This window comes from Helianthus annuus, chromosome 16 (assembly GCF_002127325.2).
Source record: "Helianthus annuus cultivar XRQ/B chromosome 16, HanXRQr2.0-SUNRISE, whole genome shotgun sequence".
In the NCBI taxonomy this organism is placed as follows: Eukaryota; Viridiplantae; Streptophyta; class Magnoliopsida; order Asterales; family Asteraceae; genus Helianthus; species Helianthus annuus.
Genome location: NC_035448.2, coordinates 160,337,592 through 160,478,908, shown reverse-complemented (window position 1 = coordinate 160,478,908; position 141,317 = coordinate 160,337,592). Strand labels below are relative to the sequence as shown.

The 141,317-nt window shown below is 39.0% G+C and overlaps 2 protein-coding genes and 2 long non-coding RNA genes across 16 annotated transcripts; 3 read left to right on the top strand and 1 right to left on the bottom strand.

Moving 5' to 3' along the window:
- Positions 1-6,493: 6,493 nt before the first annotated feature.
- Positions 6,494-10,130, top strand: LOC110914990. 3 transcript variants are annotated; one of them, XR_002578676.2, is made up of 7 exons: positions 6,494-6,686; positions 6,767-6,851; positions 6,920-7,003; positions 7,345-7,666; positions 7,752-7,988; positions 8,533-8,602; positions 9,773-10,130. It is a non-coding gene; the product is annotated as an uncharacterized LOC110914990 (long non-coding RNA). The 3 variants fall into 3 exon arrangements; XR_002578677.2 differs by having other exon boundaries at positions 8,530-8,602; XR_002578679.2 differs by having other exon boundaries at positions 7,345-7,680.
- A 68,988-nt stretch (positions 10,131-79,118) lies between these two features.
- On the top strand, positions 79,119-83,938 carry LOC110916259. Of its 3 annotated transcripts, none has more exons than XM_022160993.2 (9): positions 79,119-79,498; positions 79,655-79,725; positions 80,177-80,227; positions 80,314-80,462; positions 80,908-81,029; positions 81,615-81,707; positions 81,806-81,886; positions 82,374-83,459; positions 83,573-83,938. In XM_022160993.2, the coding sequence occupies exons 8-9, from the start codon at positions 82,376-82,378 to the stop codon at positions 83,632-83,634; spliced, it is 1,146 nt and encodes a 381-aa protein (XP_022016685.1). In that variant the 5' UTR covers positions 79,119-79,498; positions 79,655-79,725; positions 80,177-80,227; positions 80,314-80,462; positions 80,908-81,029; positions 81,615-81,707; positions 81,806-81,886; positions 82,374-82,375; the 3' UTR covers positions 83,635-83,938. The 3 variants fall into 3 exon arrangements, with proteins under 3 accessions (XP_022016685.1, XP_022016686.1, XP_022016687.1); XM_022160994.2 differs by having other exon boundaries at positions 79,655-79,731; XM_022160995.2 differs by lacking the exons at positions 79,119-79,498; positions 79,655-79,725 and adding an exon at positions 79,798-80,049.
- Positions 83,939-101,275: 17,337 nt separating this feature from the next.
- Positions 101,276-105,788, bottom strand: LOC110918548. Of its 9 annotated transcripts, none has more exons than XR_002581396.2 (12): positions 105,482-105,788; positions 104,890-105,051; positions 104,646-104,739; positions 104,491-104,559; positions 104,317-104,368; positions 104,156-104,206; positions 103,969-104,055; positions 103,629-103,753; positions 102,948-103,008; positions 101,964-102,562; positions 101,671-101,874; positions 101,276-101,579 (listed from the first exon to the last, which is right to left on the bottom strand). It is a non-coding gene; the product is annotated as an uncharacterized LOC110918548 (long non-coding RNA). The 9 variants fall into 9 exon arrangements; XR_004884466.1 differs by lacking the exon at positions 102,948-103,008 and having other exon boundaries at positions 101,964-102,216; positions 102,355-102,562; XR_002581398.2 differs by having other exon boundaries at positions 103,702-103,753.
- Positions 105,789-106,518: 730 nt separating this feature from the next.
- On the top strand, positions 106,519-120,052 carry LOC110918547. Its single transcript, XM_022162853.2, has 4 exons — positions 106,519-106,522; positions 106,621-106,701; positions 118,472-119,557; positions 119,671-120,052. The coding sequence occupies exons 3-4, from the start codon at positions 118,474-118,476 to the stop codon at positions 119,730-119,732; spliced, it is 1,146 nt and encodes a 381-aa protein (XP_022018545.1). The 5' UTR covers positions 106,519-106,522; positions 106,621-106,701; positions 118,472-118,473; the 3' UTR covers positions 119,733-120,052.
- Positions 120,053-141,317: the final 21,265 nt, after the last annotated feature.

Sequence of the window (141,317 nt, the reverse complement as noted above, 5' to 3'; positions counted from 1 at the left end):
TATTCCCCCCACCAGTCCCACCCTTCACCTATTTTTCCTACAATGGTCCCCCGTTAAAAAAACTTAACGGAGTTAAGCTTTTTTCCAAATTACAAACAGATTTTTTAGGGCTTTTGATCAGAACGATGATACGAGTCCATTGATGTAAAACTTACTTCGAAATGGTGCTCCAAGTGACTTGATTAAGATTAATTAGAAATTTAAACACCCGAATTGAAGCGTCGTTTTCATCGTTTCGAGCACTGTTTCGAAGCAAGTTTTATATCAATGGACTCGTATCGTCGTTTTAATCAAAAGCCCTAAAAAATCTGTTTGTAATTTGGAAAAAAGCTTAACTCCGTTAAGTTTTTTTAACGGGGGACCATTGTAGGAAAAATAGGTGAAAGGTGGGACTGGTGGGGGGAATATTCTGAGGTGGGATTATTAATGGCCAATAAGCTCTAGGTGGGATTATTACAGGCCAATTTCCCTTTAATTTACAATACCATTATAAATACAATACTTTTTACATTACCAATATTCAAAATGCACATGTGCATCATTAGGTATAACCATGATATAACGTGTTTTGTTACAAAAAGTTTGTGATTTTGAATGGAGAAGTAGGTCCATATACATGTTTTTTTGTTAGTTATATCTAGTAGTTGATGGTTTGGTTATAGTTGTCAATTTTTGATGTAATATGTTAATTGGATGGTATAAATAGTGTTTACATGCATGTAATAAAGTGAAAATATTGTTAATGGTATTGTATTATGGATGGTATGAGGTAATGGTATTGTATTATGGATGGTAGGAGGTAATGGTAGCGTATTATGGATGGTATGATAGATGAAAGGGAAAGTGTATTCAAAGTAGTATACCAAAACACTTTATTTCATGTTGATACATATAAATGCACATGTGCATTTCTAATATTGATAATGTAAAATGTAGTGTATTACATATGGTAATGTAAATGAAAGTGCAATTGTCTAATATATGTAATGAATTACGAAATTTGTCAAAGAAATGACAAAAATGCACATGTGCATGCTTGTGTATTATGGATGGAATGATAGATGAAAGAGAAAGTAGTGTACCAAAACACTTTATTTCATGTTAATACATATAAATGCACATGTGCATTTCTAACATTGTTAACGTAAAAAGTAGTGTATAAGTGTATTAAATGTGGTAGTGTAAATGAAAGTGCAATTGACTATTATTTATAATGAATTACGGAATTTGACAATGAAATGATACATATGAACATGTGCATGGATAACTGTTACTCAAATTTTTTTTTTTGAAAATTTTTTTTATTAACAAAATATAGCGATTTTTCAAAAAAAAATTGTAAAAAAATAAAAAAAAATTTTGGGTGTTTTTTAGATTTTTATATATATATATATATATATATAGGACAAAGATCCGTTAGGAACCACCCTTTATTGCGAGAACCGCGAGAACCAGTGTGAACACAAACAGTAATTCCTAAAAAAATCTAAAAAACACCCAAAAAATTTTTTTTTTATTTTTTTACTATTTTTTATATAAAAATCGCTACTTTTAGTATCCAAAAAAAAAAAAATTTTTTTTTTTAAAATTTTTTTTTAAAAAAAAAAAAATTTTTTTTTAGCTACTAACAGTAGCGATTTGAACATAAAAAATAGTAAAAAAATAAAAAAAAAATTTAGATTTTTTTTTGATTTTTTAGGTTTTTTGGGGGGTTTAGTTTTTAGCATTTTAGCTTGGGGGGGGGTGGGGGGGTTTAGGTTTTTGGGGGGTGGGGAAGGGGGGTTTAGGTTTTTTGGGGGGGGGGGAGGTGGGGGGGGGGGGGGGTTAGGTTTTTTGAGGGTTTTAGTTTTTAGCATTTAGCTTTGGGGGGGGGGGGTTAGGTTTTTTTTTGTTGGGGGGGGGGGGGGTGGGGGGTTTAAGTTTTTGGGGGGTGGGGGGTGGGGGTTAGGTTTTTTTTAGGGTTTTTTTAGCTATTTTAGCTTGTGTTCACATTGGTTCTCGCGGTTCTCGCGGTTCTCGCAATAAAGGTGGTTCTCGCATGAACCTTACCCTATATATATATATATATATATATATATATATATATATATATATATATATATATATATATATATATATATATATATCAAAGTTATTAAAGGCGCTAGGCGCACTCAAGGAGCATAGGCCTCGCCTGGGGCCTAGACGCAAAGCGCAAAATAGCGAGGAGGGCCTCAGGAAAAAAAAAAGCGTAGAATGAAAATTTTTTTAAATATATTATGTTTAGAAAAATAATACTATTCTTCAAAAGGGGCCTAGACACAAGATACCATGGCCTTTAAGAATTATATATATATATATATATATAGGGTCAGGATTTAGAGAAAACGGTGGAAAGTGTGAGAACGCTTATGGATCGTCCGATAAAAACAATTTATGGACTAGATTGGCACGGTGGCGTTTTCGTAAATAACATCAATTTTATTACGTGGACGCGCTTCATTATGGGTAAAAGCGTCTTTTGACTACTCCAAACAAAACGCCATCTCATGAAAATAAAACGCCAAACAAAAATCACACACCATTCTAACTAAAAACGCCATTAGATATAAAATGCCAAACTTAATTATAATAAAATCCCGCCTAAAAAAACCGCCAAAAAAATCCTATATATACAACAACTCAGACCTTCTATTAAAAACACACACAAAACCCCAAACGCCATATTTAATATATACCATTCGTCTGATAAACGCCAGAAAACCCAAACATCAAATATCTTCTAACCAAAAACGTTTATTAGAAATTCAGTTTGGTTGTCTGTAAGCTTTCGCTCAATGTAATGGACAAAATCATTAAGTAAAGATATTGTCCATTTCATTGAGTAAAATCTTATTGACCTATCCTCAACTTCTATCCAATTTATAATGCCAAAACATACAAAAACATTACTGAGGTTTGTTGTCAATAAAGTTTAGCTGTATGGGGTGGACAACATTGTCAGTTATCTTTCTTAACTGAGGATTAACAATGTTGTCCATTGATACGTGGTCGAAAACCGGTGCTTGTAATTGTTTAATTTGGTGTTTTTACGCAAGTTTTAATTTCGAATAGCCTACTTTTGATTAGATACTTGTTTTGCAGGTCTAACAGAGTTTAAGGAGCTTTTCGAGAGCTTTACGGGTCACCGGAGTGAAAACAGAACCACCGGGATGCGAAATGGGTCAACCGGACTCCAGAAACGAGAAAAACAGAAAGTTAAACTTCTGGCACCGTCGCCGACGCCCAATTGGGCCGTCGCCGACGGTTGATGTATTCCTCCGTCGCTTGTTCATCCGTAGACGGCAAGTTTAATCGTCGGCCAAGTTTTGCAAAAGCATGCACCGTCGCCGACGGCCTAAAGGCCGTCGGCGACGGCCCCTCAATGTTGCTATCGTGAATTTTGGTTTCCATTGGTCTTGGAACGAATCAAAAGGGGATGTTATCATTCAATTTCGGGGGTTACACAATATTGGAGGTTTGAAATACATCTTGGAGCCATTATCATGCCACTATCACCTACCATTCAGCATCTTATCATATCTACAACCCGAATCAAGAACGAAATCACATCTTAATCTTGATTCCAAACCCTAGCTCCATCAATCCATTCATCCATTAATCATCATCACTTCTATAACTGTTAGGATCTAGTGGGGGTGGCAGTGGTTGTGGTGTGTGTTGATGTGGTATTGGTGGCAGTTGTTTGGGTGACAGATGTTGTTAATGGTGGAGGAATAAGTGATTTTGTGAGAACAGAAGTTGTGGTTGAAGTAGTAACTGGCTTAGTTTTAGAAGCTGTGGTGGTTGATTGCCTTGTTTTTCTAACAGGACTCTTCTTTAATGAAGTACCAACCTCTTCTTTTCCTTTTTGCAGAACTATCTTTTTCTCAACCAAAGCTCTACTCGCATCCCTTACCCTTTTAACATCAGCAGTGGTTTTAGGACCAGCTGAATTAATTTGACTTGAACGATCCTCATTTCTGTATCTTCATCATCTGCTTGAATTTTCAGGATTTCATCACCTCCCTTTTCCTTTTCTTTGACAGATGTTTCAGCAGAAGTTACTGAGAGATTTTCCTCAGAGTCATTTTCTCCCCCTTTTTGGCATCATCAACTCTTTCGAAGATAGGTGCAGGGGTTGACATAAATTCCATAACTCATTTGTGGCAGGTTCTTGTGGTGGAGCAAGTGCTTGAGTAGGAACAGCAGTGGGTTGTACCATTTGAACTTTCAATAACTGATGCAGTATTTCTTTGATTTCTGCAACAGAGGTATCCATTTTCTCAATACTATCCGTCAATTCTAGGTACCTTAAACCATCACCCAATTTAATGGGATCATCTGATTTCCCACTAGCAATGGTTTTATCAGTGGTTGAGGTAGGGAGTATACTCCAAACATTAACCACTGATGCCCCTTTTTCTTGGTACTGTGGACTTCTTTCTTCATTATGAGAAATACTTTTAGTGAACCAGTGAAGACTGGATACACACGAGTTCCCGTGAAGAAATTGCCTTCAAGGAAGTCTTATTAATGAAACTACTGTCCAAATGCAAACCAGTGAGTTCAACACTTGTAGTAGCTGCTTCACTTGAATTACCACCAAGAGTTACTTATAACTCAAGGGGTGTAACCTCCTCAGTTGTTGCTGGGATAACTGAGGTATAAGCATCAGACTCAGTCATTTGTTGGAGTATACTCTCAGTGATAGGTGGTTGAGAGGAACTGATTTATGTCTGAGATATATCCAAAGCATGCAACAAGGTCATTATTGATGGTGGTATTTGTGAAATGATGGTGGGAGTTGAAAGTGAATTTGCCCCGGGCAGTGGACTGTGGATGATGAAATCAAGTGATTCCAGAGCATCATAATTTGGTGTCCCTGTTCTTACAACCTGTTCTTTTTGAGAAGAAGCAGGAGGAGTTTGAGGCATGGGTTGAGATCTTTCGACCATTTGCTGTGAGGAAGTAGCAGCAGTGGTTTCTAGTGACTTTTGTGTTGTCACTGGCAGTTGCTCTGGGATCTCATCTTCCAGAGTTTCCTTTATTGTAGTTTTGGGGGGCTTTTGAATTTTCTTTTTGTTTTGGTGGGTTTAGGTGTGGGTTTCACAACAGTTGTTTTGCTGCTGTGTTCACCTTGAGCAGTGGGCTCAGCAGCAGGTGCCTGAGGAGCAGTGGTAGCTGCTAAAGTCTGCTCAGGAACCTCTGCTTGTGTTTTGGAAACAGACTTTGAGGATTTATTGAAAAATTCAATTTTAAACTATTTTTAAGGTTTTATTTTGATTTTCTGAAAACATTTTGATGCTATTTACACATGAAACACAAGACTGCTTGCTTTGATCCATGTTTAGCTTTCCAATCCTAGAGATGAAGTTTTCAAAGGTAGATGTATCAAATTCTTAGGTTTGTACATTTGCCAACTGATCTTTAGGATGGACATGATGTAAAGAAATCAAACCTTCTTCATAGCAATCCCCCACACAGTGGTGTCTGATGTCCAGTGATGATGGATGAATGGGATACTGGATTTTTTATGATATATTTCAGCTACTTGACATCCCTGCATAAAAGAAGTCTTTTGAGCAATTTATATCAAAATCCAATAATATATTTTGACGTTACAAACAGTTGGACTTTTCAGCAACAACAACAGCATCATAATATTCTTCAATCAGTGTTGTGGAAACATCTGCCGCATGTGTACAGTCAAAATACTAAGCTTATTGCCTAGGAATTGATATCCCCCTGATGTAGTCTTTTCACACTCTTGGTGTCTGTACTTGTTTGAGTACGATAAATCTTAACAAACATGCTCCTAGCATATGCAATGTTCTTTGAGGACCCACTATTTGCCTAAGGATCACATCCTTTGGCTGTGGCACAAGTTTTTCAAGCTTGTTGTCACTGAACTGCTGAAGCTCTTCTTAGGAGACAACTACCCAACTTTCTGTTTTTAAATGCTTTATGGCACTTTGACTTGTTGATGGAGTGGTAGAGAGTCAGCAAGAAGACACATGTTTTAGGATAGCCTTTTTAAAAGAATCCTTTTCATTGATGTTTTTCATTATTCTGGTTTTCCTGATTTACTTGGTTGTCCATCTGAATTGTAAAAATTTATCATGTATTAATATCACAGAATAAGATTTATACAAACAGTTACACAAGCAGATTGATCAAAAACGTCGAGAATTGCGACTTACTCTTTTTATATATATCTATATATGCATCTAGTACAAATTACAACTGGAATTTAAATACTAGTAACTATGCATCGATATATATTAGTTTATCTAGTCTAGTTAATATATATATATATATATATATATATATCTATACTATATTAATAAGCATATCCAAAGGACTTCTTAAGGTCATTAAATTAAAATTTCTTTAAAACACCTTTAATGCATGATGTACATCCCACTAAAGCACACCAACATATACTATCCCAATTATACCCTTTTGTCACTGAAACAAAAAACACGGACACAAATTAGGGTTTCATAAATCTCCTCATTCTTATCCGCCTCCCTCTCTCTCTCTTGCGGCGATTCAGAAACACGAAGCTATCTTCACCAGATCTGTTTGAGATTTTGCTTTCTTCGGCTGCTATTGATGGTGGTTGTCTGGTTAAGTTGGCATTCCGACCACTCGACAACCGTAAGGTAAGATTTAACGTTGATTGTGGTTATTTCCTTTGAAGATTTGACTGTTGTTATTTCCTATGAACATGTGTTCACCACAGATCGACGGAGAAGAGGTGCAACTGACACTTTTAGATCTACGGCCCCTAAACCCTAATGCGTTCAAACATTCAGATCTGGTATAAGGTAAGATTTGTTGTTGATTATGGTTATTTCCTTTGAAAATTTGAAGATTTCACTTGTGTTCACCACAGATCGACGGAGAAGAGGTGCAACTGAGCTTTTAGATCTGCTGCTCACAAACCCTAATACGGTCAAACTTTTAGATCTGGTATAAGGTAATTAATCGATTGGTTAGTTGATTTCTGTGTCGACCCATGTTTTAGATTTTGAATTTAATTGTTTTTTATTGAAGAGTTTTGTCATGGATTTGGTGAGTGGTTTAAGTTAATTTGTATTTGAATTTGTGAAATTTGAGTGTTATGTAAGTGGATTTGTTGTTAATTAACGGTTATGCGAGTTGAAACTGTACTGAAATTAACGGTTATGCGAGTTGAAACTGTACTAAAATTAACGGTTATGCGAGTTGAAACAGTACTGAAAACCGTTGCTGATATGTTGTGGATTTGGTGAGTATTTTTGGTTAATTTGTGTTTGAATTTTGTGAAATTTGGCTCAGGTGGCTGAACAACAAGTGAGTAGTTTGTGTTTGGAGGCTCAGGAGTTCATGATTGCTGGTAGATGGTTGGATTTGGCTTCGTTGACGATTACTTCTGCTGATTTGGTGTTTTCTAAAGCGTCATATAAAGGTTAAATCGTTAAACTCAATCTGGTGATTCAGTTTTCAGCTTTTTATTTGTTGTGTTTCTATGTGGCTATTAAAATACTTGTGTTTGTTGGTGCAACTGCTGTCGAGGATAAGCTGCAATAAGGGGTTTGGTTTCAATGACACCAGCGACAGTGGTGACTTACGGTAGTGGTACTACATCATGCTTCAGCAGGTTCACAGGAATTGGTGACTTAAGTTGATTTTCATTTATTTAAATATATAAAAATAGTAGCGACTAATGATAGATTGTTTTTTAGGGAGTTCTGCAACCAGACATGTGGGGAGTAACACCTTGAGATATGTGGGACTGGAAATGGTCACCAGTCGCTACCCTAGCAGGCTACCCTAGCAGTCCAGGTGGCGGTGACTCCAGTGCCACCTCCCATAGCCAGAACATCATCAGCTGCAGTTATAGCCTCTAGAGAAGATGTGCTTACCAAAATGGCAATATTTGTGTATGGGACTTGACTGCAAATTCGTGCAGCTGTGAGCTGGTATGTGATGATTTTCCATCATCTTACTGTCGTGTTTTAATTTCTGAAAAATTATGAGTATTTTTCTTGTTACATTTTTCAAGTGTATGCTTAGGGGTGTGAATTTCTCACACGTATCAAACTTAACACGTTACGTGTGCTTAGGTTAGGCCTAAATGGGTTTGGGACTTTGGGTCAGTTTTAATGTATATGTGTGTGTATCAACAGGTTATATTGTCCCCTATTGATTCTGTGGCAGATACAGATTAGTTCATTGTTTGAGATGTAACCATTTTAGTTATGTGTGATGTTAGACTATAAAATGCATTATGGTAGGGTTTGTTTAATTAATTAATTGAGATTGATTAGTTTAGTTTTCTGCTTTAGGTTTGTTTAATTTTTTGTTGTTTGATCTTGGTTTTATGCATAAATAATAAAACTATAAAAGACATTACTGTACATCGTATACGCGTTAATCGTTTTGGTTTTGCACGATGGCATAAATGTGAATTGTGTGTAGATCGATTAAATGATGGTTGTATGTTTAAATGGTGTTTTGAAGCAGAATGATGAACCTTTGGTTGAAGATGATGATGATGAAGATGATGATGATGAGGATGAAGATGATGTTGTAGGTAAGAGTATGTGGTTGAATGAATACTGTGCATAAGTTTGTTGTCTGTTGCTATACGATTCTGTGTTTCGTCGTCCAGGCAAAAAAAAACATTAAAATTTGAGATTTTGTCATAAGTTAATTAGGTTTAATTTTACTCAATAACTGACTGGAATTGCTAAAGCATGTTTGTTGCTATTACATTATATAAAGGTAAGTGCTTGTTTTTAAAAAGTGAGTCGCTCCTACGCGCCTTTAGGCCCCAAATCTGAGCTTCGAGATGTGAGGCGTTGCTCTATGTACAACCCAAAGCTTTATGTATAACCAAAAGCTGCATACTAGATCTTATGTACATGAAGTGCCGCCTCAGGGTCTTGAGGCGTTCTGATCAAATCATGCTTCATGCACTTGTTTAAAATCAAGAGCGAATGAGAGTTTATATGGAAACCCAAGTAGTTTCAGTGCATTCAAATGATGTGGTGTTTTTTTTATTTTTCTTAATTTTTTTCCATTTTCTAATAAATTGCAATATTTTTGCAAATAACTTAAACTGGTTATGTATTTGCCTCCAACAGGGTCAAATTGGTTAACTTAGAAAGTTAAAAAATATAGCTTTTGTAATCTTATTAACTATATTTTCTTGCAAGGTAAAGTTACCTTAAAGTAGGGGTGCAAACGAGCCGAGCTCGAGTTCGATTAACTTAATGAGTGCTCGAGCTCAGGTCGGTTCGAGCTTTGTTTTCAAAGCTCGAGCTCGGCTCGTTGGTAGTTTCTCCGGCTCGAGCTTGGCTCGTTTATAATCTATTAAGTGAAGCTCGGGCTCGGGCTCGTTTTGGTAAACACGCTTTTTTTTAAGTTCGGACTCGGCTTATAAACAAGTTTAGATAAGCTCGGCTCGTTTACTAGAATAGAAAACTTTAAATAAGGGGTAAATGTTATTAAATTTTAATAAACGCTATTAAGGTTCGACGAGCCAAACGCGCTTTACATGCCAGGCTCGAGCTCGGGTTCGATGAATAAATGAGCATTACTTTAGGCTCAAGCTCGATAAGGCACGGCTTGTTTCGAGCCTTTTCTCGAGCCGCTCGGCTCGTTTGCAACTCTACCTTCAAGACATTCATTTTGCCATTTTCTACTGTTAGTTTCCACAGTTACTTGTTGCTTGTAAATCATTAGTTTCATCATTTTGCAGATGCTATTTGTGATCCCAAAGCCAGATGTTTTCAAGTCCGTTTTCAAGTCCCCTGCTTCAGACACATACGTAATATTCGGCGAAGCAAAAATAGAGGATCTGAACTCACAGTTGCAGAGTCAGGCAGGAGAGCAATTCAAAGCACCTAACCTTAGCAACGTGATATCGACGTCTGAGCCAACAGCCGTGGCTCAAGACGATGAGGATGTAGACGAGACCGGGGTTTCGATTTGTTTTTGTTGTTCCTGTAATGTTTGAGATTGTTTGATCATGTTGTTATCTTTTTTGCATTGACAATTGGGTCTTTGCTGAATTTGAGGATTCGATGAATGATAAAGAAAATGGTTTGTTTGAGATGTGGTTGGGTGTTTGATATAGTTTTTGCATTTTTAAAATTATATTGTGCATTGACAATTGGGTCTTTGCTGAATTTAAGGATTTGAGGATTAATAAAGGAAATGGTTTGTTTGAGATATGGTTGGGTGTTTGATATTGTTTTTTCATTTTTAGAATTATATTTATAACAAGTGTTTTGTGTTTTTTAAGTAAAATTTTAATTTTTTTAACAGCCTCAAGTAAAATGTAAACAATTTTTTGTTAAAGTTATGTAGTTTAAATGACTTTGAATAAATTTTGGATGTGCCTTCGGAAAATTTTAAGGAAAATCCAACGTCCAATTTTTTTTATTTATAATTTAAAAACTGATAATACTATATATAGTACAAAACTAGGGTGATAAAATGTTTATAATTATTATACGGCCTTATAATAAAATATGTAACTTGTAAATTTAAAATGCAAGTATATATCGTAACTTTTAAATAACCAACTATTATTTAACAAAGCATTATCGTTTAAATTATGGCTATTTCATGGAACAATGACTTGATTTAAAAATATAAAATTCAAATTTTATGAAATTTATATCTGTAATATATTAGCTGTTTACCCGCGTGATACAACGGGAAACATATCACTTAGGTTAGTGAGTTTAGGGTTATGTACGGGGCGGTTCGGTTTTGAGCCATAACCAAAACCAAATTCGCGATACAATGGAAAACACAACACTTGTTAGTAATTCTAAGGGTGTGCATGAGAAAATTCAGTTCAGTTGGGTCATAACTAAAAGCTAAATTTTCGGTTAAGGTATTTCAAAACCGGTCATGGGGATTTAAAGAGTTTTATGGTTGTGCTTTTGTTGGCTTGGCACAGTTCGGTTTGTTTACATCCTTTTAAAACTCTTTAAATCCCCATGACTGGTTTTGAAGTACCTTAACCGAAAATTTAGATTTCAGTTATAACCCAATTGAACTGAACCTTCTCATGCACACCCTTAGAATTACTAACAAGTGTTGTGTTTTCCGTTGCATCGCGAATTTGGTTTTGGTTATGGCTCAAAACCGAACCCCCCCGTACATAGCCCTAAACTCACCAACCAAAGTGATATGTTTCCCGCCGCATCGCGCGGGTAAACAACTAGTATATATATATATATATATATATATATTTTATCAAAGTACAAAATTACACACATATATTATATTATATTATATTATATTATATTATATTATATTATATTATATTATATTATATTATATTATATTATATTATATTATATTATATTATATTATATTATATTATATTATATTATATTATATTATATTATATTATATTATATTATATTATATTATATTATATATTATATTATATTATATTATATTATATTATATTAGGTGTTGGCTTGTCTAGAATTGCATCTCACGCTCGTCATACTTCCAGACGAGTTTCTCTCCTATCTGACGCAAAGTTCTTCCATTTTTTCTTGGTTTATGGGTGGTAGTGGTGCTGTCACTGGTTCAGGATAACGTGGTATGGGTTCTCCGTAAGGGTATGGGTTGTCTACTATATCCTGAATTGACCTATTATCAAACCACCACGGGTCTAAAGGGTTCAGTGTTGTATACTGCTCTATCGGGTTTGGTGCGGGAATTCTAGGGATCTCATTGGGGTCAAATGCTGGGATTGGGAATTGGTTCTCCTGATTTGCTTCTAGCTCCATGGGTTGGTTGGGGAATAAGGGTAGAAGTTGTGGTTCAGCTACTTGGTTAAGATTAGGGTCTGCTGCTGTATTTGCTAACATGTAGAAATCAGCTAGTTGCCTATCAAGTTCCTCCTCCCATGATGGTCTAGCTTCCTGGTTTTGGGTATTCAATTATCTATTAGCTTTTGCTATTGCTCGCTGTTGGAGTGTTTTTCATTTCTTTCCTCCTTTCATGCGCTCCTCTACTAAACCAACCTCTCTTTTTAGGTGAGAATGGTTCCTCAGATTGGGCTTTAAAGATAAAAATTCTTTCCTCAGAATCAGCGGTGTATCCTGAAGTTGGCTGGGATGAGGTTCCTTCATTCTTTGGGGAATGAGGTAATTGACAGTAAGCGTCGGAGGTACCTTGCTCACTCATACAGTAAACTAGAAATTGTCAAATAGCACAAAAAATAATACACATATTTACACAGAATCACATAAACTATTTCCTAACACAAATGGTTAAAATTTAGGTATTAATAGAACACCTAAATGGCTTAAACCAGTGGCATGGCTCTGATACCACCTTCTGTCGCAGCCCCCAAACCCTACCCCTGGTGGTATCGGTGTTTATTAATTTGGCAGCGAAAATGACACATTAGGACCGTAGTTAGGAAATAGTTTCAGAGTTTCAAAACACCAAACTTTTATAATAAATAAATCTGATAAAACCCATGTTTCATTGATAATACATTTGTAGGGATAAACCCTAGTTGCTGAAAACATAAACTTTTATTTAGGTAACTTTTATAGCCACTTCTTTAAGCCTTCAGTGCTCCACGGCTGGCTCCTATTAGCTTCACATTAAGTTACCAGAAACGCATTTTAAAAAGATTTTATCAGCAAGAAATACTGGCGAGTGCATCCCAGTTTTATCAAAACAAGCTTTTATAACTTTACAGTATTGAGAGCGATTACAATGTTTTTATCTACCAATATACTCATTCCGTATTTGTCATGTTGGAAGTTCCATGACTGTGGTCATATTACTCATTGGCTAACTCGTTGTCCAATAGTAACGTATTTACTAGTAGTGTATACAAACCACACATACCGGCATCAATTGTAGAATACAAAGACTCAATCACTGTAAGTATAATTGAAAACATTTGAGGTTTTGGTAAAACAGTTTGGTAGAACAAGAGAATGACTTACTCTGTAGACTTAGGTAATTCTACAGCTTCCTATTGTTGTTCCTGGTTAATTTCTATTAAAAATAAACAATGCACACGTGTTAGTAAGATAACCCAAATCACATTAGCCATACAACACGAGACAGAACTCCAACGAACTTAGTCAGGCAGAGCCTCGACATGCATTACAGAGTCCTAGATCAATCGGATAGGGTAACAAATTAGTGATCGGGGGTTAAAATATTTACAACGAGGTAGAGCTTCGTATTTTAGGGGTATAATACCGAGCAACTTTTAGCTATAATAGGGGCTTTAGAGAGAAAAGAATTGAACGATCTGAGACTGAGGCCGAAGGCCTCCTTTTATAGGCTGCATCAGGGGTCTCTCGCGCCCCGTGAGCCCCTTCCATGGTTTCTTCGCACTCCGCGTGCCAGACCTAGCTAGGGCTAGGTCTGGTTAGTCACTGGTGTAGGTTCATCGTGCGTCGTGCCACGTGGCACGTGCCACGTTGGTTATCCGCCAGGTATGGCTCGGTCGCGCCCCGCGAAACACGGAGGTCACCCCATCGTTGCCCGCGAGTGAACTAAATAAGGATTTTGTTTGTTTTTTTGATGAAATCTAAGTTATATGGGTCTACTATAGCGTGTACGGGGTATACTTAGGAATTTTTCGAGAGTTGTTATATAAATTATATCAAATACGGCGTAAAATCAACCCTTTTTCGGTATTAATGTTGGAGAAAACTTGTTTCTTTGTTCCTTTTTAATTTACAGGGTCAAAGAGCTTAAATGTGCAAAAGGAGCAAAATAACAGGAAAACCCAACATAAATACAAAGAAGGAGGATTGACGCAACTCGCCAAGCCCCGAGTCACATCCAAACCAACAAAATAGCAAGATCAGAAGACCGAAGACCTGACATGTGGCCGTGTCCACCAGACATGGGCTGTGTCCAAGACCAGAATCTCTGTAGAAGAAAAGACAAAAGCAAAGGACAAAACCGACAACCAACACGGGGCCGTGCTAAGACTACCTGGGGCGTGGTCAACTCTAAGATTTGCAAAATCTGAGATAGTACAACAAGTACATTGGCCATGGGCCGTGCCATTGACACACAGGGCCTTGTTAGTACAAGTCCCGACACTGCACTTAATGAGGAAGAGAGAGAGATGACCACAGGGCCGTGCCAGGCGGGCACGGGCCATGGCAAAGCTTTTGATTTCAGCTATAAATAGGGGTGCTTGGTTCTATTCCAAACCATCCCTTGGCAAACCACTTCTCTCTCACTTGCCACCAATCCACCACCACTCTACCACCATCATCTATCTTCCATTATTTAGGGTGTGTGTTGTAGTCTCGGGATCCAAGATCGATCGTAAGAGTCTTTATCAAACAAAGGCCATGCTTGGCTAAACTCTTACATCACTTGGTGAAGATAAATCTTTTCTGTATTACTTTTTGATTTCCAATCTTTGGCAACTTTTAATTGGGTATGTATTAATGACTTTAATAACTAGTTTTTTATATTGAAGGCAAATTTATCTAATCATTCTTCATATGTTGTTGATTCACATATTCGTGTCTTTATGGTCTATATAAAGCACGTTAATTGCCTAGAAGAGGGTTAGAAGGGTGGTTGGATAAATTTTATGTCGCGTTCAATGTATATATATCCTGCGAGAACCTGGTTCAAGCTTAGTAACACTTCACGAGCGGAACTGGCATTACCCCCGGCGGGAGAAGTGCAAACCGCTTGAATCCCTTATCTATAAACTACTATTAAAACTTTAAACAAACCCTATGAGGACTGTATCCCTGATGACTCAGACCAAAGGGTTGAGGGTGATCGCTGCCTGGAAAGGGGCCCACCACTTTTCGCATTAATAACTTACTTAATTATCTTTCAATAATCTGACCTTGCAGGGCTGTATCCCTGTGACTCAGACCAATAGGTTGAGGGTAACATCTCCTTCACAAGAGGGTCCTACCACTATAACTAAGATAATCTCTTAAAATACCCAAAGTGCGGAAATCATCAAAATGATACATAAAAGAGGAGTTGGAACCAAGTGATTCCTTCTTGTCTATTTGTTTTTTCTTATATTTTATTTTTGCCTTCTAGTTTATCTTTTTATAGCTTTAAAAAACCTTTTTTATCAAAGTTTGTTTGGATTAGAAGTTAACGATAAGCCAATATTAAAAGCTCTTGTGTCCTTGTACGACCTTGGCATCTTGCCGTCACTATACTACGTCCGCGATGGGTGCACTTGCCCTAACGTGTGTGTAGAAGTGATAGTAGAATATCGTATTTTATAAATTTAAAACTTGGTTTGGTGAGTAAAAAGAGCTAAAATATATCTAAAAAATATATACACACCCGCACACGTGAATATCCATGAAGCTCAAAGCATTTATCCAACACATGCCCTCTCTTATTACAGTGAGTGCACTTCAAGTTGGGATTAGGACCTTTGTTAAATTGTTTTTTATTGTCACCAAATTGATTTGTTTTAGCCACAAAACCAACATTAGGAACCTTAGAAGAACTATTTGATTCCTGTAGGATCGTGTAGTGACCTAAACGAGTCAACCAGAGGAGTTCTTGATCTGTTTTAGAGGCGGAAACTAAGAAACAGACTTGAAAACAACTTGAATTCTCTTTAATTTGCCTTGTATATTAATATCAATCAAATTACAATCAGACGGCACTTCGGCAGCACTTCGGTACCGGAAGAATGAACAGCTGCTACTGATTTCGCTTGAGACACTATATATAGGCAAGGGGTTCCGCTTGAACATGACAAGTAACATTTCAAGCGGACTCAGTTAGATATGATTTCGCTTGAAAATGTCATAAGTCATTTCAAGCGGAATCATACCCATTCAAGCGAAATCAGCTCAAATCCTTCTAAACCCTAATTTCTCGTACAACGTGCCCTGATCTAACAATCTAGTGTAAGACTCGATACAAGACGAAGTCGACAGATGCATGCACCAACATACTCCCCCTCAGATGTTGACGAGTCTTAAGTGTCGAGTCTTCAACGTATTCAGTCTTTATCAGTCTTTGGGCTTCTTTCAAATCCTCTATTCTTTTGTCAAATATCTTCAGACTCCCCCTTTCGATGTGCTGGCATTCCTTAAGTTCATCCGCATCATCAGCTTCAGGATCATCATCTGTCTCTCATTCTACTTAGGTATCGAAACCTGGCTTTCTTCAATCACAAATTTCTCAGGATCGATTAATCCATCTCTTACTTAAACCTGCACAGTCTCTTCCACACAATAAGTTCCATAAACTTCTTTAATATAAAGATGTAAGCACCAACTCAAACTCTCCTATTCAACACAACCAGAATATATGTGACCATTTTAAAAAATATTCAAACATTTTTAGCTTTAACAGACTCCCCCTCATGAAATAGCCATCGTGTTTAGCACTTTGAATTTTGAAAAACAGCTTTTCAACATCAGTTGTCGAAAATCTTTTTGGATTTTACAAAAACTTATGCTAAAACACACTAAAAAAACTTTTTGGATTTTGAGTTTAACTGAAATGAAATGCAGTAAAGAAATATTTACAGACGATATTTTTGTGAGTTTGCGTAAGAGGATCATATCAGTATATATGAGACAAATCACCAATACCGTTAAGCTTCATTTCATTTTAAGTTTTAAACAATTCACTTAGATTATCAGTATACTGATCCACTTAAATTTTCACACAAAGTTCAACTGTTTCGAGATACAAGATTAATGTTTTAATGACTTAAACTTATTCACGTGTCCCACCACTTGAATATACTCCCGTATCCAAATCCCAATATTCAGTCTTACAGGTGAGTATAACTAGATTATATCTGTAAGGGGTTAGGTACGAAATCGTGAGAGCTCAGGTCAGAACTTCCGTTCAGCAGGGAGATGACGGCTCGAGTTTTGGTGTGTCCCCTTTAGAGGATCTTTTCTTCAACAGCACATGATTAGCATTTTTCAATGTTTCATCATTTTTTGTACTGAGGGCTGGCTATATTTCAAGCAATTTGCAAAGTATTATACGAGGACTAGGTCAGAATTTCCATTCAGCAGAAGTCCCGGGATAATACCCCAGATGTCACTGAGTATAAAGACCTAGTATCTCAGAAAGAGGGACCTTTCAAACAAGATTTCGGGGGTTACCCATATATCCAAGAAATGTTCCCCACGATATAAGCAAGTTTGAATTTAGGTTTATATCTCGTCACAATCTACTAAATGTGCAAAAAACCTACTGGCATATCCGCAGTGAGATTGTTTATCACATTTGACTTTCCATTTCTTTAGCATGTTGTGATAGTCCACTAATGTACTATCATTTCATCTTTTTCACAACAAACTCATTTTTCATTTTATCATGTTTTTTGCTTTTCAAATTTTCAAATGTTTTTGGATTTTCTGAAATTTTTACTCCCCCTAAAATGCAAACACATTTAAAGAAAATTAAAAATAAACTATACAAGTAAATTGACAACTGTTGTGAAACGCTTCAATTTGCCATCCACTTGGCATAAACAATCAGAACTCCCCCTTTCAACAAACTATTTTCCCATTTAGATTTCAAAACACTTAAGTTTGTTTTAATCAACATGATTTTTCCTGAAAATAAGTTTTGTTGATTTTACCACTTGTAGGTTCGGGTTCACATTTTAACTTGTTCATTCAATCACTTGTATGAGGATTACATCAAGTTCAACTTAATGACCTTGACGAATCATTTGAAAACTTATCACCTGTATCACATGTAGGAATAAAACAGCTACATAAATTCATTTTACCAATAAAGATGCCGATTCCTGCTTCACACTTACCAACCTTGAAGCTTCGGCAAGTCACAACCTGTAACATTTAACCATTTTTAGATCTTTTACAAAAAAAAACTATTTTAACAAAAAATGATGCCGATTCCTGATCCGCGATTACAAACTTGGGATCTCCGGCAAGTCAGGTTTTTCAATGAAAGAAAATGTCCACCCAAGCCTGACTAGCCTTGGATGATACCAACTCTTCTTTAGTTGGGGTGTATGTTGCTACCCCTGGTGGTATCGGTGATACCACCTTCTGTCTCCGCCCCCGAACCCTACCCCTGGTGGTATCGGTGTTTACTAATTTGGCAGCGAAAATGACACCTCAGGACCGTAGTTAGGAAATAGTTTCAGAGTTTCAAAACACCAAACTTTTATAATAAATAAATGGGATAAAACCCATGTTTCATTGATAATACATTTGTAGGGATAAACCCTAGTTGCTGAAAACATAAACTTTTATTTAGGTAACTTTTATAGCCACTTCTTTAAGCCTTTAGTGCTCCACGGCTGGCTCCTATTAGCTTCACATTAAGTTACCTGAAACGCATTCTAAAAAGATTTTATCAGCAAGAAATACTGGCGAGTGCATCCCAGTTTAATCAAAACAAGCTTTTATAACTTTACAGTATTGAGAGCGATTACAATGTTTATATCTACCAATATACTCATTCAGTATTTGTCATGTTGCAAGTTCCATGACTGTGGTCATTTTACTCATTGGCTAACTCGTTGTCCAATAGTAACGTATTTACTTGTAGTGTATACAAACCGCACATATCGGAAGCAATTGTAGAATACAAAGACTCAATCACTGTAAGTATAATTGAAAACATTTGAGGTTTTGGTAAAACAGTTTGGTAGAACAAGAGAATGACTTACTTTGTAGACTTAGGTAATTCTACAGCTTCCTGTTGTTGTTCCTGGTTAATTTCTATTAAAAATAAACAATGCACACGTGTTAGTAAGATAACCCAAATCACATTAGCCATACAACACGAGACAGAACTCTAACGAACTTAGTCAGGCAGAGCCTCGACATGCATTACAGAGTCCTAGATCAATCGGATAGGGTAACAAATTAGTGATCGGGGGTTAAAATATTTACAACGAGGTAGAGCTTCGTATTTTAGGGGTATAATACCGAGCAGCTTTTAGCTATAATAGGGGCTTTAGAGAGAAAAGAATTGAACGATCTGAGACTGAGGCCGAAGGCCTCCTTTTATAGGCTGCATCAGGGGTCTCTCGCGCCCCGTGAGCCCCTTCCTTGGTTTCTTCGCGCTCCACGTGCCAGACCTAGCGAGGGCTAGGTCTGGTTAGTCACTGGTGTAGGTTCGTCGTGCGTCGTGCCACGTGGCACGTGCCACGTTGGTTATCCGCCAGGTATGGCTCGGTCGCGCCCCGCGAAACACGGGGGTCACCCCGTCGTTGCCCGCGAGTGAACTAATTAAGGATTTTGTTTGTTTTTTTATGAAATCTAAGTTATATGGGTCTACTATAGCGTGTACGGGGTATACTTAGGCGTTTTTCGAGAGTTGTTATATAAATTATATCAAATACGGCGTAAAATCAACCCTTTTCGGTATTAATGTTGGAGAAAACTTGTTTCTTTGTACCTTTTTTAATTTACAGGGTCAAAAGAGCTTAAATGTGCAAAAGGAGCAAAATAACAGGAAAAACCAACATAAATACAAAGAAGGAGGATTGACGCAACTCGCCAAGCCCCGAGTCACATCCAAACCAACAAAATAGCAAGATCAGAAGACATGACACGTGGCCGTGTCCACCAGACATGGGCCGTGTCCAAGACCAGAATCTCTGCAGAAGAAAAGACAAAAGCAAAGGACAAAACTGACAACCAATACGGGGCCGTGCTAAGACTACCCGGGGCGTGGTCAACTCTAAGATTTGCAAAATCTGAGATAGTACAACAAGTACATTGGCCATGGGCCGTGCCATTGACACACGGGGCCGTGTTAGTACAAGTCCCGACACTGCACTTAATGAGGAAGAGAGATATGACCACGGGGCCGTGCCAGGCGGGCACGGGCCATGGTGAAGCTTCTGATTTCAGCTATAAATAGGGGTGCTTGGTTCTATTCCAAACCATCCCTTGGCAAACCACTTCTCTCTCACTTGCCACCAATCCACCACCACTCCACCACCACTCCACCACCATCATCTATCTTCCATTATTTAGAGTGTGTGTTGTAGTCTCGGGATCCAAGATCGATCGTAAGAGTCTTTGTCAAACAAAGGCCATGCTTGGCTAAACTCTTACATAACTTGGTGAAGATAAATCTTTTCTGTATTACTTTTTGATTTCCAATCTTTGGCAACTTTTTAATTGGGTATGTATTATGACTTTAATAACTAGTTTTTTATATTGAAGGCAAATTTATCTAATCATTCTTCATATGTTGTTGATTCACATATTCGTGTCTTTATGGTCTATATAATGCACGTTAATTGCCTAGAAGAGGGTTAGAAGGGTGGTTGGATAAATTTTATGTCGCGTTCAATGTATATAAATCCTGCGAGAACCTGGTTCAAGCTTAGTAACACTTCACGAGCGGAACTGGCATTACCCCCCACGGGAGAAGTGCAAACCACTTGAATCCTTTATCTATAAACTACTATTAAAACTTTAAAGCAACCCTGTGAGGACTGTATCCCTGCTGACTCAGACCAAAGGGTTGACAGTGATCGCTGCCTGGAAAGGGGCCCACCACTTTTCGCATTAATAACTTACTCAATTATCTTTCAATAATCTGACCTTGCAGGGTTGTATCCCTGTGACTTAGACCAATAGGTTGATGGTAACGTCTTCTTCACAACAGGGGCATACCACTATAACTAAGATAATCTCTTAAAATACCCAAAGTGCGGAAATCATCAAAATGATACATAAAAGAGGAGTTGGAACCAAGTGATTCCTTCTTGTCTATTTGTTTTTTCTTATATTTTATTTTTGCCTTCTAGTTTATCTTTTTATAGCTTTAAAAAACCTTTTTATCAAAGTTTGTTTGGATTAGAAGTTAACGATAAGCCAATACTAAAAGCTCTTGTGTCCTTGTACGACCTTGGCATCTTGCCGTCACTATACTACGTCCGCGATGGGTGCACTTGCCTAACGTGTGTGTAGAAGTGATAGTAGAATATCGTATTTTATAAATTTAAAACTTGGTTTGGTGAGTAAAAAGAGCTAAAATATATCTAAAAAATATATACACACCCGCACACGTGAATATCCATGAAGCTCAAAGCATTTATCCAACACATGCCCTCTCTTATTACAGTGAGTGCACATCAAGTTGGGATTAGGACCTTTGTTAAATTGTTTTTTATTGTCACTAAATTGATTTGTTTTAGCCACAAAACCAACATTAGGAACCTTAGAAAAACTATTTGATTCCTGTAGGATCGTGTAGTGACCCAAACGAGTCAATCAGAGGAGTTCTTGATCTGTTTCAGAGGCGGAAACTAAGAAACAGACTTGAAAACAGCTTGAATTCTCTTTAATTTGCCTTGTATATTAATATCAACCAAATTACAATCAGACGGCACTTCGGCAGCACTTCGGTACCGGAAGAATGAACAACTGCTACTGATTTCGCTTGAGACACTATATATAGGCAAGGGGTTCCGCTTGAACATGACAAGTAACATTTCAAGCGGACTCAGTTAGATATGATTTCGCTTGAAAATGTCATAAGTCATTCCAAGCGGAATCATACCCATTCAAGCGAAATCAGCTCAAATACTTCTAAACCCTAATTTCTCGTACAACGTGCCCTGATCTAACAATCTAGTGTAAGACTCGATACAAGATGAAGTCGACAGATGCATGCACCAACATACTCCCCCTCAGATGTTGACAAGTGTTAAGTGTCGAGTCTTCAACGTATTCAGTCTTTATCAGTCTTTGGGCTTCTTTCAAATCCTCTATTCTTTTGTCAAATATCTTCAGACTCCCCCTTTCGATGTGCTGGCATTCCTTAAGTTCATCAGCATCATCAGCTTCAGGATCATCATCTGTCTCTCATTCTACTTAGGTATCGAAACCTGGCTTTCTTCAATCACAAACTTCTAAGGATCGATTAATCCATCTCTTACTTAAACCTGCCCAGTCTCTTCCACACAATAAGTTCCATAAACTTCTTTAATATAAAGATGTAAGCACCAACTCAAACTCTCCTATTCAACACAACTAGAATGTCATCTGTGACCATTTTAAAAAATCTTCAAACATTTTTAGCTTTAACAGACTCCCCCTCATGAAATAGCCATCGTGTTTAGCACTTGAAATTTTGAAAAACAGCTTTCCAACATCAGTTGTCGAAAATCTTTTTGGATTTTACAAAAACTTATGCTAAAACACACTAAAAAAACTTTTTGGATTTTGAGTTTAACTGAAATGAAATGCAGTAAATAAATATTTACAGACGATATTTTTGTGAGTTTGCGTAAGAGGATCATATCAGTATATGAGACAAATCACCAACACCGTTAAGCTTCATTTCATTTTATGTTTTAAACAATTCACTTAGATTGTCAGTATACTGATCCACTTAAATTTTCACACAAAGTTCAACTGTTTTGAGATACAAGATTAATGTTTTAATGACTTAAACTTATTCACGTGTCCCACCACTTGAATATACTCCGGTATCCAAATCCCAATATTCAGTCTTACAGGTGAGTATACCTAGATTATATCTGTAAGGGGTTAGGTACGAAACCGTGAGAGCTCAGGTCAGAACTTCCGTTCAGCAGGGAGATGATGGCTCGACTTTTGGTGTGTCCCCTTTAGAGGATCTTTTCTTCAACATCACATGATTAGCATTTTTCAATGTTTCATCATTTTTTGTACTGCTGGCTGGCTATATTTCAAGCAATTTGCAAAGTATTATACGGGGACTAGGTCAGAATTTCCATTCAGCAGAAGTCCCGGGATAATACCCCAGATATCACTGAGTATAAAGACCTAGTATCTCAGAAAGAGGGACCTTTCAAACAAGATTTCGGGGGTTACCCATATATCCAAGAAATGTTCCCCACGATATAAGCAAGTTTGAATTTAGGTTTATATCTCGTCACAATCTACTAAATGTGCAAAAAACCTACTGGCATATCCGCAGTGAGATAATTTATCACATTTGACTTTCCATTTCTTTAGCATGTTGTGATAGTCTACTGATGTACTATCATTTCCTCTTTTTCACAACAAACTCATTTTTCATTTTATCATGTTTTTGGCTTTTCAAATTTTCAAATGTTTTTGGATTTTCCGAAATTTTTACTCCCCCTAAAATGCAAACACATTTAAAGAAAATTAAAAATAAACTATACAAGTAAATTGACAACTGTTGTGAAACGCTTCAATTCGCCATCCACTTGGCATAAACAATCAGAACTCCTCCTTTCAACAAACTATTTTCCCATTTAGATTTCAAAACACTTAAGTTTGTTTTAATCAACATGATTTTTCCTGAAAATAAGTTTTGTTGATTTTACCACTTGTAGGTTCGGGTTCACATTTTAACTTGTTCATTCAATCACTTGTATGAGGATTACATCAAGTTCAACTTAATGACCTTGACGAATCATTTGAAAACTTATCACCTGTATCACATGTAGGAATAAAACATCTACACAAATTCATTTTACCAATAAAGATGTCGATTCCTGCTTCACACTTACCAACCTTGAAGCTTCGGCAAGTCACAACCTGTAACATTTAACCATTTTTAGATCTTTTACAAAAAAAAACTATTTTAACAAAAAATGATGCCGATTCCTGATCCGCGATTACAAACTTGGGATCTCCGGCAAGTCAGGTTTTTCAATGAAAGAAAATGTCCACCCAAGCCTGACCAGCCTTGGGTGATACCAACTCTTCTTTAGTTGGGGTGTATGTTGCTTTCTTTGTAGCATAAAAGTCTTTTACCCCTTTAACCTTTCCATCAATCATCTTTCCAAAAATTTTCTTCACATTTCCGTTAAAAGTTTTCTCAACATCAAATTCATTCTTTTCAGAATAAAATTGATTCGAGATATCAATTTTCCCAATTTTTTGTTTAAAATTCTCAGTCCTTAATGGTGGAAAGTTATCATCATCCATTGGAGAAACTAAGTTTTCACTCTTTTTAACAACATGTGACTCTTCTGATTTTGTGGAATCAGATTCATCGCCAGATCTTGCCTCAGATTTCTTAGCAACCCATTTTTGGTTGTCAAGCTTCACACTTCTCCTGTAAAACCTCTTTGAACATTCACCAATTTCATAAATTGAATTTTTGAACACTTTAAATTTCTCAGTTGGTGGTTCGGTTTTATCAACAACCACTTCTTTCAGTTTTCCAGAAACTCCCTGTTTAGTTTTTGTTGCTAATGGACAGTTCCATGCAATGTGACCAACTTCATTGCATCTAAAACAAGTTCTGGTTTCTTTTCTCTTAAAAATTTCAGTTTTCTTCTTTTCAGCAAGAAATTCCTGATTTGATTATCTCCGGAATGAGCTCTTCTTTTCCTACTCAGCAGATGGACCTGAAACAAATTTTGTATTTTTAGAAATTTTCTCATTTTTATAATTTTTTGGAGGAATAAAACCCAATCCTTTCCTTTCCTTTTGTAATTACCATTATGGTTTGGTTTCTTTCGAAAGTGTAAACCATAACTGCAACCCATTTTCTTGTTTATCCTTTGTTGAACTCTTGAGGTGTATTTTTTAGGTTTTTCAGAAAGATTTAAATCTTTTATTTCAAAAATATTAATTTCTGTTAATTTGAAAACCTTTTTGATCAATTTAGTTTTAACACCTCTTATTGGAAACTTTTTATCAAAATATAATTTGTCAGAATCATTGAAAGTATATGCAACTTCAAATGTTTCGTCCTTCAAATTAGATTTTGACAACAAAAATTCTTTACTATAAATCTGTTTTTCCGACGATTTTGAACTCTTTTCAGACGAACTTGAACTCCCGACTGACAAACATGAACTTTCGGACTCAGACTTTGACTCTGACTCCCATCCTTATCCAACACCTGATCGACCATTCTTTTTATTAATTCGGACTCATGATTTGTGTCGGACGCTGTGAATATGATGTCAATGTTGTCTGGTAATACGTCGGTTAACTCGGACTCTAACTTTATATTGACTGCCTTTTTTACTTGTTCCTCATTTGGCTTTGTAGGCGAGTACCCTTCGTAAATTGGAGGCGGACACTTATTATAACAGACACTCTGTTTTTTACCAGTATCCTTTGTCTTCGACCTTTTGTCTCCAAACACTTCAAAACCTGCAACAGTTGGATAAATTCTGTCAATTAAATAATTAGAACTTGTATAACTCCTCAATAAACGTCCGATTCTTTCATTTTCAGCTTTTTCACTTTCCAACTCTTGCTTCCATTTCGCACATTCTTCAATATAAAAATTTATCTCTTTCTGCTTCGACATCATTGTTGCATTCATCATTTTTCAAAGCATCTTCTCTTTCTGAGTTTGTCTTTTGCAAACTGTTCACAGTTCTATTCAAAACATCGTACGACTCTTTCACATTCTTAACATCAAATAACAACTTCTCTTTCAACTTTTCTGATTCACTAAACCTCTCATCTTTTTCTTCACATTGTTTGCAAGATACTGAACATGTAAGACATGGTTTTATGATTTCAACAATCTTTTTGACCTCCACAATTTTCTCAACTTCTACTACCTTTTCTACTTCAACTATCTTCTCAACAATCTTGATTTCTTTCATTTCTTTTGCAACTTTTCTCTCTTTGAGTTTCTTCAGTTTATCTGCAAAATATAATTCAAAACTGTCAGAAGATAAATGAGTTTGTCCAACATTTATCTGTTCAACTTCTTCATCATCATCACTGCTTTCTGTTGAACTGTTTTCTGAAGAAACAGATTCTTCATCTTGATTTTTCTCTTCATCAGATAACATAGCTATCCATTCCTTCATCAACTCTGGCTTTTGAACAATCTGATTAATGAAAGCTTTAGCATTGGAATCAGCTGGAATGTACTTGTCCCAGCTAAAACCTCCAGCTACTTTTTCATCATCTTGATCAATAATGCCATAATAAGCTTTCTTATTTGCATCTTCTATCATTTTTCCATGTGCAGTTTGTGAATCCTTTTGTTAATGCGGTTGATTAGTGATTTGTTGATATATAGCCTTTCGATAGTAATCATCTTTTCCAAAAGGATTCTTTGCTCCACTAGTCTCCTGATTTTTGCACTCTATTTTGAAATGATCTTTCTCCCTGCATTTAAATCAAGTAACTTTAGATTTATCAAAACCTAAAGCTGAAAGATGAGCATCCAAAAAATCATTTCTTCCTGCAACCAGTTTAAACTTTTCAGATCTTCTCCGAACACTTGCTAAAGCCCATTTTATATCCACAAGCTCCAATTCCTCTGCATCAATCTGGTCGTAATCTTCCTTTGTTAGCATCAGATTGCCAATTCTTCCAGCAATCAATCCTTCGTAAGATTCCAACGCAGTAACCAGCAAAGCCATATGATTTTTCACAACTTCTTCTGAAAAATTCTGTCCATTTTGAAGATGCAATGCCACATTACACTGAATCATATGTCCATTACCAACATTTTCACTTTGAACACTTGGAGGATTTACATTTGAAAATCCACTAGTGTTGATTGAACTTTGATTGACTGGTCCAAATGAATTTCCTGCAGTAAAAGCGGTTTGGATCTTTCGAATGGCTTCAACAGTTTGAACATTTCATTTGTAGTACAGTTTGATATCTTGTTGATGACTTGAGTTATTCATTCTGGCAATCTTTTGTTGTTCAAGATCATGTGCCTCAAGCTTTTCAATAAATTGTCCAATTGACAATCTGCTAAACTCTCCAGAATTCTTCAAGATTATAAGATAAGTACCCCATTCTTTCTGTGGTAATGCGTCAGCTAACTTCTCGACCCATTCTGCTGGAGTTTTGGTAATTTTCAACTGAGACATGGTACACACCAGATGCCAATATCTCTCAGTGAGAGTCTTTGTAGTCTCCCCTGGCATACTGTTAAACAATTCAAACTCCTTTTTCAGCAAGGATGCTTTACTTCTGAGCATTTCTGTGCTTCCTTCAAACTTTTTCTTAAGTGCTTCCCATATAGAAAACGCACTCACATCATGCTGAAGTAAAACAAATATATCCTCTTTAACAGCTTGTTGTAAAATACTTATCATCATTTTCTCTCCTTTATAGCTATCTCTCTCTTGTTCTGTGAATTCTGAAATGATTTTATCAACTTCAAAGCAGACAGCGGTCTAACATACTTTGTTTCAATACTTTCCCAAGCTCTCAGATGGTTTGCCTGAACCCAATTTTCAAAACGATTCTTCCATCCATGGTACTCCTCAATTCCCATAAGTTTTGGGGGTTTATGCAAAGTTCCAGTTTCATTTTCTAAGTTCATGTTTTGAGCAATGGCAGACGGAGTAGATGAAGATGTAGCAGACGCGTTATATAACTCTTCTTCCATGATTCGGTAACACGTTTTTCAAAAACAACACTTTTCAAGCAGAATCAAGTTCAAGCGGAATACCTTTTCAAGCTAAATACCAATTTCAAGCGAAATACCAACTACTCAGTTTCAAGCGAAATACCAGCTTCGAGCGGAATTCCAAAACAAACAAACAAACTATATCTTCAAGCGGAATCACCAACTTGCAGTTTCAAGCGAAATAACTGGTTTGGAGCGAAATTAGCACAATTTGAAGAGGAAGTATTGATTTCGCTTGAACTTTCAAGCGGAATATCAACTTTGGAACGAAATCAGGCTATTTCAAGCGGAATCTCTGGTTTCGCTTGAAAATCTCAAGCGAAATAACAATTTTGAAGCGGAATCAGAAAGTACTCGTTCAAGCGGAATCACTTATTCAGTCCATTTTTACCACTTTTAGCCTGAATTTTGTGCTGAAACTCTCAAGGGTTTGTTAAAACACAGTTTTACACAATATGTGTGAAAATGAGCCGATTTTAACCGTGAAAAGTTGTTAATTTTGTATAGGTGTAGAAAACAGAAATTTTAAGCTGATTCGATTAGAACTCCTCCTCCTGAGCTCTGATACCACTTGTAGGATCGTATAGTGACCCAAACGAGTCAATCAGACGAGTTCTTGATCTGTTTCAGAAGCGGAAACTAAGAAACAGACTTGAAAACAGCTTGAATTCTCTTTAATTTGCCTTGTATATTAATATCAATCAAATTACAATCAGACGGCACTTCGGCAGCACTTCGGTACCGGAAGAATGAACAACTGCTACTGATTTCGCTTGAGACACTATATATAGGCAAGGGGTTCCGCTTGAACATGACAAGTAACATTTCAAGCGGAATCAGTTAGATATGATTTCGCTTGAAACTGTCATAAGTCATTTCAAGCGGAATCATACCCATTCAAGCGAAATCTGCTCAAATACTTCTAAACCCTAATTTCTCGTACAACGTGACCTGATCTAACAATCTAGTGTAAGACTCGATACAAGACGAAGTCGACAGATGCATGCACCAACTATTCCCTATGTGATTCCTCTCTTGATATTATAGGGAAAGCAGTTTTGACAAATGAAAGAGTATCTCTTCTTAAAAGATTTGTTCTAACTGGTTGATAAGTGTCATCTAATCCCATCAAGAATTGAATGAGTTTAATTAAATGATTAAAATCATTAAACTTAGTAGAAGCATTGCAAGTATAAGATGGCAATTGTAGCATAGCATCTAATTGTTTTCACATAGTATTAATTCTGTGATAATATTCACAAACACTAGAACCATTTTGACTAACATAATTAATTTTTTAAATAAACTAAACACAACAGAACCATCTACTTTATCATAAGTTTCCTTAAGATCATCCCACACCCCAGATGCAAGTTTAGAATAAACTTGACCAACATACAATTCATCAGAAACAGAGTTCAGAATCCAAGTTAAAACAATGGAATTGCACCTATCCCACTGACTAGCTAAGACTTCATTGGTTGTTTGTTGACCTTTTACAAGAACCATCAACAAACCCTAATTTATTCTTATCCATTAAAGCAAGTATCATACAACATTTGACCACATCACATAATTTTCTGTTCCTTTCAACTTAATATTAACAATAGTGGGAAATCACTAGCATGCAAATAAAGTGGATCACTAGCATCAAGTTTACTAACCAAAGTAACAGATGACTCAGCCTTTTCTATTTTATCACCCATAGTATCTAAACAAAATTAACCAATCAAAATAGCAAATAACAAATAACAAATCAGAGAACATTCATGAAAATAATCAAGTTAACAACTAAGAAAAACAAACAAGACACCAAGAAATTAACCAGAAATCAAAAAACAAGAACCGGCAAAACTACACCAGTATTCCAGATCACTGGATCGTCACTCAATAGGTGCCAGCGCAAGTCTTAGTGTAGAAGCCTCTTACCGACAACACAATAACTACAAAATAAAACAGACTAGATCTCACCGAGGGGATTTCCCAAGTTAGGGTTCGCCAAAACCAAACTCACAAACCTTCACTTAGGGTTACAAGCTGTGAGGCAAAGAAGACAATCCAATACTTCACGAGGAGTATAAACCCTTCTTGAACCAGATCTGAACCAAGAACCACCGCAAACCCTAGATCTGAATATAGATCTAGAAACCCTAATTTGAAGAGCTCAAGATGAATCGATTAACAAAGACAGTTGTAAGTGCAGTTCCTGCTGGGTAACTGTGCTTTATCAGTTCTGTTCAACGGTCAACAAAGTCCAAGCCAAGTCAAGAATTCAGTAGCTTATCAGTTCCGATTATGATGTTAAACTCGGTATATGTTGATTATTATTGTTGTTTGAATTATTTGTTTTGTATCCCGGACAATATGTTTTGTCCGGGTTTAGTCCCTAGTCTATATATATGTGTTGTGTAGGTTAGATTACGGCAACCCTTGAGAAAGCTTTGTGCACCTCTCCTAACTTTTTGTTCATTCTCCTGGTGTACACATTTTTAGAGAGTGAGACTATGTGTTAGTGAGAGAAAGCTAGGGTTTAGATCTTTGTGATCTAAACCAGCTTGTAGATGATGTATACTCCTTTGGTTTGTGTAATATGTGATGACTGATTCGTTAATAAAGGGTTCATCTTCTACATCTTTCTATCTTTTGATGTTTCGCGTCTTGAATCAAGTGCAATGTTGATGTTCGTCATCGATTCGGTGCTTTCACAATGGTATCAGAGCATGGTTACCAATTCGGAATGGTCTAACCGCCTTCCGTATCACCATTGCTCTTGATTTGATGTTTGTTTCCGCCAAACATCTTGAAGACGTGAAGATTCTGCATAAAACTTGAAGAAAATGAAGTTCTTCGTCGGCTGTGATGGTTTTTCTTGTTGCAGTTCTAGGGTTTTGATCCAAAAAGGATTGTCCGAGTTTAAAACTTTGTGTTTGTGTTTCCGGGGTTTTGGTGAACCAGTGTGAAGTCACACTGGGGAGATAGTCCGGAGACTGGTTACTGAAGCTTGTCCGAGTTTTACAACTTTAAACTTGTTCCGAGTTTTAAAATTTGGAGTTATGAATAGTTCCGAGGTTTCAACTTTCGATTCATTCCGAGTTTTAGCTATGGATTTGTTCTGGATCCGAGTTTTAGCTATGGATTTGTTCAGCTATGTTTCAGTTATGGATTTGTCTAAGCTCCGAGTTTTCCAAAGATCAGGGTTTACTTTTAAAGAGTTCAGGGTTTACAAGCTTAAGTGCATTCGGTGTTAAGCTTTTGGACTTTATCTGAGTTTACTGATTAACATAATTCAGAGTTTACGTTTATTCAGGCTTTCCAAGGTTCAAACTATTAGTCCGAGTTTCTTTTCAAGTATCATCGTCCGATCTTTTGAATTAAACCGAGTTTTTAAACCATCATAGTTTACTTCTTATTTTAAATCATCCGAGTTTCCGTATATTCTGCATTCAGAGTTTAAAATTCAGGGTTTTCTTGCTAGAGGTCAATAGTCAGAGTTCTTTTTAGAGAGTCCGAATTTCTTTTCCTTTACTAGGATTCCGAGTTTAACTTTGAAACACAATCATCAGAGTTTACATTTTAAGAGTTTCAGGGTTTATCTTTCAAAGAATTACAAGTATTCAGAGTTTTTTTTTTGGTGTATTCAGAGTTTTTTTTTTACTTCAGAGTTTTTACTTCAGAGTTTACAATTTTTAAAACTTCAGAGTTTGGCAACTTTAAATTCCATCCGAGTTTAAATATTACATCAGAGTTTATCTATCCGAGTTTATCTTTAAATCCAATTGGGCCGTCGTCGACGGTTGATGTATTCCTCCGTCGCTTGTTCATCCGTAGACAGCAAGTTTAATCGTCGGCCAAGTTTTGCAAAAGCATGCACCGTCGGCGACGGCCCCTCAATGTTGCTGTCGTGAATTTTGGTTTCCATTGGTCTTGGAACGAATCAAAAGGGGATGTTATCATTCAATTTCGGGGGTTACACAATATTGGAGGTTTGAAATACATCTTGGAGCCATTATCATCCCACTATCACCTACCATTCAGCATCTTATCATATCTACAACCCGAATCAAGAACGAAATCACATCTTAATCTTGATTCCAAACCCTAGCTCCATCAATCCATTCATCCATTCATCATCATCACTTCTATAACTGTTAGGATCTAGTGGGGGTGGCAGTGGTTGTGGTGTGTGTTGATGTGGTATTGGTGGCAGTTGTTTGGGTGACAGATGTTGTTAATGGTGGAGGAATAAGTGATTTTGTGAGAACAGAAGTTGTGGTTGAAGTAGTAACTGGCTTAGTTTTAGAAGCTGTGGTGGTTGATTGCCTTGTTTTTCTAACAGGACTCTTCTTTAATGAAGTACCAACCTCTTCTTTTCCTTTTTGCAGAACTATCTTTTTCTCAACCAAAGCTCTACTCGCATCCCTTACCCTTTTAACATCAGCAGTGGTTTTAGGACCAGCTGAATTAATTTGACTTGAACGATCCTCATTTGTGTATCTTCATCATCTGCTTGAATTTTCAGGGTTTCATCACCTCCCTTTTCCTTTTCTTTGACAGATGTTTCAGCAGAAGTTACTGAGAGATTTTCCTCAGAGTCATTTTCTCCCCCTTTTTGGCATCATCAACTCTTTCGAAGATAGGTGCAGGGGTTGACATAAATTCCATAACTCATTTGTGGCAGGTTCTTGTGGTGGAGCAAGTGCTTGAGTTGGAACAGCAGTGGGTTGTACCATTTGAACTTTCAACAACTGATGCAGTATTTCTTTGATTTCTGCAACAGAGGTATCCATTTTCTCAATACTATCCATCAATTCTAGGTACCTTAAACCATCACCCAATTTAATGGGATCATCTGATTTCCCACTAGCAATGGTTTTATCAGTGGTTGAGGTAGGGAGTATACTCCAAACATTAACCACTGATGCCCCTTTTTCTTGGTACTGGGGACTTCTTTCTTCATAATGAGAAACACTTTTAGTGAACCAGTGAAGACTGGATACACACGAGTTCCCGTGAAGAAATTGCCTTCAAGGAAGTCTTATTAATGAAACTACTGTCCAAATGCAAACCAGTGAGTTCAACACTTGTAGTAGCTGCTTCACTTGAATTACCACCAAGAGTTACTTATAACTCAAGGAGTGTAACCTCCTCAGTTGTTGCTGGGATAGCTGAGGTATAAGCATCAGACTCAGTCACTTGTTGGAGTATACTCTCAGTGATAGGTGGTTGAGAGGAACTGATTTATGTCTGAGATATATCCAAAGCATGCAACAAGGTCATTATTGATGGTGGTATTTGTGAAATGATGGTGGGAGTTGAAAGTGAATTTGCCCCAGGCAGTGGACTGTGGATGATGAAATCAAGTGATTCCAGAGCATCATAATTTGGTGTCCCTGTTCTTACAACCTGTTCTTTTTGAGAAGAAGCAGGAGGAGTTTGAGGCATGGGTTGAGATCTTTCGACCATTTGCTGTGAGGAAGTAGCAGCAGTGGTTTCTAGTGACTTTTGTGTTGTCACTGGCAGTTGCTCTGGGATCTCATCTTCCAGAGTTGCCTTTATTGTAGTTTTGGGGGGCTTTTGAATTTTCTTTTTGTTTTGGTGGGTTTAGGTGTGGGTTTCACAACAGTTGTTTTGCTGCTGTGATCACCTTGAGCAGTGGGCTCAGCAGCAGGTGCCTGAGGAGCAGTGGTAGCTGCTAAAGTCTGCTCAGGAACCTCTGCTTGTGTTTTGGAAACAGACTTTGAGGATTTATTGAAAAATTCATATTTAAACTATTTTTAAGGTTTTATTTTGATTTTCTGAAAACATTTTGATGCTATTTACACATGAAACACAAGAATGCTTGCTTTGATCCATGTTTAGCATTCCAATCCTAGAGATGAAGTTTTCAAAGGTAGATGTATCAAATTCTTAGGTTTGTACATTTGCCAACTGATCTTTAGGATGGACATGATGTAAAGAAATCAAACCTTCTTTATAGCAATCCCCCACACAGTGGTGACTGATGTCCAGTGATGATGGATGAATGAGATACTGGATTTTTTATGATATATTTCAGCTACTTGACATCCCTGCATAAAAGAAGTCTTTTGAGCAATTTATATCAAAATCCAATAACATATTTTGACGTTACAAACAGTTGGACTTTTCAGCAACAACAACAGCATCATAATATTCTTCAATCAGTGTTGTGGAAACATCTGCCGCATGTGTACAGTCAAAATACTAAGCTTATTGCCTAGGAATTGATATCCCCCTGATGTAGTCTTTTCACACTCTTGGTGTCTGTACTTGTTTGAGTACAATAAATCTTGACAAACATGCTCCTAGCATATGCAATGTTCTTTGAGGACCCACTATTTGCCTAAGGATTCACATCCTTTGGCTGTGGCACAAGTTTTTCACGCTTGTTGTCACTGAACTGCTGAAGCTCTTCTTAGGAGACAACTACCCAACTTTCTGTTTTTCAATGCTTTATGGCACTTTGACTTGTTGATGGAGTGGTAGAGAGTCAGCAAGAAGACACATGTTTTAGGATAGCCTTTTTAAAAGAATCCTTTTCATTGATGTTGCCAAGAGAATGGTGAAATGGTTGAGTTTTAAGAAGGATTGATGTTTTAACAGGTGGAGCTGCAGATGTGAATCGTCTGAGCTAACCACTGCTGGTGACTTTGATGATCCAGCAGTAGCTTGAAATGGATGTGAAAGGATTTGAAGGAGGGCTTTGGCACAATGAAGATTTTTTATCCACTTTTGATGAATATTTATCAACAGTGGTTTGGTGAAGTGGTGGTAGAGAATTAGAAAGCAACTTGGATCAAACACTATTTGTACATCAGTGGATGAGCTTTAACAGTTGTTTTGTACATCTGCTGCTCTGATGATGAAAACAATTTTGGTATCATGTCCAAGATCTGTTGATGATAAATGTGGGTCACCTGCAGAACCAAATACTTGACAAACACATTTTAAATGCAAGTTTATCAGAATTAATCATAACAACAGGGTTTACAGGGATTTTTAATGCAGCAAATTTACTTGTTTCAGCATTCAAGGTGTTACCACATGTTTATCTATTTCAAGTTTTGAACACTTTTATAGATTCCTGGCAGTGGTTTAGTACCCCATATGATGGAAACCTTTTTACTATGGCTACTCATTTTGTGTCATTAGAACATGAGCATCCCAGTATTTTAAGGTCTGTTAGCAACTAATCTTTGATCAGTGTTAAAACAAACTTGAGTTTGACATGACCTTGTCACTTGCACCATTTCCTTTTGATCTATTTTCAAGGATAGTATCACCAAAAAAATAAGGGTCTACATCATGACAGGTGTTTGAACTTTTGCTCTCAAAAACAAGTAAGAGTACAAAATATATCATTCCAAAAAAAAAATAAATAATAATATATCCTGTTTTATTTTGAGAAAACTTTACAAAAAAAAAGAGTAAAAGTTTTCTGAAAATAAAGTCAATTAGATCTGGTGTGTCTCAAGAGTTAAAATAACTTTGAATAAGGTCAAAATCACTTCATTCTCAAGCTTAGGACAATGGTCAGTGGTTTGAACCAAGGTCCTGTAACCACTGTTTGGTACCATTCCTTGTCAGTTGATTGTTACCATGAGGAGCCAGTTCACATGGGTTTTGAAAGTTCTTTGTGAACCTTATTACCATGTGAATAATTTCTGAAAAATTTGGCCTATTCCTCTTTATTGAAAGATATCTGGAGATACTTTTGTTACCTGAACTTCTCTGAAACAATGATTGTGCATGGATGATTGATGACATTATGTTTGACCAAAAATGCAGATCTATTTTTGGTTTTCCTTTGGTAGGATTAACCGGTGGACTCTTAAGTGTTTTGGGTTTATACTCTTTTCTTTTGAATTCAAAAGTTTTGAGATAAACACACTTTTGAGTTTTTTAATTTTTCTTCTTTCCCTTTTTGCCCTTTCCATAGAAAAGTATTGAAACTTTTTACTGGAAGGTTTTCAAGGAAAGAATACTCAATCCGAAATCATTTTCAGCAACGTTTTGAGAGATTTGGACATTTTTGCACTTGCTTATGCCAAATTCCACATTACTCATGATCTGGATATTTTAACTGCTGATTTTCTTAATGTATTCTTAACATAGTTGATTTTGGTCCTTTTAGAGAAACCTCAACCTGTTTTTCAATACATAAGATCTAAATAGCTAAAGTTTTAATTTCCCTCTTTTTATGCTAACAAAAACACTAATGTTATCATTCGAACATAGATTTTTGTTAAAATGAGGCAAACACTTTAGAAGCAGTCATGATAAAAACATCACAACCTTCATAGAAACAATTGAAATCAATTTGTAAACTAAATAGATTACACCATAGTTATCAGACATATTTTCAGATCTGAGCACTATAGGTGTTCTATGCATGATATCACTTGTTATATGAAGTTTGTGTGTCATATGACATCTTGGTTGTTTTACAGAGTATCAGATCCATCATTTTGAACATGATTTCTCGTTGCTCTGTTTTTCAATTGAATACAATCAACCTTAGTATCAATGAATTTTGAGCTGAACTGTTATGTCAAATTGGTTGTTAGATCGAATTTGACTGTCCAGGCTCTGATACCAATTGTTAGGATCTAGGGGCTGTCTGTGATTGTGTTTGTTTGCATAAATGATGAAGTGCAGCGGAAATGAGTAGCAAACTTTGTAAACACAATCAAAGGAAAGAATAAATTGATAGACAATTGCTTTTCATTGAGTCAAATGATTTACAAATAAGCAAAAGATTACAGTAAAAGCTTACAATCTAAACTCCCCCTCAGCCTGATACTCCCTGGTTGATCGTACAAGATGAAAGGAGATGAGCAAAAAGCTCCAAGCTCAAATAGAACAGTACAGGTACTGCTCTATTTATAGTGCAGATCAAACCACTGAGAATCAAAGCTGACGTCACCATGAAAGTGACATCTAACAACCTAACAACCTGTAACTACTGACTAGTACAAGCCCTGCTTACTAAACAACTGATTACAAGATATAAGTTAAACTGCTGCTGTTGAATCTGCTGTTGATACTAAGCCATTGTTGTGGTTGAGCAGTGGTTCACCTTTGGTTGATCAGGCCTTTGGTTCAACAGTGCTTGTCTTCAACAGGGCTTTGGTCCTCAGCAGTATTTTGAGACATCAGTAGATTGGACATCAGTGCTTAGTCTCCAGCAGTCTTTAGGAATCAGCAGTTGTTGTAGGTCAACATTTGTTGTAGAATATCAGTACTTTGAGTTGCATCAGATGTTGGAGCCACTGTCAAGGGGAAAGTTTAGTGTAAACCGCTGCTTATGATGAATCCACTGTTCTGAACCAGTTTTGGCTTTACATCATCTGCTCTCTGGTAGGGTTCAATCCCAACAATAACCCTAACCATTCATCCATTCATCCAACTTCAAGCTTCATGATGATCCAATTCAAGCTTTCTACATCCGGTGATCAAGTTTCTTCGATCATGCTCGACTAATTTCTTGGAGGTTTCACCCCGGTTTAGGTTATTGGAAGTCTAGGGTTTGAACAATGTTTTAGTTTGGTTTTGTGACAACTTGATTTGTATTTGAATTGATTGACAATTGTCTTGCATTTGAACTATATTTGTGAATTGTCGAGTGAGTTATGAAATTTGACTTTGCGAAACAAGTTTGTGCAATTATGCCTTGTCTTTCAATAGGTTTTACTTGTCTGCAGTAACGAAGTGCATTGTGGTCCGTCCTTCACGGCGTTGATAGCAATTGGCACCTAAGCTTTGATGATAGAATTCCGTTAATAATATATTCAAGTGAATCAAATTTAAAACGTGTAAGAACCCTAGGATTGCAATTACCGAACCAGGTGTGAGCCTTGTTTTCTCTATATTGTTTAAACTTCTAATTACATTTTTGCAGTTGTTAATTGTGCGTAATCAATCAAACCAATTACTTAGTAATTTTAATTCACATCTCTCAATTAAACTTAAATACAAAAATATATCATAGCAAGCTTCATAAGTGTGACATCTTTTACAATTCATTCAAAGTCCATTCGCAAACCACAGACTCTTCGTGGTTCGACCCCTTGCTACCACTAACTATTTGTTAAGCGTAATTTGGGACTATAAATCTTATCTTTGACCGGAGCGCGACACTCCGATCAAATTTTGGCGCCGTTGCCAGGGAGTGCGTGCGCTTTGTGTTTGGATATTGTTTGAATTTGTATGATTATCTGTTTAATTTGCATAATTTCTTTTCTTGTACTTTATCTTTTTCCTTGTTACGCGGGGTGTGTTACTTGTGCAGGTTACAGGTAGTGCATGCATACGCGGAACTCCGGGAGGACTTCACCTTTAGTCTACGAACCGGAAATTGAAAGAGTTGCAAGGAGAAATTTAGCAAGCTGGTTAGAGGCAACACTTGCTTCTAATCAAACCACCACAACAGCACCGCTCACACTAACTATTGAAACCAATTCAATGGCAAACCAAGGCTTAAACTAAAACCTCAACCAAAATCAAAACTCAAACCAATATCAATACCGAAGCAACTTCAATCTCGCCCAAAATGTTCAACCTATACCTCAAGAACAACCGGGTGGTAACAATAACAATGGACCACCCACACCACCTTTTCAAAACCAAAATCCCAATAACACCCAAAGAACACCCCAACACCAAAATCTTCATCGACAACAATCCTTACCCCTAAACCTTGATGACTGGAATGTCAATTCCGACCGTCAAGGCAACCGAGATCGTGGCAATCCCGCAAACGAAGACCCATTCTTCAACATAAACGATTTGAGGAACGCCATCCCCAATGACGAACCATATAGTGTTCCAGGTTATCAATCGCCGGAGCACGTGAGTGCTCATACGGAAAATTCGGACGATGGAGGATACTATGATGATCGGGCAAATGATGATGAAGATTGGGGGTACGTGAATCGGGGTAATGGCTATAATGCAAGAGGGTATGAAGATGAGGAATTTGGCAACCAAAACGCCAACTATGTTGGGGATGATGATTACGGGTATGGGGATGGAAGAAATGATGGTTACGAGAACAACCGTCAACCATGAAACAATTATCAACGGAACCGGAATGATGGATTTTACAACAATAACAACAATGCTAACCATAACCGGATTCCTCGTTTTGTGGGAGGTGGCAATCAAAGAGGTAATCAAGGTAGAAATCAAGGTGGGGATAGAAGGGGTGATCGAAGGGACAACTGAAGACCGGTTACGGTCCGCATCATCGTCAACAACCTCCACGGGGAGTGAATGACCGTTTTAGGCCGGTGGTCACTGAGAATAACTCACCAATTGTTTGTGAAAGAAGGATGTTTGACTGTAAACCTCATTACATCAACATACTTCCTCACTTCAATAGAAGGTCGAATGATGAACCATACATGCATCTGGCAGAATTCTCATCTATATGTAACACAATTGGGGGGCACAATTTTGCATTGGAGGAAGTCAAGCTTCGACTATTTCAATTTTTGTTAAAAGACAAGGCGAAGCAATGGTTCCTTACACTTTCGGCAAATAGTATTCAAACATGGGGACAAATGCAACAAGCTTTTCTCGATGAATACTATTCGATGGCAAAGACCGATGATGCTCGTGATGAAATAAGGTCTTTTCGCCAACTATCGGGTGAGCCGTTACATGAAGCATTCACACGATTTAAGGATTTGATGCGAAAGTGCCCACATCATCAAATAGAGAAGTGGGAGTTACTCAAGTGTTTTGTGCGGGGTCTAGACGACAATACTCTAGCAGTTATCTTCCAATTTAATTAAAAATTGCATTAAAACATGCCTTAATTTTTTTCTAAAAAATTAGGACGAATTTTCACAAATTTTATTTTCAGCCCGACCCTAGCCAGGGGCTCTGCCCCTTGGACCCTGCTCCCAGGGGTGCTGCCCCCTTGGAACCCCCATAGAGTACGGGCTCCACCCGTACACATCGAATTATAATAACTCAAACAAGCATGCACTCCCGCACCTCCTAACTTGCTTGATGTATATTATTATTCGCTTTGATCACCAAGTCAATCCCGATTACACTAAAATATCTAACAATCTCTACTTCAGTTATTGTTGATACACTTTGTGTGGACGCGACTCGGCTCGGTTCGACTCGGCTCAGTTCGATTTGGTTTCGATACGGTTAGGTCCAGCTCAAGCCCGACGTCACGACATTCCTCCGTCGTGCGCCCTAGAGTTCGACACGCGAAGCACGGAGCGCCGTTATCCAAGTCCCGATGACACATCACCATGACATCATCGTTGTGGTGTCATGATGATGTCATGGTTGACTAAACTTTACAAGTTGAATTTATGTTGTATCTTTTTCTTACGAAACGCATTTTGGGCCGAATCCTTTTTGGGCCAGTCAATGTCTTTTGGGCCAACCTAGCAACGACGAAACTGAAGAATGGATTTGATTTGTATGTCGACGAATAAGAAAGTGTTTCGTCGACTTTGTTGTTTCGTCGTGCCCTCTTTTCGTTTCGTCATAGTCTGTGTCTGTTTTAGTATAAATAGCTCTCATAGTTTCTGTGTGAAACTTGGACGAGTGATGAGCACAGAGAGACTTAGTGAGACTCCGTTAAAACATTGTTTGTATATATGTTTGTGGTTGTACTCATCCATAATCAATAGATATTGAATCTTTTGGTTACGCGTGTGTTTTACACTTTGTTTGGTTTGCACCGTCACGGGGATTCCGCACCCGTTATCGTGTTTGTGATAAACAAGGATAGGTTTACGTTATCGATCCACCGGAAAAACGGGACCTACCATCGGTATCAGAGCTTTGGCTCTAATCCTTGTTTAAAACCAAACAAGTTTTGGTTTTTACCAAGTTTGTTCTTAAAAAGTTTGTATTTTTTTTTTTGGAAAAAGTGGCTAAAGTCTGTTAGATCTTGGTTGTTTTGCTCAAAAGTTTTATCAAAAAGCTTGTTAAGTTGATTATTTACATGTTAAACCAGGTTTTTAGTAAAAGTTTTAAGCATTTTCGGGTTTCGGAAAATTATTCGGTGACCGGAATCTTCAAATATTCATCAGATCTTCAAAGAGTTCTTGTGTGTTCTTTGTGCCATCCACTTTTTGATCCTTTGTGTGTTATCTGTTCAAACTGTTTGTGAATTAATAATTCATGTTTGTTTGAAATTTGGGTTTGCAAAGTATGATGGGTATGGTGTATGTTTGAAAACGGAAGTCTTTTGTGTCAGAGAAGAGAACAGATAAAATTTCACCAAACTCACCAACTCTCAACCTTATCCATATCACTTTCGTCGCATATGTAATCACTTTCATTTTCGTCAAACAGATTTTATCAAAAAAAAAAAAAAAACCAATTTCGCCAAATTGTTTTCGTCATCACACTTGTTTTCGTCCCATCCATTTTCGTCAACCATCTATCTTCGTCAACCTCCAATTTCGTCAACCTCCAATCAGACTTCGTCAATCATTCAGATTTAGGGTTTAATTTGATTTTGGTGTGAACCAAATTGGTTTGTTTCAGCAGGTGGAGGTGTATATCGCTGATTGTTCTTCGTAAGAGAGGGACTTGAAAGTGGGTGGGGGTTTCATAAAAGTTTTCTTTGGATTATGGATGTTGGTATCGCAGAGAATTGAAGAGAAAGGCAGAAGATATATGTCGGCAGAATTGTGAAATGGCAGTTAGGGATGCTGACTTTTGGTAGATGCTTTTAAAATGTGATGACAACTAGTATTTGGGCTTAAGTATTGATTTTGGGTTTGGGCCTGATCTTTAAAAAAAAATCACAAAAAGTTTTAGTGGGTTTAAGTTTGAAATTGTTGAATTTTTGGTTGAAAGAAGCTGCACCAGTTGTTGTTATTTAGGGTTTTGTTTGGTGGTGGGTATTGAAGAAAGAGAGGGCTTATAAATTATTGTTAGGTTTTGTTGACGTGGGCTGATTTTCTTTTGATTATATCTCACTAAGTGGTGGGCCTCAACAAAAAGTGGACATTGGGCCTACCTTAGATCTCACGAAAGACACACTCCTACGAAAAATAATCCGTTATTCTTAATAGACAACTTCTAGTCCGACTATTTTTAATTTTTCATGGAAGGTGGTTTAGGCCTTATCGTTCATTTGGGCTTCGTATTTGGTGTTTCAAGTTATTATTTGTAAACAACAATTCAATGTCGAGTTCGTTTCCGTTTCCACAATCTGCTCTACCTTCGGTTTTCGATCTGAGTGCCTATCATCCGCCAGCGCATATGAGTGCTCAAGCTCAGGCATATTCTGCACCTCATTTGAGTAGTCCTTATATTCCTATTCCAACAGCCCAACCACGACCTCAACCCGTATTCACTATGAGTGACTATTTTCGTATTAAATCAAATCAGGAGTTAGAAATCAAATCAAAGGCAACTTCACTTCAACCTCTATTTGTTACACCTCAAGCCCAACCTCAAAAAGGCAACCAAAATCCTTTCAGAAATCAAACAAGTACATCCACGTCCAACTCAAATCAAACTGATGTGGAGGTGGAGATCAAGGAGGAACTACGTTCTATGCTAAAATCATCAAGAATGTCAGCGATGGTGAATCTTCGGGAAATGATGACAGTTCAGGATATAGTGGCAGTACTGATAAAGATGGCTCAGGTGTGAGTGATTAGAGTTCAGAATCAGACGTGAAGGAGGGAGTGGATTCTGAAGCTGATAATTTGTCGAATGATGCTAATGAGAAATCTGACTTGATCAAGAAAGCTGATGCTACATCAGAAGAAATGGAGAAGATTCTCACTGAAGATGGATCTTTCTCTTCTCAGACTGCCTTTATGGCTAATGTCACAGCTTCTACAAGTCAGGTAAAATCTAAAACTCCTAGCATATGTAGTGATTGTGCTGATATGAAACTTAAATGTGCTGAATTGAAACGTGAATCGGAAACGGTTCATAGTCACAATCAAAGTTTGGTTATTGAATTGTCTAAGTGCAAAGAGGCAAACATGGTGTTAACTCGAAACGAAAAGGATTTTAAATCTGTAATTGAAACCCTAAAGAAAAGTGTTTCCGAATTGAACAAAGTTGTTTATCATAAACAAGTTAGTATTAACGATTACATTGACATTGTTGAGGAAACCAAAAAGGAGTTAGCCATTGCTAAATGTGAGCATGATGCTATCAAGCAAAAGTTGGAGAGTTATTCTAACTCCCGATTTGTGCTCGATCATATCATAGACGTTCAAAAACTGAAAGGGAACGTGAAAGGCGTAGGGTATAAGGAGTGTCCACCCCCTTTGAGACACAACTATACCAAAATGCCCGATGAAGAGGATATGCCTCGGTATGAACCCAGTGTGCCTCTTGATTATGGGGAAGTTACTACTGGCCTAGGGTTCAAACCGGACAATTCATCGGAGGGCTCATATGATAACAAAGAAAAGTCATTATGTGCTTCAAATCAAAGTCCTCCAACCATTGAGGACTATGATTCTTCATATGATGAATCAAATGTGAATGACCAGGATGAATCACTTGAAGACGAAAGGAGTAGAAATTCCAATTGAGAATCATATTCTGTGCGATCCTCCTACTCCTACTGTGCAACCTGTTGCCAAGCAAGTGATAGATCCTGTCAAGAATGTCAAGGATGACAAAGAATGTGTGTTTGCGATTAAGAGCAATAACGTGTTGTATACTTTGGTCAGTGATGCTAAAATTTATTCGGACAATGATTTTCCAATTAAAAATGTCAATCCATCTTTGATTGATAAAGTTTTTGAAGACAACATGAATAAATTTTTGGGAAAGACCATCCCCGGAGTTGTGGTAACACAATGTGATCCAATTCCAAAAGCTGAAATCAGGAAACAATTCGGAAATCAAAAATCATCGACAAAACAACAACCGATTGCTGCTAAGGGCAAACAACCAGTTCAACGAGCTCAAAGGCCTAACGTTTCTAAATCAAAATTTGAAACAAAAGGAGCTCGTTATCAGAAGAAAAACAGTAATGTCAAATTTGTAGCATCAAAGTGTACGGATAAAATTGAGACTTTTGAAAACAAATCAAACACCGATTTTATCCAACAAGTCAAGATTTTAAAACCTGACAGTCAAAACAATTACACTCAACATACAAATGGGGGTGATGAAAGAGCAAGTACCTTAGGTTTTACAGGTTCGACATCTGCTAGTCGATCAAATTCTCCTAAGTTTGTTGAAAGGAGAACGTGCTTCAAATGCGGGAAGTTTGGGCACATCATTAAAGACTTCACAAACTCACCCAAACCAAATTTTGTTGAAAGAGCACCACCTGAAAAAGTTCACCCTCAACGTTGTCCCGTTTCACCAAAACATGATAAAAGAACTGTGAAGGAACAAGAAACGAAACAACGACGTCAAAACATCAAAACTGTTGAAAAGGCCTTAAAATCTGAAGTCAAAACGGTCAAAAAGGAACCAAGTTCATCACAATCTTCAAGTTTCAAAATCTGTTTACAAAACTCAATCTGGTAAACAAAAACAAACTTGGAAACCTAAAACGGGTGAAAGTTCAGGGGGAGGTGCTGTGTTTAAAAATCATCAGGAAATTGAAATTACATTTCTTGATTCTCAGGGGCAACCCAAGTCTATGAAGGCTTGGGTCCCCCTCTCCAACTAATCCCTGAGTGAGTGTGTAGGATGTTCCAGGAGGAACTTTCGATAGTCGTAAGATTGTTGATAGTGCAGCGTCCTTGCACAAGATAGGCGACAAAAGAAATTGTTGTCTTTGATGGAGAGAAAAAGAAAGGGGAAACAGAGTTGTCTGTTGAAAGAAATTGATAACTTCGACAAAATGAAAAATCATTCCAAAAGTGTGTTTGTTCAAGGCTTTGATCGGGTCCCCAGGATAGATTCAAATCAAAATGTACGCACTTGCAGCATGTCTGATGTTCAAAATCAACAAGATTAACGTGCAGTGTACATTTCCTCGCGGTGTGATTGAAGAAAATGTGTTCGTTGAACAAACCAACCAGGTGTGCAGATGCCTTGGCGTGGATTGAACAACCGCACACTACTTCTGAAAGAGAAAGACAAAGACCTTCGCTAGTGCAATATGGAAGACCAGCCAGACCCAGAGGTTTATGATCTTGTTGCTGTGAAGAGATTTCTCGGTCAATTGAAGTAGCAACAAAAATTCGACCTTGAAATCCACACCGGGTGGATATCCAGTTTGGGAGAGCACTCAAATTCCTGGCAATGCACGAAGAAGTTGCAGGAATACGGTTTTGAATTTCTAATCTCTCCTATGCTTGTCGATATTTAAGCTGCTTTATGAATTATTATTATCTCATACAGCACTCATTGGCCAGACACGTTGATCTCAAATATCATCTCACACGTGATTGTTTCAATCTGAAACTCGTCAACGTTGTCATGGTCCACGCTGCTTACCGACGTGCCAACTAATTTTTTCCGACATTCGATAAATCATTTATGATTAAAATTAATTTTGGTAAATGGCATTGAGGTAAAACATGAGTTAACCGACATCGGAAAATCATTTTTGTAAATAATCTTTGTGTTTTTTTATTTTATCTTAGTTTGTTGATTTTAGGGGGAGTAAATCCAAAATTTTTAAAATCCAAAAACATCGAAAAATTTCAAAAACACAAAAACAATAGAAAAACAAAAATGAGTTTCCTGGCGAGAAAAAGAAAAAAATGATAGTACATCAGTGGTCTGTCTAAATCTCTTCGAACTGAATGCAAAATGAAAAACGATAAGCAGCTCTATATAAGATGTATCGGTAGGCTCACAATCATGTTAAAGTGTGCAGGGTGATATATATCTTAATCGACTGAAGACCAGGTGGGAACCATTCATTGGCATATGGTCTTAGTACCGAAATTTTGTTTGAGAGATTGCCGAGGTTCTGAGATATTCGGTCTTTATGCTGCTTATCATCTGGGTATCATGGTTGTATCTTTTACCGAAAAAAATAATAACGGGGACGCAAGTCTAGATCTTCCATGATACCATACATACGTGTACATATTGCATTCGACCTCAATAAGTGATCAACAATCACATGTCCAAACAAATAAGTGATAATATATCACATTTATCTGGGAGTCAAGTTCGTCTCTCTGCTGTACGAAAGTACTGACCTGTTCACGGACTTGCTCTTGTGCCCTTCATGCATCTGAAAATCAAGTTCCTCATTAATAAGTGATTCTATCACATAGGGCTTGTTTTCAAATCAAAATAAGTGAGAATCTCACATCATATATGGTCAAACAGATGATAATCGGTATACTCACCGGTAAGATGAACTCTCGCGCATACCTTGATACGGGAATGTGTCGTGTGTGGATGAACACCGGTCTGTAAGTATAATTCATACCTTAACGTATCCCCTCGCCATGATTATATCTGATAAGTTGAGCTTACGTGGACAACAATACCGATAATCGTTATAGGATGTTTATCTAAATGTTAACTAAAAGAACAACAAGAGCGTTTTGGCGTGACCGTACATTGATATGATTCTCTTACCCTCGAAACTCGCAAAAAGAATGTCTGTAAATATTTATTTACTGCTTTTGCTTCTGCATCTTTTTATATATTTATTTTTTGTTTTCCGTCTTTACATTTGAAAAATGAAAAATATCGAAAAGATTTTAGGTGTGTTTTAATATAAACTTTATAAAATCCAAAAAGATTTTGCTTCTAGTTTATTTTTGATTGACCGATGTTGGAATTCTAGTCTATCCTACCCAAAATTCTGATCGTAAGCCGGAAAACAATTGCATCTTCATAAATGTTCGAAGTTAACAAGTTTTGAAAGTTAAAGGATTAAAATTGATAATTTTCTAAACTTTCAAACTGTTGCCGGTTGGTAGTTGATTGTAAAATGGTCACACATGTGTCGTTTGTTTATGGAAACTGTATTCCAAGCGGTTGTTCTCATTATGCGTTTAGATTTCTTACGTGTGCAGATGCTAAAGGCGAGGAGAACATGTTCGATGACAAGCTTCAGAATGAAGACACGACGTGAAGGCACTCAAAAGATAATGATGATCGAGTTGCCGATGACCCTTCATCAACACCACAAGGATCTGAAGAATTAACAATCAAAAGATTCACAAGCATGACTCAATGGAGAGTTCAATCTAAGGGGGAGTTTGTTAACACACTTCCTAAATGAAATGGGGAGTTTGTTGATACACTTCCTGCTTACGACACGTGAAGACTTTGAAGATCCTCCGACATGAAAGACACAGAAGATGAACAATCACAGAAGACGAACCATCACGAGTAGCGTCCAAGGGGGAGTTTGTTGATACACTTTGTGTGGACGCGACTCGGCTCGGTTCGACTCGGCTCAGTTCGACTTGGTTTTGACATGGTTAGGTCCGGCTCAAGCCTGACGTCACGACATTCCTCCGTCGTGCGCCCCACACGGGAAACACAGAGCGCCGCGATCCAAGTCCCGATGACACATCACCATGACATCATCGTTGTGATGTCATGATGATGTCATGGTTGACTAAACTTTATAAGTTGAATTTTATGTTGAATCTGTTTCTTACGAAACGCATTTTGGGCCGAATCCTTTTTGGGCCGAATCCTTTTTGGGCCAGTCAATGTGTTTTGGGCCAACCTAGCAACGAAGAAACTAAAGAATGGATTTGATTTGTATGTCGACGAAACAGAAAGTGTTTCGTCGACTTTGTTGTTTCGTCGTGCCCTCTTTTCGTTTCATCATAGTCTGTGTCTGTTTTAGTATAAATAGCTCTCATAGTTTCTGTGTGAAACTTGGACGAGTGATGAGCATAGAGAGACTTAGTGAGAGTCCGTTAAAACATTGTTTGTATATGTTTGTGGTTGTACTCATCCATAATCAATAGATATTGAACCTTTTGGTTACGCGTGTGTTTTACACTTTGTTTGGTTTGCACCGTCACGGGGATTCCGCACCCGTTATCGTGTTTGTGATAAACAAGGATAGGTTTATGTTATCGATCCACCGGAAAAACGGGACCTACAGTTACCCCGTTTACATGTATTCAAGGGAATATACATATATCGTATACATTACGATAATAATATATATTATAGACAGCGTATACTCCAACCAACTTTTGATGAAATCTCAGCCGTATAAACTTACCAACTTTTGATCCTGACCATTTAAACTAGGAAAAAAAACTCGTAATATTGGCAGTTCAGGGAGGTTTAACTCTCTCTCTCCCAAAATGAGGAGGTTAGGAACAGTTTCCTGTTTGATTTCTCCCACATCCCCTCCCCACGTTTCCTGTAACTTCCATGTACCCAGTAACTTCCATGTACCCAGTAACTTCCATCCTTTTAATAGGGATCTCAAACCTACATTTTTTGCCCCATTCCCCTTCATCGCTCCGTATCAATCCATTGTGCTTTGAAAAGCAAAAGTAAAGCATGGATTTCATCCTCTCGGACTCTTTCCTCCTCTCGAGATCGCTTTAATTACGTATTTTGGCTAATTGTTGTTTATTAGTGAGTAGCTTCTGATTTTAGGGTTTTTTTTATTGTTGGAGGTATTGATTATGTAATGGACTGAAGAGTATTAGGGTTTACACAAGGATTGAGTGTTGGTAGTTATTTTCACGCTAATGAGCAGTTTCATCATCTCAAGCTCAGTATGGTTGCTAGGAATTTTGCTGATCATGTCTATTGATATTGTCCGATTATGGTTTTTTCGGTTATGATTGGGTAAATTGTTGATACATATTATGTGGTCGCGACTCGGTTCGGTTCAACTTGGTTTTGCCCTGGTTAGGTTCGGCTCAAGCCCGACGTCACAACATTCCTCCGTCGTGCGTCCTAGAGTTCGACACGCGAAGCACGGAGAGCCGCAACATTTCCCGATGACACATCACCATGACATCATCATTGTGATGTCATGATGATGTCATAGCCATTGAAATTGAAAGATTAGTCAACGAACATAGTCATAGGCTGTATTCAATTGGCGAAACTCACTTGGGCCGAAGCCCATTGGCGACGAAACAAAAGGATCTTGGCGAAACATGACTGTTTCGCCAAACATGATTCAATTTCGTCAAAGATCATGTGTTTCCTCAAGGTTCTGATTCGCCAAGCTGTGTTTCGCCAAGCCAGTTCTGATTCGTAGTGTCTGTGCTATAAATACACTGTCTGTGGATAAGAAATGGAGAGAACACATAGAGAGAACACAGAGAGCATTCTGTTGAGAGCACACACACACGAGTGTTTTAGAGGGTTTGCAAAATACATTTGTAAACATAGCTTTGTAACCGATCCTTTCATTCGTATTAATACAAGTGGTGTTAATCGGTGAATATTGCGTGTCATGTTTGTGCGTGTTCTATCTCGGTTTGCCTTTCCGGTTGGATTCCGCATAACCGGGTTGGTTAGTATACAAGGATTGGGCGACTAGATCCTCCTAGCTGGACCTACAAGTGGTTGGCTCTTCTCCTTGTTAAAACCGAGTGTGTTCTTGGTTTGTTTTTCGGGTTTTAAAATTCATATTTTTCTGGAAAAACATCTTAAAATCTGGTTAAGTCTTGTTGTTTTGCTTTGTGTTTGGTTAAAAACCTTGTTTTTTTTAGTGTTTACATGTTAGTTATGGGTTTTTATTAAACATTGCAAGCAAAATCACGTTTTCGGATAGTTTCGGGTCACCGGAAAACTCATAGTTTACCGGAAAGTTCATTGTGTTCTTGTGACATTCAAAGTGTTCTTCGTTAAAACAACTTTTAGATCTTTGAAATATCACTTGGAAAGTTGTTTGTGTATTGGAAGTTGTTAACAGATTAAAATAATCAAAGCCTTGCTTGGTTGGTGAAACAGACATGCCTTAGCCGAAAGTGTATCCTGTTGTGTCAGTAGGAGAAAAGGTTGAAAAAGTCTACCAGCCCCTAGCCCCTGACAACTTTTCGACGTAACAGAAAATTGACGAAACAAGTCTGTTTCATCAAAACAAATTCAACGAAACACTTTGTTGGGCCTCATTCTGTTTCGTCAAAGGCCCAAAAAGGACCCATAATTCTTTTTCGTCAAACAAACTCAACGAAACACTTATTGGATTTTTAAATTTGTTTCGTTGACTTTGTGCATCTTGGGCTTGTGCATGTTTCGTCGAGTAGTGAGCCATTAAGCCCAAAGCCATTAAGCCGAAATCCAACAACTTTAAAATTTTGAGTGGGCCGTTTTCGTTAAAATTGTATTTCTTCAAAGTTTTTGTTTTTGGCCTGTTTCGTTGAAGCCAAAAAGAAATCCTTTTTCGCCGAACAGATTATTAGACCTTTCTATTTCGTCAAAGTTTAAATTATAAAATTGTTTCGTCAAACATCCTATTTCGTCGAAACACTTGGAATACTTAAACAGAAGGTTATAAAAAGGGATTTAACTGTTTGATTTGAGTGATTGTTTCAGGGACTTGTCTTTATATATAAACAATGAATCCAAGTTGGTGGGGAACTCCGGCTCCGGATGGGGGAAAGTATAGAAATACAAGTTCATCTCCCTCATGGTGGGGTACACCGGCTCCGGATGGGGGAAAGTATACAAATACAAGTTTATCTCCCTCATGGGCCGAATCTCCCGTATCGACATCTTCACAAGCCAATGCCATATCTACCGGTCAATGGGCATTCGTATCAAATTAAACTCCTAGCATTCAAAGTATCTTATTGAGCGAGAGTGAAACCGGAAGTTTGAATCGACCTCCAAAGTTGATGCACTTGAATGAATATCCAGGATGGGTTGATAGATTTCGTACATACGTTCTTGGTCAAAATACAGAATTGTGGTTACGTTTCACCAAAGATTTCGATCAAGCTATAGAGGTTGCCGCTTCCTCTGCTGCTACGTTTGCCGATCTTCCTGAAGATCAGAAGAAGACGTATGATCTGGAAAAGAAAGCATACGCCATTCTTACTCAGGCGTTAAGCAAAGATATTTACCATCAGTTTGTCAGTTTCAAGACAACAAAGAAATTGTGGGACGTGTTGAAGACCAGAGGGGTAGGAAATGAAGCAACTCGCCAATTGCGACACGACTTACTCAAGAAAGAATTTGACGGTTTCACATGTATGGAAAAGGAATCTTTGGGAGACATGACAAGTCGGTTTAATCATTTGCTTACTGAGTTGGGTAATTTTGGGGTAGTAACAACTCCAGCAGGGTGGTGAAGAAGTTTGCTGATGCGTTGCCTCCCCAATGGAATAGTTTCTTGGAGATTTTGAAGTATAACGGGGTTTTGGCTACTACAAACATCAACCACTTCGTGCAGCTTTTAGAGAACAAGGATCAGGAGGAAACCTTAAAAGCAAAAAGAGTTCCAGTGCCACAAAATCCTGAAATGTATTATGGAACTTCCAGTACTTCTTCTACAAGACCTATTGTGCCACACAATCCTGAAATGTATTATGGAACTTCGAGTACTTTTTCTGCAAAATCCATTGTGCCATGCAATCCGGAGATGTATTATGGAACTTCCAGTTCTTCGTCTGCAAGACCCGGTTCACATGCTTAACTTCGAACGGCGTTTGTCACAAGCACCGATTTGTATGGAAATCAGATACAGGTTCCTGTTAAGCCAGCTCCCACCACAGACTTGTATGGAAATCCTCTACAACCACCTCCTCCTGCTTAACAACAAGCGTGTTATGGAAGTACATCATCTGCTGGTCAGCAATCAAAACCAAATACAGTACGGCTCGACACTTAAAGCTTTTCAAAAGAAAGTGTGGAAGTAGCAAAGGAACACATGGAGCTGCTAAACACTTTAGTGAGTGCGTACTGTGGGTTAGTGGAAAGTCAAATTGGCAACATTAATCTGACACAAGAAGACTATCAACAGATCGATAAGGAGGAGATGGAGATGATGGACATCAAGTGGGCCTTCGCCAGTGCTGTTAGGCGAGCAAAAGATTTCATGGAAAGAACTGGCAGAACCAGCTTGGAAAGCAAGAAAGATACCAAGTATGGGTTCGATAAGCAGGCTGTGAAGTGCTTCAACTGTGGTGAACAGGGTCATTTTAAAAGGGAATGTACAAGGCCAGCACAGCATGGGAACCAGAATCCTTTCAGAAACCAAGGCAACCAGTAGAACCAGAACAGAAACAATGAGCGTACATTGATACCTGTCAACAACCAGAGTCAAGCAGGACCATCAAATGCCAACCAGGCACTTGTGGTTCAAGTAGATGAAGGTTGTGACTGGTCAATCCAGCTGAGTGGTGATGCTCCGGATGGAACAGCATGTTTTGCTGAAGTGGTTAAGGATTTAGTTCACACCAGTGGTGGAGAATCTTCCGCCAATGGTGATGAATCTTCTGAGGATGAAGACTCTTCTGGTTACAGTAGAAGTTCAGATGAAGAATCCTCGAGTTCAGGCGATGATAATGTGGGTGAGACATCAAGTGCGTCAGTTGATGCAGACATTGATGAGCTTTTGGAGGAAGCTGCAGCAGGAACAAACAGAAGATCTATTTTGGTGGATCAAGCTGCTTATTCTTCGTCCTCTCTCCATTCAGCCTTTATAGCGAATGTCGACAGTTCATCAAGTCAGGTATGTGTCGATGAACCCATTGCTGTTAATTGTGATAACTGTGATAGTTTGCGTGTTAAATGTGCTGATTTAGAAGCAAACATGTCTGAGTTGCAAGGCAAACATGATGCTTTACAAGCTAGTTTGTTTGACTTGCAAGACAAACATGTTTCGTTGACTGATAAGTGGTGTGAATTGCAAAGCAAACATGAGGCTTTTCAAGAGAAATATGATGTGACGTTTATCCACAACCAGAAGTTGACCGTGGATCTTTCCAAGTGCACAGAAGCCAACATGTTTTATGAAAACCATGAAAAAGAATTTAAGTCGGTAATCGAAAAATTAAAGAAAGATAAAACCGAGCTGACAAAAATGGTTTCTAGAAAACAAACTGATATAAATTTGTATATAACTCGCCTTGAGGTAATGCAAAAGGAAATGGCTTGTGTGAAAACAGAAAGTGAGGCGATCCAGCTCAAGCTAGACAGTTATTTGAGCTCTAGCTATGTGTTGGATCACATCATTGACGTTCAGAAAGAGAAACGGGATGTCACATGCATAGGATACAAGAAATGTCCACCACCAGTGAGACACAATTATGATGCAATGCTTGATGAGGAAGACAGAACTTTCTTTGAACCATCTGTCCCTCTGGATGTTAAGGAGTTTGCGACAGGACTTGGATACAAGAAAGAAGTATCATCTGATTCAGATGTATCAGCAGATACATGTGTGTCCTCTGCTGAACTGAATCAGGATCCTCCAGTTATTATTGAGGATGCTGATTCTTCTGATGATGAATCTGATGATACTATCCCAGCAAAGTCTAATGCGGTAATCAAAGAAGAGGACATACCTCTTGAGAATTACATCCTATGTGATCCTCCTGCAAAACCCGCTAAGACTGTTGCAATCGAGTCCACGTCTGCAAAAGAGTCGGAGAGTGTGAACTTGCTGTACACTCTTGTTGGTGATGATAAAATCTACTCTAACAAAGATTTTCCTATTAAGAATGTTAATCAATCTTTAATAAGTAAAGTCTTTGAAAATTCGACAAGTAACTTTTTGGGAAAGACACGATCACGTGTTATAGTAACGCAATGTCCTCCTATTCCAAAGGCCGAAGTTCGAAAACAATTTGGCAATAAGAAATTACCAACAATGCAAAAACAGCAAAATCACACCAAGCAAAAAGGTAAATTACCGGCTCAAGGTCAAAAGAAGCCGAATCAGAAAAAGAACAAGAATGTGAACTTTGTGAAATCAAAGGGAACGGACAAAATTGAAACGTTTGAAAACAAATTTAACTTAGATTTTGTTAAGAAAGCAAGCGTACAGAAAAGAAATGAACCAAACAGTTCAAAACCTAGTACCTCCGGATCACATAGTTCATCATCATCGGCAAGACGATCACATGATACTTCGGGGTTTGTTGAACGAAGATCATGTTTTGAGTGTGGAACAATTGGACATGTAATTCGAAACTGTCCATACCTTCATAAACAAAAAGGCAAAGTTGATGTTTCCCATGACCAAACTGACCGTAAGCGATCTGTTTCTGTAAAACAAGATCCCCGCCTTGTGAAAGAAAGGGAAAAGAAACAGAAACGCCAACAGGTCAAGAAAATTGAAAAGGCGATTAAAACCGATGTGGTTAACAAAACATCTGTTTCTGTCAAATCAGAAAAATCAAAAACTTCTGACAACCATGAAGTTAAAATTTTAAAGAATAACCCTGGTAAAACAAAACAGACCTGGAAACCAAAAACGGTTATTGAATCAGGGGGACCATCACAATTCACGAATCATCAAAGAATAGAAGTTATTGTTGTTGATGAAAATGGAAGACCCAAGACCACAATGGCTTGGGCCTCCATCTCCAACTAATCTCTGAGTGAGTGTGCAGGCTGTTCCAGGAGAACTCTTTGATAGTCTTACGATTGTTAATAGTGGAGCGTCCATGCACAAGATTGGCGTCATAAGGCTCCAAAATATTGTTATATCTAGGAAAATGTTGTTGCCATTGATGGAGAGAGAGGAAAGAAAAAGAAAAGAAGAAGAATATGTTGGTGAAAGAATGTGGTTGAATGAAGTTGCAAAATTCGACGAGATGAAAAATGTGCCAAAATTTGGTTGTTATGGTTTTTGATTGGGTCCTCAGGAAAGAATACAATGAAATGTGTGCAGATGCCTTGGCGTGGATTGAACATACGCACACCACTTCTGAAAGAGAAAGACAAAGACCTTCGCTGGTGCAATATGGAAGACCAGCCGGACCCGGAGGTGTTTGATCTTGTTGCTGTGAAGAGTTTTCTCAGTAGCTACAAAAATCGGCTTTGAAATCCACACCGGGTGGATATCCAGTTGGGAGAGCGCTCAGATTTCCGGCAATGCACGAAGCAGTTGCAGGATACGGTTTTGAATTTCTAATCTCTCCTATGCTTGTCGATATTTAAGCTGCTTTATGAATTATATCATCTCGTACAGCACTCTTTGGCCTGACACGTTGATCTCAAATATCACCTCACACGTGATTGTTTCAATATGAAACTCGTCAATGTTGTCATGGTCCACACCGATTACCGACGTGCCAACTGATAAAATCATTTCTAATTAAAATTTAATTTTGGTAAACGGCATTAAGGTAAAACATGAGTTAACCAACATCGGAAAATCATTTTTGTACATATCTTTGTGTCTTTTAAATTTATCATAGTTTGTTGATTTTAGGGGGAGTAAATCCAAAATTTGAAAATCCAAAAACATCGAAAAATTTGAAAAACACAAAAACAATAGAAAAACAAAAATGAGTTTCCTGGCGAGCAAAAGAGAAAATGATAGTACATCAGTGGTCTATCCAAACCTCTTTAAACCTTAAATGAAAAACGATAAGCAGCTCTATATAAGATGTATCGGTAGGCTCACAATCATTTTAAAGTGTGCAGGGTGATATAAACTTAAATCGACTGATGACCAGGTGGGAACCATTCATTGGCATATGGTCTTAGTACCGAAATTTCGTTTGATAGATTGCCGAGGTTTTGAGATATTCGGTCTTTATGCTGCTTATCATCTGGGTATCATGGTTGTATCTTTTACCGAAAAATAACGGGGACGCAAGTCTAGATCTTCCATGATACTATACATACGTGTACATACTGCATACGACCTCAATAAGTGATCAACAATCACATGTCCCTCAAAATAAGTGATAAAATATCACATTTATCCGGGAGTCAAGTTCGTCTCTCTGCTGTACGAAAGTACTGACCTGTTCACGGACTTGCTCATGTGCCCTCATGCATATGAAAATCAAGTTCCTCATCAATAAGTGATTCTATCACATAGGGCTTGTTTTCAAATCAAAATAAGTGAGAATCTCACATCATATACGGTCAAACAGATGATAATCGGTATACTCACCGGTAAGATGAACCCTCGTGCATACCTTGATACGGGAATGTGTCGTGATGTGGATGAACACTGGTCGGTAAGTATAAATCATACCTTAATGTATCCCCTCGCCATGTATTTGATAAGTTGAGCTTAAGTGGACAACAATACCGATAATTATTATAGGATGCTTATCTTAATGTGAACTAATTGAACAACAAGAGCGTTTTGGCATGACCGTACACTGATATGATTCTCTTACCCTCGAAACTCGCAAAAAGAATGTCTGTAAATATTTATTTACTGCTTTCAGTCTTTACATTTGAAATATTCAAAAATACCAAAAAGATTTTAGGTGTGTTTTAATATAAACTTTCTAAAAGCCAAAAAGATTTTATTTCTATCTTATTTTCGATCGTACGATGTTGGAGCTCGAGTCTTCGTTACCTGAAACCTGAATGAAAACCGAATTGACTAAATCTTCATAAACGGTCGAAATTTGCAAGTTTTTGAAAGTGAAAACTAAAATTGACAAATTTATTAAACTTTCAAGCTGTCGGACGGTGTTTGATTGAAACATGGTCATTCGTGTGTCATGTGTTTATGCTAACTATATTCCAAGCAGTTGTTCTCATTACGCGTTTAGATTTCTTGCATGTGCAGATTCTAAAGGCAAGGAGAATATGGTCGATGACAAGCTTCGGAATGAAGACACGAGGTGAAGGCACTCAAATGATAAAGATGATCGAGTTGCCGCTGACCATCATCAACACCACAAGGATCTCAAGTACTGAAGAACAAGTCTTTCACGAGCATAACTCAAGGGGGAGCTTATGTTAAGGGGGAGTTTGTCAACACACTTCCTACATGAAACGGGGAGTTTGTTGATACACTTTCTGCTTTCAAGACGTGAAGACTTTGAAGATCCTCCGACATAGAAGACATGGAAGATGAACCTCATGAGTAGCGTCCAAGGGGGAGTTTGTTGATACATATTATGTGGTCGCGACTCGGTTCGGTTCAACTCGGTTCGGTTCAACTTGGTTTTGCCCTGGTTAGGTTCGGCTCAAGCCCGACGTCACGACATTCCTCCGTCGTGCGTCCCAGAGTTCGACACGCGAAGCACGGAGAGCCGCAACATTTCTCGATGACACATCACCATGACATCACATCATCATTGTGATGTCATGATGATGTCATAGCCATTGAAATTGAAAGATTAGTCAACGAATCATGTCTTGGGCTTATGAGTTTGGCGAATCAGTATTGGGCCGAAGCCCATATTGGCGAAACACTATGAAAGTTGACGAAACAAAACAGTTTCGTCGACTTTGTTTCTGTTTCTTCAATATCACATGTGTTTCGTCAAGCATGGATGTGTTTCACCAAGTTGTGATTCGCCAAGTTCTGTTTCGTTGTGTCTGTGTGTATAAATAGACTGTTACTAGTCTTAGACAAGTAAGAGAACACAAAAGAGAGCACATAGAGAGCAAACACACACACACACACGAGAGTTTGAGAGAGTTTATAGAATACATCTGTAAACATTGAGCTTGTAACCGAACCTTTCATACGTATTAATACAGTGGTGTTAATCGGTGAATATTGCGTGTCGTGTATTTGCGTGTTCTATCTCGGTTTGCCTTTCCGGTTGGATTCCGCACAACCGGGTTGGTTAGTATACAAGGATTAGGCGACTAGATCCTCCTAGCCGGACCTACATAAATTGATCTACTAATACTTGCTATAGTTCTCCTAAATTAACTTATTTTCTGTTTATTTTGTAGGATATCTCAAAACTTTTACGCAATTTATGAGGTATGGTTCTTTCAAGTTTCAATAATCTCCGGGATGAATTTAGTATAAAGACTTATCTATTTGTCTCTTTTTTACTTCATTTTCTTGTAGGTGAGGGTTGATCATATGGCTATTGCTTTGTTAAGGGCTTACAAATCACCGATTGTTGACGCTGTACAATTTCTTCCACAACATCGACATGTACTATTTTCCTCGTCAATATATATCATAGGTGTGTTAAATAAATCTTTCAATTGATAATATTGTAGTCATTTTTTTCTAGGGGAGTTTTTGAGTTAAATGCCATTTTAGTCCCTGTGGTTTGGGCCATTTTGCCAGTTTAGTCCAATGGTTCCATTTTTAACCTGTGGGTCCAAAAAGGTTTCACAGTTGCCATTTTAATCTACTTGGTTAACTTCATCCATTTTTTCTGTTAACGAGAAGGCCAATTCGGTCATTTTGTATGTAATTCTGTTAACTAAAAGGGCAATTCAGCCATATAAAATGACCGAATTGGCCTTCTCGTTAACAGTAAAAATTGATAAAGTTAACCCAGTGGACTAAAATGGCAACTGTGAAACCTTTTTGGACCCATAGGTTAAAAATGAAACCTTTGGACTAAACTGGCAAAATGGCCCAAACCACAGGGACTAAAATGGCATTTAATGATAATCGGTTGTGATGTCCAGAATGTTACTTGAAACACTGCAACATTGGGACCTAAACGTCTTGTGGTTTTCAATCTTATAGGTAATACTCTCGCTTAGTGGATGCTGGAGAGTGACTCGCATGAAGAAAAGGTATTATGTGGATCCGTACATTCATTCTCTTTTTTTTTGTTGTCCTCAAATATTAATAATCTGCAGTGGGAAATGTACGTGTGAGTGGGTTGGGTAACGGGTCAAAACGTGAACTTTTTGTTAGGGTAAGTTGAGTTGACCATCACTTTTTCTATTTAAAAAAATGAAATATAGTGATTCGAGTATATTACAAAAATTGTTCTATTTTCAATAATAATCTGGTCATTGAATATGATTACTCAAAAGGTTTTATATGCATTAGAAGTATACATTTATACATTCTACCCTTTTGATCCCATTAAGCCAATTATTAATCCTAACATACCTAGAATCACTATTTCATAAGTGGTTGTGTCAAAGATGTCAAATAACTGTATGCCCATTATATCTTTTTCTAACACATGAGCTCAACCATATATGACTTTTAACTTCTTATGAATTCAGTGCGATCTGAAAACTATGAGACTCTACCGAAGGTTTATCCATACTTCAGTTTCATTGTTATAGTAAGTTATTAATATTGATTGTACGTGATTAAGTGGCTCTCGTTGAAATTTTCTGGTCATAGTGGCTCTTGGTAAAAAGCATGCTTCAATCAAACGGGTTTATCTATCTTGTGAGTTGTGATTTTGCTATAGTCGTTGACCATTGTTAGCTATCTGTACAATATCTCTTCACAAAGTGGTCTAAAAATATAATCAAAATTGGTATTTATCATCATAATGTTGAATGATAGTGGGGCCTTTTTATAACTTTATCTTATAATCATGCCATACTATGGGGTCACATAATCACGCATTAAGTATGATGGTATGTTTATGGGGTCTTTAGATATGCTTTTGAATCTGTCTATGTGATATTAGATAATCACTTGTGTTAACATTAGACTATAATTACTGATTGAAGTTGTAGTTATCAAATAATCCGATAGGTTTTTTTGGCAACTTGTAAATTTATTTGATTTTAAAGCTTTTCTACTTTTTTTTTGTATTTATTCATCCTGTAGGTATGCATGAATCACTTTTGTAGACATTAGTGGGTTCAACAAAACACTTGAACATGCATGATGGATTTGAAGTTGGAGGTTGGAGGTTGGAGGTTGCAGTTCTTCACATGGCTGGGATGACTCTATTAATCCCATACCAGTGTGTAGCCTGCACATGTTAAGAAAAGAACAGGACCGGAATCAAGTCGCTTACTCGCTTATATGAATGTGGAAAAACTTGTGAATCGGTAATGCGTCAACACAGCTAAATTTGAAGTGCAAGTCTAAATAGGTTGGGTCGGTTCAAGTCGGGTCATGACTTGCGAATACATCATGGATATTAGTTACTAAAACATGTGATTTAAATATGGTTTTAACAAACTGTGCTATCAAAACATTAACCTATTTTTTCTAATAAAGCAGTTTAGAATGTTTTAAGCATTTAAATAACCTTTTGGGGGACTTTTGACCCCCTTCTTTTTTAATTCGACCCGTTTAAGATTGAAAGTTATAATCCCTACACATCCTTAAGTTCAAGGGTTATATGGTAATTAGTAGAAAGATTGGCGGTTACAAAGTTGAGGGGCTATTTGTGACAAGACAGAACTTGGTAACCACCATCCCAAGGGTGGCGAAATCAGTTGGGAGGCACCCCTTGGTCGATTGGCAGCCACAAGAAGGAAGGGACATGACTTTTCAATCAAAGGACACACCCCTTCAAGTTATTCAAGCTATTCGATTGTCTAGAGATCAAAGATCCACTAGGGCCAACAATCGGGCCAACAATTGGTATCAGAGCAACATGCTCTAGGCATCGCAGGGAATTCGCGATCAGGTTTTGTTATTCTTTCTCGATTCGCAAGTTAGTTTTATTTTCGTTTCAGGGTCGAACTAGGGGTTAGGAATCTAGGATTTTGATTCCGGGGTTTTGTACGAATTAGATTGATTGGTTATTACGTGTTGGGGTTATACGCGGGTTAAGAATTGAAGGTTCTAGAAAGTCAAAGTTTATCGGTACAGTGGTTCGTATTGGTGGTAAGGAAATTATAAGAAACCAGATAGGTTGTTAGTTTGAAATTTTTTGTGAAAGTCAAAATCGTTCGGAAACATGTCTGATACATCGAGCGGTTCGGGCCAAATTGTAACTCACAAGGATGTGGGATCTCTGACTCACTACCAATGTCCAATCTTAAAACCTACAAATTATACCGTATGGGCATTACGCATCAAAACCATACTAGAAGCAAATGGAATTTGGGAGATGATAGAACCTACAAACGCTACGCAACAAGATGTGAAAAAAGACAAAGCAGCGATTGCATATTTGTTCCAGGCAGTACCGGAAGATATGGTTTTGCAAGTGGCAAATTGCAAAACAGCAAAAGAGATATGGAACACATTGAAGACGAGACATGTTGGTGTAGACCGTGTGCAAAAGGCGCGTTTACATACACTCATGTCAGAATTTGAGTTATTGCAAATGAAGGAAGATGACACAATAGACGAGTTCACTGCAAAGATCAATAGTATTGTTACACGGGCAAGCGAGTACGGAAGAACGTTGAATCAATCCACTCTGGTACGAAAACTTCTAAACGCCGTACCAGATAGATTCACTCAAATAGTTGCATCGATCTAGCAATACTCCGATCTAGACACAATGACGTTAGATGAGGCTATTGGTAGATTAAAAACGTATGAAGAAAGGTTAAAGTTAAAGAAAAAAAGCCCCGTGAACAATCTAGAAGAACTCTTATATGCGGGTCGTGGACAACATGTTGGAAATCATGGACGAGGGAGATTCCGTCCATCATGAGGCCGAGGGAGAGGCAATTATCAACATAGGGGTGAAGGACACACCTCTTACGAGTCGGAAGGAACCGACAAACCACAAAGGAATGATAGCAAGCAAGAAATACCGACTATAAGAGATAAGTCAAAAATCACTTGCTACAGATGTGAGAAACTTGGGCAATATGCCTACGAATGCCCAACCAAGAAAACCAAGGAAAATGAGACACTCTTGGTCGAAATGGAAGATGATGATGAACCGGCACTTCTGTTGTGCCTACACGTTGAAGAGAAGTAGAAACATGGAATTTGGTCGTGTGAAACGATCAAAGGGAAGAACCGTGTGATGCAAAGAGAGAGATAACCTGTGAAAGGTACAACAAAACAATCTAGTGAATGGATCAAGAAAAAGGTGAAGAATCCGTGAGGGAAACATTCAATGATGAAAAAACCCGTTGTGAGAGACAACCGTGAAAATGATATTTAATCCGTGATAGATCAAGAAGAAGACACGCGTATCCTGTGACTGGGTCAGAAGAAAGAATTGTTGTGTGACACAACCGCTAGAAATCTGAGTGAGTTAAATTGTTTAAAATCTATGTGATATGGATTCAAGTCATGTGATATGATGTTGGGCAAGTTAATCAAGACCGTTGGAGTTCGTATTGAGACAACTACATAAGAAAAGGTTCGTGTGATACAAATCAAGTACGATCAAGACAAGTGTGAAACAAAATGTTCGTGTGAAGCGAGTTCAAGTGAAACAAGGTTCGTGAAGAGCAAGGTTGGTGAATAAGAAGATCCGTGTGAAACGTTGGATACCGAGGAGTTTCAAGAAGATGGAATTGATCAAAGTTCAAGATCTACAACTCAAGGATGTTCGTGATTACGGGGGTGAATGAAAGTTATAATCCCTACACATCCTTAAGTTCAAGGGTTATATGGTAATTAGTATAAAGATTGGCGGTTACAAAGTTGAGGGGCTATTTGTGACAAGACAGAACTTGGTAACCACCATCCCAAGGGTGGCGAAATCACTTGGGAGGCACCCCTTGGTCGATTGGCAGCCACAAGAAGGAAGGGACATGACTTTTCAATCAAAGGACACACCCCTTCATGTTTAATTACATCCACATGTTCTAGAGACGCACCCGTTCATGAAGAGACGCGTCTATTGGATCGCACCCTTTTAGAAACTATAAATAGGGATAGATAGTTTCATTTGTAATTCGTGTCGGAAAAAAGAGAACGTGTGAAGATTTTTTATGGTGATTTCCAGCCCAATCACAACTGTTTTACAGCCAAGACTCCAGCTCAGCCATTCATTGCCTTTCCTTTTATTATTATTTTTAGTTTTCTATAAATTGGGCATATGTATGTGTATTCAAGCATGAACTCAGTAATCAAAAACATCATTTTATCTCTATACCTGATGATATGGTATCAGAGCAGTGTTTTTGATGCCTGAACACTTTGATCATCATCTACAATCTATCCCAGCCAATCCAACCTCAAACCAGAAAAAACTCAAAAACTCAAAATCAAACTCCGGAAAAATCAAACAAGCAACCGCTGCTTTCACTGCCTTCGCCGCATCTCCGTTTTCAACCATCACAACTCCGACCATCATCACTGTAGGAACAGAAAGGCTCCTAGGTTTTTGGTTTGTTTCGGCCACACTTCACAACCGTACAACCACCTCCTCAAACAATTAGACACCACATCCGACAAACAAACGGCAGCCGGTGGCTTCGCCTCTCTCCGCTGCCGCCGCCGCCACCGCCATCGCCGCTGTTACTGTCATTCTCATCTTTTTTCTTCCAACTTGAGCCCTCAAAATTCAAAATCTTTTTTCAAGATTCGACGTGGGTTCTTCTAAGATAACAGATTTCACAAGATTTGTTGTGGGTTTTTACTAAAGTTTCAACTTTTGTTGGATTTCTTGGTTGTGTGGGTTCAACAATTTGGGGAAATGTTTAAAAAATAAAGAATAGGTTGTCTTGTGGTGGATAAAGTGAGAAGTTGGTGTCTTGTGGTGAAAAAGCAAGAAAAAGTAAAAGGTGGGGTGTGAGAGCATGTGGAGGAAAGGAAAAAAGGATTATCACTTTTTTGGAAGTACGAGTTGTTGAAAGATTATCCGTCAACAAGTGGGGAAGCTTATTTAACAACACAAAAAAATGGTGATCAAGTCAGTTCTTGGATTTTTGATTGTGGAGCCACTGATACGATGACGTACGAGCCATCGGACTTCGTGTCTACAAAGAAACCGAACAGAACCCACATCAAGACTGCAAATGGCGAAAATGCTTTAGTAAAGGGAGGAGGAACTGTCGAAATATCTCCCAATATGAGATTGTCAAATTGTTTATATGTTCCTTCGTTAACCCACAAATTGTTATCAATACGTTATGTTACAAAGGAACTCAATTGCACAGTTCTAATGCATCCTCATTTTTGTATCTTACAGGACATCAGAATTGGAAAGATAATTGGGCGTGGCACTGAACGACATGGCTTATACTATGTGGATGAGGTGACTCAGTCAGGGACTGCGATGCTTGCTCACGGAAAAAAGAGTAGAGAAGCATGGCTTTGGCATAGGAGATTAGGGCATCCTTCCGCCGGGTATCTACATCTTTTACTCCCTAAACTCTTCCCGTCAAACAGTGCATTAGATTGTGAAACATGTGCCTTAGCTAAAAGCCATAAAAAACCTTTCAAACCAAGTAACACTAGGGTCAGTGAACCATTTTCACTAATACATTCTGATGTTTGGGGTCCAGCTGAAACTTATGGAGGTCAAAATCTTCGTTTCTTCCTATTATTTGTTGATGACTGTACCCGGATGACATTGGTATATTTTTTAAAACACAAATCTGAAGTTTTTGAGAAATTTAAACTGTTTTACACCATGGTCCAAACTCAATTCCAAACCAACATTCAGATCTTACGATCTGATAATGGCGGGGAGTACGTTAATACCTCGATCAAACAATTTATTCAAGAGAAAGGAATGATTCACCAAACCACTTGCCCAAAACACCCTGAACAAAATGGTGTAGTTGAGCGAAAAAATGGCATTTTGGTAGAAATGGCCCGAGCCCTTATGCTTGAATCCAAAGTTCCTAAATCTTTTTGGCCCGAAGCTATAAACACAGCTGTGTATCTCCTTAACCGTTTACCAACCAAAGCCCTTGACCTAAAAACTCCCCTAGATACCTTATCCACATTCACCAAACTACCCCCACCTCTTACCTTACCACCACGTGTCTTTGGGTGTACCGTTTTTCCCCATATACCCAAAACTGAATGATCCAAACTTGATCCATGTGCCGAAAAATGTGTCTTTGTTGGTTATGGGGTGAATCAGAAAGGATACCGATGTTATAACCCATCACGACGTCGTGTGATTACGAATGTCCACTGCGACTTTCTTGAAACATAATATTACTACCAGTCCCACCTCAGTGGTCAGGGGGAGATAGAACATGAAGACTCACTGAGCTGGTTGAAGTTGATTCCATCTGCAAGCGAAGATGAGTCATCTTATACATCCACACATACTAAGCCTGTCGAAAGTCTCACCCAAGAATCATCCAGACTGGTGTTCGAGGTAAGTGACTCTCCAAACCTTGAAAATGTGCCTGAATCTGATCTAGATACCACTAACAATCAGGAAAGTCCCGAGACAATGGAACAGGTGGAGATTACTGAGCAAAACAATGCAGTCCAAGGAGAAATCGAATCTAATGAACAACATGATGGATGCTCTCGAACAACACCAGGAACATACGTCTTACCTCCTAGAGCCAATAGAGGGGTTCCTCCAAAACGGTACTCCCCAGAAAGGGAAACCAGAAATTCAAGGTATCCTACAGCCAATATGGTCGATGGGAACTTATCTAACAGTGCAAAAGCATTTGTTACCTCACTATACTCCGAACAAATACCGAGTTCCGTAAAGGAAGCCCAGAGTAAGAAGAATTGGAAGGAAGCAATGGAAACAAAGATGCGTGCTCTTATGAAAAACAACACGTGGGAGAAGTGTGTTCTTCCTAAAGGAAAGAAAACTGTTGGATGTCGGTGGGTGTATTCAATCAAATATAAACCAGATGGTTCCATTGGAAGATACAAAGCTCGGCTCGTAGCCAAGGGTTACACTCAGACATATGGGATCGATTACTCTGAAACATTCTCTCCGGTTGCAAAAATGGGCACCATTAGAGTCCTCTTCTCTGTGGCAGCCAATAAGGAGTGGCCTCTCCACCAGTTTGATGTTACAAACGCATTTCTCCATGGAGACTTAACAGAAGAGGTCTACATGGAAGCACCTCCAGGTTTTTCAGGGAGTTTTAAAGAAAGGGAAGTATGTCGGTTGAAAAAATCATTATACGGGCTAAAACAATCTCCTCGTGCATGGTTTGGAAAGTTCACTTTGGCCATGAAAGAATACGGGTATCACCAAAGTAATGCTGATCATACTCTGTTCCTCAAGAGAAGAAACGGCCTTGTAACTTGCTTGATCATATATGTAGACGACATGATCATTACCGGAGATGATGTAGAAGAAATAGCACAGCTGAAAGAGAATTTGTTTTCAAAATTTGAAATGAAAGATCTAGGGAATCTCAAGTATTTCCTCGGGATTGAAGTTCTTAGGTCTAAACGGGGGATTTTCATTTGCCAAAGAAAGTATGTCCTTGATCTTCTGGCGGAAACTGGGTTAATTGATTGTAAACCCGCAGATACTCCAATGGTGGTGAACCACAACCTTCACATGGAACTTAATGGGGAGTTTGCAGACAAAGAAAGGTATCAACGGCTCGTGGGCAAGCTAATTTATCTCTCTCACACTCGTCCTGATATAGCGTATGCGGTTGGAGTAGTAAGTCAGTTCATGCACCAACCACAAGTTACCCACATGGAAGCTGCTCAGAGAATTTTAAGGTATCTCAAGGGGACCGTAGGCCATGGAGTGTTGTTCAAAACAAATAGACATCTGAATGTTGAGCTCTACACTGATGCAGACTGGGCAGGAGATAAGGGGAATCGAAGGCCAACATCAGGATACTTCTCCTTGGTCGGTGGAAACCTGGTTACCTGGAGAAGTAAGAAACAGAAGGTTGTTGCTCTATCGAATGCAGAAGCGGAATTTAGAGGTATAGCTCGAGGGATAAGCGAAGTTCTTTGGATCAGGAAGCTACTAGAATACATTGGTTTTTCTCAAAAGGAACCCAGCAAAGTTATGTGTGACAATACGGCTGCAATACAAATCTCAGAAAACCTAGTACAACATGATCGAACAAAACACGTGGAGGTAGACCGACATTTCATCAAGGAGAAACTTGAAGAAAGAATCATAGAGCTCCCACATGAATCGTCAAAAGATCAACTCGCAGATATTCTTACAAAGGCCGTCAACGGAAACGCTTTTAGTAGCTGCTTGAGCAAGTTAAGTATTGGTGACCCCACTACTCAACTTGAGGGGGAGTGTCGGAAAAAAGAGAACGTGTGAAGATTTTTTATGGTGATTTCCAGCCCAATCACAGCTGTTTTACAGCCAAGACTCCAGCTCAGCCATTCATTGCCTTTCCTTTTATTCTTATTTTTGGTTTTCTATAAATTGGGCACATGTATGTGTATTCAAGCTGTAGGTCCCTCTCGGAGGATGACGAACCTAAACCTTGTTATACTAACCCACTAGCAAGTGCGGAATCCAAGCTAGCAAGCAAACCGGGATGAGACAAGTATAAAGCACAACACACAAGGTTCACCGATTAACACCACTGTATTAATACGTATGAAGGTTTCGGTTACAAGCACAATGTTTACAAATCTAACTTGCAAACTCTCAAGTGTGTGTGTGTGTTTTCGGACAGAATGCTCTCAAAACTCTCTATCTTTCTATCTGTGTGCATCTGTCTTTTAACATACACTGCATGGGTATATATATACCCAGCAAAGGTTTTCTTGGTCGAAGGATCCGATAGATGGTCGAAGGATCATCTATCGATGACAAACCTGTCGAAGGATCAGCATTCATCTCGAAGGATGATCTGTCGAGCATCCATCGAAGGTTCATCTTTCGAGGAGATCGAAGGATCCACATCATCCTTCGATCTCTTATCCTTCGAGACAGACAACCAGTTTACTAACTGTTGGTCCAAGTCAAACCAGGAGGACGGTTGACTTGGTCAACTTACAGGACTGACAAGGACATCGTTTACATCGAGACCGAATACAGACAAAGTACAGACACAAGGGCACCAACAAACTCCCCCTTGGCTGTAGCTTTGTCTCGAACTTCGATGGTTGTGAATTTGTCTCGATCTTGATCATCTTTGATCTTCATGTCTTCAAGACTCTGATGTCCTTTCAAGTCTTCAATGTCGGAGGATCTTCAAAGTCTTCACGTCTTGAAAGCAGAGAGTGTATCAACAAACTACCCGTATCATGTAGGAAGTGTGTTGACAAACTCCCCCTTAACATAAGCTCCCCCTCGAGTTATGCTCGTGAAATACTTGATCTTTATGAAGTGAGATCCTTGTGGTGTTGATGATGGTCAGCGGCAACTCGATCATCTTCATCTTTTGAGTGCCTTCATGTCGTGTCTTCATTCCGAAGCTTTGTCATCGACCATGTTCTCCTAGCCTTTAGAATCTGCACATGCAAGAAATCTAAACGCGTAATGAGAACAACTGCTTGGAATATAGTTAGCATAAACAAATGACACACGTATGAACATGTCACAATCAAACACCGTCCGACAGTTTGAAAGTTTAATGAATTTGTCAATTTTAGTCTTTAACTTTCAAAACATGCAAATTTCGACCGTTTATGAAGATTTAGTCAGTTCGGTTTTCAGTCAGGTTTCAGGTAACGAAGACTAGAGTTCCAACATCGTACGATCGAAAATAAAGCAGAAATAAAATCTTTTTGGTATTTTTGAATTTTCAAATGTAAAGACTGAAAGCAGTAAATAACTATATACAGACATTCTTTTTGCGAGTTTCGAGGGTAAGAGAATCATATCAGTGTACGGTCATGCTAAACGCTCCTGTTGTTCAGTTAGTTAACATTAAGATAAGCATCCTATAACAATTATCGGTATTGTTGTCCACTTAAGCTCAACTTATCAGATGTAATCATGGCGAGGGGATACGTTAAGGTATGATTTATACTTACCGACCGGTGTTCATCCACATCACGACACATTCCCGTATCAAGGTATGCACGAGAATTCATCTTACCGGTGAGTATACCGATTATCATCTGTTTGACCGTATATGATGTGAGATTCTCACTTATTTTGATTTGAAAACAAGCCCTATGTGATAGAATCACTTATTGATGAGGAACTTGATTTTCATATGCATGAGGGCACAGGTGCAAGTCCGTGAACAGGTCAGTACTTCCGTACAGCAGAGAGACGAACTTGACACCCGGATAAATGTGATATTTTATCACTTATTTGATTTGGACATGTGATTGTTTATCACTTATTGAGGTCGAATGCAGTATGCAATATGTACACGTATGTATAGTATCATGGAAGATCTAGACTTGCGTCCCCGTTATTTTTCGGTAAAAGATACAAGCATGATACCCAGATGATAAGCAGCATAAAGACCGAATATCTCAGAACCTCGGCAATCTATCAAACGAAATTTCGGTACTAAGACCATATGCCAATGAATGGTTCCCACCTGGTCTTCAGTCAGTTTAAGATTTATATCACCCTGCACACTTTAAAATGATTGTGAGCCTACCGATACATCTTATATAGAGCTGCTTATCGTTTTTCATTTAAGGTTTAAAGAGGTTTGGATAGACCACTGATGTACTATCATTTTCTCTTTTGCTCGCCAGGAAACTCATTTTTGTTTTTCTATTGTTTTTGTGTTTTTGAATTTTTTGATGTTTTTGGATTTTCCGATTTTTTGGATTTACTCCCCCTAAAATCAATAAACTAAGACAAATTTAAAACACAAAGTATTTACAAAAATGATTTTCCGATGTTGGTTTTACTCTTGCTTGACCTTAATGCCGTTTACCAACAATAAAAAGTCAAATCTTGATTTATCAAAAGCTTTGGTAAATAAGTCGGCACGTTGGTCATCGGTGTGGACCTTAACAACATCGATTAGCCTTTTCTCAAAGCAATCACGTATGAAGTGATATTTGATTTCGATGTGTTTGGTCTTTGAGTGCTGCACAGGATTTCTAGTGATATCTAAAGCAGCAGAATTATCAACGTAAATAGGAGTAGTTAGGAATTCAAAACCGTAATCCCGCATTTGTTGTTGGATCCAAAGAACTTGGGAGCAACAACTTGAGGCAGCAATGTATTCAGCTTCGCATGTTGATGTAGCGACGCATGTCTGCTTCTTGCACTGCCATGTGACTAGGCGATTTCCTAAAAACTGACATCCAGCCGTTGTGGATTTGCCGTCGATTTTGCATCCGCCAAAATCAGAATCACTGAAAGCGACCAATTCAAAGTTATTATCCCTAGGGTACCACAGACCGGTGTCAGGGTACGCCTTCAAATAACGAAAAATCCTTTTAACAGCTGCAAGATGTGAGGCCTTCGGATTAACTTGATATCTGGCAAGCAGGCACGTTGGGTACATTATGTATGGCCTTGATGCTGTGAGGTACATAAGAGATCCGATCATTGCGCGATAGTTTGAGGGGCTAACAGCTTCTCCCTTCAAGTCAGGAGTAATTCCGTGATTTGTTGGCAATGGGGTACCAACGGGCGTTGCATCAGACATCTGGAACCGGCTCAAGATGTCGCCAACATATTTAGTCTGATGGATGAATATCCCAGACTCTGTTTGTTGTTCTTGTAGGCCCAAGAAGAAGGTCATTTCCCCCATAGCACTCATCTCGAATTTATCCTGCATTATGCGCTCGAAATTCCTACACAAGACATCATTAGTAGAACCAAAAATAATATCATCAACGTATACCTGTACCAGAAGAAGATCTCCATCTTGTTCTTTGATGAAAAGAGTACAGTCGATAAGACCTCTACGAAAACCGTTCTCCAGCAGATAGTGTGATAAGGTTGCATACCAAGCTCGCGGTGCTTGATGAAGACCATAAAGAGCTTTGTTGAGCAAACAAACCCGATCGGGATGGATAGGATCTTCAAAACCTGGAGGCTGTTCGACGTATACCTCTTCTTCAACCACACCATGTAAGAATGCACTTTTCACGTCCATCTGATAAACCTTGAATCCTTTGAAGGACGCATAGGCTAGAAAGATTCGAATTGCTTCGAGACGTGCAACAGGTGCATACACTTCGTTGTAGTCGATCCCTTCAATCTGAAGAAAACCTTGAACGACTAAACGTGCTTTGTTTCGGATAACAACTCCGCGGTCATCCTTTTTGCATTTGAAAACCCAACGGGTACCAATCTTCTTGTATCCAGCAGGTTTCTCTACGAGTTTCCAGACACCCAGCTTCTGGAATTGTTGCAGCTCTTCCTGCATTGCTTCAACCCAAGCGTTATCTTTCAAGGTTTCTTTCCACGTTCTTGGTTCTTCCTGTGAGACATAACACGCGAAGGACCAATCGTTTTGTTGCCCGGATTCTCGAATAGCTGCATACAAGCCTGCATTGTTGTTGTTTCGCAACATGTTTCTTGTTTGAATGCCACTTTGCACATTTCCAATGATGTTTTGTTGAGGATGGGTATTATGAATCCTTGTTTCTGGATTATCTGGAACTGGAATATTTATACCCAGGTTGTTAAGATTAAGATCAACAACCAAATCAAGGCCCAGAATTGACGAAGAGGATGATGCAGTAGCCTCAGCTGTTCTATGGGCATCCACTGGAGGAGTACCCTCTGAAGTACCATGAACTGCTATAGTTGGAGCTTCTTGATCTGCATCTAGAAATTCATCATCCTCTGAAGATTCGTTCAATTCGTTTGCATCATGAAAATCCTCATTGTTGAGAGTATTATTGTTCACCGAAGAAGATGGTTCTTGATTAACAAGAATTGGACGAACCACCGGTGAAACTGTTGCATTGTCACTCTCGAAAAACATCCTAGCCGCAACACTTTCTTCAATGGCTTCAACATTGATCTAATTGAAAAAGTCATCGTACTCAAACATCCAAGGTTGACCCGGACATTTGACTGGCAAAGTGTGCCTTTGTACTCTGACCCCAGACCATTCCTCGACCCTTTTAGTCTCTAGATTCCAGACTCGTAAGTTAGGGGTGGCATACCCAAGAAAGTAGCCGTCAATTGCTTTTGCCCCAAACTTTCCATTAGGATCGATGATTGTGCATGGAGCTCCAAACGGTTCAAGATAAGACAAATCTGGTTTCCGTTTTTGAAGAAGCTCAAAGCAGGTCTTATTGTGTCTTTTGACTGTAAGGACTCGGTTCAATGTGTAACATGCAGAGGCCACAGCTTCAGTCCAGAATGGAATGGGCAACTGCGACTCTACCAACATTGTCCTAGCAGTCTCGATCAATGTGCGGTTCTTACGTTCAGCGACGCCATTCTGTTGAGGAGTATAAGCTGCACTAAACTCATGAAGAATACCCTTTGAAGTGCAAAACTCCGTCATGGAATGATTTTTAAATTCAGTACCATTGTCGCTACGTATCCGCCTAACCTTTAACTTATACAAATTCTCAATCTGAATGATCAAGTTTTTGATAATGCCAAAGGTTTCACTCTTGTGTGCCATGAACGCTACCCAAGAAAATCTTGAATAATCATCAGTTATCACGAGGCAGTATTGATCACCCCGAATACTCTTGTGCTTGACAGGACCGAACAAATCCATGTGCAAACGTTCAAGAGGAACTGCCACCGTGTTGATTTTCTTTGTAGGGTGCTTCTTCTTCGTTTGCTTTCCTTTCTGGCACGAAACACAGACGTCTTGAAGATGGAAATTTTTGAGAGGAACACCATTCACCAAGTCATTTGATACCAAATGATTCATTTTGCGTAAGTGAATGTGACCCATTCGTCTGTGCCAAGAGATAGTGTCTTTTTCTGTGGCTTTGGAAATGAAACAAGTTGCTTGTGCAGACGTAGTAATAGCTTGGCTCATATCAAGGACGTACAAATCATTTATCCTTGGAGCTGACAAGAGAATCCATTCTTTTGGAATTTTGAAGCCGGGTTTCAGCACATAACATCCATTAGCATCAAAGTGTACTGAAAATTGCTTGTCACAGATTTGAGAAACACTAAGAAGATTGTGATCAAGTTGTTGCACAAAGTTGATCTTGTCAAAACTGACAATCCCGTTGGATATCATTCCTTCACCCGTAATATATCCACCTTTATCTCCAGCAAAAGCAACATAACCTCCTCTAATAGATTTGACGTCGTAGAGAAGCTTCATGTCGCCTGTCATGTGCCTGGATGCCCCACTATCAACAATCCAATGACTACTGACAGTTCCTCCTGGAACACCCTGCACATGAACTCAAATGAATTAGTTGGAGATGGGGACCCAAGCCATTGTGGTCTTGGGTCTTCCATTTTCATCAATGACAATAACTTCTTGTCTTTGATGGTTGGTGAATTGTGATGGTCCCCCTGATTCAGTAACCGATTTTGGTTTCCAGGTCTGTTTTGTTTTACCAGTGTCTTTCTTTAAAATTTTAACTTCTTGATTGTTTGAAGTTTCAGAATTGTCTGGTTTTACAGCAACAGATTGTTTTTGAACCACATCGGTTTTAATTGCTTTTTCAATCTTCTTGACCTGTTGGCGTTTCTGTTTCTTTTCCCTTTCTTTTGCAAGGCGGGGATCTTGTTTTACAAAAACAGATCGCTTACGGTCATTGTGGTCACGGGGAACATCAACCTTTTCTTTTTGCTTATGAAGATATGGACAATTTCGAATAATATGTCCAATTGTTCCACATTCAAAACATGATCTTCGTTCAACAAACCCCGAAGTATCATGTGTCCGTCTAGCCGATGATGTTGAACTTTGTGAACCCGAGATACTAGGCTTTGAACTGTCTTGTTCATTTCTTTTCAAAACAGTAGCTTTCTTGACAAAATCTAAGTTAGATTTATTTTCAAACGTTTCAATTTTGTCCGTTCCCGTCGATTTCACAAAGTTTACATTCTTGTTTTTCTTCTGATTCGGCTTCTTTTGAGTTTGAGCCGGTGATTTTCCTTTGGGCTTGGTGTGATTTTGTTGTTTTGGCACTGTTGGTAATTTCTTGTTGCCAAATTGTTTTCGAATTTCAGCCTTTGGAATAGGAGGACACTGTGTAACTGTAACACGTGGTCCTGCCTTCCCCAAAAACTTACTTGTCGAATTTTCAAAGACTTTACAGATTAAGGATTGATTAACATTCTTAATGGGAAAATCTTTGTCTGAGTAAATTTTATCACCAACAAGAGTATACAGCAAGTTCACACTCTCCGACTCATTCTCAGACGAGGACTCGATTGCAACAGTCTTAGCAGGTTCTGCAGGGGGATCACATAGAATGTGATTCTCGAGAGGTATGTCCTCATTTTTGGCTACCGCATCAGACTTTGCTAGGACAGTATCATCAGATTCATCATCAGAGGAATCAGCATCCTCAATCACAACTGGAGGATCTTGATTCTGTTCAGCACTTACAAATGTATCTGCTGACACATCTGAATCTGAGGATACTTCCTTTTGGTATCCGAGTCCTGCAGCAAACTCTTTCACATCTAGAGGCACAGATGGTTCAAAGAACACCCTGTCCTCTTCATCAGGCATGGCATCATAATTGTGTCTAACTGGTGGTGGACATTTCTTGTAGCCAATGCATGTGACATCCCTCTTTTCCTTCTGAACATCAATGATGTGATCCAACACATAGCTAGAGCTCAAATAACTGTCTAGCTTAAGCTGGATCGCATCGCTTTCTGTTTTCACACAAGCCATCTCTTTTTGCATAATCTCCAGGCGAGATATATACAAATTAATATCAGTTTGTTTTCTTGAAACCATTTTTGTCAGTTCAGTTTTATCTTTCTTTAAGGTCTCAATTACTGACTTAAATTCTTTTTCATGGTTTTCATAAAACATGTTGGCTTCTGTGCATTTTGAGAGATCCACAGTCAACTTCTGATTGTGGACGAATGTCACATCATATTTCTCTTGCAAAGCCTCATGCTTACTTTGCAAGTCACTCAAATTCTCATTCAATGTAGTATGTTTGTCTTGCAAGTCAAACAAACTAGCTTGTAAAGCATCATGTTTGTCTTGCAACTCAGACATACTTTTCTCCACATCAGCACATCTAGCACGCAATCTATCACATTCATCACAAGTAATAACAGTGGGTTCATCGACACATACCTGACTTGATGAACCGTCGACATTAGCCATAAAGGCTGAATGGAGAGAAGACGAAGTATAAGCAGCTTGATCCACCAGAATAGATCTTCTTTGAGTTTCTGCTGCAGCTTCCTCCAAAAGTTCATCAATATCTGCATCGATTGCTGCATTTGATGTCTCACCCACATGATCATCACCAGAATTGGATGATTCTTCATCAACACTCCTGCTGTACCCAGAAGAGTCTTCATCTTCAGACGATTCACCACCACTGGCAGAAGATTCTCCACCACTGGTGTGAACTAACTCCTTCACAACCTGAGCAAAACATGCTGTTCCATCGGGAGCATCACCACCCAACTGGATTGACCAGTCACAACCTTCATCCACCTGAACTGCAAGAGCCCGGTTAGTTTGGTTGTTGACAGGCACCAATGTACGCTCATTGTTTCTGTTCTGCTGGTTGCCTTGGTTTCTGAAAGGGTTTTGATTCCCGTGCTGGGCTGGCTTTGTACATTCCCTCTTAAAGTGACCCCGTTCACCACAGTTGAAGCACTTTACAGCTTGTTTATCGAACCCATACTTGGTGTCTCTCTTACTCTCCAAGCTGGTTCTGCCAGTACTTTCCATCCAATCCTTTGCTCTTCTCACAGCACTCGCAAAGGCCCACTTGATATCCATCAAGTCCATCTCTTCCTTATCAATCTGCCTGTAATCTTCTTGTGTCAGTTGCCAATCTGACCTTCTATTAACCCACAGTACGCGCTCACTACAGTGTTAAGCAGCTCCATGTGTTCCTTAGCTACTTCTACACTGACTTTAGAGAAGCTTGAAGTGTCGAGCTGAACTGTACTTGGCTTTGATTGCTGACCAGCAGATGATGTTCCTCCATAACATGCACGCTGTTGTTGAGCAGGAGGAGGAGGAGGTGGTTGTATTGGATTTCCATACATGTCTGTGGTGGGAGGTGGCTTTACAGGAACTTGCACCGGATTTCCATACATATCCGTGCTTGTGACAAACGCCGTTTGCAAAGGAGCATGTGGACCTGTTCTTGCAGACGAAGTATTGGAAGTTCCACAATACATTTCTGGATTTTGTGGCAATGGAACTCTCTTCGCCTTTAATGTTTCCTCCTGATCCTTGTTTTCCAAAAGCTGCACGAAGTCGTTGATATTTGTAGTTTTCAACACTCCGTTATACTTCAGGATTTCCAAGAAACTACTCCATTGGGGAGGCAAAGCATCAGCAAACTTTTTCACCACTTCCGCTTGAGTCGTTGTCACACCAAAATTATTCAACTCAGTAAGCAAATGATAAAACCGACTTGTCATGTCTCCCAAAGACTCCTTATCTAAACACGTGAAACAGTCGAATTATTTCTTGAGCAGATCATGACGCAATTGACGTGTTGCTTCATTCCCTACTCGCCTGGTTTTCAAACCGTCCCACAACTTCTTTGTAGTCTTGAAGCTGACAAACTGATGATAGATGTCTTTGCTTAACGCCTGAGTGAGAATGGCGTAGGCTTTCTTTTCCAGATCATATATTTTCTTTTGATCCTCTGGAAGATCGGCAAAACTAGCGGTTGATGAAGCAGCGACCTCAATAGCTTGATCAAAATCTGTGGTGAAACGTATCCACAGCTCTGTATTTTGGCCAAGAACATATGTACGGAAACGATCAGCCCAACCCGGATACTCGTTTAAATGCATCAGCTTCGGAGGTCGATTCAAACTTCCTGTTTCGCTTTCGCTCAGTAAGATACTTTGGATACTCGGAGTTTGATTCGAGACTAACGCCCACTGATTGGCTTGAGAAGATGTCGACACTGGTGACTCAGCCCATGAAGGAGATAGACTTGTACTTGTGTACTTTCCACTATCGTGAGCCGGTGTACCCCACCATGAGGGAGTGAAACCAGAACTGGTATATTTACCACTGTCTGGGGCCGGATTCCACCAATTCAGATTCATGATTGATAAGCAAAATAAATGCTAAGTGAATATTCCGAAAGATCACACACAGCCGAAAGATCCTGTTCGAAAGATCTGAAATCACAGAAACTTGTTAACAATAAACAGACCACAATCGAAAGATCAAATCTTGTTCGAAGGATCAACAGTGCTCGAAAGATCACTGTTGAATCTCAAACAATGATTTCGAAAGATTCACAAACTCGAAGGATTCACTATTTGAAAGATCCCTATCTTTCGAGTATATATCCTTATCTTTCGTATAGCAGTCTTTCGAATAGATTCCCTGATCGAAAGATATGTTTCGGACTTCGAAGGATGGGTCGAAAGACGATGATCTATCGAGCCTCCCTTGATCGAAAGATGGTCTTTCGATGTCGAAAGATATCTTTCGAGATCCACTGACACACTGACACTGATGTGAAAGGTTGGTGAAAAGGTGATGGGTTGGTAAGTCAACTTTCGGTAGAAAGGATATGGTCAGATGTACTTTCCCACCAACTTTGAAAATTTTACCCAAAATAGACACCCCTTATCCAGAACCAGTCACCGGAATAATGACCGGAGATATGGCCGGAAATCACCAAAGGCTTAAAAACAAGTTTTCAAGTTACCCAACCCGCTTATGAACACTCCCAGTTAGTTTAGAACACGTTTTTCAGTTTAAAAGTGCAGGAAAACCAACAAAAACGGGTGCTAAACCAAGTGTTCAAATACACCAAGAACTTGAACAAAACCCGATTTTAAACAAGGTAAAGAGCCTTCGCTCTGATACCACTTGTAGGTCCCTCTCGGAGGATGACGAACCTAAACCTTGTTATACTAACCCACTAGCAAGTGCGGAATCCAAGCTAGCAAGCAAACCGGGATGAGACAAGTATAAAGCACAACACACAAGGTTCACCGATTAACACCACTGTATTAATACGTATGAAGGTTTCGGTTACAAGCACAATGTTTACAAATCTAACTTGCAAACTCTCAAGTGTGTGTGTGTGTTTTCGGACAGAATGCTCTCAAAACTCTCTATCTTTCTATCTGTGTGCATCTGTCTTTTAACATACACTGCATGGGTATATATATACCCAGCAAAGGTTGTCTTGGTCGAAGGATCCGATAGATGGTCGAAGGATCATCTATCGATGACAAACCTGTCGAAGGATCAGCATTCATCTCGAAGGATGATCTGTCGAGCATCCATCGAAGGTTCATCTTTCGAGGAGATCGAAGGATCCACATCATCCTTCGATCTCTTATCCTTCGAGACAGACAACCAGTTTACTAACTGTTGGTCCAAGTCAAACCAGGAGGACGGTACAGGACTGACAAGGACATCGTTTACATCGAGACCGAATACAGACAAAGTACAGACACAAGTGCACCAACACAAGCATGAACTCAGTAATCAAAAACATCATTTTATCTCTATACCTGATGATAATTCGTTCATGACTATCATCAATTGTATTCTATTGTATTCAAACTCTCATTTTATATATTCAAGTTATTCGATTGTCTAGAGATCAAGATCCATTTTGGGGCCAACAAAGATAATGCATAACCCAATAGGATCCATTTTTAGGTAAACGGGTCAAAACTGCCACCTATGGGTTTAGGGTATTTACTGACTTAAGTTATGCTGTTGAATGCAGGGAGTTTGTAGGATGCGTATGATGCATCAGGATTTTGTCGTTTTGTTGCCTTCTGAAGTTCAGCAGATGGGTGAAGAGGGAATGCAGCTTTTAAACAGCAATGCAGCAGTACAGGCTAGGATGAATGGTGGCCCGGTATCAGAGAACAGACCCCGCACTTGGGTTGGCCTTACATGAACTGAACCGGTCTGAAGCATCACGGACCAATTGCATGCAGTGGCCAGATCACAGCTACCAAGATGATTCTTGGTATGGTAATGTGTTATATTAGTGAGGAAACAACCCATTATTGTAGCTTTATTAAGATGTAATGAAGAATTGTATTGACATTTTAAATGTTGTACTAAACAATCTCTTGAGCAAGTACTTGTCATCTGCGAATTTGTAATGTATCATAACACACCCCAGGTTAATTCATTTCTTTTGCGTATTAGTGGACTTTATACATGTAAATGTGAACTCATTTGATGAGTTATATTATATACGTAAATGTAAGTTAAAAAAACTTATGTCATTACAACTTTAAAAACCCGTCCACCGGACGGGTAAAGTACTAGTTTTATTGGGAGTGACTCATTCAGAGCTCACCTTGATACGCACGTGAATTGAAGTGTGGTGCTAATGGATTGTGTGTTTAGTTGTTACTGTAGTTGTCTGTATTTATTTATCCTTTATTCAGCCAAGTGTTTATGATTCATTTACCTTGATGGAGAGCTTGTGCTGTTTGTTTCCTGCAGTGAATCCAATCATGTAACAGGTATGTTTCTTTTTTTTTTAATATGATGTTTATCAGAAAACTCAAAATATATGAACTTTAACTCCAGAACCAACAGCTTTATTACCAATAATCTCAAAGTACAAGAGAATCAGTCATCACAGATTGACTGATAAGAACCAAAATCATCAAGGAGATGATAAACTGAAGTAAATAAGAACCCTAATAATTCTTACGAACAACTTGCAAGAAAAGGGCAGACAAAGTTTGTAAGAAAAAGTAGATGAGATGAGAGATGATGACCTCTCACCAACCAAACATCAATATATATGCACAATAACCCTAGCAGGGCCTTCGCACCTCCAGCAAGTCCCAAAGCCAGGCCCAAACGGCTACAGCCCAAGCAGAAATATAGCTAAGCCCAAATATCCTTGCAACAAACGAAACAAGCAAAATTAATGTAAAATTATAAAACTAAAGTATTAAAACTGACAATGATAATATATATCTTTAACAATGTTGACTACTTTTCTTAATCCTGATTTCCTCTTTGAATGTACATATCTGTTATTGAGATGTTATGATATATTAGCAGATCATATGCTTAAGTACTTGTTATAATAAAATATTTGACAGTTGAATAAATCATATTGACATTCATAAACATTCTATTCTAGTTTGACAGTTCATTATATGCACATTAGATTCATTATAATAAAGTACTGGTTATATCTTGATCTTTTCTGGGAAATATATAATATAACCACTAGTACACAAGGCTTTTGTTGGTGCGATGCAGTTTATATTGATGGTGCGGTTCACTCAAACACCGCACCTTTACATCTTGCTTTACAAATTTCACCAACTTTAAATCTTCCATTTACATTTTCCCCCCTTTTGTTGCCCTGTTCCCGCTTGTTTCCATTTACGTTTTCCCTCCCTCATGAATTTCTCACCCTCACAAACCCTAATCGAACCCCAACCCCCTCTATTACATCCATCTGGTTCCCTTTAGCACCTCTCACTACGGATACCTTCCAGTGCACCATCGTTGCCCTCTATTGCACCGTCGTTTCCCTTTAGTTCAGCGCATCTCTACTGTCCGTTGTGTCCAGTTGTCCACTAAGTTCATATGAGTATGTTGTGGCTAAATCTCTGTTTTAATTCGCTGATTGTGATGTTTAGAATATGTGCATACCAAGTGTTTGATGAAATGTTTGTGTTAGTTTTTCCTCTAATTTATTCACATTTGTCTAAGTACCTTTGTTGCAATTATTCTTGATTGTGTGTAGGTTGAGTTGGAAATGGTGAAGATTCATGTCCTTGCAAAGGATAAAAGTTGGAACTGTTGAATGCGCTTCAGGTTATAGTTAAGACACTTCGAATGCTTTACATATACCGTCTTTTTTGCTTCTGTTTTGTTTTTTTTTTCTCCACAATTTAGTTGGTCTGATTTGGCATTTAGTTTATTAGGTAAAAATATATGCAGGTATATCGTAATATGTATATGGTCAAAATTTTTGAATATCAATGGCCACTTGTTTAAAAAGTATTTACACTTATAAAAGATTGTGACATAGTTTGGTTAGTATTAGATAATTCTACCATGGTGTATAACTTGTCAGTTTGGGGTTGAATTGACCAAATGCAATCCTATTCTGTTTGCGAGTCAAGTAAGGTCTAACAGGTATATGAATTAAATCCTGGTAATGTCTCTTCAATTAACCGGGTTTGCGAGTCAAGTAAGGTCTAACAGAGATAAACAAACCTTATGTCTTTAATAACAACTTTTAGGAAATCCTTTTTTTTTGCAGAAATATGAAGCACAAGGCGGGTCTGAGTTTTTCTTTGTCATCAACATACAGGTTTGGCTTTATGTGTTTATTAAGTCAATGATGTTGACCATTCGAGTTTTTTTAATTGAACTGATCGTGGTTTGTGATGAACCTAGGTCCTGGGGCTACCGCATATATTGTAAAAGGGGCTTTTATCATTTTACTTGATGAATGAGAAAATATATTGTATTTGCCTTCTAAAGGCTTTTAATTGAACTGATCGTGGCTTTTTGTTGAAGAAAAGGACTTCATGCATGGCTTCAAGGTAAGGATCGCTTTCATTATCTGCTTGGATTTTAATTATTTTCCCTTTCAGAAATGGCATACCCCCTTTTATCATTGTTATCTATACTTTGTAAATAATTAGAGTTTGTAAGATACATACATATCTGATTATTCGATTAATGCATCTTTATACAACCCATTAGCTCAGATGTCAAGAATAATTGTCTAGCTACACTTAAAAAAAGAGACGGACTGAAAACGTGTCGATTCGCTTTACCTACGACCATATTTTTTAGGTTTGCTTATCGATTCGCTTTTAGCTATGACTATATTTTTTAGGTTCCTTTCCGTTTGCTACAGCGAATGATACCGACCGAGTGTTCGTTGTTGCATCCACCCGACGAATTCCCGCTGCAAAGCGCGGGGTAATTTACTAGTTATATATTTACAATCTCAACCTCTTTTTATTTGTTTTTACTTTTTAGTTACGGGAAGAAGATGTGAAACTTCCGCAATACAAAAATGACGATTTAGTCTTAAATTTAATCCCGGAATTGATTTCAAGGCGTTTGATGGCCCAGAATGAAATTGTGAAAAGCGTCTCAAGGTTAGCCCGAATTCTACCCTTTAACATTTATCTTATCTCTAACGGGTTAAATAAAAACTTGCTGATATATGTGTATGTAGTATATATGTGTGTGTATGTTTGTTAGTATATAACTAGATAATAATATAATTGTCTAATATTATGGGTTTTTACTGGATAATATAAATGAAAACTCCTGGAATATTAAATGGTTCCATATATTAAATTGAAGGTGGGGTTAAAAATATTAATGGGGCAGCAATTGTCAAACAATTACATATTTTTAGTGGTGCGGTCCACATTTATAAAAGGTGCGGGCTCCCCAACCGCACCCTCAAACAAAGTGATTTAATGGTGCCTATTGTTTTGGTGCGGGCCTCACACCGCATCTCTAAAAGAATTTGACCGCACCTTCAATTGAATTGTGTACTAGTGAACTCTTCTATGATTGGTATTGGAGCCTTTAGGATTTGATTGACCACTTCATTGTTTGATCATTTCTTATATAGTCTGAACTCATTTCTACTCTATAAAAATGTTGTGTGAGGTGTTGTAGAAGTATGCTTTACCTTGGATAACGTTTATTGTTATGCAAAATGCATACAGGAATTTAAACATACACATACCTTATGGACTGTGTAGCGGAGGCGCAATGATCACATGTGAAGTCACGTGCGCTTGCACTTCATTTTTTAAGGGGTATTGTTGTAATTTCTCATTCAAATATAACACTACTTTTAGCACCCATTTTCCATTTAACACACTTATATTTCATTTCTATTGTGCCTCCTCGCTAGTGTCAATTGCCTCCAGTACATCGCCTACCCCAACTCCCCTCTCAACGCCGGTGCCGTGCCTTTGCGATTTTAGATTTGCAGGTATAACATGGCTACTTTAATTGTTACCAAATTTGATTTTTTTTTTGTTAAATTCAGTGTAGAAATCTGTTCTTTTTGTCAATTTTTTGCCTTGACTTTTTTTTTTTTGTGACCTAATCTGAGATGATTTGAATTTTTACACTTAATTGATTCTACGTGTAACGATCTGTTAATTTAGATACTGAAGGCGTTATTTAATTTACAAAATGAGATGTTGTGATCTGTAGGATGAATCAACTCATTTAACACCTGGATTCTCACATGAAAGATTTAGTAGTTTACTTGATTTCACTGTAAATGGCAGTTTTTTTCTAGCTTTCTTTTTTGGAGTTGGTTAGAAATCAACGCCCATCCCCCAAAAGAAAATCACAAATGTATGCTTGATGCCTTTTGTAAGATTTGATAGATTTGCGGAGTGAAGTTTCTTTATGTACTTGTTCCTGGTTGACATTTTTTGCATATTATAATTGTTCTTTTGCAAGTGCAGGAATGGCCAATGCTAGAAAACTGAAGAAAGATGGTCCAGTATGGTCAAACCTTGATCTTGATCTTTGGTTTTTAATTATGATGCACTTGGGATTAGTTGATTTTATTGCTTTTGGTGGTGTTTGCAAGTCATGGAGATCACTTGCGGTCTCTAACTGGAATAAATTTATGTTGGCTAAACAACCAATGTATTTGTCCATCTCTTCTCATTTGAATGAGAAAAAGTTTTACTTAGAGGACTACCTAAGGAGAAAACTGAAAACCACCATTCCCGATTCCAACTATGACATGATTTGTGTTGGGATAAATTGTGGTTACTTGATTTTTTTCAAGACGAGAACCGGTGATTTTTGGCTTGTGAATCCCTTCACAAGGAAAGAACTTCGTTTCCGAGGATTCCCCTTTTGTATGTATACTATTCCAAAACATATCAGGTGTATTCTTGTCTTTTCACCATCAATGTCCGGGTGGGTGCTTGTGGTAATCGACCCCATATTTTCACGTAGAATAGCTTTCTCTTTACCTGGTGAACAAGGTGGGTGGTATTATGTAATATCCAGTTGCAATATCCATGATTTACATTTTTTCAAGGGAAAGATATATACGATAGACTGGGACAATGATTTATGTGAACTGAGTCTTACTCCAGAGCCCACCTTGACTGTACTCGAAATGAAGGATTTTCCATGGCTGTCACGCAATAATGTGCTGCATTTTGTAAGTTCAAGTGACGACCTTTATGTGGTGAATGCATCAGGAGATGTGGTGAATCCATCAGTGCTGGAATTTGTAAGTTCAAGTGACAACCTTTATGTGGTGAATGCATCAGGAGATGTGAATGAGTCTGTTGAAGTTGATTTTGGGGAAATGAAATGGGTGGATTCAAAAAGTACAATAGGAGAGTACACAGTTTTTTTAGGTAATTTCAAGTCTGCTGCTGCTATTAAACCAGATACGTGGGCATACCCTTGGACACAGTACGAGAGACTTATGTACTCCAACGGGAACGGGCAAAGTAAGAAAAGCAGAACATGTTTAAAGAAAATGTGGTACTTCCCACACGATTGCTTGATTGGTAACGAGTCTGGTTAGTTCTCTCTTCATTTTTAAAATTAGTTTGACGGAATTGAGCAACACACATATATAATAAACCACTGCTACTATATCTATGACTAATATGTACTTGGGATGTTGATGCAGCCCAACATTATACCGTCTCTGAGCCACCCACCACCAGTGGGCTCGCAAGGCTGGAAGATTGACAACAGCACAAATCAAGTGGAAGTCGGGTGACAAGGGTTGTCCATCTCAGTCAAGATCATGTCAAAGTTAGTCTGTAGAAGAGAACAAGTTTATGTTTTCCATGATTTCTGTTACTGCATGCATGAATTCGTAGATGTTAGGGTGTAGTTAACTTTCTTTTTGTGTAATTAAATTATGTACTGGAGAAATTAATCCGAAAACTCTCTCTTTCCCTTTGAAATTCTTGGAGAATTGCCATCTTGAATCAGCTCTATCAGAGACGAATGCAAATAGGTCTGATGCTGGTTCCCTGTCTAGATAAAACCCATCATATCTATACAATGATTGAAAACAAATAGATCAGTTACCTTGCATACATCCGTCCCTGAAATGGGAACCGTTGTGCTTTGTTTTTTCAACCAAGGGGTTCTGTTTGTTTCATCAGATATTAATGCAAAAATAGGTCTGATGCTTGTTTTCTGACTAGATAAGAACCAAACATATCTAATAGAATGATGAATGATTGAAAACTAATAGATCATACCTTGCATATTATGGGAATGGTACTGCTTTGTTTGTTCAACCAAGGGGTTCTGTTTGTTTCACCAGATATTGTTGCAGATTAGAGCAAGAAAGTGGGTGGATCTTCATGTTCTGGTTCAGTGGGATTTCAAATGCAGAAAAGAGGGTACCCTAGATGTTACCTTTGCAGTCTTACGTAGACACGTTGGCGCGCATAGGTGCGATCCCCTTCTCAAATGGTGGAACCAGGGTATATCACCAAAAGCCGAGGCAGTGATCTTCACCAAACAACATTACCATTGGCTTAAATACATCTCAAACCAAAGCTTAGAAAAGGGTCATAATTGTGATAAACCTTCTCGAGAGCAAAGAAATCCATGACTTGAACAAAGAAAATACCATGAAGTATAACATTAACATGCTTCATGACTTGAATTAAAAAAAAAAAAACATATTGACTTAAAAAAAAATATTGACTTCAAACATAACAAAGAAGAAATAGTATGTACTTCATGTACTAAAGAAAACAACTATATATATATATATATATATATATATATATATATATATATATACATATATATATATATATATATATACATATATATATATATATATATATACATATATATATATATATATATATACATATATATATATATATGTATATATATATATATATATATATATATATATATATAGGGTTCATGCGCGAACCACCCTTATTGCGAGAACCGCGAGAACCAATATGAACACAAAATAAAATCTAAAAAAAAATCAAAAAAGCACTCAATTTTTTTTATTTTTTTAATATTTTTAAAAAAATCGCTATATTTCGTTGCCATAAAGAAATTTTTTTTTTTTCGAGTGACAGTTATCCATGCACATGTGCATATGTATCATTACTTCAACAAATTCGGTAATACGTTCTCAGGAATAGACAATTGCATATTAATTTACAATACCATTAGTAATACAATACTTTTTACATTACCAATATTCAAAACGCACATGTGCATGATTAGGTATAACCATGATATAACGTGTTTTGATACAAAAAGTTTGTGATTTTGAATGGAGAAGTAGGTCCATATACATGTTTTTTTGTTAGTTATATCTAGTAGTTGATGGTTTTGTTATAGTTGTCAATTTTTGATTGTTGATACATATTATGTGGTCGCGACTCGGTTCGGTTCAACTTGGTTTTGACACGGTTAGGTTCGGCTCAAGCCCGACGTTACGACATTCCTCCGTCGTGCGCCCCAGAGTTTGAGGACGCGAAGCATGGAGAGCGGCAACGAATTCCCGTTTACACATCATCATGATATCATCAGGATGATGTCATGATGATGTCTCAAAGTTGGCTAATCTTACAATTTGATGAATATAGAGAAGATGGACGTGCATGTGACATGTCTTTGGGCCAATCAGAAAACAATGCTTGGGCCTATAACGATTTGGCGAAACACATTTGGGCCAAAGCCCATTATGGATGAATCACAAAGGATCTCGACGAAACAGCCATGTTTCGTCGACATGATCCATTTTCGTCGAGCATTTCCTTGTTTCGCCAAGCTTCTGATTCGCCAAGTGTGATTCGCCGAGTCTAAGTATGTTTCGTTGTGTCTGGTGCTATAAATAGACAGTAGTTAGACTGATAATGTTAGACACAAGAACAGAACACACAGAGAGCAAACACACACACACGAGAGTTTGAGAGAGTTTGCAAAACACATTTGTAAACATTGCTTTGTAACTAAACCTTTCATACGTATTAATACAGAGGTGTTAATCGGTGAATATTGCGTGTTGTGTATTTGCGTGTTCTATCTCGGTTTGCCTTTCCGGTTGGATTCCGCACAACCAGGTTGGTTTGTACACAAGGATTAGGCGACTAGATCCTCCTAGCCGGACCTACAAGTGGTATCAGAGCCTTGGCTGGCTCTTCTCCTTGTTAAAACCGAGGTGTTCTTGTTTGTTTTTCGGTTTGAAAAAGTTCATATTTTCTGGAAAAACATTTTTAAATCGGAGTAAATCTTGTGTTTTGCTTTATGTTTGTTAAAAACCATGTTATTCTCATGCTCACATGTTAGTCTTTGGTTTTTAGTAAACATTATCTAGCAAAACCGTGAGTTCGGAAAATTTCGGGTCACCGGAAAACTCATAGTCTTACCGGATATTCATAGTGTTCTTGCAACCTTCAAGTGTTCATCATAAAAAATTACTTTTTGATCCTTGAAAATTTGTTTGTAAACTTGTTTGTGCTTTGGAAAGTGATAAAGGATTAAAATATTGATAAACTTTATTGGTTGGTAAGTTTGGGAATGGTGTAGCCGAAAGTTGTCTGGTGTGTCAGGTAGATAAGGTCAAGCATACCAACTTTTCACCAACTCACTGACTTGCTTTTCGACGAAACAAAATTTGGCGAAACATAATTTCATTTCGTCAAACATAGTCGACGAAACAAAAACAAAATTTCTTTTCGTCAAACCTAATCGAAGAAACAGCCTGTTGGGCTTTGAACTTGTTGGGCTTTGACGAAACTGACTCTTGTTTCGTTGACTTGCATTGAACCTTATTTTGTTTCGTTGACACTTGTGAGCCCATATTAAATTATGTTTTGTCATTTGTGGAGTGGGCTTGTGTATTGGGCCTTGATCAATCCTATTTCGCCAAGTTAAAAGGCCAAAAAGAATTACTCCTTTGTTTCGTGAATTATAGAACCCAAAAAGAAAAGCCCAAAAGAAAAATTCTTTGTTTCGTCAACCGGCCTTCATTATCAGTTTCGTCAAAAGCCCAAAGAAAGTTAAAGTCTGTTTCGTAGACTTTCAAGAATTGGGCCTGTTTATCCAAGGAAGCCCAAAGGAGTTTTATTAGACTTGTTTCGTTGACTGAAAATAAACAATTTTCAGTTTCGCCAAACATATATTCAAAAATCTATTTCGTCAAGATCCTTTATTTATTTTTGTTTCGTCATCAACATCAACAGTGGGCCGTTTCGTCAAGCCTTTGTTTCGCCAAAGGAGTTTAAAAAATTTAGTTTCGTCGATATTAAATTTGGGCCAGTTTCGTGGAACGTGTTTCGTCGAAACATTTTTTTTTTTAAACAGAAAGTTTGCAATTGTGTCTTATCTGTTTGTTTGAGGTGTGACTTTCAGGTAATCATTTTTCGTGATCAAACATGAATCCAAGTTGGTGGGGTACTCCGGCTCCGGATGAGGGAAAGTATAGAAATACAAGTTCATCTCCCTCATGGTGGGGTACTCCGGCTCCTGATGAGGGAAAGTATAGAAATACAAGTTTATCTCCATCATGGGCCGAATCTCCCACACGACCTCGAATTACGGCAGAACAATGGGCATCGGTTACTAATCAAAAGCAAAGTGAACCGAAAATGACAACAGATTTATATGGCAATCCGATACAAGCTCCTGTAAAGCCAACTCCAACCGTAGACTTGTATGGAAATCCATTACCATCAGTTGCTTTACAACACCATTGTTCTACTGTAGCACCATCATCTCCTGATCCAAGGAACAGTAGTCAGACAAAAACGGCGTTGTATGCTGAAATTGTCAAAGATGTCAGCAATGGTGAATCCTCGGGAGGTAATGGCAGTTCTGAACATAACAGTAGTTCAGATGAAGATGTTTCAACTTCAGTTGAGGGTGATACAACTTCAATTTCAAGCGAGGATGGATCTGAATGTGAATCATCAAGGAAGGTTATTGATTCTGATGCAGAAAGGCCAACACCTGAGAGTGATTCCAGTCAGGTATGTGTCGGTGAACCCACTGCTGTAGATTGTGATAATTGTGCTAGATTAAGAGTTAGGTGTGCTGATTTAGAAGCAAACATGTCTGAGTTGCAAGGCAAACATGATGCTTTACAAGCTAGTTTGTTTGACTTGCAAGACAAACATGTTTCGTTGAATGCAAAGTGGTGTGAATTGCAAAGCAAACACGAAGCTTTACAAGAGAAATATGATGTGACGTTTATCCACAACCAGAAGTTGACCGTGGATCTTTCAAAGTGCACTGAAGCCAACATGTTTTATGAGAACCATGAAAAAGAGTTTAAATCGGTAATTGAGAACTTGAAGAAAGATAAAACCGAATTAACAAAAATGGTTTCCAGAAAACAAACTGACATTAATTTGTATATAACTCGCATTGAGATTATGCAAAAGGAAATGGCTTGTGTTAAAACTGAAAGTGAGGCGATCCAACTTAAGCTAGACAGTTATTTGAGCTCTAGCTATGTGTTGGATCACATCATTGACGTTCAGAAAGAAAAACGGGATGTCACATGCATAGGCTACAAGAAATGTCCACCACCTGTGAGACACAATTATGATGCAATGCCTGCCTGACGAGGAGGATAGAACTTTCTTTGAACCATCTGTTCCTCTAGATGTTAAGGAGTTTGCAACAGGACTCGGATATAAGAAAGAAGTATCATCAGATTCAGATGTATCAGCAGATACATGTGTGTCTTCTGCTAAACTGAATCAGGATCCTCCAGTCATTATTGAGGATGCTGATTATTCTGATGATGAATCTGATGATGCTATCCCAGCAAAGTCTGATGCGGTAATCAAAGATGAGGACATACCTCTTGAGAATTACATTCTATGTGATCCTCCTGCACAACCCGCTAAGACTGTTGCAATCGAGTCCCCGTCTGCACAAGAGTCGGAGAGTGTGAACTTGCTGTACACTCTTGTTGGTGATGATAAGATTTACTCCGACAAAGATTTTCCTATTAAGAATGTTAATCAATCTTTAATAAGTAAAGTCCTTGAAAATTCGACAAGTAAGTTTTTGGGAAAGACAGGATCACATGTTACTGTAACACAGTGCCCTCCTATTCCAAAGGCCGAATTTCTAAAACAATACGGCAATCAGAAGTTACCAACGGTGCAAAAACAGCAAAATCATACCAAACTCAAAGGAAAATCAACGACCCAAACTCAAAGGAAGCCAAATCAAAAGAAAAACAAGAATGTGAACTTTGTGAAATCTAAGGGAACCGACAAAATCGAAACTTTTGAGAACAAATCTAACTTAGATTTTGTTAAACAAGCAACAGTGTTGAAAAGAAATGAACCAGACTGTTCAAAACCTAGTACCTCGGGATCACAAAGTTCATCATCGGCAAGACGATCACATGATACTTCGGGGATTGTTGAACGAAGATCATGTTTTGAATGTGGTACAATTGGACATATAATTCGAAATTGTCCATATCTTCATAAGTTGAAAACAAAGGTTGATCATTCTCGTGAACAAAATCATGCCGCGCAAGAACATGGAAAAGGCAAACAGAGCCAAAACAAGAAAAAGGTTCGGAAGATAAGCTTCGTGAATTCAAGAGGGACTGATAAAATTGAAACTTTCGAAAACAAATCCAACACGGATTTTGTTAAACAAAGTAAAATTTTGAAAAGAAACAGTCAAAACAACTATACACAACACACAAACGGTTGTGATGTAGGACCAAGTACCTCAAGATCACAAAGTTCATCATCAAGCTCTTACAATTATGATACTCCGAGGTTTGTTGAGCGGAGATCATGCTTTGAATGTGGTGAGTATGGGCACATTATTAGAAACTGTCCATACCTCACGAAAGGAAAGGGAAAGGTTGATGCCCCCCATGGTAACAATTACCATAAAAGATCTGTTTCACCAAAACAGGACCTCCGTCTTATTAAACAACAAGAAAAGAAACAGAAAAAGAAACAACGAAAGGAAGTTGAAAAGGTTTTGAAACCAGAGGTTATCCAAACACAGTCTGTTAAGTTAGAAGTTAAAAATGAAAAACAAAAATAGATTTGGATACCAAAACCAGTAACTGTTTCAGGGGGAGCCATATCATTTCCGAATCATCGGGAAATGGATGTTACAATTCTCGATGATGACGGACGACCCAAGTCTGTGAAAGCTTGGGTCCCCCTCTCCAACTAATCTCTGAATTAGTGTGCAAGATGTTCCAGGAGGAATTATTGATAGTCTTAGGATTGTTGATAGTGGAGCGTCCATGCACAAGATCGGCGACATAAGGCTCCAAAATGTTGTTACATCTAGGAGATGTTGTTGCCATTGATGGAGAGAGAGGGAAAAAGAAAAGAAGAAGAATATGTTGGTGAAAGAATGTGGTTGAATGTAGTTGAAAATTCGACTAGATGAAAAATGTGCCAAAATTTGGTGGTTATGGTTTTTGATCGGGTCCTCAAGAAAGAATACAATGAAATGTGTGCAGATGCCTTGGCGTGGATTGAACATCCGCACACCACTTCTGAAAGAGAAAGACAAAGACCTTCGCTGGTGCAATATGGAAGACCAGCCGGACCCGGAGGTGTTTGATCTTGTTGCCGTGAAGAGATTTCTCAGTAGCTACAAAAATCGGCTTTGAAGTCCACACCTGGTGGATATCCAGTTTCGGAGAGCACTCAGGTTCCTTGCAATGCACGAAGCAGTTCCAGGATACGGTTTTGAATTTCTAATCTCTCCTATACTTGTCGATATTTAAGCTGCTTTATGAACTATATCATCTCGTACAGCACTCTTTAGCCTGACACGTTGATCTCAAATATCACCTCACACGTGATTGTTTCAATATGAAACTCGTCAATGTTGTCATGGTCCGCACCGCTTACCGACGTGCCAACTGATTTTTCCAAAATTCGATAAATCTTTTCTGATTAAAACTTAATTTTGGTAAACGGCATTAAGGTCAAGCAAGAGTATAACCAACATCGGAAAATCATTTTTGTAAATACCTTTGTGTTTTAAATTTATCTTAGTTTGTTGATTTTAGGGGGAGTAAATCCAAAATTTGAAAATCCAAAAACATCGAAAAATTTCAAAAACACAAAAACAATAAAAAAACAAAAATGAGTTTCCTGGTGAGAAAAAGAGAAAATGATAGTACATCAGTGGTCTATCCAAACCTCTTTAAACCTTAAATGAAAAACGATAAGCAGCTCTATATAAGATGTATCGGTAGGCTCACAATCATTTTAAAGTGTGTAGGGTGATATAAATCTTAAATCGACTGAAGACCAGGTGGGAACCATTCATTGGCATATGGTCTTAGTACCGAAATTTCGTTTGAGAGATTGCCGAGTGATGTAGCGCGTGAAACGGAAAAAATGAAGATTACACGTTGATTCTACGAATACCCGTGTAGTTCTTCCCCAACCCCCAAATTGTAACACCAAAGGCCACGGAATTTGAAGTGAAAAAAAAACAGTTTTCTCAAAATTCAATTCTGCCTCTTCCAATTACTAATGAGACATATAAATAAGGACAGAAATTCGAAATGGGCCTAAAAAAGATAACGGGCCAAACACACGGCCTAAAACAAAATGCCCAAAATAGTCCAAAAAACATAAAAATGCAAATAAGTAATGGAAATAAACGTTTTTTTGGCCCGGACGATGACCCAAACCGAGCAAGATGGAGCTCGTTCTCGCGTTCAAATCGCCTGGTCGCACGTCCCAAATGGACCCCCGTAGCCCAAGTTAGAGCCATTTTAGTGAAGGCCCTTTTGTTACGCGGTCTTGGGCCTCCAAGTACAAAATAGCCCGTTCCTCCACACTTGGGCCCACATCATTCCCCCCTAGATAGACAAAATTCGCCCTCGAATTACTAACAGTTTCATCATCAGAAGACTCTCCATAATAAGGCAACAGATGCTTCACGTTAAACACATCAGCACAACGAATGTGACTAGGCAGTTTTAGACGATATGCATTTGGATTGATCTTCTCCACGATTTCAACTGGGCCAATCTTCTTCGCTGATAACTTCTTATATTCCCCAACTGTAAAACGATCGTTAGTCAAAACAGTCCAAACAAAGTCACCTTCCTCGAACTCAACATGCCTACGCTTCTGATCAGCAGCTTGCTTATACTTCAGATTAGCTCAGGCCAAATGATCATACACAGCATTATGAACTTCATGTAGACCCTCTAGAAAATCCTGAACTTTCTTTGGAACAGATCCAGAAACAGGAAGAGACATCAAATCAAGTGGTCCCCGAGGCTGAGATGAATAAACTATCTGAAATGGGCTATACCTAGTGCTCCGATTGACAGCATGATTATGAGTAAACTCAGCTTGGCACAACTTTTGATCCCATGCCTTCACATGATCCCCAACCAAACACCTGAGCAAATTTCCAAGTGACCGATAAACAACTTCAGTTTGCCCATCAGTTTGTGGGTGATAAGCACTACTGAAGTTGAGTTGAGTATTCACCATCTTCCACAAGCTACGCCAAAAATGACACAGAAATCGGGTATCCCGATCAGACACAATTGAAGAAGGTAGCCCATGCAAACGGTACACATCACGAAAAAATAGTTGGGCTACATTGACAGCATCAGTCGTCTTCTTGCAGGGAATAAAGTGTACCATCTTAGAAAACCGATCCACCACAACAAATATGGAATCATTACCTCTCTGAGTACGAGGTAACCCCAACACGAAATCCATACTAATATCAACCCATGGCTGTGAAGGGATTGGCAAAGGCATATAGAGACCTGCATTGGTAGCCGTACCCTTGGAAACCTGACAAACACGGCACCTCTTCACATAACGATCCACCTCTTTTCTCATAGTTGGCCAATAATAAGAAGCTTGAACCAATTGTAAAGTACGATCACGACCAACATGCCCTTCACCATGTAACTCCTTAATAATCTTTAAGCGAAGTCTAGAATCGGGAATACATAGCTGATTCCCCTTCAACAGAAAACCATCATGCAAAAGAAAGTCTGACTTTTGCCCAGTTTCCACATCCTGCAAAATAACTGAGAAATAAGGGTCAATGGCTAACTGCTCACGAATGACCTCCAAACCCGGCACATCAACCCTCATAGATACAAGCAGATTACTCCTCCTACTTAAGGCATCAGCAACCTTATTTGAAACACCAGTCTTGTGTTTGACCACAAAAGTAAACTTCTCAAGAAAGGCCAACCATCGCCCATGTTTATGAGATACCTTGTCTTGAGTACGAATGTGCCTTAGGGAATCATGATCAGTGAATAAGACAAACTCCTTTTGAAACAAGTAATGGCGCCAATGCTTTATAGCTTGGACCACTGCATAAAACTCTAGGTCATAAGTACTGTACCTCAACTTAGGCCCAGTTAACTTCTCGCTAAAATAAGCAACAGGTCGACCTCCCTAACTAAGAACCCCACCAATTCCAACCTTTGAGGCATCAGTATGAAGTTCAAAAACTTGAGAAAAATTAGGCAATACCAGAATTGGTGCTGTAGTGAGCTTCTCTTTCACAACTTGAAAAGCCAACTCTGCCTCATCCGTCCATACAAACGTCTTCCCCTTCATACAATCTGTCACTGGGGCCATAATAGAACTGAAGTGTGGAATAAACCGTCTGTAAAAAGAAGCAAGCCCATGAAAACTACGAACTTCAGTAATGGTAGTAGGAGTTGGCCAATTTTGAACAGCCGCCACTTTGGATTCATCAACCTGTATCCCATCACCAGAAATAACATACCCCAAGAATAACACTTTAGGGGTCATGAACACACACTTCTTGGTGGCTGCATAAAAACGATCCCTGCGAACTAAGGCCAAAACCTGCCTCACATGCACAACATGGTCGCTGAAAGAAGCACTATAAATGAGAATGTCATCAAAATACACAACCACAAACTTCCCAATAAAAGGCCTAAGCAACTGATTCATCACACGCATAAAAGTACTAGGTGCGTTTGATAAACCAAATGGCATCACCAACCACTCATACAATCCTTCACGAGTCTTGAAGGCAGTCTTCCACTCGTCACCCGGTCTAAGACGAATCTGGTAATAACCACTCTTCAAATCTAACTTCGTAAAAATACTAGCACCACTAATTTGATCAAGCAAATCATCAAGTCGAGGAATAGGAAACCTGTACCTCATAGTAATCTTGTTGATTGCTCGACTGTCAACACACATACGCCAAGTACCATCTTTCTTTGGAGTCAGTAAAGCCGGAACAGCAAAAGGGCTCATACTTTCACGAACGTGGCCCTTAGAAATTAACTCCTCAACCTGTCTTCGCAACTCCTCATGCTCAGCAGGGCTCATCTTGTAATGTGGTCTGTTGGGTAACTGTGACCCAGGCTCCAAATCAATATGATGTTGGATGTCACGCAAAGGTGGTAATCCATCAGGCAACTCAACAGGAAAAACATCAGAAAATTCCTCAAGCAAAGGAGCCATAGCATCAGGAATTTCGACTTCCTCGGGCACCGCCTTCCCTATCAAAACAAAAACACTGTCTGTATCCTCCAACTCTTCTTGAAACTGACTGATGGTCAACAAAGTACCCGACTGTTTTGCGGCTAACTGCTTAGGTTTGCTAGGAACAAGAGTGATCTTCATACCACCAAACAGAAAACTATAAGTATTGGACTGCCCGTTATGTTCTATATTACGCTCGTACTCCCAAGGTATGCCCAACAATAAGTGACACGCGTCCATAGGGACCACATCACACACAACATCATCCCTGTACGTGGACCCAATGGAAATTGAAACAAGTGCCCTTTTAGATACCGTCACTTCACCTCCTTTTTTCAGCCATTGAAGCTTGTACGGTTTCGGGTGACTCTCTGTCTTCAAGGCCAACTTTTGAACTGCCTCTTCAGAAATCAGATTGTCACAATTCCCCGAATCAATGACAAACATGCAAACCTTCCCCAAAATGGTACATGTTGAGTGGAAGATGTTGTGTTTCAGCCAGTCATCCCCATCTGCCTTTGGTGTATAGCAAGAACGCCTAACCACCAAGTTCACCCCAACATCACCGGTCACAACCTCCTCTTTATATTCAGTTTCTTCATCGTACACTGGGTTATTCTCATACTCTTCATACTGATCATCCTCAGACTCAGCAAATAAGTGCCTTTTACCAGCCTTTTTGCACTCAGCTTGACGATGGCCTGTTTCACCACAACTGAAACATCTCGGACCACTACTGCTAGCCCCCTTAGAAGTAGGCCGGGTATTACTACCCCCTGGCTTCCCTTGACTAGGCCCGCCACGTGGTGTCCCACTGCCTGACCCAACGTTTCCCCCAGCAGGGGTAAATGAACCGCCCACCCGACGGTTTTGCTTCTCAAAGGCCAACGCCCGTTGGTGTGCCTCAGGAATGGTTAACGGATCAAAGAGATTCACGGCCTCCATGATTTGAACCCTTAGACCCCCAATATACCGAGAAACAAGTTGCTCATCCGGTTCTTGAATATCATTCCTCGCAATCAACTGGTAAAACTCTGTGGTATAATCATCAACCGATTTAGCCCCCTGTTTCAAATTCTGCAGACGCTGGTATATCAACCTTTGAAAATTATGAGGCAAAAAATTGGACCGCAAGCACTTTTTCATCTTGGACCACGTCACGATCCTTGACTTCCCGAGTCTATTCCGTGTTAATTTCAATTGTTGCCACCACGCAGAGGCCCTACCACGTAACCTGGTAGCGATCAAGGCCACCCGCTTGTTTTCAGGCACCTCCTTGTACTCGAACACCTCCTCTACGGTAGCCAACCAACCGATGAACCCCTCCGGATTCAAACTAGACCCATCAAATTCCGGAATATCAACTCTTATTCCAGAATCCCAACGCCTGTTACCCCCTTCACATTCACCCCTTGGTCGCCCTTCCTGTTCGTCTTCGGAAGACGAACCGTCACCAAATGGGTTACTAAAATCAGAACCATACCCGTCATTGGGTCCCTGCCTCCTACGATTGATCAAATCGGCCATCCGATCAGTCAACTGATTGACCACTTGATCCAACCGTTCATCCACCCTCGCCATAAGTCGCTGCTCCAACTCTCGTTCATACACTTCATCGAGAGGCCTGTTGTTGTTTCTCCTCGGAGGCATTTTGAGCCAGGAATTTCGGCTCTGATACCAACTGATGTAGCGCGTGAAACGGAAAAAATGAAGATTACACGTTGATTGTAGGAATACCCGTGTAGTTCTTCCCCAACCCCCAAATTGTAACCCCAAAGGCCACGGAATTTGAAGTGAAAAAAAACTGTTTTCTCAAAATTCAATTCTGCCTCTTCCAATTACTAATGAGACATATAAATAAGGACAGAAATTCAAAATGGGCCTAAAAAAGATAACGGGCCAAACACACGGCCTAAAACAAAATGCCCAAAATAGTCCAAAAAACATAAAAATGCAAATAAGTAATGGAAATAAACGTTTTTTGGCCCGGACGATGACCCAAACCGCCGTAGGCGTTTGCAGCAAGATGGAGCTCGTTCTCGCATTCGAATCGCCTGGTCGCACGTCCCAAACAGACCCCCGTAGCCCAAGTTAGAGCCATTTTAGTGAAGGCCCTTTTGTTACGCGGTCTTGGGCCTCCAAGTACAAAATAGCCCGTTCCTCCACACTTGGGCCCACATCACCGAGGTTCTGAGATATTCGGTCTTTATGCTGCTTATCATCTGGGTATCATGGTTGTATCTTTTACTGAAAAATAACGGGGATGCAAGTCTAGATCTTCCATGATACTATACATACGTGTACATACTGCATACGACCTCAATAAGTGATAAACAATCACATGTCCAAACAAATAAGTGATAAAATATCACATCTATCCGGGAGTCAAGTTCGTCTCTCTGCTGTACCAAAGTACTGACCTGTTCACGGACTTGCTCCTGTGCCCTCATGCATCGAAAATCAAGTTCCTCATCAATAAGTGATTCTATCACATAGGGCTTGTTTTCAAATCAAAATAAGTGAGAATCTCACATCATATACTTTCAAACAGATGATAATCGGTATACTCACCGGTAAGATGAACCCTCGTGCATACCTTGATACGGGAATGTGTCGTGATGTGGATGAACACCGGTCGGTAAGTATAAATCATACCTTAACGTATCCTCTCGCCATGATTACATCTGATAAGTTGAGCTTAAGCGGACAACAATACCGATAATCGTTATAGGATGATTATCTTAATGATAACTAATTGAACAAAGAGAGCGTTTTGGAATGACCGTACACTGATATGATTCTCTTACCCTCGAAACTCGCAAAAAGAATGTCTGTAAATAGTTATTTACTGCTTTCAGTCTTTACATTTCAAATATTCAAAAATACCAAAAAGATTTTAGGTGTGTTTTAATATAAACTTTATAAAACCCAAAAAGATTTTTTTCTATTTTATTTTCGATTGTACGATGTTGGAGCTCGAGTCTTCGTTACCTGAAACCTGACTGAAAACCGAAATTGACTAAATCTTCATAAACGGTCGAAATTTGCAAGTTTTGAAAGTTGAAATCTAAAATTGATAAATTTGTTAAACTTTCAAACTGTCGGACGGTAGTTGACTGGAATATGGTCATACGTGTGTCGTTTGTTTATACTAACTATATTCCAAGCAGTTGTTCTCATTACGCGTTTAGATTTCTTGCATGTGCAGATTCTAAAGGCAAGGAGAACATGGTCGATGACAAGCTTCGGAATGAAGACACGACGTGAAGGCACTCAAATGATGAAGATGATCGAGTTGCCGCTGGCCATCATCAATACCACAAGGATCTCAAGTTATAAAGATCAAGTCACTCACGAGCATAACTCAAGAAGGAGCTTATGTTAAGGGGGAGTTTGTCAACACACTTCCTACATGAAACGAGGAGTTGGTTGATACACTCTCTGCTTTCAAGACGTGAAGACTTTGAAGATCCTCCGACATGGAAGACATGGAAGATGAACCTCACGAGTAGCGTCCAAGGGGGAGTTTGTTGATACATATTATGTGGTCGCGACTCGGTTCGGTTCAACTTGGTTTTGATACGGTTAGGTTCGGCTGAAGCCGGATGTCACGACATTCCTCCGTCGTGCGCCCCAGAGTAGAGTTTGACACGTGAAGCCCGGAGAGCCTTAACCAATTCCCGTTTACACATCATCATGACATCATCAGGATGATGTCATGATGATGTCTCAAAGTTGGCTAATCTTACAATTTGATGAATACAGAGAAGATGGACGTGCATGTGACATGTCTTTGGGCCAATCAATGCTTGGGCCTATAACGATTTGGCGAAACACATTTGGGCCAAAACCCATTATGGACGAATCACAAAGGATCTCGACGAAACAGCCATGTTTCGTCGACATGATCCATTTTCGTCGAGCATTTCCTTGTTTCGCCAAGCTTCTGATTCGCCAAGTGTGACTCGCCGAGTCTTAGTCTGTTTCGTTGTGTCTGGTGCTATAAATAGACAGTAGTTAGACTGAAAATGTTAGACACAAGAACAGAACACACAGAGAGCAAACACACACACACGAGAGTTTGAGAGAGTTTGCAAAACACATTTGTAAATATTGCTTTGTAACTAAACCTTTCATACGTATTAATACAGAGGTGTTAATCGGTGAATATTGCGTGTTGTGTATTTGCGTGTTCTATCTCGGTTTGTCTTTCCGGTTGGATTCCGCACAACCGGGTTGGTTTGTACACAAGGATTAGGCGACTAGATCCTCCTAGCCGGACCTACATTGATGTAATATGTTGATTGGATGTATAAATAGTGTTTACATACATGTAATAAAGTGAAAATATTGTTAATGATATTGTATTATGGATGGTATGAGGTAATGGTATTGTATTATGGATGGTAGGAGGTAATGGTAGTGTATTATGGATGGTATGATAGATGAAAGGGAAAGTGTATTCAAAGTAGTATACCAAAACACCTTATTTCATGTTGATACATATAAATGCACATGTGCATTTCTAATATTGGTAATGTAAAATGTAGTGTATTACATATGTTAATGTAAATGAAAGTGCAATTGTCTAATATATGTAATGAATTACGAAATTTGTCAAAGAAATGACAAAAATGCACATGTGCATGCTTGTGTATTATGGATGGAATGATAGATGAAAGAGAAAGTAGTGTACCAAAACACTTTATTTCATGTTAATACATATAAATGCACATGTTCATTTCTAACATTGTTAACGTAGAAAGTAGTGTATAAGTGTATTACATGTGGTAGTGTAAATGAAAGTACAATTGATTATTATTTGTAATCAATTACCGAATTTGACAATGAAATGATACATATGCACATGTGCATGGATAACTGTTACTCAAATTTTTTTTTGAATTTTTTTTATTTTTTTTATTAACAAAATATAGCGATTTTTTCAAAAAAAATAGTAAAAAAATAAAAAAAAATTTTTGGGTGTTTTTTAGATTTTTTTAGGAATTACTGTTTGTGTTCACACTGGTTCTCACGGTTCTCGCAATAAAGGGTGGTTCCTAACGGATCTTTGTCCTATATCTATATGCCTTATGAAGAATGTTCCATGCTTCTTTGGATGTTTTACTTGTCGCCACACGTTAGAACACTGTTTCATTTACTGCCTGAAAAAATTACATGTAATGCCTTCTTATCCTTCCTGACTTTCTCTCTATAAGCGTTCTGATCGTTTTCTGATGCATTGGCAGGAATTTCATTATATCCATCTTCGATGATTGACCAGAGATCTTGTGATTCCAGTAAAACTTTCATTTGGATATGCCAATGATAGTAATTTTGCCCTAGTAATTTTGGAATTTGAGTTTGAATTCCTCCATTCGATGTTGCCATAATGATGGTGGTTTAGCGTAAACGGAAAAATTAAGAACAGATCGAAGAAAAATTCCTTATGCGTGAATCTTTGTGGCCCTGATACCACTTTGTTGATTGGAATTGGCAGAATATGTAAGATATGAAATTAGGGTTTCGAATCTTTGAAGGGGAAATACGATTGTATTCGAACTTGGTAAAAAATATTGTCAATACATGTATCACATATATACACCGCAGATTATAAGCGTAACTGCCAAAACTTATAATAAACAATAATAACATAATAATGATATTCTAATAATAAAACTTATACTATCTAATATATATATATATATACTAGTCGTTTACCCGCGCGATGCGGCGGGAAACAAATTACTTAGGTTGGTGAGTAAGGCTATGTATGGGACGGTTCGGTTTTGATCCACAACCAAAATCAAATTCGCGATGCAACGGAAAACACAACACTTGTCAGTAATTCTAAGGGTGTGCATGAGAAGGTTCAGTTCAGTTGGGTCATAACTAAAATCTAGTAGGAAACCCGTGCGATGCGGCGGGAGAGACAATTTACAACGCGATCTACGTTTATGTTAGTTTATTAATCCTCTCGTGACGTATTGCATGATACTTCTATTAGATTTCTTATTCGTATTGTATTTTATAAATGAATGATAATTTAACATTAAAGTTATCAACTACTATAGGTAACTATTGCCTCAGTACAATTAATTAACACACGAATGAGAAAATATTTATCATAAACATAATCATTTAGAATTTAAAATCGACCCAATTTAACAGCAAACTTGGATCAAAAGCCACTGTAGTATCATCGTGCAACCAGCGGAATTACCCGATCATATTCATCTCTATTAGACAATAATGTCTATACAACAATTCAGAAGAAAACCCAATAAATCTTGGGAAAACCCCTTGTGGGAATTAAACAAAAGATCAAATACAAAGTATCTTATCATACAAAATAGAGGTGCACAAATCGGGTCAGGGTTTGAACCCAACCCGCGTTCAAACCGGTTTGGGGTGAAGCTTAAAAAAGTCAAACCGGGTTGCCGGGTTGATGGTTTGTAAAGCACAACCCTATGAAACCAGCTCGGGTTGGGCTGAGACCAGGTTGAGCTCTCAAACCAAGTTCAACCCTATTGCTAAACCCTATTAAAAAAAAACTCAATGTTAACACAAACTATTATCATTTGAGAAAGTAGCACAAGTTTTTATTTTTAAAAACATGCATTAAATTTCAAAATAACCACATATTCTAAACGTCAATCTTCAACCAACTTTATAAAATAAAGGTCAGTTTTGATTATTTTCAAAATGTTAATTTACAGTCAAATGATTTGTTAATTTAAAAAAAAAAACCTCAAAACCGCTTTCTAAAGCATGCCTAATTAGATCAATTTGATATCATAATTTGACTGATCCGTAGACCGTAATGGGTCGAACATGAGTGTACATCTTGGAACAAAGTGATAGATGGAGCAGAATCTTGCTTTTAAATTGCTCTATATAACTTATTACAACGTCAAAAACAAAAAACAGAATGGTAGTAGGAGCACTCAGCAAGTGCTCAACTACAAACAATCATGATCATGATTCAGCAACACAAAAAAATAATAAAAAGAACAAACAAACACGCAAGTGAATCACGTCTATTATATCGCCTCCAAAGCCTTGAGAACATCAGCTTCCAGATCCTCATAGTCTTCGTCTCCAAAGCTGAATCGAACCAAATTGTCCAGTATCCCGTATTTGGCCCTCTTCGCTTGGCTAAGATCCCTGTTAACAAACGATTATCCAAACTAAACGCACATGCTAGATTATTCTCGATGCGAGTGAGAACCAAATTTGATAAAAGATAAATGCTTACATCATTGTGACCACCGAGATATTTGGTTGCAGAGTGTAGAATGATGTGAGCAACAAGCGCAAGAGCCTTCTGGTTCAGAGGTGTAGCAAACATTCCTTCAATGCAAACCACCGTTCCTTTAGCATGGTATAGCTTCGAAACTAACTCGATGTCAACGCATCTTAGAAACGGGCTTGTTGGCGACTCAGTGAAGAAAAGACTAACCTGCAACATTAAACCGTATCTATTCGTTAACAACGTAACTAACTGCATAGATGCAATAAAGTTGGATTCGAAGTTGTACTAATACTAACTTTGTGGTTATTTAGTGCAGATTCAGGTCCAGCAATATCTGCACTCCTTAGGAAGATGTTACCAGCTTAAAAGTTATCGGAGTTCCAAGTTGTAAATATTATCATCGTCGGGTGGGTGAAGCGTGTTAACCCGCCCAAATGCAGCATTCTTGGCGGGTCAGAAACGTTGCACCGACGCCGATAGTGATTGACGTAACCGGTTATTAACCGAAACCGTAACCGGTAATAACCGCTCGAGGAAAAAGTCGCAAAACTGGCCAAACCTCAGGGACAAAATTGGAATTTTACTCAAAAAATAGTGTTTAGATGTTATTTTATTGTCTAAAATTGTAATAATCAGATGTCAAAAGTGTTTGACAAATTCAAACGCCCTCCTTAGGAAAGGTGTTACCTGCTTAAAAGTTACCGGAGTTCTAAGCTGTAAATATTGTCATCGCCGGGTGGGTGAAAAGTGTTGACCCGCCCAACAGCGCCCAAATGAAACATTCTTGGCGGGTCAGAAGGCCTATTGGGCCGGTTTTCAATGGCTTCCTGTGACGCATCGTCATACCAAACCTCATCGGTTCCATGCATATGTGCACCTGGACCGAAACACTTCCCTGGTTTAAGAAAGAGCCACGTCATTTATCAAACGACAGTAACCAAAAAAGAATCTCAATACACTTATACAGAAGTATTAAACAAGAGCTGGGAATTTTGATCAGTTTACGGGTAAATGGGTCAACTCGGGCTATACCCCATAGAGTACACACCTTTCTACAAATAACACCTAGCGATTTTTACTTCAATTATGCAGAAATATTAAATTTTTACTTCAAATAGCACCATACAAAAAACTTCTTATAACCGGTACCAAACTTGAAATGAAAATCATAGATCACAATATTAAATTTGCCCCGAAGATATCGTCTAGTAAAACAAAAAATAAATCGAAGTATAGAATCAACAAACACATAGCATTCAACAATCAACAAACATCATTACATATGTGTGGGGGCTTTATGATGTTCCTGTATTCTTGCTTTCTGAAAGCAGCACACAATCCCTGCAGGAGGTATTCTAGTGTCTCTTTTTCATAACGCCAAATAAGCCAATTCGATACAAATTGTTTTTTTTTCAAACCGAACCAGTTTTTTAACGGAACCGGTTTTTTGTTGATAAAAAGATCGTTTTTTTAACAGGGTCGGTTTTAAACCAGTTTGATCGCCTTAAGATCCTAATTGATACGGATCGATTTGGGTCAGGCTTCAAACCTGTAATTAAAAAAAAAAGACCGATTTTTCTACATATATACATTTTTTGGATTAGAACAAACAATTTACTAAAAAAATCACTTAAAAGTTATAAGAACCGGTTTTATTTAAACTGTAAAAAAACAGTCCTTTTTAAATCGGTTTTCGATGCGTGATGAGGAAACCGGTTGTTTCGGGTTGGGTTGAAACCGGTTTATAAAAATCCGTTTCTTTTTAAAACGATACGACCACAACCCAACCCAACCCAACCCAACCCAACGCAAATACATACGACCACAACCCAACCCAACCCAACCCAACCCAAATACATACGACCACAACCCAACCCAACCCAACGCAAATACATCCAGTTTATTAAAACGACCACAACCCAACCCAACCCATGATAAAATTATCCACTTTAAAACATTACCCGACTCTTTTCTGTGTTGCTTTTGTGACTCAACAAAGCGTCATTTACAAACTTAATTCATCACCATCTTTACCCGGTTTTGACAATGATTCTCAGAGTAGTTAACTGATGGTTTACTCTGCAACCTATACATCAAAACTCAAAATGTAATTCCAAATCAACCAATCAAATCAAAATAAACAACACATAATCATAAAGCAAGATTTCTGAACAATAGACGCCAAATTTGAGTTATTGAATCATAAAGCAAGATTTCTACACCTCTAACTTAATAACTAAATATTACCAGGAACGTATGGATATATATAAATATATTTAGATATCAAGGAATTTGACGAACCAGAGCTTAGAGGGGTAATCAACAAATCTTCACGTTTTTTTTTTGACATCATTTTTCTTGAAAGAGCCTCTTCAAAACTAACCCAGTCTGAAAGACATCAAATTTGAATGTTTTTCTTAACAACATTTTGCTTAATTTGGAAGCGAAAAACAAGAATTATGGTGTACAGAAGCAAGAAACTGTGTACCTCCTTCTCGTTGCCATACACTTGGGCACAATCGATATGTTGATACCCCATCTACATATGCATAAGAACCATGATTTGTAAGAAAATATAACTGGAAGTTATATAACTGGAAATAAAGGTACAACCTATTAAATCATAAAAGCGTCAAAGTTAAACCATACCATCAAAGTTAAAAAGAGTGCGCTGGTGGGAAACCTCTACCATTACTTAAGCCTACATTTGCAATTATTTGCATAAGAATCCCATATAATGGTTCAAAAATCACAATAAAAACTTTTATAAGTACACCCCTTTAACTTGAATATATTTCTGAGCACCATGTTCATTAAACTAACCGCATTTATCCCATTTGGTTCACGAATTGTGGTTAAATAAAATCCAAAAGTTAAAGTAAAACCCTAGATCTGCAAGTTTAAAACAAACACAAACATCAGATTCAATAACTAAAGCGTGTGACCTAAACAAATCAAAAGGAGGTCGCCGGACATACCTCAGTTTGTCTGTCAGAACCTACCTCAATCACCATCTACAGCGGGAACTCTTCTTCGTAGCCACCGATCTTAGCAGACTTGATTCCCTATAAACTACACGATGCCCGATTTGGTGAGTTATGAAACCCTAGATCTAAAAATCGTAATTATTGTTCCAAAACTCATGGATACTGAAACCCTAGACCTCAAAAATCGTAATTATTGTTCCAAAACTCACGGATACTCAGATTCAAAAACACAAACCTGATGGTTGTTGAATCGGAAGAACGAAATTATTCGACGTCATATCTCACAGATTTAATCTTCAAATCGGTGGTGTTCTGAGAAAGAGAGAAAAGATGGAGCCGTTCAATATACATGAGAAAGAGAGAAGATGGAGCCAAATCCTCAAATCGATGTTGAACCCTGTTTCAAAATTCAAATTACACAAAAGCTGTACAAAAGTAGGGATGTAGTACAGCTGTGGGGATCATGATCCGTGTGGAGTTAATGGACGGTAGGATAGGATCATGATAGTGATGGACGGTAGGATGATGATATGTGTGTTTTTGTTTGAGTTAATAAGGGTATAAGTGGAAAGTGATATTTTATAGTGTTTAAAAGACTTGTACATTCTGCTTTAGGGGTGTTTTAAAAAAAAATTTATGACCTTAAGAAGTCCTTTGGATATGCTTATTAATATAGTATATATATATATATATATATATATATATATATATATATATATATATATATCTAGTTTATATTCTAATAAATGGATTGTGTGTTTAGTTGTTACTGTAGTTGTCTGTATTTATTTATCCTTTATTCAGCCAAGTGTTTATGATTCATTTACCTTGATGGAGAGCTTGTGCTGTTTGTTTCCTGCTGTGAATCCAATCATGTAACAGGTATGTTTCTTTTTTTTTTTTAATATGATGTTTATCAGAAAACTCAAAATATATTGAACTTTAACTCCAGAACCAACAGCTTTATTACCAATAATCTCAAAGTACAAGAGAATCAGTCATCACAGATTGACTGATAAGAACCAAAATCATCAAAGAGATGATAAACTGAAGTAAATAAGAACCCTAATAATTCTTACGAACAACTTGCAAGAAAAGGGCAGACAAAGTTTGTAAGAAAAAGTAGATGAGATGAGAAATGATGACCTCTCACCAACCAAACATCAATATATATGCACAATAACCCTAGCAGGGCCTTCGCACCTCCAGCAAGTCCCAAAGCCAGGCCCAAACGGCTACAGCCCAAGCAGAAATATAGCTAAGCCCAAATATCCTTGCAACACACGAAACAAGCAAAATTAATGTAAAATTATAAAACTAAAGTATTAAAACTGACAATGATAATATATATCTTTAACAATGTTGACTACTTTTCTTAATCCTGATTTCCTCTTTGAATGTACATATCTGTTATTGAGATGTTATGATATATTAGCACATCATATGCTTAAGTACTTGTTATAATAAAATATTTGACAGTTGAATAAATCATATTGACATTCATAAACATTCTATTCTAGTTTGACAGTTCATTATATACACATTAGATTCATTATAATAAAGTACTGGTCATATCTTGATCTTTGCTGGGAAATATATAATATAACTCTTCTATGATTGGTATTGGAGCCTTTAGGATTTGATTGACCACTTCATTGTTTGATCATTTCTTATATAGTCTGAACTCATTTCTACTCTATAAAAATGTTGTGTGAGGTGTTGTAGAAGTATGCTTTACCTTGGATAACGTTTATTGTTATGCAAAATGCATACAGGAATTTAAACATACACATACCTTATGGACTGTGTAGCGGAGGCACAATGATCACATGTGAAATCACGTGCGCTTGCACTTCATTTTTTAAGGGGTATTGTTGTAATTTCTCATTGAAATATAACACTACTTTTAGCACCCATTTTCCATTTAACACACTTATATTTCATTTCTATTGTGCCTCCTCGCTAGTGTCAATTGCCTCGAGTACATCGCCTACCCCAACTCCTCTCTCAACGCCGGTGCCGTGCCTTTGCGATTTTAGATTTGCAGGTATAACATGGCTACTTTAATTGTTACCAAATTTGATTTTTATTTTTTTTGTTAAATTCAGTGTAGAAATCTGTTCTTTTTGTCAATTTTTTGCCTCGACTTTTTGTTGGTGCACTTGTGTCTGTACTTTGTCTGTATTCAGTCACGATGTAAACGATGTCCTTGTAAGTCATGTAAGTTGACCAAGTCAACCGTCCTCCTGGTTTGACTCAGTCAACAGTAAGTAAACTTGTTGAAAGTTGTCTGGCTCGAAGGTTGAGTGATCGAAGGATAATGTAGATCCTTCGATCACCTCGAAAGATATGCTTCGACTGGTGGTCCTCGAAGGATGATCCTTCGAGGTCCCTGCTTATCCTTCGAAAGCATTGTATCCGAAAGATGATCCTTCGGACCATCTATCGAATCCTTCGAGAAGACCTGCTGTATATGGGTATATATACCCATGCAGTGTTGAGGACAGAAGACAGATGCACACAGATAGTCACACCGAGAGATAGAGAGTTGAGAGCATCCTGTCCGAAACACTCACACACTTTGAGAGTTTATAGAACACTTCTGTAAACATTGAGCTTGTAACCGAACCCTCATTGCATTAATACAAGTTGTGTTAATCGGTGAACTTGTGTGTTTGTTTCTCTACTTGCTACTAACTCGGTTTGCTTGCTAGCTTGGATTCCGCACTCGCTAGTAGGTTTGTATAACAAGGTTTAGGTTCGTAATCCTCCGCGAAAAAGGGACCTACAAGTGGTATCAGAGCCTCGCTCTTTACCTTGTTTAAAACCGGTTTGTTCGAGTTTCTTGGTGTGTTTGAACACTTGGTTTAGCACCCGTTTTTGGTAGTTTCCTTGCATTTTGAAACTGAAAAAACGGATACTAAACCTATCGGGAGTGTTCGGGGTCGGTTTGGGTAACATAAAAATCGTTTTTGTGAAACTTTGAATTTTCCGATCATTTTTCCGGTGGTATCTCCGGTGACTGTTCTGGATAGGGTTGTGTCCATTTTGGGTAAACTTTTTGAATATCCAAAAAGTTGGTGAAAAGTCAGGTCTGCACATACCTTCTACCGAAAGTTGTGCACCAACCCATCACCTTTCCCACCTAACCGTCAACCTCGTGTCAGTTGTGTCAGAAAGCTTTCGAAGGATATCTTTCGATTTCGAAAGATCACCTTTCGATTGGGGACAGCTCGAAAGATTAGCATCCTTCGAGTAGTCATTCGAAGTCTAAGGGTTATCCTTCGTTTCTGGAATCTTTTCGAAAGATAGTAGTCCGAAAGATAAGGATTCATCTCGAAAGATAAGGATCTCTCATTGTGAATTTTTCGAGACCAGTATTCGAAAGATAAGGATCTTTCGAACTGTGAATCTTTCGTGATAGTTGGTCGAAAGATAAGGATCTTTCATAGTGTCATCTTTCGAGACCTGTGTTCGAAACATAAGGAGAATCTTTCGAAATCATCTTTCGATAGATAAGGATCCTTCATATAAGTCAATCTATCGAAGTCATCCTTCGAAGTTTTTGTTCGAAACTCAACAAGGATCTTTCGAACCCTGTTGATCATTCGAACAAGTATTGATCTTTCGAACAGGTTGGACCTTTCAATCCTTATCTGTTTTACACTTAACAGTTTGTGGTGTGTAGGTTTGGTATTTTTATTTGATCAAAATGAGCTGTACAAGTCCATGGGATTGGAGTTTGGACTCACGAAACAATCAAGAGTTAGTCACTGCTGCAGATTGGGCAAAGAGTATGGTACCACAGCCATCAATCAGTCCAAGTCAATGGGCTTTGGTATCCAATCAAAGTCAAAGTCTTCAGAACCTTCTGATTAGTGAAAGTGAAACTGGCAGCAACAATCGTCCACCTAAGTTGAACCATATGAACGATTTTCCATCATGGAAAAACCGTTTTCACACATATGTTCAAGGGCAAAGCACTGATCTTTGGACGTGTTTCATCAATGCGTTTAATACTAATCTTGAAACTGCTGCGTCAACTTCAGAGGGTTATGCAAATATGCTTGAAAATGACAAGAAGGCTTATGAATTGGAGAAAAAGGCCTTTGCCACACTTACTCAAGCACTCAACAAAGACATCTACCATCAGTTCTCTTATTGCAAGACCACGAAAGCATTGTGGGATGCCTTAGTTGCTAGAGGAGAAGGCAATGCAGCTGCTCGAAAATCTCGGCATGATTTGTTGAAGAAAGAGTTTGAGTCTTTTCAGTTTTTGGAAAACGAGACTCTGAATGATATGATCACACGTTTCTATCATTTGATTAGTGAGATGTGTGCTTATGGAGTTGTCGCTACTCAACAAGAAATGGTGAGTAGATTTGCTGACGCCTTACCTCCAAAGTGGAGTTCCTTCATTGAACTGTTGAAGCATACTGGAACTCTAGATCAAGTCAACATCTATGAGTTCATTCAAAAGCTGGAACATAAGAATGATGAAGAGATTAGGAAAGCAAGGCGTGCTCCAGCTCCTCAGAATACGGAAATGTATCTTCCAGGATTCGATGTTTTGGCAAGATCTGCTGCAGCTCAGCAACAGCAACCTAAGCTGCAGACTGCATTTGTGTCCAATACAAGTTCAAGTTCCTTTCCGTTTCCTCAGTCAACGGCTGCTCCACCACAACCTCAATTCGATCCAAGGTCCTATATTCCTGTTCCAACACAGCCACAACCACAACCTCAACAACAACAACAGCAAGCTCACTATACAAGCAATCCTCAACCTCAACCCCAAAGTCATCACACAATCCGAGTCGACAACTCAAATCTTTCACACCTTAGCATTGAAGTTGCTAAGGAACATATGGAAATTATCAACACCATGGTCAGTGCATACTGTGGTTTGGTAGCAGGTCAGCTTGGAAACATCAGCATGACCAATGAAGATTATGATCAGATCGACAAGGAAGAAATGGAGTTGATAGATATTAAATGGGCTTTTGCTAGTGCGGTTAGAAGGGCAAAAGATTTCATGGCACGAACTGGAAGAACTTCGTTGGAAGGAAAGAAAAACACGAAGTATGGGTTTGATATTAATGCCGTCACGTGCTTTAACTGTGGCGAGAAAGGGCACTTTAAACGTGAGTGCACTCGACCAACAAAACACGGCAATCACAACCCTTTCAGAAATCAGACGAATGTGAATGCCCAACAAGAAAACCGTGAGAGGAGAATGGTGGCAGTGAACAACAATCAGGGACAGCCTGGAACTACCAATCACAATCGGGCTTTGGCTGTTCAAGCTGATGAAGGATGTGACTGGTCAGTTCAGTTTGGTGAAGGTGATCAGGGAAGTGGAACTGCACTGTATGCTAAGGTCATCGAGCAGGTTCAAAAAGAAGAATCTTCTGGGAGCGATGACAGTTCTGGTTATTCTGGCAGTTCGGATGAAGAAGGCTCTGTTTCTGGGGATAATCACTCAGAGCCTGATGTGAATGAAGAAGGAGATGATGATATTCAGGAGCTACTGAATGAAGCTGATGAGCTTAAATGTCAGAAATCAATTCTGATCAGGAAGGCTGCTGCTACATCAACGGAAATGGAAAAGCTATTTTCTGAAGATGGAGCTTTTTCTTTTCAATCTGCCTTTATGGCAAACGGCTCAGCCTCTACTAGTCAGGTAACTTCTGAACCTCCTGCTCCTATTATTTGTAAATCATGTGCAGAGATGAAGCTTGAATCAGAAAAGCTTCATAGTCATAACCAGAATTTGGTTATTGAACTATCGAAATGCAAAGAGGCAAACATGGCTTTAACCCGGAATGAAAAGGAATTTAAATCTGTAATAGAAACTTTAAAGAAAAATGTGTCCGAGGTTAACAAAGTAGTTTACCACAAGCAAGTGAGTATAAATGAATATATTAACACTGTGGAAGAAACTAAAAAACAATTAGCCATTGCCCAATGCGAACATGATGCGATCAAACAGAAATTGGATAGTTATTCTAACTCCCGATTTGTGCTTGATCACATCATCGATGTTCAACAACTAAAAGGAAACCAGAAAGGCATAGGGTATAACAAATGTCCGCCCCCCTTGATGAACAACTATACCAAGATGCCTGATGAGGAAGAAATGCCTCGGTATGAACCCAGTGTGCCTCTTGATGTTGAGGAGTTTACTACTGGCCTTGGGTTCAAACCGGACAATTCTTCAAACACAGCCTCTAACGAACAAGAAGCTTCACCATCCATGAAGCAAAGTCCTCCAATTATCGAGGACTATGAGACATCGGATGATGAATCAGATGTGGCTGTAAGTGATCAGGATAAATCACTTAGCAAGATGAAAGGAGTAGATATTCCACGAGAGAATCACATCCTCTGTGATCCTGATACTCCTGAGGTTCCATCTGTTTGGAAGCAAGTGATTGATCCTGTCAAGGTTGATAAGACAGGTGTGTCTACTGTTAAAAGCAGTAATGTGTTGTACACTTTGGTTGGAGATAATAAAATCTACTCAGATCATGTTTTTCCAATTAAAAATGTAAATAAATCTTTGATTGATAAAGTCTTTGAAGACAATACAAACAAATTTTTGGGAAAAACACTTCCGGGAATTGTGGTAACACAATGTGATCCAATTCCTAAGGCTGAGAATTAGGAAACAATTTGGTAATCAAAAATCTCCAACCAATCAACAACCGACTGCTTCTAAGGGTAAACAACAACAACGAGCTCCAAATCCAAAGGCTAAAGTTGAATCAAAAGGAGCTCGTTACGTGAAGAAAGGAAAAGATGTTAAGTTTGTAGCATCAAAAGGTACAGATAAAATTGAGACTTTTGAAAACAAATCAAACACTGATTTTGTACAACAAGTCAAGATTTTGAAAAGAAACAGTGATAACAATTACACCCAACACACAAACGGGTGTGATGAAAGAGCAAGTACCTCAGGTTCTACAGGCTCAACATCTGGTGGTCGATCAAGTTCTCCTAAGTCTGTTGAAAGGAGAACTTGTTTCAAATGTGGAGAAATTGGGCACATTATCAGAAATTGCCCAAATGCTCCAAAGAAGAAAGTTGTTGAGAAAACTCCACCTGAAACAGTTCACCCTCAACGTCGGTCAGTTTCACCTAAACAAGATAAACAAACTGTAAAAGAACAAGAAACTAAACAACGACGTAAGAACATAAAAACTGTTGAAAAAGCTTTAAAATCTGAAGTTAAAACAGTACAAAAGGAACCAAGAGTGTCACAACCTGTAAAACCAGAATCTTCAAAAACTGGTGGACACAGACAAACTTGGTTACCTAAGTCGGGTGACAATTCAGGGGGAGCGGTTGTTCTTGAAAACCATCAAGAGATAGAGCTTACGTATCGTGATGCTAAGGGACGACCCAAGACCACTAAGGCTTGGGTCCCCATTCTCAACTGATGTGTTTATTTGACATGTGCAGGATGTTCTAGGAGGAACTATTAATAGTCATTGGATTGTTGATAGTGGAGCATCCAGGCACATGACTGGCGACTTACGGCTCCTGTACGACGTGAGAAATATCAGAGGAGGGTATGTTGCTTTTGCGGGTGATAAAGGCGGGTACATCACTGGAGAAGGAAGTATCTCCAATGGCATCGTGTGTTTTGATAAGATCAATTATGTGAAGCAAATTGATCACAATCTTCTCAGTGTGTCGCAAATCTGCGATAAAAAGTTCTCAGTGATTTTTGATGACGCTGGCTGCTATGTGCTGAAACCTGGATTCAAAATTCCACAAGAATGGATTCTCTTATCGGCTCCGAGAGTTAATGATCTCTATATTCTCGACATGAGCCAGGCGATTACAACATCTGCACAAGTTACTTGTTTTGTCTCAAAAGCCACAGAAAAGGAGTCTATATCTTGGCACAGAAGAATGGGACACATTCACTTGAGAAAGATGAACCATTTGGTGAAAAATAATCTTGTGAATGGTGTGCCTGTAAGAAGTTTTCATCTACAAGATATCTGTGTCTCGTGCCAAAAGGGGAAGCAAACGAAGAAGTCTCACCCTTTGAAGAAAATCAACACTGTCAGCATGCCTCTCGAACGTCTTCATATGGACCTTTTTGGACCTATGAAGCACAAGACAACGTTTGGTGATGCTTATTGTTTAGTAGTTACTGATGACTACTCTAGATTTTCTTGGGTATCTTTTATGGCACACAAAAGTGAAACTCCTGGCATCCTCAAGGATCTTCTTACAATGTTGGAGAATCTCTATACGTTGAAAGTGAAAAGGATCCGAAGCGACAATGGAACTGAATTCAAGAATCAAGTTATGGATGAGTTTTGTACTTCTAAAGGCATTCTTCATGAGTACAGTTCTCGTTATACTCCACAACAAAATGGTGTCGCTGAGAGGAAGAATCGGACGATCATAGAAACTGCAAGAACAATGTTAGTAGAGTCGGAACTCCCTATTCAATTCTGGGGAGAGGCTGTATCGGCTGCATGCTACACGTTGAACAGAGTTCTTACAGTTAAGAGACATGGCAAGACTTGCTTCGAACTCCTTCAGAGAAGGAAACCGGATCTTTCTTACCTTGAACCGTTTGGTGCTCCGTGTACTATGATTGAACCGGATGGAAAGTTTGGTGCAAAAGCTATCGAGGGTTTCTTCCTTGGATATGCTACTCCGAATTTTCGTGTTTGGAATCTAGCTACCAAAAAGATTGAGCTTTGGAGCGAAGTTAGGGTTCAAAGGTACACGAGTCCTGTTAGGGCTCCGGGTGATCCGTGGATGTTCGATTATGATGGGCTATTTGACTCCTTCAATCTGCCAACCTTTGACGAAGAATCAGCAGCGGCTCGAATGTTGTTGGAAAGTGACAACGCTGCTGTCTCGCCCTTGGTTAGACCTATTGTTGTTGACCCTCAAGCTTCTACGTCTGTCAACAATATGGTTCAAAATGAGGTTTTTGAAGATGCTGCTGACTATAATGACTCTTCTGAAGATGATGAATATCATGATGCAGCTGAAGGATCTTCAGCTCCAGCTGCTCCTGTTCAAGGTGCTTCCGGTGATACACCTCATACGCAGAATATAGATACTGCTGAAGGAAATGCATCCACCTCTAACCACATTCCTGGTGTGGAGTTGGTTGTCGATCTTAATCTGAATAATTTGGGTATCAATGCTCGCGTACCGGATAATCCTGAAATGAGGATTCATGATACCCATCCCCAGCAGAATATCATAGGAGATGTCCATCGCGGTGTGCAGACGCGTAATCAGCTGAGAAACAATCGGAATGCTGGTTTGTATTCAGCTATAAGAGAATCTGGTCAACAAAATGACTGGTCCTTCGCGTGTTACGTGTCACAAGAAGAACCAAAATCGTGGAAAGAAGCTTTGAAAGATAGTGCTTGGGTTGAAGCCATGCAGGAAGAATTACAGCAATTTCACAAGCTTGGTGTTTGGAAGCTTGTTGAAAAGCCTGAGAACTACAAGAAGATTGGCACTCGATGGGTCTTCAAATGCAAGAAAGACGACCGTGGAGTGGTTATTCGAAACAAAGCTCGTTTAGTCGTTCAAGGTTTTCGTCAGATAGAAGGGATCGACTACAACGAAGTCTATGCACCAGTTGCACGTCTGGAAGCTATTCGGATCTTTCTGGCTTATGCCTCATTCAAAGGATTCAAGGTTTACCAGATGGACGTCAAAAGTGCATTTCTACATGGTGTGGTTGAAGAAGAGGTATATGTCGAACAGCCTCCAGGTTTTGAAGATCCTGTCCATCCTGATAGGGTTTGGTTGCTCAACAAAGCTCTCTATGGTCTTCATCAAGCGCCACGAGCTTGGTATGCAACCTTATCTACATATCTGCTGGAGAACGGTTTTCGAAGAGGTCTTATCGATTGTACTCTCTTTATCAAAGAACAAGATGGAGATCTTCTTCTGGTTCAGGTATATGTTGATGATATTATTTTTGGTTCTACTAATGATGTTTTGTGTAGGAATTTCGAGCGCATCATGCAGGATAAGTTCGAGATGAGTGCTATGGGGGAAATGAATTTCTTTTTGGGCCTACAAGTGCAACAAACGGAGTCTGGGATATTCATCCATAAGACTGTATATGTTGGAGACATCTTGAGCCGTTTCCAGATGTCCGATGCAACGCCCATTGGTACCCCACTGCCGACTAATCACGGAATTACTCCTGACTTGAAGGGTGAACCTGTTAGCCCTTCATACTATCGCGCGATGATCGGATCCCTTATGTATCTCACAGCATCAAGGCCAGATATAATGTACCCAACGTGCCTACTTGCCAGATATCAAGTTAATCCGAAGGCCTCACATCTTGCAGCTGTCAAAAGGATTTTTCGTTATTTGAAGGCTTACCCCGACACCGGTCTGTGGTATCCTAGGGATAATAACTTTGACTTGGTCGCATTCAGTGATTCTGATTTTGGCGGATGTAAAATCGACGGCAAATCCACAACGGCTGGATGTCAGTTTTTAGGAAATCGCCTAGTCACATGGCAGTGCAAGAAGCAGACGTGTGTGGCTACATCAACATGCGAAGCTGAATACATTGCTGCCTCAAGTTGTTGCTCACAAGTTCTTTGGATCCAGCAACAATTGCGGGACTACGGTTTTGAATTCCCAACTACTCCTATTTACGTTGATAATTCTGCTGCTTTAGATATCACTAGAAATCCTGTGCAGCATTCAAAGACCAAACACATCGAAATCAAATATCACTTCATACGTGATTGCTTTGAGAAAAGGCTAATCGATGTTGTTAAGGTCCACACCGATGACCAACGTGCCGACTTATTTACCAAAGCTTTTGACAAATCTAGATTTGATTTCTTATTATTGGTAAACGGCATTAAGGTCAAGCAACAGTAAAACCAACATCGGAAAATCATTTTTGTAAATACCTTTGTGTTTTTAAATTTATCTTAGTTTGTTGATTTTAGGGGGAGTAAATCCAAAAATCGGAAAATACAAAAACATCGAAAAATTTCAAAAACACAAAAACAATAGAAAAACAAAAATGAGTTTCCTGGAGAGCAAAAGAGAAAATGATAGTGCATCAGTGGTCTATCCAAACCTCTTCAAATCTTAAATGCAAAACGATAAGCAGCTCTATATAAGATGTATCGGTAGGCTCACAATCATTTTAAAGTGTGCAGGGTGATATAAATCTTAATCGACTGAAGACCAGGTGGGAACCATTCATTGGCATATGGTCTTAGTACCGAAATTTCGTTTGACAGATTGCCGAGGTTCTGAGATATTCGGTCTTTATGCTGCTTATCATCTGGGTATCATGGTTGTATCTTTTACCGAAAAATAACGGGGACGCAAGTCTAGATCTTCCATGATACTATACATACGTGTACATATTGCATACTGCATTCGACCTCAATAAGTGATAAACAATCACATGTCCAAATCAAATAAGTGATAAAATATCACATTTATCCGGGTGTCAAGTTCGTCTCTCTGCTGTACGGAAGTACTGACCTGTTCACGGACTTGCACCTGTGCCCTCATGCATACGAAAATCAAGTTCCTCATCAATAAGTGATTATATCACATAGGACTTGTTTTCAAATCAAAATAAGTGAGTATCTCACATTTTATACGGTCAAACAGATGATAATCGGTATACTCACCGGTAAGATGAACTCTCGTGCATACCTTGATACGGGAATGTGTCGTGATGTGGATGAACACCGGTCGGTAAGTATAAATCATACATTAACGTATCCTCTAAACATGATTACATCTGATAAGTTGAGCTTAAGTGGACAACAATACCGATAATTGTTATAGGATGCTTATCTTAATATTAACTAACTGAACAACAAGAGTGTTTTGGCATGACCGTACACTGATATGATTCTCTTACCCTCGAAACTCGCAAAAAGAATGTTTGTATATATTTATTTACTGCTTAACCTTTATTGTTCTTCTTTTAAACAGTTTCGTCGTTTGGTGCATATCAGCACGACATTAGCGGTGATGTCGTTTGATAACACTCAAAGGATTTTAACTTGTTGTCTTTTACTTTCAAAAATACCAAAAAGATTTTAGGAGTGTTTTAATATAAACTTTATAAAAGCCAAAAAGATTTTATTTCTGCTTTATTTTCGATCGTACGATGTTGGAGCTCAAGTCTTCGTTACCTGAAACCTGACTGAAAACCGAACTGACTAAATCTTCATAAACGGTCGAAATTTGCATGCTTGAAAGTTAAAGACTTAAAATTGACAAATTTATTGAACTTTCAAACTGTCGGACGGTGTTTGATTGTGATATGGTCATTCGTGTGTCATTTGCTTATACTATGTTCCAAGCAGTTGTTCTCATTACGCGTTTAGATTTCTTGCATGTGCAGATTCTAAAGGCTAGGAGAACATGGTCGATGACAAGCTTTGGAATGAAGACACAACGAGAAGGCGCTCAACTGATGAAGATGATCGAGTTGCTGCTGGCCATCATCAACACCACAAGGATCTCACTTCATAAAGATAAAGTCCATTCACGAGCATAACTCAAGGGGGAGCTTATGTTAAGGGGGAGTTTGTCAACACACTTCCTACATGATACGGGTAGTTTGTTGATACACTCTCTGCTTTCAAGACGTGAAGACTTTGAAGATCCTCCGACATTGAAGACTTGAAAGGACATCAGAGTTTTGAGAACTCGAAGACCCAAGACCGTCGAAGTTCGAGACGAGTCTACAACCATAGAAGATAAAGACAAAGCTACAGCCAAGGGGGAGTTTGTTGGTGCACTTGTGTCTGTACTTTGTCTGTATTCAGTCACGATGTAAACGATGTCCTTGTAAGTCATGTAAGTTGACCAAGTCAACCGTCCTCCTGGTTTGACTCAGTCAACAGTAAGTAAACTTGTTGAAAGTTGTCTGGCTCGAAGGTTGAGTGATCGAAGGATAATGTAGATCCTTCGATCACCTCGAAAGATATGCTTCGACTGGTGGTCCTCGAAGGATGATCCTTCGAGGTCCCTGCTTATCCTTCGAAAGCATTGTATCCGAAAGATGATCCTTCGGACCATCTATCGAATCCTTCGAGAAGACCTGCTGTATATGGGTATATATACCCATGCAGTGTTGAGGACAGAAGACAGATGCACACAGATAGTCACACCGAGAGATAGAGAGTTGAGAGCATCCTGTCCGAAACACTCACACACTTTGAGAGTTTATAGAACACTTCTGTAAACATTGAGCTTGTAACCGAACCCTCATTGCATTAATACAAGTTGTGTTAATCGGTGAACTTGTGTGTTTGTTTCTCTACTTGCTACTAACTCGGTTTGCTTGCTAGCTTGGATTCCGCACTCGCTAGTAGGTTTGTATAACAAGGTTTAGGTTCGTAATCCTCCGCGAAAAAGGGACCTACACTTTTTTTTTGTGACCTAATCTGAGATGATTTGAATTTTTACACTTAATTGATTCTACGTGTAACGATCTGTTAATTTAGATACTGAAGGCGTTATTTAATTTACAAAATGAGATGTTGTGATCTGTAGGATGAATCAACTCATTTAACACCTGGATTCTCACATGAAAGATTTAGTAGTTTACTTGATTTCACTGTAAATGGCAGTTTTTTTCTAGCTTTCTTTTTTGGAGTTGGTTAGAAATCAACGCCCATCCCCCAAAAGAAAATCACAAATGTATGCTTGATGCCTTTTGTAAGATTTGATAGATTTGCGGAGTGAAGTTTCTTTATGTACTTGTTCCTGGTTGACATTTTTTGCATATTATAATTGTTCTTTTGCAAGTGCAGGAATGGCCAATGCTAGAAAACTGAAGAAAGATGGTCCAGTATGGTCAAACCTTGATCTTGATCTTTGGTTTTTAATTATGATGCAGTTAGGATTAGTTGATTTTATTGCTTTTGGTGGTGTTTGCAAGTCATGGAGATCACTTGCGGTCTCTAACTGGAATAAATTTATGTTGGCTAAACAACCCATGTATTTGTCCATCTCTTCTCATTTGAATGAGAAAAAGTTTTACTTAGAGGACTACCTAAGGAGAAAACTGAAAACCACCATTCCCGATTCCAACTATGACATGATTTGTGTTGGGATAACTTGTGGTTACTTGATTTTTTTCGAGACGAGAACCTGTGATTTTTGGCTTGTGAATCCCTTCACAAGGAAAGAACTTCGTTTCCGAGGATTCCCCTTTTGTATGTATACTATTCCAAAACATATCAGGTGTATTCTTGTCTTTTCACCATCAATGTCCGGGTGGGTGCTTGTGGTAATCGACCCCATATTTTCACGTAGAATAGCTTTCTCTTTACCTGGTGAACAAGGTGGGTGGTATTATGTAATATCCAGTTGCAATATCCATGATTTACATTTTTTCAAGGGAAAGATATATACGATAGACTGGGACAATGATTTATGTGAACTGAGTCTTACTCCAGAGCCCACCTTGACCGTACTCGAAATGAAGGATTTTCCATGGCTGTCACGCAATAATGTGCTGCATTTTGTAAGTTCAAGTGACGACCTTTATGTGGTGAATGCATCAGGAGATGTGGTGAATCCATCAGTGCTGGAATTTGTAAGTTCAAGTGACAACCTTTATGTGGTGAATGCATCAGGAGATGTGAATGAGTCTGTTGAAGTTGATTTTGGGGAAATGAAATGGGTGGATTCAAAAAGTACAATAGGAGAGTATACAGTTTTTTTATGTAATTTCAAGTCTGCTGCTGCTATTAAACCAGATACGTGGGCATACCCTTGGACACAGTACGAGAGACTTATGTACTCCAACGGGAACGGGCAAAGTAAGAAAAGCAGAACATGTTTAAAGAAAATGTGGTACTTCCCACACGATTGCTTGATTGGTAACGAGTCTGGTTAGTTCTCTCTTCATTTTTTAAATTAGTATGACGGAATTGAGCAACACACATGTATAATAAACCACTGCTACTATATCTATGACTAATATGTACTTGGGATGTTGATGCAGCCCAACATTATACCGTCTCTGAGCCACCCACCACCAGTGGGCTTGCAAGGCTGGAAGATTGACAACAGCACAAATCAAGTGGAAGTCGGGTGACAAGGGTTGTCCATCTCAGTCAAGATCATGTCAAAGTTAGTCTGTAAAAGAGAACAAGTTTATGTTTTCCATGATTTCTGTTACTGCATGCATGAATTCGTAGATGTTAGGGTGTAGTTAACTTTCTTTTTGTGTATTTAAATTATGTACTGGAGAAATTAATCCGAAAACTCTCTCTTTCCCTTTGAAATTCTTGGAGAATTGCCATCTTGAATCAGCTCTATCAGAGACGAATGCAAATAGGTCTGATGCTTGTTCCCTGTCTAGATAAAACCAATCATATCTATACAATGATTGAAAACAAATAGATCAGTTACCTTGCATACATCTGACCCACTGTGAAAACACTACTCCCTAAGCTCACAAGCGGGGAAACCCCTGTTAGATCTACACAGGCGTGTTTTCCTCCTACCCATCCAAAGACCAGAATGTCGGCTGGTCGAAGGGTAGATCTCCCTTCCAACGGGTCTGTTAAGAAATTAACGGGTGCCTCTTTCTTAGCAGAAATACCAGCGCACCTGAATATGTAAAAAAGGACATCCCTAACCAAATCATGTCGGGTGCCTCTTTTTTAGCACACATTGACTTAAAAAAAATATTAATTGACTTCAAAAATAACAAAGAAAAAATAGTATGGTACTTCATGTACTAAAGGAAACAACTAAATACGTCTTGACTTGAAATATAACAAAGGCATCAACTAAACCGGTTTAAAAATTTGCCTCATTGTTCTAAAGTTGCAAAAAAATGCATCATTGTCCAAAAGTGACTCACAAATCAAGTGTGTGTATATATATATATCCTAATTATTAAAGGCGCTAGGCGCAATCAAGGCGCATAGGCCTCGCCTAGGGCCTAGACGCAAAACGCAAAATAGCGAGGAGGGCCTCAGGAAAAAAGCGCAAAATGAAAAAATTTAAAATATATTATACTTAGAAAAATAATACTATTCTTCAAAATGGGCCTAGACACAAGATACGATGGCTTTTACGAACTATAATATATATATATATATATTGATGTACTGCAAAGTACATATGTTTATAGTGTATATTTCGGTCAGTTTTCAGTCGTTTAGAGTCTAGTTTAGGTTAGAACTGTGATACTGCTGATGTTAAGCTTTGATTTCAGGTCCCGTAGCTTAAATTGTTGAAAAACGAGTAAAACCGAGCAGTTTGGAAGAAAATCAGGATTCGTACGCGCGTCGGGAAAAGCTGGAAATTGAATTGAATTAAAAGATAATAAAATAGAAGAGGGAGGGGCCGCGTGACGCTACCCCCCCTAGGCGTCACGCGATGGGTAGTAACTCCGGAAAAATTAGGGTTTTGATGATGGGATTTCCAAGAAACTGAACACAACTCTGATTACGAATCAAGAAACCCTAGGATGAATTTTGGAGGTGATTTTGAGCATTCTGGAGTATTTTGCCTAACCGGAATCAATCGGTTGAAGCTTGGATCGTGAGAGTGAAGATCTTTCGGGTTTTATCTCCCGGTGTTCCTTATTTTCACGTTTTCAATACTTTACGATGAATTCTTGTTTTAGACTTGTTTTGTTTGTTTTGAACATCATGATTCTTGGCTAAATTTTAGATACTACCTAGATTTGATGATGGTTTAATTTATGTTTGGATCTTTTAACGGTTTTTATTGAATTGATTATGGATTGACTTTTAAAAGTAACGTGTTCTAGATTTTCTGATTTGTTGCGTGTGCGTATTTACTTTTGATTGTGGATTGCTTACTGTTTCACATAGATTTTGGTGGATGTCTTTCACATAATAGATCTGTGTTGATGTTGGTGCACTTGTGTCTGTACTTTGTCTGTATTCGGTCACGATGTCTGTATTCGGTCACGATGTAAACGATGTCCTTGTTATTGTTGTAAGTTGACAAAGTCAACCATCCTCCGGTTTGACTTGGACAACAGTTTGTAAAATGTTGTAAGATGTTCTGTGTCGAAGGATAGCTAATCGAAGGATATTGTAGATCCTTTGATGACATCGAAAGATAGGCTACGAAGGATACTGTTAGACTTCGAAGGATATGCAATCCTTCGAAGTATTTGTGGATCCTTCGACAGCTTTGTCATCGATAGATGATCCTTCGATCATCTATTGGATCCTTCGGACCAGACATCAGATGCTGGGTATATATATACCCATGCAGTGTGTTCAACTGAGAAAGCAGATGCACACAGAAAGAGAGAGAGAGTATTCTTGAGAGCATTCTGTCCGAAACACACACACACACTTTGAGAGTTTGCAAGTTAGATTTGTAAACATTGTGCTTGTAACCGAAACCTTCATACGTATTAATACATTGGTGTTAATCGGTGAACCTTGTGTGTTGTGTTTATACTTGCTTCATCCCGGTTTGCTTGCTAGCTTGGATTCCGCACTCGCTAGTGAGTTTGTATAACAAGGTTTAGGTTCGTCATCCTCCGGAAAGGGACCTACAAGTGGTATCAGAGCCGTGGCTCTTTACCTTGTTTAAAACCGGGTTTGTTCAAGTTCTTGGTGTGTTTGGACACTAGGTTTAGCACCCGTTTTGGTGGTTTTTCTTGCATCTTAAAACTGAAAAACGAGTTCTAAACCTTCGGGAGTGTTCTAGGTTGGGTTGGGTAACTTGAAAACTTGTTTTTTTAAGTGACTTTGAATTTTCCGGCCAAGATTCCGGTTATCTCCGGTGACTGGACTTGTTGGATAAGATTTGCCTTTTTGGGAAATCTTGTTTGAAAGTCAAAAAGTTGGTGAAAAATCGTGTGCAGAACATCCTTTCTGCCGAAAGTTGGTACACCAACCTGTCACCTTTTTCACCAACCTGTCACCTTTTCAGTTGTGTCAGAGCTCTTCGAAAGACATCCTTCGACATCGAAAGATAATCTTTCGATCAAGGAGGCTCGACAGATACCCATCCTTCGAATATCCTTCGAAGCCTGTGTTCTATCTTTCGAGCCAAGGAATCTTGTCGTAGGATACATCTTTCGAGCTATTATTACTCATCGAAAGATAAGGATCCTTCGTATTGGTGAATCTTTCGAGTTCTGTGTTCGAAATATAAGGAGAATCTTTCGAAGGAGAATCTTTCGAAATCATCTTTCGAAAGATAAGGATCCTTCGTGTGGTCAATCCTTCAAAGTCAATCTTTCGGAGTTGTTGCTCGAAACTCAACAGTGATCTTTCGAACACTGTTGATCCTTCGAACAAGTATTGATCTTTCGAACCAGGTTGTATCTTTCATTTCGGGTCTGTTTGCATTTAACAGTTTGTGTTTGCGTAGGTTATATATTAATATTTGATCAAAATGAGTTGTACAAGTCCTTGGGATTGGAGTTTGAACTCACAATCTAGTCAAGAACTAACTTCTGCTGATGCTTGGGCAAAAAGTATGTTTCCACCGCCTTCAATCAGTCCAAGTCAATGGGCTTTGGTATCCAATCAAAGTCAAAGCATTCAAAACCTTTTGATTAGTGAAAGCGAAACGGGAAGCAACAATCGTCCACCGAAGTTGAACCATATGAACGATTTTCCATCATGGAAAAACCGTTTTCACACGTATGTTCAAGGGCAAAGCACCGATCTTTGGACGTGTTTCATCAATGCATTCAATACTAATCTTGAAACTGCTGCGTCCACTTCAGAAGGTTATGCCAACATGCTGGAAAATGACAAGAAGGCTTATGAATTGGAGAAAAAGGCCTTTGCTACACTTACACAAGCACTCAACAAAGATATCTATCATCAGTTCTCCTACTGCAAGACCACGAAAACGTTGTGGGATGCCTTAGTAGCTAGAGGAGAAGGCAATGCAGCTGCTCGAAAGTCTCGTCATGATTTGTTGAAGAAAGAGTTTGAATCGTTTCAGTTTTTGGAAAACGAAACTCTAAATGATATGACAACCCGTTTCTATCATCTGATCAGTGAAATGTGTGCTTATGGGGTTGTTTCTACTCAACAAGACATGGTGAATAGGTTTGCTGACGCTTTGCCTCCAAAATGGAGTTCTTTTATTGAGTTGTTGAAGCACACTGGAACTCTAGACACGGTTAACATCTACGAGTTCATTCAGAAGCTGGAACATAAAAATGATGAAGAAATCAGGAAAGCAAGGCGTGCTCTAGCTCCTCAGAATACAGAAATGTACCTTCCAGGCTTCGATGCTTTGGCAAGATCCGCTGCAGCTCAGCAACAAGCTCAGCAACAGCAACCTAAACTGCAGACTGCTTTTGTGTCCAACACAAGTTCCTTTCCGTTTCCTCAGTCAACAGCTGCTCCACCACAACCTCAATTCGATCCGAGGTCTTACATTCCTGTTCCAACACAGCCACAAGTCCAACCTCCACAACAACAACAGCAGGCTCATTATACAAACAATCCTCAACCTCAAAATCCTCACACAATCCGAGTCGATAATTCAAACCTTTCACACCTCAGCATTGAAGTTGCTAAGGAGCACATGGAAATTATTAATACAATGGTCAGTGCTTACTGTGGTTTGGTAGCAGGTCAGCTTGGAAACATCAACACGACCAATGAAGATTATCAACAGATCGACAAGGAAGAAATGGAGTTGATGGATATTAAGTGGGCTTTTGCAAGTGCGGTTAGAAGGGCAAAAGACTTTATGGCTCGTACTGGTAGAACTTCGTTGGAAGGAAAGAAAGATACGAAGTATGGTTTTGATATCAACGCCGTGACATGCTTCAACTGTGGTAACAAAGGGCACTTCAAACGTGAGTGCACTCTACCAACAAAACATGGCAATCACAACCCTTTCAGAAACCAGACGAGTAATACAAATGTGAATGCCCAGCAAGAGAACCGTGAGAGGAGGATGGTGGCAGTTAATAACAATCAGGGCCAGCCTGGAACTTCAAATCCCAATCGGGCTCTGGCTGTTCAAGCAGATGAGGGATGTGACTGGTCAGTTCAGTTTGGTGATGATGATCAGAGAAGTGGAACAGCTCTTTATGCAAAGATCATCGAGCATGTTCATAAAGAAGAGTCTTCTGGAAGTGATGACAGTTCTGGTTATTCTGGAAGCTCAGATGAAGAAGGCTCTGTTTCTGGGGATAATCACTCAGAGCCTGATGTGAAGGAGGAAGGAGATGATGATATTCAGGATCTACTGAATGAAGCTGATGAGCTTAAATGTCATAAATCAATTCTGATTAGAAAGGCGGCTATTGCATCAAAGGAAATGGAGAAGCTATTTTCTGAAGATGGAGCTTTTTCTTTTCAAACTGCCTTTATGGCAAACGGTTCAGCCTCTTCTAGTCATGTAAATTCTGAACCTCCTGCTCCTAGCGTTTGTAAATCATGTGCTGATATGAAGCTTGAATCAGAAAAGCTTCATAGTCATAATCAGAATTTGGTTATTGAACTGTCGAAATGCAAAGAGGCGAACATGGCTTTAACTCGGAATGAAAAAGAATTTAAATCTGTAATAGAAACATTAAAGAAAAATGTGTCCGAGGTTAACAAAGTAGTTTACCACAAGCAAGTAAGTATAAATGAATATATTAACATTGTGGAAGAAACTAAAAAGCAATTAGCCATTGCCCAATGCGAGCATGATGCGATCAAACAGAAATTGGATAGTTATTCTAACTCCCAATTTGTGCTTGATCACATCATCGATGTTCAACAACCGAAGGGAAATCAGAAAGGCATAGGGTATAAGAAATGTCCGCCCCCTTTGATGAACAATTATACCAAAATGCCTGATGAGGAGGAAATGCCTCGGTATGAACCCAGTGTGCCTCTTGATGTTGAGGAATTTGCTGCTGGCCTAGGGTTCAAACCGGACAATTCTTCAAATACATCTTCTGAGCAACCGGAAACTTCATCATCCGTGAAGCAAAGTCCTCCAATTATCGAGGACTATGAGACATCGGATGATGAGTCAGAAGTGGATGTAGGTGAACCGGATAAATCACTTAACAAGATGAAAGGAGTAGTTATTCCACGAGAGAATCACATTCTTTGTGATCCTGATACTCCTGATGTTCCATTTGTTAAGAAGCAAGTGATTGATCCTGTCAAAGCTGATAAGACAGGTGTGACTACTGTTAAAAGCAATAATGTGTTGTAATCATTGGTTTGGTTGGAGATAATAAAATCTACTCAGATCATGTTTTTCCAATTAAAAATGAAAATAAATCTTTGATTGACAAAGTCTTTGAAGACAACACAAACAAATTTTTGGGAAAAACACTTCCGGGAATTGTGGTAACACAATGTGATCCAATTCCTAAGGCTGAGATTAGAAAACAGTTTGGTAAACAAAAATCTTCAACCACTCAACAACCTACTGCTTCTAATGGTAAACAACCAGTCAAACGAGCTCAAAAGCATAAAGACTCCCAGATGAAGTCTAAAGCAAAAGGAGCTCGTTTTCAAAAGAAAGCAAAAGATGTTAAGTTCGTGTCATCCAAGGGTACTGATAAGATTGAAACTTTTGAGAACAAGTCTAACACGGATTTTGTAAAACAAGTGACAATCTTAAAGCGTAACAGTGATAACAATTACACTCAACGCACAAATGGGTGTGATGAAAAGGCTAGTACCTCGGGTTCCACGAGTTCGACATCTTGTGGTCAATCAAGTTCTCCAAAATCTGTTGAAAGGAGAACATGTTTTAAATGTGGAGAAATTGGGCACATCATCAGAAACTGCCCAAATGCTCCGAAGAGTAGATTTGTTGAGAAAGCTCCACCTGAAACAGTTCATCCTCAACGTCGGTCAGTTTCACCTAAACATGATAAACGAACTGTAAAAGAACAAGAAACTAAACAACGACGTAAAAACATGAAAACTGTTGAAAAAGCTTTAAAATCTGAAGTTAAAACAGTTGAAAGGAAACCAAGTGTGTCACAACCTGTAAAACCAGAATCTTCAAAAACTGGTAGGCAAAAACGAACTTGGTTACCTAAGTCGGGTGACAATTCAGGGGGAGCAGTTGTTCTTAACAACCATCAAGAGATCGAGCTCACGTTTCGTGATGCTCAGGGACGACCCAAGACCACTAAGGCTTGGGTCTTCATTCTCAACTGATGTTTTAAATGACATGTGCAGGATGTTCTAGGAGGAACTATTAATAGTCATTGGATTGTTGATAGTGGAGCATCCAGGCACATGACTAGCGACTTACGGCTCCTATACGACGTGAGAAATATTAGAGGAGGGTATGTTGCTTTTGCGGGTGACAAAGGCGGTTTTATCACTGGAGAGGGAAGTATCTCCAATGGCATCGTGTGTTTTGATAAGATCAATTATGTGAAGCAAATTGATCACAATCTTCTCAGTGTGTCGCAAATCTGCGATAAGAAATTCACCGTGCATTTTGATGATGCCGACTGCTATGTGCTGAAACCTGGATTCAAAATTCCACAAGAATGGATTCTCTTATCGGCTCCGAGAGTTAATGATCTTTATATTCTCGACATGAGCCAGACGATTACAACATCTGCACAAGTCACTTGCTTTGTCTCAAAAGCCACAGAAAAGGAGTCTATATCTTGGCACAGAAGAATGGGACACATTCACTTGAGGAAGATGAACCATTTGGTGAAAAATAATCTTGTGAATGGTGTGCCTGTGAGAAGTTTTCATTTGCAAGATATCTGTGTCTCGTGCCAAAAAGGGAAGCAAACTAAGAAGTCTCACCCTTTGAAGAAAATCAACACTGTCAGCATGCCTCTCGAACGTCTTCATATGGACCTTTTTGGACCCATGAAGCACAAGACAACGTTCGGTGATGCCTATTGTCTAGTTGTTACTGATGATTATTCTAGATTTTCTTGGGTATCCTTCATGGCACACAAAAGTGCAACTCCTGGCATCCTCAAGGATCTTCTTACAATGTTGGAGAATCTCTATTCGTTAAAAGTAAAGAGGATCCGAAGCGACAATGGTACCGAATTCAAGAATCAAGTTATGGATGAGTTTTGTACTTCTAAAGGCATTCTTCATGAGTACAGTTCTCGTTATACTCCACAACAAAATGGTGTCGCGGAGAGGAAGAATCGGACGATTATAGAAACTGCAAGAACAATGTTAGTAGAGTCGGAACTCCCTATTCAATTCTGGGGGGAGGCTGTATCGGCTGCATGCTACACGTTAAACAGAGTTCTTACAGTAAAGAGACATGGCAAGACTTGCTTCGAACTCCTTCAGAAAAGGAAACCGGATCTTTCTTACCTTGAACCGTTTGGTGCTCCATGTACTATGATTGAACCGGATGGAAAGTTTGGTGCAAGAGCTATCGAGGGTTTCTTCCTTGGATATGCTACTCCGAATTTTCGTGTTTGGAATCTAGCTACCAAAAAGATTGAGCTTTGGAGTGAAGTTAGGGTTCAAAGGTACACGAGTCCTGTTAGGGCTCCGGGTGATCCGTGGATGTTCGACTATGATGGACTATTTGACTCCTTCAATCTGCCAACCTTTGACGAAGAATCAGCAGCTGCTAGGAAGTTGTTGGAAAGTGACAACGCTGCTGTCTCGCCTTTGGTTAGACCTATTGTTGTTGACCCTCAAGCTTCTTCGTCAGTCAACAATATGGTTCAAAATGAGGTTTATGAAGATGCTGCTGATTATAATGATTCTTCTGAAGATGATGAATATCATGATGCAGCTGAAGGATCTTCAGCTCCAGCTGCTCCTGTTCAGGGTGCCTCTGGTGATACACCTCATATGCAGAATGTAGACACTGCTGAAGGGAATGCATCCACCTCTACCCACATTCCTGGTGTGGAGTTGGTTGTTGATCTTAATCTTACCAATTTGGTTATCAATGCACGAGTACCAGACAATCCTGAGATGAGGATTCATGATACCCACCCCCAGCAGAATATTATAGGAGATGTCCATCGCGGTGTGCAGACGCGTAATCAGCTGAGAAACAACCGGAATGCTGGTTTGTATTCAGCTATAAGAGAATCTGGCCAACAAAATGACTGGTCCTTCGCGTGTTACGTGTCACAAGAAGAACCAAAATCGTGGAAAGAAGCATTGAAAGATAGTGCTTGGGTTGAAGCCATGCAAGAAGAATTGCAGCAATTTCACAAGCTTGGTGTTTGGAAGCTTGTTGAAAAACCTGAGAATTACAAGAAGATTGGCACTCGATGGGTCTTCAAATGCAAGAAAGACGACCGTGGAGTGGTTATTCGGAACAAAGCTCGTTTAGTCGTTCAAGGTTTTCGTCAGATTGAAGGGATCGACTACAACGAAGTGTATGCACCTGTTGCACGTCTGGAAGCTATTCGGATCTTTCTGGCTTATGCCTCATTCAAAGGATTCAAGGTTTACCAGATGGACGTCAAAAGTGCATTTCTACATGGTGTGGTTGAAGAAGAGGTATATGTCGAACAGCCTCCAGGTTTTGAAGATCCTGTCCATCCCGATCGGGTTTGGTTGCTCAACAAAGCTCTCTATGGTCTTCATCAAGCGCCACAAGCTTGGTATGCAACCTTATCTACCTATCTGCTAGAGAATGGTTTTCGAAGAGGTCTTATCGATTGTACTCTCTTCATCAAAGAACAAGATGGAGATCTTCTTCTGGTTCAGGTATATGTTGATGATATTATTTTTGGTTCTACTAATGATGCTTTGTGTAGGAATTTCGAGCGCATTATGCAGGATAAGTTCGAGATGAGTGCTATGGGGGAAATGACCTTCTTCTTGGGCCTACAAGTGCAACAAACGGAGTCTGGGATATTCATCCATCAGACTAAATATGTTGGTGACATCTTGAGCCGGTTCCAGATGTCCGATGCAACGCCTATTGGTACCCCATTGCCAACTAATCACGGAATTACTCCTGACTTGAAGGGTGAAGCTGTTAGTCCTTCATACTACCGCGCAATGATCGGATCCCTTATGTACCTCACAGCATCAAGGCCAGATATAATGTACCCAACGTGCCTGCTTGCCAGATATCAAGTAAACCCGAAGGCCTCACATCTTGCAGCTGTCAAAAGGATTTTTCGTTATTTGGCGGATGCAAAATCGACGGCAAATCCACAACGGCTGGATGTCAGTTTTTAGGAAATCGCCTAGTCACATGGCAGTGCAAGAAGCAGACATGCGTCGCTACATCAACATGCGAAGCTGAATACATTGCTGCCTCAAGTTGTTGCTCCCAAGTTCTTTGGATCCAACAACAATTGCGGGACTACGGTTTTGAATTCCTAACTACTCCTATTTACGTTGATAATTCTGCTGCTTTAGATATCACTAAAAATCCTGTGCAGCATTCAAAGACCAAACACATCGAAATCAAATATCACTTCATACGTGATTGTTTTGAGAAAAGGCTAATCGATGTTGTTAAGGTCCACACCGATGACCAACGTGCCGACTTATTTACCAAAGCTTTTGACAAATCTAGATTTGACTTCTTATTATTGGTAAATGGCATTAAGGTCAAGCAAGAGTAAACCAACATCGGAAAATCATTTTTGTAAATACCTTTGTGTGTTTTAAATTTGTCTTAGTTTATTGATTTTAGGGGGAGTAAATCCGAAAATCTGAAAATCCAAAAACATCGAAAAATTTCAAAAACACAAAAACAATAGAAAAACAAAAATGAGTTTCCTGGCGACCAAAAGAGAAAATGATAGTACATCAGTGGTCTATCCAAACCTCTTTAAACCTTAAATGTAAAACGATAAGCAGCTCTATATAAGATGTATCGGTAGGCTCACAATCATTTTAAAGTGTGCAGGGTGATATAAATCTTAAATCGACTGAAGACCAGGTGGGAACCACTCATTGGCATATGGTCTTAGTACCGAAATTTCGTTTGATAGATTGCCGAGGTTCTGAGATATTCGGTCTTTATGCTGCTTATCATCTGGGTATCATGGTTGTATCTTTTACCGAAAAATAACGGGGATGCAAGTCTAGATCTTCCATGATACTATACATACGTGTACATATTACATACTGCATTCGACCTCAATAAGTGATAAACAATCACATGTCCAAATCAAATAAGTGATAAAATATCACAATTATCCGGGTGTCAAGTTCGTCTCTCTGCTGTACGGAAGTACTGACCTGTTCACGGACTTGCACCTGTGCCCTCATGCATATGAAAATCAAGTTCCTCATCAATAAGTGATTATATCACATAGGGCTTGTTTTCAAATCAAAATAAGTGAGTATCTCACAGCTTATACGGTCAAACAGATGATAATCGATATACTCACCGGTAAGATGAACCCTCGTGCATACCTTGATACGGGAATGTGTTGTGATGTGGATGAACACCGGTCGGTAAGTATAAATCATACCTTAACGTATCCCCTCGCCATGATTACATCTGATAAGTTGTGCTTAAGTGGACAACAATACCGATAATTGTTATAGGATGCTTATCTTAATGTTAACTAACTGAACAACAAGAGTGTTTTGGCATGACCGTACACTGATATGATTCTCTTACCCTCGAAACTCGCAAAAAGAATGTCTGTATATATTTATTTACTGCTTAACTTTTATTGTTTTCTTTTAAACAGTTTCGTCGTTTGGTGCATATCAGCACGACATTAGCGGTGATGTCGTTTGATAACACTCAAAGGATATTAAAATTGTTGCCTTTTAATTCATTCAAAAATACCAAAAAGATTTTAGGTGTGTTTTAATATAAACTTTGTAAAAGCCAAAAAGATTCTATTTCTACTTTATTTTCGATCGTACGATGTTGGAGCTCGAGTCTTCGTTACCTGAAACCTGACTGAAAACCGAACTGACTAAATCTTCATAAACGGTCGAAATTTGCAAGTTTTGAAAGTTAAACTAAAATTGACAAATTTATTAAACTTTCAAACTGTCGGACGGTGTTTGATTGTGACATGGTCATACGTGTGTCATTTGTTTATGCTAACTATATTACAAGCAGTTGTTCTCATTACGCGTTTAGATTTCTTGCATGTGCAGATTCTAAAGGCAAGGAGAACATAGTCGATGACAAGCTTCGGAATGAAGACACGACGTGAAGGCACTCAAAGGATGAAGATGATCGAGTTGCCGCTGACCATCATCAACACCACAAGGATCTCACTTCATAAAGATCAAGTTTTTCACGAGCATAACTCAAGGGGGAGCTTATGTTAAGGGGGAGTTTGTCAACACACTTCCTACATGATACGGGTAGTTTGTTGATACACTCTCTGCTTTCAATACGTGAAGACTTTGAAGATCCTCCGACTTTGAAGACTTGAAAGGACATCAGAGTTTTGAGAACTCGAAGACCAAAGACCATCGAAGTTCGAGACGAGTCTACAACTATAGAAGATAAAGACAAAGCTACAGCCAAGGGGGAGTTTGTTGGTGCACTTGTGTCTGTACTTTGTCTGTATTCGGTCACGATGTCTGTATTCGGTCACGATGTAAACGATGTCCTTGTTATTGTTGTAAGTTGACCAAGTCAACCATCCTCCGGTTTGACTTGGACAACAGTTTGTAAAATGTTGTAAGATGTTCTGTGTCGAAGGATAGCTAATCGAAGGATATTATAGATCCTTCGATGACATCGAAAGATAGGCTACGAAGGATACTGTTAGACTTCGAAGGATATGCAATCCTTCGAAGTATTTGTGGATCCTTCGACAGCTTTGTCATCGATAGATGATCCTTCGTTCATCTATCGGATCCTTCGGACCAGACATCAGATGCTGGGTATATATATACCCATGCAGTGTGTTCAACTGAGAAAGCAGATGCACACAGAAAGAGAGAGAGTATTCTTGAGAGCATTCTGTCCGAAACACACACACACACTTTGAGAGTTTGCAAGTTAGATTTGTAAACATTGTGCTTGTAACCGAAACCTTCATACGTATTAATACATTGGTGTTAATCGGTGAACCTTGTGTGTTGTGTTTATACTTGCTTCATCCCGGTTTGCTTGCTAGCTTGGATTCCGCACTCGCTAGTGAGTTTGTATAACAAGGTTTAGGTTCGTCATCCTCCGGAAAGGGACCTACAGTTGATTATTTGCATCCTTGCGGGTTCGGGTGATCTTTGGGTAAATCGGCCGATAGCCTTAGAAACGGTAATTAAAAATACAATTAGAAGTAAGTATTCTGCTTAACTTGTCGCTGAGAGGCTCGAGTTAGTTATTAGGTTGCGGTGTAGTATATAGCTAAATTAGATTTTGAGAGAAGTCGACGTTAGTTCCCTAATTGCATTTCGTGTCTAGTAAACCAAATCAGAACCTAGAATTGCCTTAGATTGTCGCGCTGAGAGGTAGATAGTCATATTAGGGAACTTTTAGAATCGTTAGAGGACTGAGAGGAAATCTAACAGTCGGTATTCATAACAGCCTTGTAGGGTTTCCTAGGTTTCTTCCTGAGAAGGGTCGGGAAGTCTTAGCATTGAAATACCTTAAGGTTTAGTATTTTACGATCCCGGCTCCATACAACAATAAAACCGTTAGAAGTCCATTCATAGTTAAACTGGATTCAAGTCTAGGTAGTCCTTAATCTCATCTGAATTAAAACCCTAGTTTCCGTTCGTCTCTTAGTTTAATTTCAATTTAATCACAATTTTAGGATTTTAGTACAACCCCCCCCCCCAAAAAAAAAACACAACATTGGTTTAGTCGTGTCAGTGTCTAGTCTATGTTTAGTCGTTAACGTAATTCATTAGAGTCCTAGTGGGTTCGACATCCGGACTTACTTTTCTGTGCTAGAGTCGACCGGTACACTTGCCGGTGAGTAGTTTAGTCAGGTTAAAGAGTCTAGATTTTTATTACTTGAGTCTTAATTTAGGGTAATTTAGTTTACTTAGTTGAACTACTTTTTCCACATCAAGTTTTTGGGGCCGCTACCGGGGACTCTTGGCAATTGCGTTAACTGCTTAATTTGGATTTCAACTGATATCGTTACGTGCTTTTTGTGTGTTTGTGAGTCGTAGGAGTCCAAATAATTTTAGTGTCTTTTTCGTATTTTTCAAGTCTTTTGTTGGAGTTGTCTTACTTGTTTATTCTTGGTTTTGCAGTTCATGCCCCACACGCGTTCGCAGGGACCAGTGAAGCCACCAATTGACAAGTCTTCCTTCTCCACACCAATCCCTTAGGTTCGAAAACCCCTAACTTCATCTTCAGCCCTTTCTGACTCTACACTTCCATCTAAACCACCGAACTACGACTTCACCCTGAAGTCATCACCCCATAATTCCCCACCACCCTCCCGTCACCCTAGTCCACCACCAGTTCACCAAATGGCCGAAAACCAAACTGTCCACCAGCGTTCCACCGCGGGTTTCACCGCAAACTCAACCATCACCCTTCCTGAAATCACCAATGATAAGTCTTGGCAAATTCCTTCATACATCATGACTGCCATTAACAACTCTTGTCAGTTTCATGGTCGTGATGATGAGGACGCGCCAGCACATATCAACCGTCTCACCCGTCTGTGAAGCACCTTCGGCATCGAAGGTGTGAATCTTGATGCCCGTTATCTCCAAGTCTTCCCCTTTTCGCTTGCTGGCCGCGCAGCCACATGGCTCGACTCGCAGCCAGCAGGTACTTACACTACTTGGGCTGGACTTAGAGATGCATTCCTTGCTAAGTATTTTTGTTGATGCAGATTTTGTGTCCGATGCTTGTCGAATAGATTAGTTTTTATTTTACGCTGAATTTGTAATAGTTAGTGAAACGGTCTATCGAACGTGTATAGACCCGCTCGTTTGAAGTGGTCAAACGAGAGGGTTATTCGGTTGACCGTGTGTGTTTGCAAGACAAGGGGTGTGACTATAAATAGAAAACCCTTGCCATTTGCAACACAAGAGAGTGAGAGGAGGTTTGAGACCTCACCGGGAGAGATCACCACTTGGTCTCTCCCCGGATGTATACTCCTTTGGTATTAGTTCGGTTATCATATAATCGAGCCGACTTGTAATGTTTTACTACCGGATTAATACAAAGTTGTTTGTTTATCATCTCTAATCTCTTCCGTCTATGAACATAATCATGAAAATCACGGTTTCGGTCCCGAAACACGGTCCTACAATTGGTATCAGAGCCATGGTGCCCGATTTAGTAAATCTAACCGTTTACTAAGTCACATGTGCTCTAGATCTGTGATTTTTGTGCTTTTTGTTCAAGGTGTAAAAATGGTGAAAATCAAGAAAAACCCAGATCTGACCCGAATGGATGGGTCTGACCTTACACGAAATGCACCAGAGGGTTATGTATTATGTTTTTCACCATGTTTTTCAAGTTTTCATCATCAAATGAGTGTTTTCGTCAAATCTGCAAATTTACACAGAGGCTGTGTTCTTGATGTTCTTGACAGCTTCATGTTTCGAAAGATGTAAGGGATGCTCGAGAGATCAAATAGATTTCGAAGGGTCATCTCAACAACCTCGAGAGATCATCAGTCTTCGAAGGATCATCCTCAGATTTCGAAAGATCAACTTTATCCCCAACAGACTTCGAAGGGTCATCTCAACAACTTCGAAAGATCAGATGACTTCGAAGGGTCATCTCAACAACTTCGAAAGATCAGATGATTTCGAAGGATCAGATTTCCAGATTTCGAAGGATCATAGAGATCAGACAGATTTTAAGGATCGAAAGATATATCTTTAGTTCTTGGCAGAAACTTGTTAACCGAAGGATCCAGATCGAAGGATCCAGCATGTTTCGAAGAAATTTGTTAACCGAAAGATCCAGATGTTTCGAAGAGAGAGATGGGAAGTATGGAGACGAAGACAGTGACTTTTTGATCCAGGATATGTTGTCGGCTGAGCATTTTAGGGTTGTTTGACTTTTGGGCCTCTTTTGAATACATATATCAAGAGAGATAGAGTTCTAGAAGGAGATGGGCTCAGTGGATCAAGGTATTTCATTTTCTTTGTGGGCCTTATTCTTCAAGCATAAGTCTTCGTGGGAATCCTTGTTTCTATTAAAACTTCATGAAAGTGATTCGATGGGCTGCACAATTCTAAATTCAATGTTTTAATTTGAATCAAGTGGGCCCATGATGCTGTATGAATTTTTTTTAGTGGGCCGCATTCAAGAACTTAGAATATTTCACTTTAGGCCAAGGATTTCAAGTAATTTGCATAATTGGTCGGGTGTTCGCGAAGTTTAGTTGAATCGCGCTTCTAAATGTCAACGCCAAATCCGTACGGGTTCGGGAGCGCGAGGGGTGATGCGGCATGATGAAAACAAGAGATGATGAAAACTTGATTTTTGAAAAATGTGGGGTAGTCACGGTTACCGATGAAAACGTCAAAAAGGGTGACGTGACTACTATGGGCCAAAAACAACACGGTATGTTCACTTCCGCAGGTCAATATTTATGATTGTTACCGGTTATTCGTAAATGTTCGAAAGCATTTTGTTTATTGTCATATTCTCGCATTTGAAAACCAACGTATGAACCTAGAACGTCAATACCGGTCCTAACGAGTTCACAAAGTCTTTGGAGGGATACAAGTCGGATCCTACGGGGTACTAGGCGAAATTTCTTTATCAACTAGAATATGCAACGAAGAAATATTTTTGTTTATTGTCATATTCTCGCATTTGGTAACGAATGAATGAACCTAGAATGTCAATACCGGTCCTAACGAGTTCACAAAGTTTTGGAGGGATACAAGTCGGATCCTACGGGGTACTAGGGGACGTTCTTATTCAACTAGAATATGCAAAGAAGAAAGTCGTTTTCGTGATTTTTCGGAACCGAGAACATTCAATGAAGATTGATGACAGTTCCGCTCAGTGGAGGGAATTGGTGAACATTTGAAGATAAATTGTACTCAGTGGAGAGAATTTGTTATGTGAAATTGACGACAGTTTTCTTTGAAGTGGAAAGAATCTGTTAAGGCTTAGAGATTTTACCAAAGAAATGGGGAGATAAAAATTTTCATATGTTGAATTTCTTGGGTAAATTTCTAAACGCAATCACAGGTGGTAGAGTTTGTGATTTTCTGGTGATACAAACGGTTCTGCGTGGAATGTTTTGCACAGACACATATTTGAGTATTTTAATTAATTCTCCAGCCAGCGTGAAGAGTTTTGCACGGAAACATACAGGTATCTAAAGTCGACAGTAGTGTCAAAGCGCTGTTTACTGAAGACCTGGGGGAATCTTTATGAAAGTTGATAGTTCAAGGCTGAAGACCTGCAGGATTCGATTTTGGGTTTGATTTTTCTTTGGGATTTTACAGGGATCTGGGGGTAACTCAATTCGTTGAGTTTGCAAACGATGTACTTGGTCAAGCTGACTTCCTGAGTACTGATGCTGAAGATCCGTAGTGCATTACGTGGTCAACTTCACAAAGGCGAGACAATGAGATCTGGATGTAGTTCAACCAAGCGTGCTGTTTGGTTGAGCTTGCAAGGGATACACTTGGTCTAGCTGACTTTCCTGAGTGTTGATGCTGAAGATTAAAGTGCATTACTTGGTCGATTCCACAAAGACGGTTTACAGAAGACAGTTCACCAGAAATCTCTATCAATGTAGTATGCTTGAAGATCAAGACTTGATGCAGTTTTTAAAGAATGGAACCCTTATCAAATGCCGGTTGGAGTATTGGAAGATCAGCGGAAGATCGGTCAATTGAGCCTTTTGAGGAAATTGCACAACACCCAACACGGATACGCGTACTTTAAGGGGGAAATATTATACAAGGAGCATCAAGATACTACTTACCTGGATCATCGGTCAAGGGGGAATTTGTTAACACAGAGAAGATGAATACTTGACTGAAGATCGATTGCAGTTGCATTTTAAGCATTCGACAGCAACGGACAAGGGGAATTTGTTGATGCAGATTTTGTGTCTGATGCTTGTCGAATAGATTAGTTTTTATTTTACGCTGAATTTGTAATAGTTAGTGAAACGGTCTATCGAACGTGTATAGACCCGCTCGTTTGAAGTGGTCAAACGAGAGGGTTATTCGGTTGACCGTGTGTGTTTGCAAGACAAGGGGTGTGACTATAAATAGAAAACCCTTGCCATTTGCAACACAAGAGAGTGAGAGGAGGTTTGAGACCTCACCGGGAGAGATCACCACTTGGTCTCTCCCCGGATGTATACTCCTTTGGTATTAGTTCGGTTATCATGTAATCGGGCCGACTTGTAATGTTTTACTACCGGATTAATACAAAGTTGTTTGTTTATCATCTCTAATCTCTTACGTCTATGAACATAATCATGAAAATCACGGTTTCGGTCCCGAAACACGGTCCTACAGTTTCGGTCCCGAAACACGGTCCTACAATTTTCCACCTGCCAAGGCCTCTCGCCTTCGAGATCAGATCCATTCCTTCAGAATGGAGCCTGAAGAACCTTATCACTTAGCATGGGAGAGGTTTCAAACATTACTCTCGCGTTGTTCCCAACATGGACTGTCGGATTGGGCCTTGGTAGAAAAATTTTATAATGGTCTTACCCCTGAGTGCAAGGCCCGATTCTAGTGGGGGGTCGGGTCAAACAGGTCAATTTGCTAGTTCAGGTTCAGGGGGGCAGTTCAGAGGTGAGGGGTCAAACCAAGAGGTTCAACCAAAGAGTGAGGGGTCGGGTGGTAGTTTGTCCAGGATAGAGGACCTTCTTTCCCAATTATTAGTTAAGGATCAGGCTACCCAACGTACCTTAGAGGACCACGCTACGCTCCTAAAGAATAATCATTCAAGCTTCTTAGACCTTCAAAGGCAAGTTGGGGATATTGCACGCCAGTTGCAAGAACGACCTCCCGGTCAATTTTCGGGCAACACAAGGCCCAACCCATCTGGCTCTTTCAAAGCAATTTCGACCCGTAGTGGTAGGACCTTAGGAGAAATAGTGAGACCCGAGAGTGTTGAGATAGAAGAGGAGGAACCCGTAGATGAAGAGATTGAAATGGAGGCTCCCGGTAAAGTGCAACCTAGGTTAATCCCAGCAAGTACCGCACACACCGGGGCGCCTAAGAGTGAGAAGAGTGTAGGAAAGAAACCCATTCAAGTTGTCCCATCACCCATTGTTGATATTTCCCGTGCTCCGTTTCCTTCCCGCCTTAAAAATCAAACCTATTCCAAAGAGTATGGGAAATTTCTAGAGATCTTTAAGCAACTTAGGATCAACCTTCCGTTCATAGAAGCTCTCCAATCCATGCCCGAATATGCAAAGTTCCTAAAAGACCTTCTAAAACGCAAGGATAGGTTAGGAGAGGTTTCTAACATCCCCCTTAGTGGAGGATGTTCCGCCGTAGTGTTGAACAAGGTCCCGGAAAAATTGACGGATCCGGGCCTTTTTACCATCCGGTGCTTGATTGGGAGTGATACCGAGTGTAGGGCCCTAGCCGACCTAGGAGCGAGTATAAACCTAATGCCATATTCTTTGTATGAGAGGTTAGGTCTAGGAGAGTTGTCACCTACACGCATGTCTTTGTCGCTAGCCGATAGATCTGTTAAGTATCCACGTGGCATTATTGAAAACCTTTTAGTCAAAGTGGATAAGTTCGTCTTCCCCGTAGACTTTCTCGTTCTTGATATGGAAGCCGACGAAAAGGTTCCCATCATTCTAGGACGCCCATTCTTGTGTACCGCCAAGGCCATCATCGATGTCTTTGACGGGAAAATCACACTTCAAGTCGGTGAGGAGAGGGTCACTTTCGAGATAGCACGCTCCATGGAACACCCTAGTGGTTCGGATGATCTTAGTAGTCCTTGTCATTAGGTCTATTTCATAGAGTCTTTCTTATCTTGTGTTGGCCATTGCTTTGACTATATTAGTGGAGCCGACCTAGTTGAGAGTAGGATAGAGGAAGTAGTTGAGAAGGTAGAGGAGGTTGTTAGTGAGAGTGAAGAGGTAGAAGAGAACGAGTGGGCCCCCGAAGTGCTAGAATTAAGTGAGATCAAAAGTGAGAGTGAGAGTACACCTATAGAGAAACACGCCCCATTAGAACTCAAAGTCCTCCCGTCCCACTTAGAGTACGCTTTCTTAGGTGAGGGTTCCGAGTTTCCCGTCATTATTTCGTCTAAGTTAGAGGAGGGGGAGAAGGGTAGGTTACTAGAGGTGTTGAGAGGGAATAGGAGGCCATTGCATGGCGCCTTTCGGATATTAAGGGCATAAGCCCCGCCTATTGTACCCACTGAATACTCATGGAAGACGACTATAAGCCGGTGGTGCAACCTCAACGGCGGCTCAATCCGAACATGCAAGAGGTCGTTAAGAAAGAAGTGCTTAAGCTATTAGATGCCGGGGTGATTTACCCCATTTCCGATTCACCATGGGTTAGCCCGACCCAAGTCGTCCCAAAGAAGGGTGGGATGACGGTGATCATGAACGAAAAGAACGAGTTAATCCCTTCCCGTACCGTTACCGGTTGGCGTGTATGCATAGACTATCGAAAGTTAAACGACGCCACCCGGAAAGACCACTTCCCCTTACCGTTCATTGACCAAATGTTGGAGCGTCTAGCGGGTCAACAATTTTATTGTTTTCTCGATGGATTTTCTGGTTATTTTCAGATCCCCATCGCCTCGGAGGATCAAGATAAAACGACGTTCATATGCCCTTACGGCACTTATGCGTATCGCCGCATGCCTTTCGGGTTATGCAACGCTCCGGCAACTTTCCAAAGATGCATGGTCGCTATATTCCAAGACATGCTTGAGACTTCCATGGAGGTTTTCATGGATTACTTCTCAGTTTATGGCACCAATTTCAAACAATGTCTTTTAAATCTTGATAGGATGCTTAAGAGGTGCATAGAGACAAATCTAATGTTGAATTGGGAGAAGTGTCACTTTATGGTGACGGAGGGGATAGTTTTAGGACACAAGGTGTCGAGAGAGGGTATAGAGGTGGATAGAGCCAAGATAGATACCATAAGTAGATTGCCTCCACCTACTAGTGTCAAGTCCGTTAGGAGCTTTCTAGGTCATGCGGGCTTTTATAGGCGTTTTATAAAAGATTTTTCTAAAATCACACGCCCGATGACTAGGCTTTTAGAGAAGGATGTACCTTTCGTCTTCGACGAGGTGTGCATCAAGGCATTTGAATTCTTGAAAGAACAACTCGTGAGTGCCCCGATACTTGTGTCGCCCGATTGGAGCTTACCTTTTGAACTCATGTGTGATGCGAGTGATTATGCCGTAGGTGCGGTCCTAGGACAAAGAGTCGATAAGCACTTTCATCCAATTTACTACGCGAGAAAAACTCTAAACGATGCTCAAGAGAACTATACCACAACGGAAAAGGAACTCTTAGCCGTAGTGTTTGCGTTTGATAAGTTTCGCTCATATCTCGTGCTTTCCAAAACCACCGTGTTCACCGACCACTCCGCTTTGCGATTTCTTTTCCAAAAGAAAGATGCAAAGCCGCGCTCATTAGATGGATTCTTTTGCTCTCCGAATTTGACATAGAAATTAAGGATAAAAACGGAGCGGAAAACGTGGTCGCCGACCACTTGTCACGTTTAGAGGATCCAAAGAGAGAAGAGGTGCGTGAGGATTCCATAGGAGACACTTTTCCCCATGAAATCATAGATTTTGTTAGTGCCGAGGTAGAGGGTTTGCCATGGTTCTCGGACTTGGCAAACTATTTAG

Bases quoted from the DNA above. Each gene is read 5' to 3' on its own strand.
- LOC110918547 (XM_022162853.2), top strand. From the start codon at position 118,474: ATGGCCAATGCTAGAAAACTGAAGAAAGATGGTCCAGTATGGTCAAAC. The intron at 119,558-119,670 runs GTTAGTTCTCTC...ATGTTGATGCAG, and splicing joins CTTGATTGGTAACGAGTCTG to CCCAACATTATACCGTCTCT.
- LOC110916259 (XM_022160993.2), top strand. From the start codon at position 82,376: ATGGCCAATGCTAGAAAACTGAAGAAAGATGGTCCAGTATGGTCAAAC. The intron at 83,460-83,572 runs GTTAGTTCTCTC...ATGTTGATGCAG, and splicing joins CTTGATTGGTAACGAGTCTG to CCCAACATTATACCGTCTCT.